Genomic DNA, 144179 nt, shown 5'->3' with positions numbered 1-144179 from the left:
GGAGTTAAGTGTAAATATGTTGTGTGAAGTATAAGTATATAGGTTGAAGTGGAATTATGTGTAGTTGAATTGTGTTGCGTGGAGTGGAGGTATGTGGTTTGAAGTGGTATTAAGTTGTGTGGAATGTTATTATGTGATGAGTTATTATGTGGTATGGAGTGAAGTGGAAATATGTGTTATTTAATTTTTGGGTTGTAATTATGTGGTATTGAATGTTGGAGGTTACATTATTTATAGTTGAATTGTGTGACATGGAATTATGAGATGTTCAAATGTGCTGTGTGTGGGGGTTGCTAGCGAGCCCGAAGAAAGATGGCCACACCCTAGTGCAGCTCTGTTGGTCGGGGCTATTATCCTGCATTTATCCTGCTCCTACCCTATCATCCACGGCGAGTACTGTGTATGTCTGATGTAGCTTGTCTCCAGCTCCTGATTGCTGTGTTTCGTTCCCCTGGATTTGTCTGTTTTCAGTGTGTCACGAGGAGACAGCGGCCGCGGACAGTGTAATGGCGGCGCCTGTGCCCTGAAGGCTGTGCCCATCGGACTGGTAGATGTCGGGACGCTTTGCTGATCCTACCTGTGTACCGCTGTGGTAGGTGTGCATTGCGGCGGAATTTCGGCAGCCGGAGAACATTGCTGAAGCGGGGCCCAGGAGGGAGACGGCGCTGGACATTGCCGCATACGTGAGGAGCGGGCCAAGAGGGGACCGCGAGGCCGCTGGGTGAGGTCTGTGGCACTCGGCGGTTCCTTGGCGGCTTTGCTATACCTGCGGGTGCGTGCTGTGAGGAGGCGGCGGGGCGGGGGCCGTAATTGCCTGCAAGTGATCTTCGTTTTGGAGCCTGCATACCGGGTCTGCTGAAGCCCCCCCTCCCCCTCCGTATCCGTGGCGGTACCGCTCTGTGCTACCTGTATGGGCTCGCCTGCTGGAAGCATCGTGGAGAGCGCCCTGGACATTTTGTTGGCTGCCATTTCATGCTGTTGACTGGGGCCTGTACATTGCGCTGATCACGCTGGGTAGGGCACATTACACTTCAATTGTGGCTGCCTCTGCCCCCTGCTGGAACTTACTTGTTGATACCAGGAGACATTAATTGCTGTCGACCTCGGCCTAATTGTATCTCACATTGTGGCACTTACATGATGAGCTGAGTGGAAGAGTGGGGCTTATGGGAAATCTTGGTGCTGGATGCTGCTATTGTTGGAACCTGCGCTGCTCTGAGACAGGCTTTGAAGGTGGTTGGTGATTTCCTTGCGCTGTAAAGCTCCTGCGCTGCTGTGCTGCACTTTGCAGTGGGTGCTGTACACTTGACCTGTGGCTTATAGAGCGACGCTGTGCTGGATTGCGCTGTTACACGGCTGCGATGGGTAAGCTAGATCGCCAATTGCAGTCTAAATTAACATTTGAATCCAAGCCCCACAAGAAGGCCACCACACCTACGGCGTCTGACACCGAGCAGGAGATGGAAGCGAGCAGTAATAGTAAATTGGAAAGTATGTTGCTGGCTATGCAACAAAGTCTGCACACCATAGATAGTAAAATTGACATTCCTAATTTGCGCATGGACGCTATGGCCTCTAAATTGGATAAGCATGGTGTACGTATTGCGGAGGCAGAACAGCGCATCTCAAATACGGAAGACAAGGTGGAGCGGGGCACGACGTCCTGCACCCAAATCCACAAGCTACTGGTGGTGATCCAAGTGAAGAGCGAGGATTTGGAGGCCAGACCGCGCCGTAATAACTTGCGCATCACTGGGGTTGCGGAGTCCACTAACTTTGGGAAAATGGAGCTATACGTGGAAGACATGCTCAAAACAATGCTTGGGGCGGAACACTTTTCATCTTTGATGGTGGTGGAGAGGGCACATTGTTTTCTTGCTCCGCGCCCGGTCCCAGGGGCTCCTCCCAGGCCCATAATCGCCAGGCTCCTCAATTATCGCAATAGGGATACGTCGCTATGGCTTGCACGCGGGTTGGGCACTGTTAAATATCAAGGCATGGTGGTGGCATTGTATCCAGATTTTACTACCGCGGTACAACAGGCAAGGAGGGTGTTCCAACCAGTCAAGAAAAAGTTGCAGGCCCTGCAGATCCAGTATGCGATGCTATACCCGGCGAAATTATGGATCCACCATGGTAGCAAACCAAAGTTGTTTACCAATCCTAAGGACGCTTTGCAGTTCGTGCAGTAGTTGGAGCGGAAAGAGATATCTAGAGATGCGGGAACTGATGCAGATGCTGAGGACTAGTGGACTGGAAGACTGCCTTCCTGCTCAACTGAACAATTTGATATCCTTTGTTTATATGTTTGATAATGTATAAGAACTTTCTCTTTGTAGGTGTACTGCTCTAGCATTGAATGGTCTGCGAAGCTTCGACATACATTGGCACTCTGTTGGACGCTTCGTTTTAGTGCCTAAAGCGACAGGTACGGATGGGATTCCATCTGAGTTTTATAAGGAGTACGTAGATATATTGTTGCCCCATTTAACAGCCATGTATTATGAGGCCTTTAAACAATAGAAGCTTCCTGGCAAGCTCAGAGAGGGATTGCTTGTCACGTTATTAAAGCCGGGTAAACCGCCGGATCGCTGTAATTCATATAGGCCTCTGTCACTTATGAATACTGATGTAAAGATCCTGGCGAAAGTCTTGTCGACGAGGCTGCGATTATTGCTACCAATGATGGTCTTGCCAGACCAGTCTGGGTTCATCCCCACTCGTTCGACAGCGCATAACCTGCGTACACTATTTGCTGTCATGCACCTTTTGAATCCCGAACTAGCAGCTGCTGCGGATCTCTTAGATGACGCAAAGGCGTTTGATTCAATAGCCTGGACGTATATATTTGTGGTGCTGCATCGAATGGGTGTGCCGTACTTTTTTACCAATTGGATCAAACTCCTTTATACTGACCCTGTAGCCCATGTGAGGGTCAATGGACACACTTCTGATGTCTTTTCAATTAAACGTGGCACCAGGCAGGGTTGCCCATTATTGCCCCTGCTGTTCGCGGTTGTATTGGAACCCTTGGCCTGTGTATTTAAACAGAGATATGCGGGGATGGCGCAGCGTTTTTGGCAACGTCCATTAGCAATTTCGATGTATGCTGATGACATGGCTTTGTATGTAAAGGAACCAGCACAGCATCTGGAACAGGTGATTCGTGAATATACACGATTCGAGTGGTACTCTGATCTAGCCATTAACTGGAATAAGTCCATAGTATTTTCACTCACGGATTGTACTGAACACTTTGAACTTAATTATCCCCTAGAGTGGTCTACTGACCCTGTCAAGTACCTGGGTGTTTGGATACATAAGGACCTGCAAGTTGTTGTTAGATCTAATTTTGGTACGGCGATATCTAAACTCGAAGATCAGGTGTCTCGCTGGATAAGGTTGCCTTTGACTTTTGCTGACAGGGTTGCATTGATTAAGATGATTGCGCTCCCAAAATGTCTATATTTGTTTGTGAATGTGCCTGTCCTTCTTACGTCGCATTTCTTTGCCACACTGTGGTCTCTATTGATCACTCTCATATGGGGGGGTGGGGTAAGAAGTCACAGGTCAGTTGGGACACATTAACGAAGCCGTATGGGTTGGGTGGTTTCACGGTTCCTGATATGCACCTGTACTATTTGTGTGCGCGAGCGCAGTATGCCTATTATTGGCAAAATGCACCGCCATTCACACTGCATGTTGCGGTTGAAGCTGGGGCGGTACACCCGATACCACTGAAGGCCATGATTGTGAACACGCATACCGTGTTTGAGCGTGAGGAAATTGATACGGTGCAGTGCACAGCTCGTGCGTGGTCCGCCATGGGGAAACGTGCGCATAGACTTCCACTGTATGCTCAGCCATGCCCTTGCTGAATCATACAGCACTTTCTGTAACTAGCGAGACAGGCTCCCTTAAGATATTGCAGGATGTTGGGATTTAAGTCTGAGAAAATCAATGCTCTGACACAGGTAAGAATAACCAATACACCTAGGTCACAGGAGTTACGGGCCGGGCCGGCCTTAACACTGGTGACGCCCTGTGCGACAATGTCTTTTGGTGCCCCCCAATGACCACCTCTGCACATATTCCCTCACTAGCACCCTTTAACGGTGCCCCCTCAAGTCTCCTTAACCACTGACACTCAGATTCATTTTGTTTTATAGCACCACTCATACCAGTGTAAGGTGTCTGTGCACTTTACATCACACACAGGTCTGCAAAGTTATTAGCTTGTCTCTAGCATGGTGAGTCGGGATATACTGTCTTGGTAAACAACCACTGTCCATTTGGGGTCATAAGCAGTTGGTCATCCAATATGTCTCTCATTTGCTTGTTGAGATCATGAAAGATGACATATGTTCACAGCGCATGGGTGTGGTCACTTGCCATCAGCATCCCATACGCGGGAGATATCTCCAAAGCCTCTACTTCCAGGATGATCATTTTGTCTGCCACTTCAGAACAGGGGCCCTGACTCTGAAGGAGAAAATTCTTGGTTAATTCTACTAGTTTCCCTGTCAGTTCAGGTGTTTTTGCTATGATAGTGTACCCCTCGCTAGTGAAGGCTAAAATGTCTGTGGGCCTAGCTAACCTGGTCACTGTCTAAGGGGTTTGCTATCATTATCAGGATGCATGTGGGGGACATTCCTGGTGTTGAACATATCATAGTCCCATCTTCTTCAAAGTGGATAGACATGTTCAATTTCACCATATGATCACGTCCTAAGAGGTTAGCAGCGGCGGCCGGAGAGAAGATACTGACGTCAATATTCCTCCCCTTTATTTCCATCTCCACAGGTGTAGTGAATGAAACCCTCATCGCAGCCCTGGAGAACCCCTGTGTACCCATTGAAGAGTCTGAAAGTGAGAGTACTCTCTCATGGATATAGGACCTTGTGGCCCCATTGTTGATGAGAAAGCTGTACTCCTTGTCATTTATGGGTACCATCACAGTGGGTTCCTTCTCAAGCCTGTGGGTTACCAATAAGAGTGGAGACTACTCCATGGACACCTTCATGGGGCATATCCTCCCATGTAATTTTGCTGAAAGGGATTTCCTCCCTTGGCAGTCCCCCCCCCCCCCTTCCTTGCGTGCTCTGCTATTGTAAGGCAGGCTGCATAACTGGTTGTGACCCTTACCGTATTTGGGATGTGGGTTGCTGTAGTTGCTGGGGCTGCAACTGCGGTGGAAATTGTCATTGAATTTGGGACTGAAGGAGGTATATCACTTGAGGACTCATGGCGGGTTGCACAACAAATGCCACTGGATGGTGCCACTTGTTGGCCATATCTTGCCCTTGTCTGGCCATCATGTTCATCTTTCTTCTAGACCCATAGCCCCTAATGAAATTTCCTGGCTTCCTGCAATAGTGGCATGACTGTCAACTCTGGAATCTGTTTGATCTATTACCCCCAAACCTTCCTCTCCCTCCTCTTCCATTTGTGTTGTTTCTTACCTAGGCATATGGTTGGGGTTGCAGTGTGATGTCTGCAGGAAGTACACCCAGGAATACCGCGGTTCATTGAGTAGCAGCAGTGGCAATTCCTCCCTTAATTTTCTTGCTAACGTCTGCTGGACAAATTTGGCTGGTGCTTTTTCTATTTTGTCTATCTCGTTCTTTCCCTTGTCCTGCCTCTTCTTATAGAAGTGTACTATGTGTGCTTGTATCTCTGTCCATGACTTGGCTTCTAGGGCCACTATGTTGTCTAGTTTGTCCTGTACTTCAGCTGGTAGTTCCTTTTTCACGGTATCATAAAACAGTACTGCATTTCCTCCAGTCACGTCCCAACTTCCTGGTTCCATGTTTCCTTCATTCTGCTAAGATATTGGGCTGGTTCCTTGTTTGGCTGAAATGTCTGTGTCATTAGGGATCCAATGTCTGGCTTGTCTCATTACATTTATCTCAGATGCTTCCAAACAAGTCCTCCGTCTTATTTAGGGTGGGCCAATGTCATGTCTTGTATTCCTGCTTTCAAAGGTGTGTCTGTCTCGTCTCCTATGAGAGAACCTAATAGACTCTTGATTTCATGTATTGCAAGAGTGCTTCCTGTAGTTTGTTTTTCAAGAGATGCCACTTCTCAGCCCCTTCAACAAGGGGTCACAATTGTTTTTTAAGGTTCTCTATGTCCATATAGGGATATGGTACATAAAGTTGTACACACGGTCCTTTGTGAATTAGTGGCATTTTGGGCAAAGGTGTCTCAACAAAGCATTCAGGAGTCATGAATCATATTTTCTGGTGTCTTTTTGCCAATCGCGCAGACTTTTCTTCATATAAGTATAGTGCCAGTATGGATCCCCTATGCCCTGGAAGTTGCCCATCTCCACATTTGCCATGTGTTGAGATTCAAAGGAACCCTCTCGTGTCCATGGAGGCATCTGTGGTGCCAGGCCTTCTGTCCAACCTACCAAGTCGTTGGTGAAAGGGCCAACATTGTACCAGCTATTGTATTTCTCACCCACTATTTTATTGGGGGTAAGTCCCTTCCTATCTGGAACCCCTGGGCGTACTGGGTATTAACTCAGTGTGTTCTTTCGCAATGCCTTTTTTTAAATTAATTTCATTTTCCTGTCTGTGGATGGGGTTGGCCATGAACTCCATCAAAATATAAATTGTCTTCCTCGGTTCCGTTTCATTTCACTTTGTCGGGATATGAAATGATCACATAATTTTTGTGTTTACCCCCTCCTAAATTTGAAAGGTGATCCTACTGTTGATCTATTACATTTTTCATCCCTTCAAGGTGCTTCATTGCACCATGTAAGAGCTCATATATTTGTTTCCTACTAAAGTCTAGGTCAGTTTCCCTTCTGTGGAAGTCGATCTCTGAGGCTGATAGTTGGCCCTGTTTCCCAACCCCAAAGTATTCCAACGCCTCTTTTTCTCCCCGTTGTTTCTTTTGGCCCTTGGATCCGGTATTCTGAACCTTTGTCCATTCTTCTGTCTGTTTCTGAACGTGTGGCTGTCCTAACGTTGCCAGAATGCCTGTAACTACTTGTCCTAGGATTGTCAGCCCTTTTCAGGAACCAGAATTTGATGACATAAGTGAAATGTTGTCTCCTTCTCTCCCTAATTTCTCACTACCGCCATAGCCATCATTGGCATTTTCCTCCTGTCTGTGTGATTCATTGTCCATGCGTAAGGTGAATAGTGTGTTTACCTGTCTCACATATTTTGTTTTGACACTATTCTATAGGTTCCTTGGTTTACTAGTGTTCTTAGGTTGGGGTTCATTCAGACGGAGTGTAAAGACTCTGCCAGGGACCCAGATGGTGTGATGACTAGAGGATTGTGAAAACCCGGAAGTGTTTTAAGGGCCTATAGTTCCCTCCCTAGTGTCTGGCATGGTGGTGGGGGTGCTGTGGGAGTACCAATTTCTGGGTCTTTGTTAACCCATCCATCTTTCTTTTCACAAAAGACCCGTCATAGGGCCAAGGTGGTCTTCCATTTTTTCCCAATTTGGACCCTGTATATTTACTTTGCACAAAAGTAGTTATGAAATCTGATTCCTCCCCTCACATTGTTTTTGCTGTCGCCAAATATCTGTTCGCCATGTGGCGTATTAGGTCCAAGTTGATTAAGGTTTTACCAACATAGGATGAGAGTTACGGTCACTGTCTTAAACCAAATTTTAGCCCCTTATGGCAAAGTTTTTTATATTATGTCATTTTATATTCAATTATTATAATTGTGATGCATCTCTCTTACCCATTTCTATCTCGTTTAACCTCTATTCTCAAAAACTTGTATCCATTTGTATAACATGTATCAAATGTAGATTTAAATGTTGTATGTCTTTTTATGCATCTTTTATGGTCTTAATGGCCGAAATAAAGATTTCTTGGATTGGATTGGAGTTATGTGTTCTAATGTTGTGTTATTAAATGTGCTATCTTGGGGCCAGGTATGTGCATGTTTTAATGTTGCCTTATGCCATCCTTTACAATGTTTTTCTATCCTGACCTTATCGCCAGTGAACACTTCATCATGTGTTCTAAAGGGGACCCCATGTCGCTTTCAGAGAAACCTTCGGATTACTGTGTGTGTAATGGTTTCCTTCTCTCAGCGTGTATTTAATTCTGATGTTGTCTTTAATGTAAATAGTCAATCTCCCAGGTGTATTATTTATATAGTACTTTGTTGCTCTTTCTATTGTATCCTTTACAACATACGTGGACCTTCATTTACTTCATGGGTGCTACTGGACTTCACATAAATAGTCTTTAGGCCATGAAGATAAATGTCAGACATATTTATCCCTAACCCCTGTTCAACTTCATCCACACATATATCTGGGGTGGGGGAATTTATGGGTGGCTTAAGTGGAATGTTGACAATTTAATGTCATCTGTGCTGTTGGTCCGTTAATCATGACCTAAACCCTCAACAATTTGAATGTCCATGAGAAATGCGCCAATCCAAATTTCTAATATTAGGGGTGAATCTGTTATTAATTTGGGGCCGGAACAACTCAACAGTTTTCTGTGGGCTCACTGAAAGTTTAATATTACTTCAATGTTGTCTGTCACTGTCCACAAGATGGCGTCAATGTCACACATGAAAATCTGTATATGTTAAATGTATGTTTTCTAAAAGAGATCATTCACTTTGTATTTCCACTGCCCTTTATTTTATCAGGTAGGACATTTGTCCACTTCCAAGATGTGGTGGTTTTTATTTCATATATACCGAAAATGTTATTAATGGTTTGGCTCATGGAATCATCCTCACCATGCCTAGACCTTCTAGTTCCTCCAGACTACAACATCATTAGATTAGACAGACCGCACAAAATAGGTGGAGGCTTAGCCTGCATACATCATTCTGACATCACCACCTCAAAGTTTCACTCGGAACCCCTGGACTCCTGTGAATACCTTGGGATTTCTGTGAAATCATCAAGCAACCACTCCCTCAAACTACATATACTCTTCCATCCTCCAGGTTTGCACACAATTTTCACAGAACAATTTATGGAAATCATTACTGCAAACTCTTCCCTGCATTCCAATGACATATTCCTTGGCGATTCCAATCTCCACTGGGAGAACCCACAGGACAAGCAGGTTAACGCCCTCACAACCTTCCTTGCAGACCATTCCCTGATCCAAGCTATCTCAAAGCCTACTCACACAAAGGGTGCTACTCTCGACTGGCTCATCTCTAAACAAAATACAATTGATTCAATCTCGATTACCCCTTGTGACTGGTCAGACCATCACATTATCACCTTCCAAATCCTATCAGCTATCAAGGAAACTTTCTCGCAACAAATCAAGCCGAAACAATGGATAAGAGACACAAAGAACATCAACTGGAACAACCTTGCCTCCCATTGTGAGCAGGCTCTTACCCCCCAATAACATGGCAGACGTCAGTGCCCTCGCGGCTCACTATAACTCCGAAATGAACGAAGTTTTCAACCAAGCCGCTCCGCCAAAACTCAACAGAATTCCAGACAAAGATAAAAACCCATGGTTCAGCTGAGCCCTGAATGATGAGAGACGCAAACTCAGATCAACGGAACGGAACTGGAGGCAACATCCCTCCCCCCTCCATCTTAAACTACTCCGGAAAGCCAGAAAATCATACAATAAAAGTATTCTACAATCAAAAAAATACTTCTTCAAATCAGAACTAGACAATGCCAAAAATAGACCAAAAAAACTCTTCGAAATTCTAAAACAACAATCAAACAAATTGGCCAAATCCTCACTCCTAACAACGACTTCGCAGCTGAGTAATGAAGAATTTTCCTCATTCTTCGCAGCAAAAATAAATTCCCTACAACTCGAACTTAGTACGGCGGCAATCAGCTCAGCCACCCCAAAGCTCATTCAAGCTACCAACCCAGTACAACATAAGCTAACTCTCACTGGTCTACTTTCAAACTTTACGATCTCAATGACATCACCAAAATTCTAGCGACTACCAAACTTAACAACCACTTCAATAGCACAGAAACAGCCATCCTGCATATAGTTGACGACGCAGTCATAGCTCTTGACTGCAATGAAACCTGCCTCCTAGTCCTGCTTGACCTCTTTTCAGCCTTCAATATGGTCAATCACGCCAAACTTCTAAGAAGACTAGAAAACAGGATGGGTTTATCTGGCACAGTCCTTCTATGGTTCAAATCCTTTCTGGAAAACAGAACGCAATTGTTCATGACCGACAAGATTCTTTCTCTCTCCTCACCTAACCTACTAGGAGTACCACAAGGCTCTACCCTTTCCCCCACTCTATTCAACTTATATGTCGAACCACTTACCGATCTACTACAGCAGGCGAACATCTCCTACCACATGTATGTGGAGGACACTCAACTTTACATCAAGATCACCTCCATAGAAGAGATAAAGACAATGAATCTAGCTCTCGAAAAAATACATCCAATGGTTAGCGACCAACTTCCTCAAGCTAAACTCACAAACAACTGAATTTCTTTTAATCTCCTCCCCCCAATAACTCCCAGTAAACAAAGGAATGGACCAAAATGATCACTGCTCTGAACTGCACACCATCGTTGGTGGAATCCACAACATTACTTGGAATCCAACTGGATAAGAACCTTAACATGCAAGCTCCAATCAACGTGATGGCTAAAAACGCCCACTTTCACCTCAGCTATCTCAGAAAAATGAAGCCATTCATCAAGAACCCAGACCTCAAAACTGTAGTTCAGTCCTTAGTCATATCGAGATTGCAGTATGGATGCTCTACCCTCTCAGGGCTTCCCAAAATATCTAATGCCCCTCTAAAAGCCTGTCTTAATGCCGCAGCAAGACTCATAACAGGATCTAGGAAATTGACCACATATCGCCACACTTGAAGGCACTCTACTGGCTACCCTATGAAGCTCGTATTCACTTAAAGATGGCTTGCATCACTCACAAGGCGTTACACTACAACACTCCCCAGTACCTAGCCCAAAAACGTACCTTACCTGGAGGAAACAGACACTCTAGGAGCACAGAAAATCTACTCCTGAAACCCTCACGGTTCAACAAGACAAAAACCTCAAACAGAGCATTCTCTGGAGTGGCGCCAAGAATTTGGAACTCGTTGCCGCCATTCATCAGAAAAATCACCTCCACACCTCTCTTCAAAAAGGAAGCAAAATTATTCTTTATGAGCATATTCCTCCCGTGAAATCCGCACAAACACCATGCCAGCTTACAACCTCAAACTTGCCCATACTCTTCATCCACTGCTAATTCGAAGCTAAGACATGCACATTCTCGAACAGATTTGTACTGCTCAGAACAATTCTCTAATCTGCTTTTATTCCCCGATCTCCGTTATGCTATATTGTTACTTTCTATGTGTTGTTTTTATATGCCATGTGTTTACTATTGTGCTATTCATACCTTGCTCACTATGTAAAGCGCTCTAATACCTTACCTTGGGTCTGGTTCACGCTATAGAAAACTCTAAATAAAATAAATAAATGTCTTGTTGCGCCCCTTCCCTATTTAAATCAGTTGTTATGGAGGTCAATGGGGCAATTGGCAAACTTTTCACGATTTGTACTTGATGATTATGATATATTAATTTTTTTTCTGGTCTCTTCCCTCAACATCCATTGACAGGATAAACTTCCGAACTTACAGTTAGGATAATATAGTTACTTAAATACTGTATGTCAGAACTGTTTCCAATTTGGTAGGATTCATCTAATTACATGAGGGATCTCTTTGTGTCACATAGATTTTTGTTGTCTGAATACCTAAAGGTGATGTAGAGTCAATACTTTGGTGTTCATAAATATTTCACATTAAGGGATTATTAGATGATGCTGGTATTGATAGTCTGATGGCGTTGGTGCAGTTGGAGAGGAAAACAACCTGACTCTTATAAAAATGGATAATTAATTAAATGGGGATATGTTGTGATTGTTTACTCGCAGACTGTTGAGACATTTCCCTAACACAGTCAATTGTTACTGCCTTTCCTAAAATTATACACTATCACTCACAAGATAAGAAACCCGTCAATTTGTTTTCAAGTTATAAATCATGTTCTAAACTACATACTAGGTTGATAATCATTGGCCACTTCCCTTCACATTCATAGAGGGGATACACTTCACTATTTGTAACTACAAATTGAGACTTCCAGACTTAAGGTCTAAGATGTCCAGACTAACTTGAGTGTTCTACTTTTGCTCAGGGTAAAGTTTGATGACAGCGGCAAAGCCGTCCCTTTGCTACAATGACAGTACAAATAATGGGACACCCAGTCCCAAGTCCTACTCTTCCTTGACCACTTTCAACTGTTGGGATGGTTTGACCTTTGTCTCTTTTGAGGCAGTCCCCTATAATTTGCCTTGTTAGGGCCGCCTCTGGGTTGGTCCATACTTTGACCCATGCCAGGAGAGGTTTAATTTTAATCCTGTCTTCTATGAAGGTTTCTCCTAATTCTTCATGGATGATGTGGGCCGATAGTCCCCCAGAGCGTATCGGCCCACATCATCCATGAAGAATTAGGAGAAACCTTCATAGAAGACAGGATTAAAATTAAACCTCTCCTGGCATGGGTCAAAGTATGGACCAACCCAGAGGCGGCCCTAACAAGGCAAATTATAGGGGACTGCCTCAAAAGAGACAAAGGTCAAACCATCCCCTGGCTGAAATACGACAAGAAATCTCTAGTAGAGATTGATTGCATTAACTTCTTTACATCCCCAGACTCTCTAACACCTGAGAGCAAGGCCCTGGTGAAAAAACTCTTTCCGGCACAGCTTAAGTCAGCAAGGGCAGAAAAAGAAAACCACAAATCCACTAATCTTTTTTATAATGAACTTACAGCGAAGCATGGCATGGAACACTATTTGAGGGTCATGTATAACGCTCAGGATCGCTACGTCATGACCCGTTTCAGACTTAACATGCTCCATCACCTCCTCGCGGTCCCGGCTGGGTTCACTCACACAGTGGAGGAGAAGGGTACCTGCGGCTGCGACCATAGGTCTCCGCAGGATACCCTTCACTTTGTTTTACTGTGCCCATTTTATACCGTGCCAAGACGCAAGTTCCTGGTGGGGATTCTGAAAGACTTAAAGTTTAAACATGCAAGATTGGCCCTGAGGTTTTTTCAGGAAGCGGAGGATGCTTATACCCTTTTTTGTACCATAAATTTTATCCGGATGGCAATAAGACTGAGGAACACTAGAGAAACTGGCCCATAACATCATTCGTCCCCTTGAACTTTTAAATTTATGATCCCCTAGTCTTCTTATAGTGTCAGATAATTTTAACATTTATACCTTTTTATATGGAAAATCATCTTTTCGTTTTTTAGATATTTTGTGTGTATTTTGTATTTGTGCTTTTATGGTGTCTTTTTAAGAACCGAATAAAGATTACAAATTGAAATTGAACTGTTTAGTCAATTCCCTTGTATCTTCTGGACTTGCCACCGTGATCACTAAATATTGTGTCATATAATTCATACACAATCTTGCATGCAAATACTAAAATCATCCATATTACAACGCCAAATGTCGCCTGTTTAAATAAAATGGAACAGAGTCTTCAAAATACTCACCTTAAAGATGCTAACCCCGTGTCCTACTCGCCCCTGTGAATGGGTGAAACTTTGCTGAAATTTGTGTCTGTTTAACTTTTTTTTTAATTGCGCAGTTCACTCAACGGAGTAGGCAGCATTCCAGACTGTGGCAATTGGCATAGCCAAATGGAACTCCTGGCTACTGGTGTTGCCAATTTGTTGGAAGAAAATTTGAGAAACAAAACCAAGACACAATTGACAAAATATATAGGTTTAATCTAAAACAGTAGGGGAGATCAGTCACCTCCGTAGAGCTGAAATCTGATGTCCAAAGTACTGCTCACAGGCATTAATATTTATACAGAAAAATCACAAGATGACAGTTTGGAAACTTATTGAACTCTTAGCAGTTTTAATGCATGATAAGTGGATGCCCCCAGGTGGGTTTCGGTGCTCGGGATGTAAGTGAGGCAAGAATATGTTTATGTGACTGCACACTGAGTGGTTATATTGAGCTAAATGCTAATTGGGCCAAGCTATCTGACTTATACGTGTGGTTTCTGCAGCAGAATGCACATATTCGTCAGCATACACAGGATGAGACACATGGTGTCTCATCCTGTGTACGTGTTCAAACAGGGATGTGAGGAACTACAGCACTTAAAAGGGTATACCAGCCCTAATGTGATTGTTTCATCTCGGCTTGTTCCACTAGTAGATGAAGATTGTGGTGACATATTTGTGACCCATTTGGTACGATGGCTCATCTGAATCTGAGCAAGATGTTCTGTCAAGTTTTCTGAAACTGAAGTGAGATGTGACTTGTTTGGTCTAGTTTTACTCACCGTCTTTCAGCATGTATTGTTTTCCATGTATGGGTCTGTTGCTGCTTGCATGGGTTTGATGCTATCTCTAACCTGAAAGATATGGTGGTTTGGGGATTTATGCCTCCACAGACCGACATAGGGTGCATTCCATCTTGCCCACCATCACTTTCTTCATATCAGTAATTTCTTAATATATTTCTTCAAGGGAATGTAAGTACAACATTGCTGGACCTTTAAAAATTGACAGACTCCACCCTCCTTTGCGAGTAGGATGTCTAACGCAAGTCTGTTTTGCAAAACTATAGATCTGATGGCTACCATCTCAATATCTACAACAAAAAATGCTCCAGCTGCATTAGTAGACAACATATCAACCACGGTAGACAGCTTTCTGATGTTGTGAGAATTCAGTATTGCTCCTACAGATGGAATAACTGTGCCAAAGATCTCTCCAAATAATTCAATAGCACTGACACCTCTTTTGGTTCTAGCAACTTCTTCTCCTATTAAGTCAGCAAAATGTCCCACATAGTAGATTTTCTTTTTAAACTATCCCCATATAGCATGATCCACACCATGTCCTGGGTAAACTGTTATACGTTTTTTTCCCACAGATATAGTAAACTCCAGGCATAACGGGATCTTTCCCACCTAAATACAATCTCCAATTTCCACAGGTTTCAAAAGTGTGATCACATTCACTGCTGCCCACAAAATTAGTATCTAATTTGGATTTTGTAGTATGTACACACATTTTTAGGTCAAGCATCAGCAAGCATGTGCTGCTCCAAGACCTGCTGTAACCACTACACTAAGTGTAGCCCTGCCTGCTGCTTACCTTAGGTTGACTCCAGCATAGCTCTTCTTTGATGGCTCCTCATTGGTTGATACATCTGATACGCCATTCCTTTTTTCGCACAGGAGCACTGGCCGACTACAGTTTCCTTACACTGTAAGTCTTTGTGTGTTCCTTTAGGGACTACAGGCCAGATGTAGGAGACCAAATACCGGTCGGTAACGGCCGATTTCGGCCGTTACCGACCGGTATTTGGTGTTTGACATGTAGGGGGCTTGAAATTTACAGAATCGGTAAATTTATTGATTCGGAAAATGTTTCGAATCGGTAAAATACCGAATCGATAAATTTACCGATTCTGTAAATCCAGATGTAGGTGGCACAGTAAACAGTGCCACAGGCCCTTAAGAATTCGTTATTTACCACCCAATACTATTCGGTGGTAAATAACGAATTCCTGTGTACATGCACATCTGTGCATGTACACCTGTGCCATGTGACACACATACATGCCCTTAGGGCATGTATGTGTGCCACATGGCACACAAGCCAGAAACAGGGGTGCTACAGGGTGTCAAAGTGACACCCTGTCCCCCTTGGCAATTCGGTATTTTTACCGATTCGGAAATTACCGAATCGGTATTTGCCATTGATTCCTATGGGCTTCAAGGCCCATAGGAATCAATGGCAAATACCGATTTGGTCATTTCCGAATCGGTAAATACTGAATCCTACCGATTCGGTATTTGATACGGAATGATTACCTACATTAGATTTACCGATTCATGAATACCGAATCGGTAAAATTCGGTATTTATGAAACAGTAAATCTAATTTACCTACATCTAGCCCTACATCTTTTATTTCCTGTCTCGCCCTCTTCCTAGTACCCTGTGTCATTTATGTCTGCCGTGCGCATAACTTTTATCCACGGAGCCCGCTTTCATATCATGTTACACCTTTAAGGTTACTGTTGGATTACCTGAATACATTGCAAATCACTTTTCTAAGGTGAGGTGCACACTTCGTGTAAAAAATTACTTTGCGCCTATCCCTAAACTTACATGCTGCTATCTAAAGGTCCTGTTGCGTTACCCAGGGGTAGTCACATATGTAATATGTTCCCCATCGCGGTGTTGTTTATTGTAGATATTTTGCAAGGATGACAGTGGTGTTGTACCCTCTGTATCTGGGACACAGCCATTAGGGTAAAAGGTCCCCCCCATCCCTTTCCAAGCACCTAAATGTAATTGGCCTCAACAAGTGTGGCCCTCACAGTCATTTTGGGCCCTGCCTCTAGCTAGACAATGACATATAATCAATCTCCAGATCACTTGGTCATCCTTTCCCACATCCACCGCCTGCTCCATCTGATCTGCTTTCAAGCAAAATTTCAGACAAATAAAGCAAGACAGGGAAGCGTCTACCCGGGAGAAGGGGGTCACCCATATTGAAAACTGTCCCCAAACAAACTCTAAACAGCATCAGTGCAAACGTGGACAGGAAAGTACATTTTATCATGTGTAAAAAAGGGTAAAGGGAGACGAGCCCTGCTTAGTGTTCAAATGAAGTGATTGAATGGAAATAACGCAAAAGAGAACCTTTTTAAGGTAAACATTCAGGCAGGGCTGGTTACTGGAAAAGGTTTACCACTAATGTAATTTCCCCTCTTAGATTACTGGGCTAAAAGAGGATTCCTTGAGTGACTCCTTGTTGCCCTTCGTGTTAAAGATGCTGTGCCTTTTGCATATATATGTACTTTTCTTTCTGGGACAGTATTTCATCCCGCTGCAGAGGCAAACATTTGGATGTCTAAACGAATATACCACATGCAAGATGAAAAACTTCTATTGTACAAGGAGTTGAACTTCTTCAAATATGTGCAATATATCCTGCAGATGTGTTTACGTTTTTTGTATTCAGGTAAGCAGGGTGAATTGGTTTTTTAAGTTAACTTCAGCCTGCGTGCCTTTGTTTTCTTATGCACAGCTCAATCTATTGTACTAGGAGTTGAATTTGTCTTAAAATCTATGGAGTGTATTCTGCAGGTGTGTTTAAGCTTTTTGCATGCAGGGCCCATTGGTTTATTTTATTAACTTCAGCATAGGCCATGCTTGGATGGTTTGTTCCACCACTTAACATTGATGATGGCATTATGGTAATTCCATCTGTCCTGCAAAGTAAAAAATATAACACTTTCATAAGCTGCTAATAACCATTTGAAACTGATAGCAGTATGTTGAAATCTGCAGCCTGTCATGTATGTTGTCCTTAAGATAATGGGGGTGGGGAGGGCAGGTTGGGGGCGCCTACTGGGCACCTTGTTTTGTCGGTGGCTTTAAGACCTGACAGTGAGCTAAACTCTTAAATACATTCAGAAAGTGGTTCCACTGCATCTGTCCTCTCAGGGCAGAGGGTTTGTTATTTTTACAGTACTTATGTCTTAGTCGTTTTCCATTAGCTCTCTTTCATGAATTAATTGAGATTATATGTAACCATATTTTGTATAAATCCACATTGTGGTTCAAGTTATCAGTCTAGCAAGATAGCTCGGTGAGTCAAGTGTTAGTTGCCCAGATCTAAGTGTGATCTGTAGATCCCAGCGTCATCTCATCCATTTCTCCTTCCACAGTAAATTACCTGATTATATGTTTGGATTAAGTTGCTGTAAATACACACACGTAGATGGATAACTCTGTCACAACGGTGACAGATATCCGGTCCACTGAAATGTGAAACCCATTAGATCCTATGGGATTTATATTTCGGTGGACAGGATATCCGTCTTCATTGTGATGGAGTAACCTGTCTACCAAGATCTAATTCAGGCCCTCAGTCATAATTTGAATAATAATATATATTGGAGATGTCCCTTTCTGTAGAAAAAGCTCATCAACAATCTACTCGACACACCATAAGTTAGAGGAATATGGTGATACTTTACAGTGGAGGCAGATTATTGCATACACACATAACAAACCCTAGCATCCATAATGTCAACATACTCATAAAGAAGTTTAGAAAACACATTCTCTGAGTAGTCTCCTCTAGATGTATCTACATCTATGTCGTTCTCATCAAATGAAGGCAACCTATTGTCAGTACGAAGTGGTGCTTTAGGGACAAATGTAAACCAATGTCCTTTATACTAGAATGTGTGAGTTAAGCTCAACCCTACAAGCAAAGTAATTAAGACTATAGTTATTACAACTAAAATCCTACACATGTATCTACGTCTACCACTATAGTTATTAGACTCCATACCATCCCTAAAGGCAGGACGTTTGGCTGGAATGTAGCAGCAGCAGAGTCTTTTCTGTTGATTTTCGCCTGTGCATATGGCAGAAGAAAATTTAAGTAATGTACAGTAAGAATATGTACAAAGGTCTTTGTGAGGCTTCCTTAGCACTTCCCGTGTTCTTCTAAATAACAAACTTGCGCTCCTTCAGCAAACTCTGGCCTAGGTACTCTTCTTTCTACTCTGCAAAGTCTACTTAAATGTCTCTAATAAATTCACAGTTCAAATTCACTAATGATCACATCCAGGACAAAAGTATATCAGTCTGTTTAGCTGCAATGCAATTTCAAAACTCAGTTCTGTAACAAAGTTCAGTTCTAGGGAGCTCAGTTGGATTAGAATTGTTATAACAAAACATCCAAAATTCTCCCCCAAGTCATAGGCAGCAAAGTATGTCCATTCAGGTGATAACTACCTCCGACAGGGTACTCTTGCTCTCTTTGATCTCCTTAGTACTGGACCTTAATCATCACTGTCACTTAGGTCAGATTATTTAGTCTCTTCTGGGATAGTGATTGGCAGCTGCACTTCAGGCAAACTCTGTCTCCTCCTCTCTTGTCCCATTAGGCAACTGGTCTCCAGGTCCTACTTGCGGTACTGTGGCACTAGGCCCTTCACCAGGGTCTGACTCTAGCGCAGTCAACACTACAGGATAGGACCCTCTTCTTCCGACGTCACCTGTTGACTCATTCAGAAACCCTCCAGGCCGAACATGTGCTGTCCCAGAGTTGCTGGTCCCTAACAGCTTGACTAACCTGCTCCCTTTCTCTCACTGTAACCACCGGCACTTCAGTGAGAGGTGCTGTTACATCATCCAGGGAACAGGGACTCTGTGAATATGAGCAGCGTGTTTGCAGTTGTGGAGACCTCCACACTTCACAGCTGTTGTAGTGACCTAGATGACGTGGTAGGGTCTTTGTCACTGAGGCTCCAAGCACATTTTGTGCACATGCTTCTTCACATTAACCCAGTCGCCGGGAAAGAAGTCATGACACTGCACCTGTGGAGGTGGGGCTCTCACCTCTCCAACGCTGAGACTGAGAATGCACAACATCAGCCAGTCCTCTGCAGTAATCAAGAATCATGTCATCTGTAATGTTCACATGCGCATTTGCAGGCACAGCCGGCAATCTCATGACTCTGCCCATGATAATTTCATGGGAGAACAATCAATCAATCAAGCATTTGTAATGTGCACACTGTCACCCCTGGGGGGTATCTGGGCGCTGTGCCTGTGTTGAAGTGCCAGGTCTTAAGTCTCTTTCTGAAGTCTACCAGCGACGGGCTGTAAGAACCTGGAGGGGACGGTTGTTCCAGGTCTTGGCAACGATGTAGGAAATGGAGCGGCTGCAGCTGCAACGGATATGGGGGGATGTGCGAGGGTGAGGGAGGAGGAGTGCAGGAACCTGGAGGTGGTGGTCTTAACAGGAGTCCCGCCTCTAGAAGAAGGAAAAAGGGAAAATCATTCCCAGTTAAAAAACAAAACTACATACTGGCTTAGACAGAATCGCCCCCTCCCTCCAAACCTAAATGGGGAGATTCTGCATGTTCGATGCCTCTCATGGCTTGGTGCCAGAAAAAAGGATAAAAAGGGAGATATAGACGTTATTAATTTTAGAGATCATAGAACAGTAAGTCACATTTTAAACTGGTTGCCAGAAAAGGGGAACACGTCCATTTCACCTTGTGACCTGACCTATTTTTACCCTAGGTCCCTAATGGTCTCTCCTCCCAAATTTAGACCACTTAACTATAGAACTATGAAACGTCTTCAGGACAATCACCCAATTCCCCTTCAAAACCGTAATGGGAGTCTTTCCGGTCTTGAAGGAGTTGATTGACTGCATCATACCAGCATCACTCCCATGATCCTTCCCCTCAAAAACACCGAGACAAAGTTCGAACTAATCCCACATGAGGGGCAGACAAAACAAAAAGAATCCATGGCTCGCACTAAAGACCTTGCGAACACCATTACCTCCATTAATCAACCATCTGATATAAATACTGTCCCTCTGGACCCAAATACTTCTCTTTCCCAGGACATAAATTCAACTCAATTAAATTCAGGAAAGAGGATACTTAAAGGGAGAGAATCTAGATCTTTCCTCCTTACCTCATTCTGGAATATAGCAGGGCAACGCACTAAAATTCTATTAGAAGATTGGACGCGACTTATCTCCAACTTCAATATCATCGCCCTACAAGAAACTTGGTTACTTGATCCCATACATATTATGGGGTTCAAGACCTATTTTACGTCAGCAATACCCTCGCCTTCAGGACGAGCAAAGGGAGGTCTAACCATATATCTCCAACCTTCTGGTGGCGACAGATATAGAAATATGTCTATAATAAATAAAAATAATAAAATCTGAGTGTAGTTTCCAGATCCTTGCCCTTACCCTAAATAATGTCCTCTTAGTGAACTATTATAATAACTGTCCAGAGAAAGAGGCAACAAATTTGGTATCCTCGATCCGCTCTACCCTTCGTACATTAACAGAAAAGATCAACACAGAAATAGTGATCATTTGGGGGGGGACTTCAATCTGGGCCCATGTTTAGCTGGCAACACATGTGGCATCCTTGACGAATGGGAAAATCCTATATCCCACTATGTTTGAGCTAAACCTTGTTCACGCCAACAACCTCCATAATGACAAGGCAAAACTGGCCCCCACTTTTCACGGACAGGGACATAACACTACAATAGATTACATTCTGGTCTCAAACGGGGCATGGATAGGGGATACTCTATTCACAAGACATGATAGGGCACTTAGTGACCACTATCCCCTAAGTATCTCATACCCGTTATCTTGTAATCCTAAAATTAACCCTGGTACCATTCTAGACCAAAACAATCTAACATTGAATAGACTAAATGGCTATGCCCTGAAATGGGGGAAAGTAGACCCACAAGAGATAACATCAAAAGTGGTCATAGGGGCCTTTCCCCATATACTGAAATGCCTTGACCTTGATACCACAGATGAGGAAATAATCTCTAACTTTGAAAGGATAATTAAAACTATAAATTATGCTTTATAGAGAGAACTCAAACACAAATCAAAGCCAAAAAAGGGTTGGTTTAACCACGAATGTACAACCACAAATCAAGACCTAAAAAATGCTCTAAGGAAAGAGGTGAGAAATCCACTAGAAATTAGAGCCCTTAGGAATAAATATAACACAGCCATAAAAAATAGGAAAAAAGAGCTAAAGCCCCTCCTTTGGGAACAACTCCACGAAAGCTCCCTTCTGGCAAGTGATTAAGTCCCCCTTCTTAGCAAACAATATAGATCACCCTAAAATAGATGTGGTAATAGACGAAAAGGAGTGGGTCCAGCACTTTTCAAAGATATTCACGATCAATCCAACTGATTCTGAGTATCATGACTATCCTATTCAGGATATTACGCACACTGATAAACCTGGAAACCCATTCCCGATCGATCTTTATTTTTCAATGCAAGATATTGAATTGGCCCTACGCACAAGTAAAAATGGTAAAGCACCGGGTCCGGATGGTGTGCCAATTGACCTTTTTAAAGCACACATGGACATCTGGACCCCACTTCTAACCAGAGTGCTCAATGCAACATGCTCCGTAGGCCTCCTGCCTTCTTGGTCAAAATCAATATTAGTCCCTATTTTCAAAAAGGGAGATAGGGGGTCGGTAACCTGCTATCGTCCTATCTCACTCCTGGATTCGCTGGGAAAGGTGGTAGGACGACTAATACTCGAACAACTACAGGTATGGGTGGACGATGGCAGGATTATTTCGGACCTACAATATGGCTTTCGCCAGGGGCCGGGGACCATAGAGCAGGCACTGAACTTGACATTATTAATAGACAAATATGTTCATGTTAAAAGGGGCGACATATACATGGTGTACGTGGACCTTTCGTCTGTGTTCGACTGCGTGTCCCACTCGAAACTCTGGATTCTACTGAGGGACATGGGCATTCCACAAAACTTGCTCAAGATTCTAAGGGAACTTTACTCTAACGCCACAGCTAGGGTGCGCTATGGGGTGCAGGGGGAACTAACAAGGGAATTTTCTGTGGAAAAGGGAGTCAGGCAAGGATGTGTCTGGCTCCCCTCCTCCTCACCCTCTACACCAACGGTCTGGAGGTTGCAATGAGTAGGGGAGCTCACGACCTTCGTATGGTGAATGGTCGACCTATACAAGCGCTCCTCTATGCGGATGACGCTGTCATCTTAGCCCGTACCCCCCTGGAACTGCAAAAGAGTGTGGACAGATACTCGGCTTTTATGGCAGGGCTCGATATGAAAATTAACACAAGTAAAACTTTTGTTATGAGGGCAGGCACAGGACACAAACGAAAAATGAGGGACATTCACTGATATGGGCAAAAACTAGAGACCACACAAAACTATTCCTATTTGGGCGTAGCGATAGATAACAAACTAGCTTGGAATACAGCTGTAGAAACCAGAAAACTACTTTTCCTAAGAACTACAGCAGCTCTAGCAAACTTTACCAAAAAGCAAGAGAAAAGAACTCCTTGTGAACTTATAAAGATTTACCAAGCCAAATGTCTATCAGTGGCTCTCTACGGTGCCGGCCTCTGGGGGTTTGCACCGACAGACGAGATTCAGAAAGTGAAAAACTCCTTCCTGAGATATCTTTTGGCGATCCCGAGAAGCTCGGGCACTATGGCGTGCCACATAGAGTTGGGTCTGCCACATGTTACTGATCTAGCAAAAGCTGAACCAATACTATTATGGCATAGAATCTGGAGGAACGAGGAAGCAACTCTTACCCAGTCCATTTTAACGGACTGCCTAGCATTGGATAAGGCTCACAACTCCAGGTGGCTGTGCTACATAAAAAGGTTTTTGCAAGATCTAGGATGGGCAAGGTACTATTACGATCCCTCTTCAATGTCCGAAGTCTCAAGAAAGGAACTAAAAATGAAATGCTTATCCCATTTAGAGGAATTGAGACTAACAAAAGAGGTAACAAAACTTTCAGTAATACGTTCACTACTAATACAAACGACCACCTCCATTCAGCCATACCTTACACTAAACACTTCAGGTTATGAGAGGTATCTCCTGGTAAGGTTTAGGCTGAACCTGTTCCATCGATTGGTCACATTCCCCACAAGAAATAATTGGGCCAAAGACCTTCCGTTGTGTCCATGTGACGACATTTCCCCTCAATCGACCATGCACACCATCCTCTTCTGCAAATTTTTCCACAATTTCAGGAAAACGTGGTTGATCCCACTACTAAAACAGACTGGACTCAGACAATGCCGCCTAGCTTTTTTATTTCTGCAGCAGTTGGATGGTGAAAGGACTACTTATCTTGTTGTGAACTTTCTGAAATGCACGGTCAGACATAGAGCGTTCGTAACCTAATTATCTGTTTTCTATTTTTCATTTTTAACAACGAGTCATCCATTGAACTTCCGGCAAACTTTTAAAAGTATTAATTAAGTTTTAAAACTTAAAAGCGAGAACTCTCACGCATAGTCTCCTTTTTTAATATGGTATAATTGCATCATTTTTTAACTGAGCTCTGTACGTGGAAGACTTGGCATGATGGTTTTTATTTGTATATATTGAATTTATCGTAAATTAAATGTATTGTCATATGATTGTTGTTCGCTTTTTATGATTTATACTCTAAATCGAAATAAAGCTCAATTGGCTTGACTGACAATTGACGGCTAGAGGAGGGTAAAAAAGCTTGAGCCGCTGGAGCTCAGCAAACAGGTGGCCATCTTTTTTGCTGACTCTCTGGCACCCCCTCAAAGCAGGCCATTTATCAAAATTGAAAATATTGAATTCAATAAGCTGTTTAAAAATACCTCAAGAAATGTATTTGCTATTCCTCCAGTAATTTGACATTTTTATTCTTTTCTAAACGATGCTTTACAACCAAGCACCAGCAAAACCAGTGATAACGTGAGCATACAACACAAGAAAAATCCCACACCAAATTAGACAGAGAGTAAAAATGTATAAAGACAAGACCAAAATGACAAAAATTAAATTTGTAGAACCAGAGAAATGCAGTTTTAAAGATTTCGGGGGAAATAGTGGCAAAAAGTACAAAGCTCTAACTGTAGTTATCTGGTTGCAAAGGACCGGAACAAAGCTATAAGTTCAGCTCCACCGCCATGGAGTGCGACTGGCTATAGAGAGCCAGTTAGGCCTGCTGAACAAGTATACCTTCAATGCTGGTTGTGGAGTGATGCAAGGTCCTTGTGATAAGTTGCACTAGCGTTGAGAAACTGTCAACGTGGTGCTTGCGATGAGGCATCCTGAGTCAAAAGGCGTCACACAGCAATGTCAGTAACAATCGGCGGGAGTTTGCGAAGCGAGGTCCTGCATCATCACTGAGAAAGCTGCTGGGTTTTGAGAAGACTTGCATAGTGATGCATTACACTAGATTAAGCTTGCAGAGCTATTGTGGTGATGCGCAGTCTTGTGTCAAAAATGTGTGGCATAGAGAAGCTTGTTGTTTTCCTGTGGTTTGAGAACATGACATCAGCCAACTAAACCTTAGAGTTCTGGGACAGACAAGCAGGCTGGTTTCAGCAGGACAGCTCACAGCGGAAGAGTACTGGTGCAGCAACAGCTCTGTTGCCCAGTCTTTGGGCAGTAGAGCAGTCAATGAGCAGCAAAGCAGGTCAGCAGTTCATATTTCACAACTGAGTCCTTCTTCCTAGCAGAGTCCACAGGTCCAGAAGTGATTTGAGGAGTTGGTGTCTGAGGTCCAATATTTATACCTGGTGCCTTCTTTGAAGTAGGAGAAGCTTCAGAGAATTCCCTTTGAAGTGCCCAGGTTTTATGCATGCCCTGCCCTGGCTCCAGACTAAGTGTTTGGGGTTTGTAATTCTTTGTGTGAAAGCAGGGCACAGTCCAGTCAGGTGTAAGTAGAGCGGTATACAAATACAGGGAGAAAGTCAGTCTATTGGTGTGACAAAAAAAACTCAAAGGCTCCAAATAAACTGCTCACCAAGTTCAAATAGCTTGCCCAATAACCGGCATGAGAAAAGTCTCCATCAGCCCACCCATTTGGCGGAGTTTCGACATCTGGAAAACTACGAGAGGAGGGTCAGATGTAGCCAATATTGCGCCACGGCTAACATGAATGGATACTTGACCTCATGCTCTCAAAAATCTCAGCCACCGTGATTGTTCAAGATATGAGACAACTGTTGGAGTGAAGTGCAAGTGATAAACGTGTGTGAGATAAAAATGACTAAAAGGACAAAAAATATGTTTATTAAGTATTGTCCCAATGCCATAAAAAAAAAACGCCTGATAGTATGGGAAAAATTTACTATCTCCTGGCAAAGAGTGAGGTCGACATGTTTCAGCAGCGTGGCTAACTTGCCCAGCTTTCTTCAGGACAGTGTATGTGTTAAGTGCTACTGCAGGAAAAATTAGTTAGTGAAAATGTGTTATACATCCAGTTTTTCACGTAAGGAGATAAATAGATCAGTGGTGTATTACCACCCTACCAGACATGAATCCCATGTGTATGTAGGCAAGAGCTATCTCTTCATTCCTAAAACAAAAAGAGTTTGTCAAAAGGAGGTCAAGCTTATAATAGTGAACAGAAACATTCGGAGCATAGAGGTAAAAAAGTCAATAGTTCAATTACGCATTGTAATCGACTGTGCCTACTTATTACATAATTTTGATTAGGCAATCATATCTTTAAAACTAGTAAGTACTCACCCAGCTTGCTGTGGGAGTAAGCCTCACCTCACCCGGCAACCGCTCCTACATACATTTCTTATTTCTGTAAGTAGAGCTGTGCCTGGCTATGCCCCCATCCTGCCAGTGATTTATTTATTTATTTATTTAGAAGGTTTTGTAGAGCGCGAACAAGATCCTTGCGGATATCAGAGCGCTTTACAATAGATCAAATAGGATAAGATGCATAAAGGTCTAAAATACAGAGAACTCATGTGGGGGGAAGCACAGGTGACACAGAAATAACTAATAGTGCCATTACAGCAGGTTGCAGTCTCATTAAGTTTCTTGTGAGTCAGGTAGAATCCTCATCATAGTACACTCGGGTGAATTTAGCCATGAGAATCGCCTTAACTCCTTTTTGAACGATGCGGTAGAGACAATCCGTCGGGTTTTTGGGGGTAGTGTGTTCCATATCCTGGGAGCCATACCGGAGAAGGATCGTTTATATGTTTTCATCCTGTTGAATCTTTGAGGTTTTAGGAGAAGGTTTTCCGCACTTCTCGAGGCTCTGGAGCCCAAGGATACCGTTAGCTTCTGCGCGAGGTAAATGGGAGTCTTGTGATGTATGGCCTTGTGCGTCATGCATGCTATTTTAAGGTGGATTCTAGCTTCCAGCGGTAGCCAGTTAAGAGCTTTTAAGTCTGGCGCGATATGGTCGCTTCTTTTCGAACCAGTGATAAGTCTCGCGGACGCATTTATTGAGGCTCTTAGTGGTGCCGTGGTCGATTTTGGGAGGCCACATAGAGTGATACTCCCGTAGTCCACGCGAGGGATGACTAACGCTCGCACAGCTAGCTTAAAGTCGTTGGCTGGGAGGTATGGTTCAGCTTCCTAAGTGTATTTATTTGGAAGTTTGCTCCCTTAGTTGAGTTGCTGATGTGCTTCTGCATGGTGAGGCTGCTGTCAAGAGTAATTCCCAGGGATTTCGCTGAGTCTACGATAGTTGGTTGAATGTTGGCAGTGATATGTTTAAGGAGGAATTCGGTCTTTAGAGCGTTCAATTTGAGGTGGTTTTCTACCAGCCATGTCTGGGTGTTTCTGAGCGTTCATTTGAGCGCTTTGATGTCGCCCAGAGTATTGAATTTGAGGTACAGTTGCGTACATATGGTATTGCACGTTGGATGCTTGTAGAATTTCGGTGAGGGGTTCCAGGAACAGGTTGAATAGTGTCGGCGAAAGCGACAAACCTTGCGGTACCCCTAGTGACACTGGTACGGATTTGGAGAGACTGCTGTTGGTCTTGAATATTTGCGTACTGTTATGGAGATACGAAGTGAACCACTTAAGTACTGATCCGGAGAGACCCATCCTATGTTTCAGAAGCTCTAGTAGATTGTCGTGTTTGACCGTATCAAAGGCAGAGGATAGGTCAAGCAGGATGAGAAGACATGATCCGTTCTGGTCGAGTATTTGAAGAGCATCATCAGTGATGTGGGTCAAGGCTGATTCAGTGCTATGACCTGCTCTAAACCCCGATTAGTGTCTGTTCAACAGGCCAAAGCGATCAATGTGATTAGTCATTTGGGTGTGTACACATTTCTCGAGAAGTTTGGCGAAGGAAGGGATGTTGGAGATAGGCCGGTAGTTATTTAAGTCTGTAGGGTCGGCTGTGGGTTTCTTTAGGATGAGTGTTACCTTTTTTTTTTTTTTAAATCTGTTTTTATTGCAGAATTAGAAACCACAGGATACAATGGCTCAACCAGTCCACTCGTAATGTCCCCCCGGTCAATCATTAAAATGTACAACATACACAGCCATTCAGCCCGCATCCCGGAGGCCGGGCGGCGTAGTATCCTAGGTAGCAGGAAGGCATCACGGTGAGTGTCCCACTGGGACAATGGTCAAAAGAACAGTTTTCGTATCTGCATTTTACCCCCCCACCCACAACAAATAACAACGTCAGCCATCCCATCCATGCAGTTCAAGGCTACTAACCGTTCGAGGCCCGCCCCGCGCACTGTGGGGCCTGCCATGCGTGACCCATGCCCCTCTGCCACCTCCCACTCATCTCCTATGCTCCTCAGGCCCTTCCCAGCGCAGCATTGCTTTCGCGGTCCACCAATCCCCTGACTTCCGGCCCACCCCGAACTTCCACTAAACAACTCCTCAGTGTCCCCTCCCCGGCAACTGCTAACGGTGTGTGTGTCCTAGTCTGAAGTGCAGCATGGATCTCGCTACAGTGTCAATGACAATTCTGAGTTAGTACGCCCCGCAGTGTCCACAGGTCCCATCCACTCAGTCCTCATCTTCTACTAACGAGTCACGCAAGGCTTGCACCACCAATTCCCATGCACGCGCTGCATCCAAGGCTTTCTCATTACCAAGCTTGACAGCCTGCTTCATTCGGAGCACACTCTCACATTCAGACCACCGTAACAATTCATTCTTCCACCTCCTCACTGACGGCCCGCCCTTGGACTTCCAGTGCCATGAGATCTCTCTTTGCGCCAGTATCAGACCCAGGTCAATAAATTTGCTCGTCACCTTAGTGTGTTTGGTGTGCGGGAACCAGAGCAACAGACACGCCGCCATGTCGAAATCCACCTCCCTGTCGGTCACTTCGTTTAGGAGGTCCCCTACCTCTGCCCAATAGGCTTCCAAATGCGGACAGCCCCAAAACAAATGATCCATGTCCGCCTCCGGAGACGAACACCTCGGGCACCGTGCGTCCTGCACCTGGAAGTATCGCCGTATTTTTTCCGGAGTCAAATAGGCCCTATGTAGCACAAAGAAATGCACTTGTTGGAAACGCGCATTCCTCGTGCCCTTCCACGTGCGCCGCAAAATATGGCTCCACACCGTGTCTGGAATGGGCCTGCCCACACTCTCCTCCCATTTCGCTTTGAGCCCCCGGAGTGGTTCCAGTCCCTTGTGCAACATCCTGTTATGGAGGCAGGTCACAGCCTTAAAGGTGCCCGCTGCCATCAACACATACTGGCACGCCATAGTCGTGTCCGGTTCTATGAGCCCGCCCTTCCAGTGCTTCTGTATAGCCGCCACCACCGCCGCATGCAATAGAAACCCCCCATCAGACAGCCAAAACTGCTCCTGAAGCACTTCGAAGGGCACCAATGTCCCATCGACATACAGGTCTCCCACCACCTGAAGTCCCGCCTCCTCCCACTCCAGCAAAGGAGACCAATCGCCTCTGTGTGGTAGGGCCGTCAGCATGCCAATCGGAATCTCCGGCGCATAGGGCCGAGTCGCCCTCGCCCTCCTAAGACTCCTCTGCCAGCACAGCCTAAGCGTCCGTTCCTCCATTGTGAGGCCCCGCAGCTCCAACCTCTGCTGCATAATGATATAAGACAGCACGTGGCGCTGTATCCCTAACTCTCGATCAGCCTCCGGCCCCCTAAACACCCGGGCCACATGTTGCGTGAGAACCTGGAGTTGCGCCGCCAAATAATACAGTTCAAAATCAGGAACAGCCATCCCCCCCTCAATCTTGGGGCGTAGCAACGTACTCAGAGCCACTCTACGGCAGCCATGTCCCCACAGGAAACCGATAACCATCGTCCTCAGGTCCCTAAAGATCCTCTGAGGAATCCAAATGGGTAGCGTCCGGAAGTAATACAGAAGTCGGGGGAGCGCCACCATTTTCAATAGAGCAATCCTACCTAGTACCGTCAGCGGGAGGGTCGACCAAAAGGACATGCTGCCCCTCAGTGCCCGCACGCACCGACCAATATTGCCTTCCAATAGGTCCGTGGTCACATGGTAGATACGGACTCCCAGATAAGTGAAGCAAGATGGCTCCCAGACCACCCCCAAGTCACGAGCAGGGCGGGGCGACTCCGCTCTCAGCGGGAACACACAGGTCTTCGTCCAGTTGACCTTAAGGCCCGACAACTGGCCAAACTCCGACAGCAGGTCCATTGCTCCTTCCAGGGCCCGCTCCGTGTTATCTAAGTACAGTAACAGGTCATCCGCATACAGCGAGATGTGATGTAGCCGCCCGCCGCTGTTGATCCCCGCGTATCTGTCGCCCGACCTGGCGTGGACCGCCAAGGGTTCCATCGCCAGAGCGAACAGGAGGGGGGAAAGGGAGCACCCCTGTCTCGTGCCCCTACCCACCGGGTACGCCGCAGACACCAAACCGCCCAAACGTACCTGCGCCGTCGCTGAGGAGTACAAAACCTTCGTCCACCGGCGGAACCCATCACCTATGCCGAACCTCTCTAGCACTCCATCCAGGAAGACCCACTCCAAACTATCGAACGCCTTCTCAATGTCCACTGATAAGACCGCTTGGGCCCCATCCTCGTCCAGAACAGCGTCCATTATCCCAACCAGGCGACGAATATTCAACGCCGTACTCCTCGTGGGGATAAACCCTGCCTGATCCCTGTGTACTAGGCCCGTCATGTGTGGAGCCAGCCTGGTGGCCAAAATCCGACTCAAGATTTTATAGTCCACCGTCAGCATGGACAACGGGCGATAAGACCTCACATCTGTTGCGTCCCTGCCGGGCTTTGGGAGCGGCACAATCAAAGCCTCCCTCATGGATCCTGGCAAACCCCCTGACTCATAAGCCTCCGTGTACACCACCAGCAGTCTGGGCGCCAAGCTGTCTGCAAACTGCTGGTAGAATTCTATCGTTAACCCGTCCACCCCGGGCGTTTTATTCCGAACCATATTTTTAATGGCCGCCCGTATTTCAGTAAGCGTGATCGGGCCGCCCAACTCTCTCGCGTCCTCCTCGTCAAGGACCGGAAGCTGCCTCGCCTCTAGGTACTCCGCAATATCCTGGGCCTCCACCCCCAACTGACTCTGGTACAATTCCTCATAATACACACGAGAGCACTCCAACACCGCTGCCTGAGAATATACCGTCTCCCCCTGTACGTTGTTGATGCTAAGGACCGGGCAGCCCCTAATTTCAGGGTTAGCGAGTCTGGCCAAGAGCGTGCCCACCTTATCTCCTTCAGGGTGCGCTCTGATGGCGTACTGCCTGTAGTCGTAACACCTCAACCGTTCCGTTTCTGTGGCGACCACCTCTTTTGCTTCCAACAACCGGGCCTGCAAGTCCGGCCTTGCCGGCCTGCGCCGCTCCAAGTCCCTCAGGGTCTCCTCCGCTTTCGCAAGCGCATTCAACACAGTCGTACGGGCATTCGAAAACCGACCCAGGCATACCCCTCTCACCACCACTTTCATCGCATCCCATTCAGTGGACCTACACGTGGCCGTACCCTCGTTCTCGCCGAAGTAATCATCGATGCCCTGTTGGACAGCCGCACTAAACACTGAGTCCTCCAGCGTGTCTGGCCGGAGCCGCCATGTTGGAATCGCCGAGCGCTCCCGTTGCCACTGAATATGTACCAATAGGGGATTATGATCTGAAATGGTTCTAGTCAGGTATTCCGTGTGTGAGATCAATGGCGCAAGGGACCCGCCACAGAGCACTGAATCTATCCTCACATGCAGTGTATGGAGAGCCGAATAAATAGTCCCTGGTGTCCCTGTGCTGTTCCCGCCATACATCCAGCAACCCCCACCTGTCCTGCCAGTCCTTCCTGTGCATGGCCAATTTACGCACCGGGGAATCAACGAGGGGGGGGTGAGACCTATCCAAGACCACATCCGTAATCGAGTTGAAATCCCCCCCAAGAACCACCGGGCCCGCTAGGAAAGAGGCCAAGGACCCGGAAAGGCCATCGAAGAATCGGGCCTGATCAACATTTGGCGCATACACACAACAGAGCACCACATCCCTACCATACAACTGCCCCTCCACCGCCACAAACCTGCCATCAGGGTCCACCACTTGGTTCAGCACCTGAAACGGTATCCCCGCTCTCACCCAAATCAGTACCCCTCTGGCATAAGCTGAGTAAGTGGTGCCAAACACCTGGCCCGCCATCTTTTTTGCAACGCAGCACATTCCTTTTTTGTCAGATGGGTCTCTTGTAGCATAGCAATCTGGACCCCCCTCCGCACAAGATATGCGTGCACCTTGTGGCGCTTGACCATGGTTCGTAACCCTCGGACATTCCACTTTAGGCATTTTAAGTTAGGTAACGTCCCCATACCAGCAGCAAGCAGTCCAGGTCAAACAACACCAGTTCGCATCCCCACCGAAGCAGTTGCCCCCCCCCAAAATTAACTCTAAAAACAAAAACAACCCGAACCCCACTCCCCAGGACAGAGCCTACAAACCCAGTGTCAGCCCCGATCCAAACCTCAAACCAACCACACATTTTCCTAACCTGTGGTCTCCACCACAGAAGGCCTTAAGGGCCCTAGGGGGGTGAGTTATCGCCGACCCCAGCTAGTGGAGCCCACGCCCCGCGGTCCCATCCCGTCCTGCCCACGTGGCACCCTACCCGGCAACCCACCCATCACCAACAGGATACCGCCCTACCATCAGAACATGTCCAAGTCTCAACACAGCCTCAGCCGTGAAATATCCCATCAGAAGTCTGGGGGGTCACCACCGGCCCCTTCGAGCTTTCCGCTTCCGAAAGGTCCTCTCCTGTCCTGCTGCCCTCACCGCCAGAGTCCGACTCCACCAGTTCACTTTTCTGCTGCGACCCCGTGATGGCCGCCGTCGCTGCGAGGGCATCCCTCTTTTCCGCAGCCATTTGAGCCTCCCGTTTCTCCCGCTGGCGCCTATTGCGGGACCGGATGCGTTGCGATTGTCTGATCTGAGGCGGTGTAGGCCGATCTCGCCTACTTTTGTGCGACCTGTCCGTCCCTGCTCTGTACGACTCCAGCCACTGCCACGCCTCATCCGGAGTCTGAAAGAAGTGCGTGGTCTCATCCAGGATGACCCGCAGCTTGGCCGGGAAGAGCAAGGAGTATTGAATGCCCTCCTCTCGCAGCTCCTTCTTCACCGCCAGGAACGATGCTCTGTTCCTTTGGACTGCCTGGGTGTAGTCCGGGAAGATTGTGACCCTGCTGTTCTCCACCTCAAACGGGCCCAACGTCCGAGCCCTCTGGATGAGGAGGTCCCGGTCCTTATAATGGAGGAGCCGCACCACCATCGGTCGGGGGGGGGCGGCCAAGTCCTGGCGGGCGAGCAGGCACCCTGTGGGCTCTTTCCAGGGTAAAGAAAGGAGTAAGCCCCTCCGGCGCCACCACAGTTCGAAACCAGTCCTCCATGTAGGCCACCGCATCCTCCCCCTCAATTCTCTCCGGCAGGCCTACGACCCGCACGTTATTCCTCCTATTGCGGCCTTCAGCATCCTCCGCACGTCGTTCCAGCGAGTCCAACCGGGCCAGGATGCCCGTGATCTTATGCTCCGCTGTCACTACCGACGGTTTCAGGTCCAATAGCAACTGATCATGGTCCTTGACCTTATCTGCCAGCTTCGCATGGTCCGCTCGCAATAGCCCCAGCCCCGTGGCTACTTGCGCAATGTCCTGCTGCAACGCCTCCTTGGTCGAGGTGATTGCGTCCAGTATGGCATCCAGGCGTCTATTCAGTCGCTGCTCCTGGTCCAACTCCGGCGGGGGGGTCTCGCCCACCTGGGACAGCGCCGCCATGTCCCCCTGTCTGCGCTCCACGGCCACCAGCCCTCCTGAAGCCGCCATCTTAGGGTGCTGCGTCACAGGCCAGGAAACCCGTCTGGTCCCGGCACTCGCGGGTAGGTGCAAGCTTCCCAATATTGAGCAGGATCAAGTGCCACCGCCGATGCCCCCAGCTCCAAGGGCCAAGTGTGTATGCACTGTCCGACCTGCCCCCTCGTGAACCAGGAGGAGGAAGGGAAAAGCCAGCAAATATTCTCAAGATTCAAGCGGAGCCGGGGTCTCTGTCCCCTGATCTTCAGGACTGTCGCCACAGTTCCTACTGCTTCGCTCTCTCGGCTGCAGAGTCCTCCGCCAGTTGGGACCAGGGCCGCTCAGTGTCGATGTCCGGAGCCGCCCGTCCGCTCCGCCTCCATTTTCTTCTCACTCTCGGCGACACCTCAGCCGTCGCTCATCAGGGTCTCCTCGGGGCCAGCAGTCCCCCAGCAACTTCCTACCGACACCCAGCGGCCCCCCTACACTTCGTAGGGCAGGAGTGTCGATCACGGGTCGCCCAGGGTGCAGAAATCAGGAGAATTAGCGGGATTCCGCGCGGAGCTGCGAGCTCACGCCGCCATCCCAATCGGCGTCCAAGCCACGCCCCCTAGGATGGGTGTTACCTGTCCGACTTTGAGGCTGTCTGGGATGAAGCCTTGTTGGAGGGGGCTGTTAATGATCTTAGTCCATAGGGGTAGAAGAAGAGGGGATAGGTCTTTAACCGCGTTTGCCGCAAGGGGATCAGCTAGGTGGTTGGCCAGCTTCAGGGTATTAGGAATCCTGCCTAGGGCTTCTTTGGTATATGTAGCAAAGGATGACCAGGCTGCTTCATTTTTCAAGATCGGCTTGTTGGGGGTTTGTAACGCGGAGGTTGAGCATGATGGTGTGGTGTTAGAACGAGGGCCTGAGTGAAGTAATTGGTCCTCAAGGAGATCCTTTTTGATGCTGACAGTCTTCTGGTTGAAAAAGGCCGAGAACTCTTCGCAGTTTGGTTGCGAGCGGGATGTGTCTTGTAAACGTTGGGGAGCAACCTTCGCTTGAGTACGGATAAGGTCAAAAAAAAATTTGGGGGCGATTTCTCGCCTGGTCCAGTTGGTGGCTAAAGAAGTTGGCTTTCGTGCGTTTGATCTTTCTATGGTAAGCGTTTCTCTTTTTCCTTAATGTCTTTAGGTGTTTAGCAGAAGGTGCTGATCTCCAAATGCGTTCATGTGATCTGAGGGATCGTCGGTCCTCGTTAAGTATTCCGTTATACCAGGGCTTAGAGTTTTTAGTGGTTACTCTCTTTAGTTGAAGTGGGGCAGCCTCGTTAATTATTGATGTCATGGAGTTTAGGTAGGGGTTGGTGAGATCGTGGACATCGGAGGATCCTGGCGGAGGACGAAGAAGGTTGTAACAGGAAGAGGGAAGTGCGCTGGAGTTGAGTAGTTTCAGGTCTCTTTTCCAGATTTTAGGTTTAGTGGATTGAGTTGAATTGCGTTTCACTGTCTCATTGATATAAACGTTGATAATATAGTGGTCTGACCAATCACATGGTTGGATCGAGTCCAGCTGAGTGACGTTGCTTTTGGAGATAATTAAGTCTATATTATTGCTCCTTTTTTTGTGTGTGGGGCTGTTGCAGATTTGTATGAGGCCTAGGTCATCAAGGAAGTGTTTGAGGCTATTGACGACTGCATTGTTGAGGTCGTTCCAATGGAGATTGAAGTCCCCTAGGAAAATTTGGGGATTTTGTCTTCCTGCATTCGTTGTACCGATATCCATGAGGTGTTTCGGTGAATAAGAGGTTTTCTCCCGGTGGATGATAGATGATGTGAAGGGTGCAGACAGCTTTGCTGTTGCTGCATATGTCGAGGCATGTGTACTCACAGGAGGGGAAAACAGGGGAAGTGGCTCTGTTTACAGTAATGTTACTTCGATGAATACAGGCGATCCCTCCCACTATCTTCTCCGACCTGTCCAGTCTGATGATTTCGTAGTTAGGAGGCACAAGAATGTCAATGAGTGGGGTGGAGGAATCCGTTAGCCATGTTTCGTTAAGAATTATCAAGTCTAGCTCCTGCGAGATGATGAGTTCGCCTATATCTGCTGCATGTCTAGCTGCGGATCGACAGTTTAGGAGTGTGCATTTGAGGCAGGGAGAGATGCAGGAAGGGGTCGGGCCCTGGGTGAGGGGTACTCTTCTTAGGTTAGTGTCGTTGATACTTCTATTGTTGTGGGTAGAGGGCCTGAGCGGGTTAGAGGGGATAGTGGGTATTGACATCTGAGTGGGTATTAAGGGAATCATCGTCGTGGGTTCGTAAGAGTGTAGTAGAAAGATGAGATCTCTCTCCGAGAGCGAATTGGTGCTACGCACTCAGACGAGCATTAGAGAGGGGGGTTCTGGAGGGGGTGGTGCGCCACACCTGTCCCGATAAAACCTCCTTGAAGGCTTGTAGTTCCTGTTTGATTTGGTGTAGTGTGATCATAATCTCATTAAGTCGTGGGTCAGGTGCGTTTGGTGGGTGTGTTGTGTGTGTGAGGGGCTGCGAGGTGGTGGGGATGGGTGTGAGTTTGTGTGTCAGTGAGTGTGATATTGGTGAGCCTGTTGCGAGAGAGGGTGTGAGCGAAGAGATTGGGGTAGGTTGTGTGAAGCATGTCGTTGTTTGTTTGTCGTTGGTAGTGAACACCGGAGTCGCTGGGTGTGATTGTCGGTAGGTGGGATCAGGGGCAAAGCTGAGGAGGGTGGGGGGGGGAGTTGTAGTTGATGGCTCATCTTGGCACACAAGCCCTCTATTGTGTGTGGCTGACTGGGAGGAATATACACAGTCCAACTGCCAACTACACCCGGTCACATAAGCCAGAAGCAGTCTGCAGGATACAAATGGCTAAGGCAGGAAAATGGCAACTTTCTTAAAGGGGCATTTTCTAAATTGTAATTCACAAACCGACTTTACAATGAAACAGGATTTTTCATTACAATTCCAGAGGCACAAAACATGAACTGTGTACCTGCTACCAATTGGAAGTTATATCTTATTAAATGTAATAAGGCAACTCCAGGGCTATCCTATGAGAGAGGAAGGCCTTGCAGTAGTGAAAAACGAACTGGAGAGTTTTACACTACCAGCACATGTAAAACTTAAAAGCACATGTCCTACTCTACTGTACATTGCCCTCTGGGCTGTGTGGGGTCTACCCTAGGGGTAACTTATGTGTGCTAAAAAGGAAGGTTTAGTCCTAGCGAAAGGTTTACTTTACCAGGTCGAAATAGCCGTTTAAACTGCACACACAGGCTGCAATCGCAGTTCTAGGGCATTTTTTTAAGGGCTACTTAAGTGGCTGGCATAATTAGTGCTGCAGACCCACTAGTACTATTCTGTTAACATGCCGTGGATACATGGAGTAATACTTGCTAGGGATTTACAGATAAATTAAATATGCTAATTGGGGTATAAAGCAATATGTTTCCATGTTTTTAGGAAGTGAGCACACACAATAGTTAGCACTGGTTAGCAGTAGTAAAGTGCACAGTGTCCTAAGGCCAACAAAATTAGATCAGAAAATATGGAGAAGTAAGGCAAAATGTTTGGGGGAAGACCACCCTAAGGCTGACAGGTCTTGGCACTCTCATTATAATTTAAAAAGCAGCTAGGAGCGGCGTGGCCAAGATGGCGGGGTGAGCGGTCACACTCTCTGTGAGCTCCCCGGACCCTAGATCCCTAAGCCCTGTTTTTAAGCCGATCTCCACCCGATCAGCCTAAAACTTGCAGCGGAGGCGGTGGTGCTGCCGGTAGTCCATTGTGAGCTGGCGTCCGCCCCGGGGATTGCACAGGCGAGGCTCCGCGGCGCGGGCTGGTGCCGACGCCAGAGACGTGGGGAGCTGCGACACGAGGCCTGCTGGAGCAGTGGATGACGCAGTAACCAGGCCCACGGCAGATCTAGGGCAGTGGATCGGCCGACTGAGCAGCGGAGGCTTCCGCAGAACAACAGACGACAGCCCGGGGACTGCGGAGTGACCGGAGGTGACCGGCCGTATTGCCGAGGCTCTACCAACGGCTGGGAGCTTCTACGCGAGGCCGAGGACGTGGCCTGTGGGCGGAGCTGCCCGGATTCCTGCACCGGACAGAGAGATTGCGGCGCCTGCCATCGACGGAGGAGAGGTGCAGGGCCGGTGGGGGCAGGGAGGTCGAGGAAACGCAGGTCCCCTGAGGCGACGAGGCCCAATGGTTGCCGAGAAGGACTAGGCCCCGAACAGACCCCGCCAAGTGCGGCCTCACCGGAACAAGGCCGATTGAGGTGCCGGTTGTGACGCAGGAAAATATCAACACCCATTGGGCCCCTCGAAGTTGGACTGGCCTAGGGTCCGAGATAGAGGTGAAGCTTATTTGCCACGGTGTTCGAAGGGCAGGGCGCCTCGACGACCAGGCACAGCAACAAGGCCTCCCGGTCTGCGCCAACGCACGGAGCAGGTGTGTTACCGGGGGTGGCCCCGAACTTGAGGCGACGGACGAGGGCCCCGAGGTGAACGAGCTGCGGTGTGGAACACGCGCTGGTTCGGCGACGGAGGCGGCGGAGCCGCGAGATTGCTATCCATAGGAGCCCGAGAGAGACGCATCCCTTAGAGGCCCACGATGATGGGAGCAATGGCGGCCGGCTGGAGCGGCCTTTAAAATTGCACGGAGCCCAGCTGGGAGAAGCTAACAAGGAGTAGCCCAAGTACAGCGGAGGGGCTAAAGCAGGTATCCAGCCTACACCGTCTCGATAAGCTGTGGTGAAGATCGCCCGAAGATCGCCACCGGGTTGGTGTCGCACAAGACAGGGCGGACCGCCACGTGGCAAGTCAGAGGGCAGAATCGGCCACCGCACTGAATCTACACGCAGCGAGTGCTCGAGCCCTCCTGTGACCTGAGACGGGGCCGGACAGCCCACGGCGCCCACCAAGGAGGTCAGATTGAACGTCGGTGGGGGACAGGGTGGTCTCTCCGGACTGCCAGCGACCCCGGCAAACTGCTGGCTATCATCAAGGGCCGAAGAACCGACAGGCCTCATCCAGCAGCTTTTGCTTCTATAATGGCCGGCAACAGGGGGGGAAGAAAGGAGAATGGACATTACCTGAGATGCTAAACAAGGGGTCATCGAAACAAGATAAAGGACAACACTCGCCGGGCCCCTCGCGAAGCCCACCAGAGGCAGGAGGGGGAGAACCACCGGTCACTAGGTCCTTCCTGGAATCTCTTTTCAGCTCTCTACGGGATGATTTTCAGACTCTAAAGCAGGAAGTGGCCGGAGAAGTCCGAGAGGTGCGGAGAGAGGTTGATAGTATATGATGAAAGGGTGGCCAGCATGGAAGAAACCGGACATTTGAGGGATGAAGAGGTCGGGCATCTACAGCAGGAGGTGCTGCGACTGAGAGAACAGCAGCTGGACCTCCAGGCCCATACGGAGGACCTTGAAAACCGGTCCCGCCGGAATAACATCCGAGTCCCGGGGTTGCCTTCCAAAGAAGAAGGAGAGGACATTGCTGGATATTGGCAGAGCATGTTTACGGAGATACTAGGTGAGCCAGAGGACTTCCCTATCAGAATCGACCGGGCGCATAAAGTGGGCATAGCGTGCCGGTCCTCGGCGCCCCCGCCGGATATCCTGGCCTTCCTACCTGACTTCCCACTTAAGGAACGAATCCTGCGTGAAGCGAGGAAACAACAATCACTCCAATTCTGAGGGCATCCAGTTGCACTTTTCCAAGATTTATCAGCGATTACGCTGCAAAAATCAGAACATTTAAAATAGAAACAGACTTTCTGAGAGCCCATGAGACACAGTATTCCTGGGGACACCCCTTCCGTCTCATCTTCCTGTGGAATGGCGTCCTACACCAGCTCCGATCGCTCCAGGACACTTGCGAGGTGCTGGGTATCACTGCGATGGATGAAGAAACGCACACACCACGTAGAAGGCGCACCACCAGGGACGGCTGGCAGAGGGTCTCTGAACGCCGGTCCTCTGCTTCTTCTGCTCGACCGGACTCGCCTATCATTCGGGCCGGAAAGGACGGGGCGCTCCGAGAGACGGTCGGTCACACTACCTCGAGTGAAGTCGCGATGACAGCCTAAGTCGACTCCGGGGGGAGATCAACACAGCTTATTTTGCATTGCAGGTTTGGGGGTTCTGGGGGAAGGGGGTGGCGGGCGGGGGTGTAGTGGCTGGACGTCCACTTCCGTGACTCACCACAGACTTGTCCCTTGAGGACCGGCCTGGGACAATGCCGTTCTGGAACTTGTTGAGGGCGGGAGGGGTGGGAACGGAGGGGTGTGTGGGTTGTTTTCAGGGGAGAGGGGGTCGGGGAGTTTGGTTGAGGGTAGGGGAGTTGGGGAATAGGGGGACGGGGAGGGTTCGTCCAGTGCATTATGCAGGTCTCGCCCGTGCAAACGCATACATACATTTTGCCCTGCTCAGGCAGGTGTTTTCTGCTTAACTTTCAACACTTCACATGACTCCAACGTCTCTTAAGATAGTGACTCTAAATGTCAGAGGCCTCAATAACCCAGTTAAGAGGAGGGCAGTGTTGTCTTTATTGGAGAGCACAGAAGCAGATATTTATCTTCTTCAAGAGACCCACCTGCTACCTAGCGACTCCCATAGGCTGCGCTCCCATAAATTCCCGACACAATTCTTTTCCTCCAGCAACACTAAGACCGCGGGGTGGCAATCCTAGTGGCGCGACATTTCAAGGGGGAGGTCCTTCATAAACATGCAGAGCACAAAGGCAGATTGCTGGCCTACAGATTTAAAATTGGGGGACTCCCGTTCACGGTTGGATCCCTGTATAGCCCTAATGACCAACAAGAGCAGTTCTTACGATCGGCGTTGGTGGACATTACTGCCTCGCAGGACAGGCACATTATCATCGGGGGTGACTTTAATATGGTCTTCGATTCGGCCGTTGATAGATCAGCGCAGCGTAACCCACTGACTGGGAAATTTTCAGCCGGATGTAAAGCACAACTATCAGAAGTGGACCTCCGCGACCTCTGGCGTTGTATGCACCCTACCGACAGGGAGTACTCATACAACTCCCATGCGCATAAGACGTATGCGAGACTGGACCACCTCTTGGTGACGACCCAGGTAAAGGCGTTGGCCTCGACAACTGAAATGGGGGTGATTTCCATATCAGACCATGCACCGGTACTCGCTACACTAAGCCTGCCTCCGGTGACTTGCTCCCCTAGGGTTTGGCGTCTTAGGGACACTCTACTGCACAGGAAAGAGGTGGTTAAACGCATAACAGAGCTTACTCAGGAGTATCTGTCCCACAACGATAACCCCGAAACCTCACTGGCGACACGATGGGCTGCCCTGAAAGCGGTACTTAGGGGAGAGTTTATAGCCATTGTGTCGGCTGAAAATAGGGAAAGGCAGAGTAAAAGGGAGGAACTCACTCAACGGGTCCGCGAACTCGAACAAATACACCGCCGGACAGGGACGCCCCGGGTGTGGAAGCAACTCAAGGGAGCCAGGAAACTCCTGACGGCTCTAGATATGGACCGTGCGGAATACGCTGCGTTGCGATTGCGTCATGCCTATTACACTGGGGGGGACCGTTGTGGTCACCTACTGGCAAACAGACTTCGGGTACGACGCCAGCAACAAATGGTGAAGGAGGTCTCTGACCCCACCAAGACGATGGTCACGGAAGATGCCCAAATAGCTGAAACCTTCCGAAGGTTTTACGCTAATCTCTATGCAGGGGACCCCCCGAACGAACCTGTAATGACAGCGTACCTAGACTCCGTCACCCTCCCATCCCTAGCACCCTCGCAGGCGGAACATTTAGATAGAGATATTCGAATCGAGGAGGTGATCTCTGCTATCGCCAAACTTAAACACGGCAAGGCTCCAGGTCCAGACGGATATACGTCCCTATTTTATAAAACATTCTGTGCATTGATTGGCTCCAATCCTCACCCGTCTATTCAACTCGTTCGCGACCCCGGGGGCCATCCCACCTGACCTCCTGTGGGCCTCTCTTACAGTCATCCCCAAGCCAGGGAAAGGCCGGACGCTCTGCGGCTACTACAGGCCGATATCTCTCCTAAACGTCGATCTTAAACTATATACGGGGATCCTCGCTGCCCGACTGGCCCCCCACCTGCCGGGCCTTATAGAACCGGACCAGGCAGGATTCGTTCCTGGGAGGCAAACGGTGGACAATACCAAAAGGATCGTCCACCTCATTGAGAAGGCCTCCCGGATTCCAGGGAACGGATGATGTTGGCGGTGGACGCCGAAAAGGCGTTTGACCGGGTGCACTGGCCATATTTAGAAAAGGTTCTGCTGAAGGCAGGCATTGGAGAGAAATTTCGCTCCTTAGTCCTTAATTGCTATAAACTTCCAACGGCGGTAGTGCGGGTGAACGATACAGCTCACAGAGCTTTGACATCGAGAGAGGCACTAGACATGGGTGTCCACTCTCGCCCCTGCTCTTAGCCCTGTATATGGAGCCCCTTGCCCAACGGATATGCATGAATACGGCAGCAACAGGGATACGGTTTGGAGGCTTTACTCACACCATAAGCCTCTACGCTGACTATATAATATTATCCTTGGACAAACCCCGGACTGCCCTCCCAGCATGCATTGGGGAATTAGACTCCTTTGCAGCCGTCGCAGGCTTTAAGATGAACATGGGGAAATCAGTGGCGTTAGACGTGTCCCTTGACTCAGCCACTAGGGCACACTTACAGGGCATGTTTCCAATGCTCTGGTCATCAGATCTCGTGCCTTACCTGGGAATCCAGCTGACCCCCACCTTGCCGGCTATGGTAACAGCTAACTATGCCGCTCTGGGCAAGAAGATTCGGGAGGAGCTGGGACGATGGAACCGGAGCACCACCTCCTGGTTGGGCAGAATAGCTGCGGTTAAAATGACGGTTTTGCCCCAGATTCTATACCTCTTCCAAGCTCTACCGCTTCAGCCGCCCGTTGGGTGGATCCAACAGATGCAAGCAGACCTTGCGTGTTTTACCTGGCAGGGTAAGAGGCCCAGAATGAGGAGATCACTCTTGATGCTAGCACCTGAGGCTGGAGGACTCGGGATTCCGGATCTCCGAAAGTATTTTCAAGCCACACAACTACGCTATCTTGTAGAATGGAGCAGGCGGGAATCAGATAAGCACTGGCTCTTTCAAAACCAGGCAGTGGCAGGCCGGCCTTTACAGGAAGTGCCGTTCCTACGCCGGGCTCACCGACCCGCGAACCTCTACGCCTCATTCGTTACCAGAGTGCCCCTGCGGGTATGGGATGCAACAAACATCAATTACAATCTCACTTCGTTCCCCTCGCCCCTTACGCCCATAGTACATAACCCCGACTTCACCCCGGGCACTGAAAGAGGGACCTTCACCCACTGGAGAACGGCCGGATGCCGGGCCCTGTGCCATATATACGACTCAGAGGGTGTCATTCCCTTCTTGCGCCTCCGACAGGAATACTCCTTCCAAGAGACTGAGAGGCTTCGCTATGTGCAGGTACGCCACTGAGCTCTGCACCCACAGGTGCGAGACGCAGCAGATAGGCAGTTCCTCCCCTATGAGAGGTGGCTCATGACCCGCTCATCGGACGCGAAATTGATTACAAACCTGTACAAACAACTACAGCCACCTGCCTCACACCTCTATAATCCGGGGAGGGAACGATGGGAGAGGGAATTGGGCAGGACATTGACACATAAAGAATGGGAACAGATTTCATACAGAGCACGGTGTAGGAGTGTAGGGTCTGCAATCCTATGATCACCCCAGATTTTTGCTTTTTGCTTCACTTGTTTACGACTTTCCCTGGCTGTGGGCCTGCTAATCAGACCCACAGCCTAGCTGTTCTCTCTCTAAATTGACACGTGTACCTTAGGTGCATTTACCAATTGGTACTGGGCCACCTTATCAGTCCCTGTATCCAGGGCATAGGTGTACCCAGGGCCTACCAGGGGCTGCAGCATGTATTATGCCACCCCTGGCTGGCCATCCAAATCTGACACAACTGGCTGCACGACAGCTGGGGAAAGGTGGTGTAGTCACCCTTTGCTTTAGATATAGTATCCCTATATCTAACCCTAAAATGGACACATGTATTCCTATCAGTCACTCTTATGGCAGGCCTTAACAATCCTGAAGGCAGAGTGCTTGGAATCATGTGAGATGGTGCTCTGGCATGAGCTGAGCCCGTTTGCAGCTTGCGGAACCAAGTTCTAATAGCTGTTCCATGATAACGCGTACCATATACTCTTAAGTGCATTATAATCCTCGGGGTTATTTGCCAACTTTGGTATTGCTTTATCAAAACATGTCGAGTAAGGTGTCATACGAATTGGAATACTAACCCCTCGCCAATTCTGGCAACGGGGTTAGCATTCCACCCTTTTAGAGGGACACGACATGTATGTAACTGAGAACCCCGGTTAAACCTAACTCGAGCCTCAGCATCACAAAATGGATGCTGCCACCACAGACACAAGTCTGACCTCCTGCTGCTGGGAGTCCTTCCAGCGAGGAGAGCTTGGACAAAGGGTTTCCTGTCAGGGGCGGTGCTAGCACCATCCCAGACAGGGTTTTGTGTATCCCAGGTAGGCAGGGCTGAGAGGAAGGTGATTGCAAGTGACACCCCAGTGCTCACTGTGCATATGCCGGCTTGAACCAGTTCCAGGGGCACACCAGCCCCTGAGCTGGGGAAAGTCCGGACAAGGGAGAGGGGTGTAACCACCCCCCTCCTGGTCCCACCCATGGGCAGGACCTAGTCGCGTGCCAGCCCCTTTCTTTAGAATAAAGGTAGGAGCAGGCCCCCTTCCCAAATTAGATAATTCTGAATCTTGACTACTTTCCACGAAAGGAACTCTTGATACCTTCTGAAGACTCTCCCTTGTGGCTAAGGAGTAGCCACCCTGCACCCGCAGGCACCACCTAAGCATCGCGGTTTGCTGTAAGTCCTTCCTCCGGATCAAGACTGCCCAGCTCGACGAGACCCGGATTCCCTGGCATCATTGACTTCTACCTGCATCATCAGCCCAGCTGAGATTCGTGGGTGTGACGAGACCTGAAGGGACCGGCTATCTTCAAAACTGCACGACGCTTAACCAGCACCGCCGCCGAGGGATCCTCGAGTGAGTGCTTTGGGATTTGAGAAGCCCTAACCCTGAGCAGCTCCAGCACCGAAGTCCAGCCCCCCAGCATCCACGAGATCTGCGTGGGGCCATTCTGCTCTTTGCTGCTCACCGCGTTGCCCGGTCACTTGCCTGCTGGCTTGTGGCCCTCTTGACGACGCACCACGATGATTACACCGCTGGTCTGGTTGCTCCAGACTGGCCCTAGCTCCCCTCCAACAGAGGAGCACCCCGGACCCTCCTGGTCCACTCCAGACGCCATCTTGACTCCACCGCGTGGGCTTGACTTTGCCAAGGTTTGTTGCCCCAATCCTGGGTCCAGCATCGCCGACAGCAGACACCTTCGTGGGACAGCTCGCACCTCCAGCCTGGTCGCCAACAACGCCTCCTGGTCCGAGGGACAGCAGAGTCCAGCGTCGCCCACTCACCTGGTCGAGGTGACTTCATCCGGTGCCATCCTGGTGCCCACCTAATCACTGGCTAGTGATTAAGAACTGAGTCCCCTCTGCTTTCAGGTCGTCTCCATCACCGATCCAGGCTTGGATCACATCGAACTTCTTCACTGGTCGCCTGCCAGCAACTTCTTCTTTCAGGCTCCATAGACTACAACGAGGATTCCCGACGTCTTTTGAACCCTATGCAGCCGCAGCCCCCGGGCTAGGTAACCTGAGCATTTCAGTGCTCCAACGTAGGTTCACTATCTAAGTGTCCAGATCCTTTTTCGTTTTCAGTCTATCTAGTCGGATTCGTCCGATAACAGTAACTTTACGAAAACTAGTATCCATAGACTTTGTCCCGCATCCCGCGTGAGAGTGCACACTCTGCACCCAATCTCCCTAGGCCTCCTGCTCCTAACCTGAGGGTTCAGTAGTGTAGTCCTAGCGATCCTGAAGCCTCTGGATCTTGTTACTTACCTGCTAGTATTTCGCATTCCACTTTTAGTGTATATGGTTTTTCGTGCCCCTCGGGCATTTGTGTAAATTGTGCGACTTAAAGTATTTTCATAAGAGTTTTGTTGTGTGCTTAGCTCCCTGACTCATAAAGAGATCAGGGTAGACTTGTTATAAATAAATATCCTTTTATTTTCATAACTTGTGTGGTGTCCTTTCACTTGGTGTTCAAGGGGTATATGTGATGGTATAACAGCTGGCTTAACACGCCCTCTAGAGTTTAGCCTAAAGACTGCTCTTGTCCATGCTACTAGGATAGCTGGTCTATAAGGTTGACTTACAACCAATCATCAATAAGGGTCGTTTGGTATGATACACAGTGATCACTAGAATAGTGAGCACTATATATCAGGCCAACTTCTCACATTGGTGAGCAGCGGTTGGGATTTGAGCTTGCTGTTATTTTACCACACGTATCCTAATAATATCATTTGAAAGATCACATAAGTACCAAGGTACATATAACTTAGCTTAGAATACTCTTAGTTCTACTGAACCAGCTGTAGTAGTTTAACAGGGCTTAGCACACCCTGACTACAACTCTTAGCAAGGGATCAGTAGGCAAAAAAATAGTGTAGGTAAGTGCACCACTTACACCTCACTAGAAAAGCATGTCTGACAAAGGAGAGAACTCAGAAGCTCCCCTTATGTCAGTTGACCCTCCACAGGTCATGTCAAGATATGCAGCTCTTAGCTTCCAGGAGATGAGACAAGTGTGTACCTCCAGGAAGCTAAAACAGGGCTTCTAACACAGGCCCTTCTAATCCAGATGGGAGCATGCCCCCCTTAGAGGGAACCCTTGGGGACCCTGACCTCAACCTCAATGGAACAGGAAGTGAAGGAGAGGAAGAGGATCAGGAGTTGTCAGGGGATGAGGCAGACAAAGGTCAGGTAGTAGTCAGTAGACTCACCAGGACCAACTTAAGCAGGCATGAAAATGGACTTGGGGGACCCCCAGGCCCACTCTCAGGCAGGCTTAACATTGGGAATGGATGAGTTAGGTCTCTCTCCAGAGGCTCTAACAGATCCATTCATACCAATGGCTCTCAGGCCTCTTCTCACAGAGGGATGACATCCCCTCAGAGGAGAGAGCATGAAGCTAAGATGAGGGAAGTCAATCTGAGGATTGAAAGGGAAGAACTTGCCCTGGCCAAAGAGAGACTTGTCTTTGTTAGAGAGCAGAAATTGAGTGGGGCAGACCCCACTGGTGGCAGCATTATCCCTAGAGATAAAGACAGGAGTTTAGACACTAGACACCTGAGTAAGATAGTGCCCCCCTTTAAACAAGGGGATGACATCCACAAATGGATGACTGCTTTGGAGAGGGCCTGCACTGCCAGTGCGTCCCCCAGAGTCAGTGGGCAGCTATCTTGTGGCTCTCCTTTGAAGGCAAAGGTAGAGATAAGCTCCTCACTACTAGAGCTGAGGATGCTAACAATTACCAAGTCCTGAAAAATACACTGATTGATGGGTTTGGCTTAACAACTGAGCAGTAACGGTTGCCGTTCAGAGACACCCAGAAAATTCAGTCTCAGGATTGGGCTGACTTTGTCGATTGTGCCACTAAGGCTTTGGAAGGCTGGTTGCTGGGTAGCAAGGTTACTGGTTACACAGGGTTGTATAATCTTATCATGAGAGAACAGATTTTAAATAACTGTCAGAACCAGTTGTTGCATCAGCACCTTTTTGACTCATATCTGACCTCTCCCCAAGAATTGGGAAAGAAGGCAGACAGATGGGTCAGAACAAGGGTCAACCAGAACCAGACTAAGAACCAGGGTGGTCAGAAGAAAGCAGACCAAAAGGGTAGTAACAAGAGTGAACAAAATGACCAGAAGTCTTCGACAGGTCCCCAACAAACCAAAGAGGGTGGGGGTCAGGCTTCACAGCAGAAAAAGAAGACTCAAGAAGGCCAGTCAAAAAGGTGGTGCCAATACTGTAAAAGTAAAACTCACTGGTTTAGTGAGTGCACCAAGAAAGGAGGGCAAACTCCTACCACTACAGCCCCTAAGGCACCTGCACCCCCAGTACAGTCAGTAGTGGTAGTGCACCTCCCAAGGGATTAGTTGGGTTAACCTTGGGAACTGAGGGGTATGACAACCTAGTTGGCACACTCACTCAGGCTGTCCTTGTCTGTACAGGGGATGTGGATATATCCCCTGATGCCAGTCCCAATACTTTGGGCAAATACAGGCAGACACCTTTAATTAATAGAAAAGTGGCTCAGGCCTACAGGGACACTTGTGCCAGTGTCACAATGGTGACACCTAACTTTGTCGACCCTGGACAGATCATGCCAGGTACAGATTTCCTGGTGACCAATGCCAGCAATGTCACTACCAATCATAGTATGGCAGTTGTTGATTTCTTCTGGGGAGGGGTAAGTGGCCCAAAGAAAGTTGTGGTTAGTTCAGACCTCCCAGTAGAATGTTTGTTGGGCAATGATTTGGAAACATCACTATGGTCTGAAGTGGAGCAGAGGACTCACATGGAAATGTTAGGCTTGCCAGCACATGTCCTTGCTGTGACTAGGTCACAGGCCAAAAGATGCCCCACTGAACAGGTGCTGGATCTGTTAAAAAGGGTTCCAAAGACAACCAGTAACCAAAGACCCTTTTATGTTGCCCGGCGGTATCGCCTCTATGACCCACCAATGTTAATAAATGAAGAAGCAGGCGCTGGAGACTGGAAGGCAGGAAACGAGGATTTTATTCTCTCCGGAGGAGAACACATCAATTCAGACAGCAAGTATCGTCACGAGGTGCTCTAACCACATCTCTGAGGCCTGGCCTCTTATACTAGGGTTTATGACCTTTATTGCACATAACACATTCTCGCAACACGTTGATAGTTGAAAGAACATCCTCGGAATCTCCCCTTCAGGCCCGTTCCCACATACATTTACAGTTGGATTCCCCACCCCGGTCACAACAGGTGATGGTTGTCGCACAGCAGGGCATTCCGCCGATTCACGGAATGCATGGGGTTGATCGGATCTCATAGGGTGGGGGCTTTGATCGGCTCGAGGGTCTTTTGATGGGGAGGGGAAGCTTCCTACCGTACGGGGTAATAAACAGTATCCGCAGGGCCAGGTGGCGGCCTGGGAACAAGGAAGACAAACGGGGACACAGAAAAAGGGGGTTTGCATCAAAAGGATCTGAGGCCATGAAAGGAATGAGGGGAGGTGTCGCGCTGGGAACAGGATGGGATTCCGTGGTGAAGCTGCGCTGAAGAGGGGTTTATGACCCAAGGCATGAGAGAGCGGGGGTTGTCAGTGTGCGGGGGGATGCTTGCGAGGTTAAGGGAGAGAGAGACGCGCTGGCTATCAGCGAGGGGCAGGGAGGCCATGGTGCTCAAAATGGCTGCCGCTTACGCGCACGAATGGGCTTGAAAAGGGGGCAAGATGGCGCCGATAATGTTGACGTTTGCAGTCTAATCTTTAACAGTCCTCCCTTTTCAACATATCTTAGCCAGCTTGCTTACTCAATGTCAATCTTCATCAAATTCCTAACCTCGGCATCATATATTGCTCTCATATGCTCGTTTCCAAAGTCCACGGTCTTAGGGCAAATACAATTTACGCATAATGAACACAGAGGTGGTAGACATTGAATTCCTAAGCATAAACCGCATATTACAACCACAGGAATCAGGATAATGGTGAATAGTCTCCAGCCCCAGTTCTTAACGGTGCTCCAGAACCACCCACCCAGCGACCATTCTTCTTGTTCTTGGTGGACTTCTGAAGAGAGTCTATGAAGATGTTCGATGGCCTTGTACACTGAGGGTGAGTTGTCCGGTATGTACGTACAGCAGCTGGACCCAATAATGCGGCATGCCCCACCACGATCCGCAAGAACCACATCTAGGACAAGGCGGTTCTGGAGGGCCACCAAGCGGACCGCTTGAAGTTCAGCGGTGTTGTTAGCAAGGATACCAGCCGTGATGTTCATTGTTGTCTCCACTGCTTGAGTCAGATGTCGGATGGCACGGCTGTTTGCCATCGGGCCCCAGAGGGGGACAAGTCCTTTCATAGCATCGATGAACTGCGCTCCTGTTGAGTCGGCTTGTTCAATGTCCTTGGCTCGGTTTTGTCTGTGATGATTTGCTGGTGCCACATAAGTCGGAGGAAGGATGAAGGAAATGAAACAAGTGCCCCCCCAGCCTTTGGGGAGCCAGGTGTAAGCCTTCGTGCCGCAGACAAAATACGTGTTTGGAGATGCCACAAAGGAAGGTGGGTCGGCGGAGTCCAGAGTTCTGGAAAACCGGCAGGCACTGTGGCCTACCAGCTGAGTCCCAAGCCCTTCCATGCACATGTGGCCGGTGACGTTGATGACTGACAGGGCCACAGTCAGAGTGGCAGCCGTTCGTTTTCGCAGGTAGGAGAAGGTGGTTCTGGTTGGATTATTGAACACTTGCATTTCAACTTGTTCTTTAGCAGGGATGTCCAAGTGGATTGTGTTGTTGTTGGTCTGCGGGCAGAAGTGTGTCTTTGTTCTGTTCCGCCAGACCCCGTGGTAGAAATGCGTTACGGTTTTGCTGGAGGTGGCATTGTCCTTAAAGCTTTCTTGCAGAAGCATCAGCCAGGCAAGACAGGAGCCGTGAACTGAGAAAGGTGAAGGGATGAATGGTATCGAGTGTCCAGTGGCGTGGGGTAGCAACCCACAGATCCAACAGTTGGTGGCATTGGTGGCAAGGTTGTGCTGGTGAAGTAGTTGTACGAAGGAGTTATTCCAAAATTCCTTTCGCCTCTCTCTGAGTTGGGGAGAGAGCGAAATCAGATAATGTTCCTTCATGGTGGTAGGCTGGACAGTGGTCAGGAATGTTTCGTGAGCAGGTGCATTTTCTTCCACAATCCAGAGTGTGGTCATGAGGAGAAAGCAGAAGAGGATTGTGATGAAGAGCGCAATAGTCTTTGGGCTATGGAGTCTGTCTGCTTTTGGGTTTCTGCGGTGGGTATTTCCTGTTGCCTTCATCATCTTCTTATTTGGCGCTTCCATCATCTTCTTATCTGGCGCTTCCATCATCTTCAAGGGGCTCGGTAGCGAGCAGAACCACAGACTTTGTTTTGCTTCTCTCCGGGTAACCCTTGGTAGTGTTTAGGTCACCGTTCTGAGATTTAACTCAGTCCGTGGTCTACTTAGCCGAGACTCCCTCCTTTCGACGCAGGAAATACCCTTCTTTCGATGGCACTGTGGGATCAGAGAATTTTGAAAGTTCAAGTGTTTCGGTATCAGGATAGCAGGTTAGTGACGGTCGGTCCTTGTTCAGGAGCTCTTCTTGGTTGTCGATGTTTTCGGTCGAGGTCAGGGTCGAGGAGATCTTCTTACAGTGGTGTGCATGCAGCCAGTTGCGTTTTCCCTCCACCCGTAGTGCTGTTCGGGTGGTGATGAGGACTTGCCAGGGGCCCGTCCACCGGGGTTCCAGACTCTTGGCACGCTGGAAGTTCCGGATCAGGACGAAATCCCCAGGCTGAATGGTGTGTCCGGGACCCCTGGAAGTGTCAGGGATGGCATGCAGCACCTGTTGATGGATAACAGACAGTGTTTTAGTCAACTGGCATAAGTAATCAGACATTAGGACGTCCGGGACGTCATGAATGGAAGTTGGTTTCGGTGCAGACCAGACATTCATAGGCCGGCCGAAGACAACCTCGTATGGTGTCAAGTGGTGTTTGGTAGGGGTGGAACGCATTGAGAGCAATGCCAGGGGGAGTGCGTCTGGCCATTTCAGTCCTGTGGTAGCTACTATTTTGGCCAATTTTAGTTTCAGTGTGGCGTTATGTCGTTCAACTAGTCCAGCAGATTGGGGGTGGAAGACTGCGTGGAACTTTTGTTTTACACCCAACCCCTTCAAAATGAGTTGGATAACTTCGGCTACGAAGTGGGGGCCATTGTCGCTCCACAAAATTCGACAAAGGCCATAACGGGGGAAAAACTCCTTTAACAGTACTTTTGCTGTGGCCATAGCAGTGTTGTCACGGGTTGGATATGCTTCCACCCATTTGCTAAATGCGCATACCACCACAAGTACATATTTCAGGCCTTGACATCTGTCTAGTTGGATGTAGTCCATCTGCAGGACTTCAAACGGGTGATTCGGGACCCCAAACCCTCCCCGGGGTACTACAGTTCCTTTCCCGGGATTGTGTTGCAGGCATATCAAACATTGTTGGACCAGGCGTTTGGCGGACTCTGTGATCTTATCATTGTGCCAAACTCTGGAGACAAGTTCAATCATGGGGGCTGATCCTATGTGGGCAGGGGAATGTGCCATAGTCAGTATGGGAATCAGATATGAGTCAGGTAACAACCATTTGTTTGTGTCTTTTGTCCGCCAGCAGCCTTCGTCATCTTTCAATCCCACCCGTGTCCATTCAGTCAGTTCGTGTTGTGTGCTAGCCATTTGAATGTCTCTAATAGTGTCCCTAGCGTCAGACCATTTTTCTGCTTGTGACCTGGTCACGTACATGCGTGTTGTCGTCCTATTTTCAGCTGTCGTTCGGGCAGTGAGGTCGGCTAGTGCATTTCCCTGTCCAATAATGTCTGTCACCTTTTTGTGCGCCTGGCATTTGATGACTGCAAGCTTTTTGGGGAGAAGGACGGCTTCGATCAAGGCGGAGACTAGATCCCCGTGCAAAATGGGGGTGCCGTGTGAGGTCAAGAATCCCCTCTCCCTCCAAAGGAGCCCAAAATGGTGAACCACCCCAAAGGCATACTGGCTGTCGGTGTAAATGTTTGCTGTGGTTCCTGCTGCTAGAATACAGGCTCGTGTCAGGGCAATCAGTTCCGCTGCCTGGGCAGATCGTTGCGTTATGCGGGCTGTCTCGACTACAGTTCGAGCCGTGGTGACTGCATAGGCAGCTGAAGTGGTGCCATCGGGGAGTTTGATGCAAGAACCGTCCACCCACAGCTCTCCGTCGGGGTTGGGGAAGGCCGTGTCTCTGAGGTCAACCCTACTTCTGGTCTGTTCGTCTGTGAGGGTCACACAGTCGTGTACAGGGTGCGCATTGGGATCGTTTTCTGGCAAGGGCAGCAGGGTTGCTGGGTTCAGTGTGGTGCATCTCTTCAGAGTGATGTGGGGTGCGAGCAGAGTCAGTTCGTATCCTGTCAGTCGTGCACTCGTCAGGTGTTGCGTTTTGGTTTGGTTTAGGAGGGTGTCAACTGCATGGGGTACCAGTACTGTGAGGGAATTCGAGAGCACGATCCCCTCACTCTGTCGGATAGAGATCGCAGCAGCAGCTACGGCTCGAAGGCAAGCAGGCAGGGCTCTGGCTACAGGGTCAAGAGTGGCTGAGAAGTAAGCGCATGGTCGTTGCTTTGAGCCGATGGACTGGGTCAGGACAGATAAAGCACACCCCTCCCTTTCATGGGTGTAAAGGGAGAAGGGCTTTGTGTAATCGGGGGTACCCAACACAGGGGCCGAGCAGAGGGCATCTCGTAGTTGCATGAAAGAAGCCTGACACTCAGGGGTCCAAGGGAGTGGGAGAGGGATGTCCTTTGCTAACAATGAAAGCAGTGGTTTTACTACAAGGCTAAAGTTGGGTAACCACTGTCGGCAGAAGGAGGTGAGGCCTAGTAGGGAGCGGACCTGTTTCTGGGTCTTAGGGACGGGGGTGTCGAGAATGGTTTGGATCCGGTCAGGAGTCAATTTCCTTCCGTCTTTGGACAAAAGGTGGCCTAGGTAAGTGACCTGGGGTTGGCAGAATTGCAACTTCTTCTTAGAGACCTTGTGGCCATTTTCTGCAAGGAAATGCAGGAGTTGAATGGTGGCTGTGACAGCTAGTGGAGTGGTGTCGGCTGCCAAGAGGATGTCATCGACATATTGTACTAACACCACTCCATCGGGTAACTGGACTTGATCCAGTTGTCTCTTGAGGGCCTGGCTGTAGATGCTAGGGCTTTCTGTGTAGCCCTGGGGTGCTCGGCAGAACCTATATGAGCGGGCTTTTAGGGTGAAACCGAAGAGATATCGGCTGTCTGGGTGGATGGGGATGGAAAAGAATGCGTTTTTGAGGTCAATGACAGTGAAGGTGGTGGCAGTGGAGGGAATCAAAGTCAGGATGGTGGTAATGTCCGAGACCACAGGGTACTGGGGTACCACCACTTTGTTGATCTCTCGAAGGTCAATGATGAAGCGGTATGCTTTCTCATCTCCTTCTCCCTGTTTCTTAATGATGGGCAAGATTGGGCTGTTGCAAACGTTGCTAACTACTTCCTCTACCACTCCTGCGTCTATCAGTGATTGGATGATTTCTACCAATGCCTTCTCGCCCTCGGGCGATATCCGATATTGTGGAAGTTTTGGGAGTGTTGCATCTGGTCGAACAGTGATGTGCACTGGGTCAATCATCATGCGCCCTACATCCGAATCCGTTTTGGCCCACAGATACGGAGGCAGAGTGTCAAGCAGGGAAGCGTCAGCGTCGGTGATGGAAAACATGTGTCTGGGGGGGCAATGTCTAAGCAGAACAGGATTGTCGTAAAGGAAAACTCGGACTCCATCTTGGGAACATCTAATCGTTGCTCGGAAGTGTTTCAATAAGTCGAGTCCCATAATTGCGTCAGGGCTATTGGAGGAAAGCAAAAACGTAGTGTCAGTGGTGTTGTTTTCTAAGTCAAAGAGGATTGGGGCGGACAAAGGGTTAGTGGAGGGCGTCCCATCGAAACCTGTCGATGTTATTAGTGAGCCAGACAAGGGTGCCCTTGGAATCAGTTGTTTAGATAATGCACTACGTGTTGCGCCAGTGTCTACCAGGAATGGTGACTTTGTACCCAAGACCTTAGCAGTGACATAAGGGCCTTGCTGGTCAACATGGAGCTCGACTGGATCCCTCCCTTGCCCTAGGCAGTCCTATGCAAAGTCATGAACATCATCGTAGTCAGATTGCTGGCATTGGTTCTGTCGGGGTCGATCAAATGTGTTTGGCCTACTTGATCTATCATTAGTTGCGTTGTTTGGGGGCCCTCGCTGTGGTCCCCTATTTCTTGGTTCGCTTGCTGTATCTCTAGGATCTCTATTTCTGATGAGTTCCAAAAGAACTGGGCACTGAGATTTCCAGTGGCCCGTTCCTTTACAGAAAGCACACTGGTTCTCTCTAATGTCTGTACGTCCAATGTGGGGAGTCGAAGTACGGTCCTTGGGAGGTGCAGTTTTAGGGACGTTCATCTGATGGTTTCCCCGGTATTGGTCTCGTCCCAGAGTCACCCCTTGCAGTTGAGCCATCATCACCCTCTCCTTTAAATCTTTCTTCTTTCTCTCTGTTGTTCTATCGTTTTCGTTTTTCTGATGTTCATAATATTGGGCCATCTGGAGGATAGCCGTAGGTTTGGAGGCTGCCCAACTACTTTCGCTGGCCTGCAGTTTCTGCGAGACCTCCGGTGATAAGCCCTTGACGTAATTCTGGACAAACAGATGGTGTCCGGTTGCAGAGGTCAGGTCCTGGCCGCTGTAATCGGAGAACACCGTTTCAAACCGGGAGAAGTATTCCGATACATCCTCCTGAGGTTTCTGGCGACAAGCCGTTACTATCGACCAGTCCACTTTCTTTTCTGGGATCAGGGTTTTTAATTTCTGTACGATTTTATCCGGGAGGTCTAAAATGGCTTTTAAAGGCTTTTGTCCGGGTTCTCGTTGTCTGTCTTTGCCATCGAGTTGTGACCAGTTATGTCCAAACAGCTCAGAGTGGTCGACTTTCCGGATTTGCTTCCACACATCAGCTGGTAGACATAACCCGAAAAACAAGTCGATGTCAGCCAGAGTCATAATCGTCGATCCTAGGGCTGTACCCAACTCAGTATAGAAGGCAGTGGGGTTTTTACGTAGGTCAGGCAGAGATTTCCGGAAGGTCAGAATCTCTTGCCGGTCCCATGGTTGGTAGACCCAATTGTACACTACCCTTCCCTTTGCATCTTTGTTGTTTGCGTCATCGTGAGTCCCTTCACCTCGTGGAGGAACCCAGTAAGGGGCAGCCTCTCGTATCGGCATCATGGCATTAGATCGTTCAGTTTGTGGTTCGGTTGCTACGGATGTTGTGGATTCGATTTTCGGCTTTTGTTCAGTGAGGTGGCGGAAAACCTCAAGCGTACGCATAAGGAGGTCCGTCACATCACTCTCACTCTCATCCCCGATATCAACCTTCCGGTACAGAGTCGTTAGGCTCTGGGGACCTTTTTCTTGATATCGGTCCTCGTATGCGTTTAAGACGTGGTAACACAGTTGTACAGTAAAGTGTCGTCTGTGACTCCCAGTATAAGAATTAAACACGTCCGTGACGGACTCCTCATCTTCCCTCTTCTCTACCAGTATCTTTGCTATCTTGTCGACCCCTGCTCGCTCATTTTTGCTTAGTCTATATGTTCTTGCAGGACCAACCCTTTGGGCCTCTGGGTCGCCCAACGTTGTCGTTTGCGTAGCATCTAATACAAGGAGTTCAGCCGGCACAGAGGCCATGGGGGCTGAAGCCGTGGTGCTACTCTAGCTTGTACCTGGGGGTAGTGGGTGCTGTGCTAAGGGTTGGGAAGGGGCATATGGAGGGGGCATGTGGATGATCGGAGGACCTAGCAGCAGATCATCGTTGGTTCGCTGTTTCGAGTGTAATTCAGGGTAGAGCGTGGAGGGAGTTCTAACCAGACACTGGCTTGATGTTTCTATTTCTAGCTTCTGTTTGGTATCCTCTCTTTCTTTTATCTCTTTCTCCAGTTTCTGGGCCGCTAGGTGGGCTGCTTTCCGCAGCTCTTTTCCCAACCTACTCTCAGTTCTCTTTTTGCGTTGTTCGGCTTCTTTTCGCCACATGCCGAAGCTGTCAAGCATAGTGGACGTCGTCTTGTTTTTACCAAGGGCTGTTTCTAGTGCGATTATTCTATCGTTTTCGAAGGATCCTATCAGTGGCCACTGACTTTCTCGATCCTTTTTCGTATATTTATGCCACAGCTGACTATAGGCTATAGCGACTAATCCATGCTTCGTGAACATGTCCTTATTAGGGGTGCCTTCCAGCGGAGCCGGATGGTTCATCTCTAATAAGCGGTCCGGGCTAAACAGGCTACTAACCAGTGGGGAGAAGACAGGCATGACGGATCACAATGGGGATAATAGTCAGCACTACCTATCTTATCACTGCGCGCAAAGACTAGACAGAATATTTCTATTCTACGTTGTTTGCAGGCAGTGAATACCTCATGAACCAATCTTGAGCAATCAATGTTAGGTCAAAAATAAAAAATCAATATGGTCAATGGGGAGAATAAGTAGGCTCGCAAAGGTTCGCGTCACCTACCCTTTCACTATCTGTAAAGAGGGGACCTATTCTTCCCTGTTTGCAGACAGAGAATCTCCAGAAAACAATCTATAACAGTTAATCAATGGGGGGAGGGGGCAATTGTTCAGTGGGGGAGAAAGATAGGTCCGACGGGTGCGTACCTATCCTTCGCTGTTTATAAAGGGAGAGCCTGTTGTTTCTCCGTTTGCAGACAGTGAATCTCCAAATAAATTAACAAAAAGTAATACTAGTATTTTCTCATCAATTATCAATCACTTTCAATTATCAATCACTTTCGCAATTTGTCGTGTTTACACGACCTTACCCGGACCGCATGGACAGTTTCTTGTCTTCCGAATCCAGCGCCCGATCGTCCTCTTCTCTTCGTACTTCTCGTGGCACTCCTGATGGTTCCCAGTCAGGACCGCAGATCACTCGAGAGAGGTCTGTTCGGAACCAGTGAAGTTCGGATGATCGGCTGTCAGACGAGGGTCTATCGGACAGGGTACCTTCCGATCGCTGCAGTCGTTCACTCTGTCGTCAAGACCTCTCCCACTGGATCCACGAGTCGCTGATGGGCCCCACGTTTGGGACGCCAATTGTTAAAAAGGGTTCCAAAGACCACCAGTAACCAAAGACCCTTTTATGTTGCCCGGCGGTATCGCCTCTATGACCCACCAATGTTAATAAATGAAGAAGCAGGCGCTGGAGACTGGAAGGCAGGAAACGAGGATTTTATTCTCTCCGGAGGAGAACACATCAATTCAGACAGCAAGTATCGTCACGAGGTGCTCTAACCACATCTCTGAGGCCTGGCCTCTTATACTAGGGTTTATGACCTTTATTGCACATAACACATTCTCGCAACACGTTGATAGTTGAAAGAACATCCTCGGAATCTCCCCTTCAGGCCCGTTCCCACATACATTTACAGTTGGATTCCCCACCCCGGTCACAACAGGTGATGGTTGTCGCACAGCAGGGCATTCCGCCGATTCACGGAATGCATGGGGTTGATCGGATCTCATAGGGTGGGGGCTTTGATCGGCTCGAGGGTCTTTTGATGGGGAGGGGAAGCTTCCTACCGTACGGGGTAATAAACAGTATCCGCAGGGCCAGGTGGCGGCCTGGGAACAAGGAAGACAAACGGGGACACAGAAAAAGGGGGTTTGCATCAAAAGGATCTGAGGCCATGAAAGGAATGAGGGGAGGTGTCGCGCTGGGAACAGGATGGGATTCCGTGGTGAAGCTGCGCTGAAGAGGGGTTTATGACCCAAGGCATGAGAGAGCGGGGGTTGTCAGTGTGCGGGGGGATGCTTGCGAGGTTAAGGGAGAGAGAGACGCGCTGGCTATCAGCGAGGGGCAGGGAGGCCATGGTGCTCAAAATGGCTGCCGCTTACGCGCACGAATGGGCTTGAAAAGGGGGCAAGATGGCGCCGATAATGTTGACGTTTGCAGTCTAATCTTTAACAGATCGTGGAACAATGGACCAGACACCTCCCAAGAGAAGGAGCAGTAGGGTTAAGGCATTGCCTTCCCCCTTGCCCCAGGTTGTGGATCAAGTCTCAGAGGAGGCTGACCTCAAAGAACTGAGGGAAACTGAGCCTAAAGAACTTGAACCTGATCAGGTTGAGTTTCTGGGCTCAGGGGGACCCTCCAGGGAAGACCTGGGGAAGGCACAGTTAGACTGCCCTTCACTTGAACCCCTCAGACAGCAGGCTGCTGCTGAGGCTGCAGGGAACGCCACAGGTGCCCACAGGGTATACTGGGATGATGGACTCCTGTACTCTGAGTCAAGAGACCCCAAGCCTGGTGCAACCAGGAGACTGGTCATTCCCTTGTCGCAGAGGGGTTTCCTTCTTACCTTGGCCCATGAGATTCCCCTTGCAGGACACTTAGGCCAGAACAAGACTTGGGACAGGCTTGTCCCACACTTTCACTGGCCTCACGTGAATGAAGATACCAAGGAGTAATGTCGCTCCTGTGTCACTTGCCAAGCCAGTGGTAAGTCAGGTGGCACAACAAAGGCCCCCCTTATACCACTACCTGTGGTGGGGGTACCCTTTGAAAGAGTGGGGATTGACATTGTTGGTCCAATGGAACCCCAGACAGCATCAGTTTATACTGGTGGTGGTTGACCATGCCACCAGGTATCCTGAAGCTATTCCCCTTAGGACCACTACAGCACCTGTTGTGGCAAGAGCCCTAGTTGGAGTGTTCTCCAGAGTGGGCTTCCCTAAGGAGGTTGTCTCTGACAGAGGTGCAAACTTCATGTCAGGATATCTGACTGCAATGTGGAAGGAATGTGGTGTCAACTACAAGTTCACCACACCCTATCACCCACAGTGCAATGGGCTTGCTGAGAGATTCAACAGGACCCTCAAAGGGATGATTCATGGACTACCTGAAAAGCTCAGGCGTAGATGGGATGTCCTGATACCCTGCCTCTTGTTTGCTTACAGAGAGGTCCCACAGAAGGGGGTTGGCTACAGCCCTTTTGAACTTCTGTTTGGGCATCCTGTAAGAGGACCCCTTTGTTTGGTGAAGGAAGGATGGGAGAGACCTCTCAAAAAGCCTGCAGCCAACATTGTGGACTATGTACTTGGTCTCCGCTCCAGGATGGCTGAGTACATGGAGAAGGCATCTAAAAACCTTGAGGCCAGCCAAGAATTACAAAAAGCTTGGCATGACCAAAAGGCTGTCCTGACTGTGTACAAGCCCGGACAGAAGGCGTGGGTGCTGGAGCCAGTGGCCCCAGCAGCACTCAAAGACAAATGGTCTGGGCCCCACACAATCATTGAGCAAAAGGGAGAGGTCACCTGCCTGGTGGACCTTGGAACTCCCAGGAGCCCCCTCAGGGTGCTCCATGTAAACAGGCTCAAGGCATATGTCGACAGGAAGGACATGAGCTTGCTCATGGCCACAGATGTAGGACAGGAGGAGGAGAGTGACCCTCTCCCAGACCTGCTCACTCAGAACCCTGATGATGGGTCAGTAGATGGTGTTGTCTTTTGTGGCAGCCTCTCTGAGCATCAACAAAAGGATTGCAAACAAGTTCTTCAATCCTTTAGACATATGTTCTCTCTGACACCCAGTCAAACCAATTGGTGTACCCATGAGGTTGACACTGGGGACAGTCTGCCAGTTAAGAGTAAAATCTACAGACAGCCTGATCATGTCAGAGACTGCATCAAGACAGAAGTGCAGAAAATGTTGGAGCTGGGAGTCATTGAGCCCTCAGATAGCCCTTGGGCTAGTCCAGTAGTTCTAGTGCCAAAGCCTCACACCCAGGGTGGTAAGAAAGAGATGAGGTTTTGCGTAGACTACAGAGGCCTCAATGCAGTTACTAAGACTGATGCCCACCCAATACCAAGAGCAGATGAACTTATAGACAGATTGGCTTCTGCCAACTACTTAAGTACATTTGACCTGACAGCTGGGTATTGGCAAATCAGGTTAGCTGAGGAGGCCAAGCCCAAAACAGCATTTTCTACCCCTGGTGGGCATTATCAATTTGTGGTAATGCCCTTTGATTTGAAAAATGCACCTGCCACCTTCCAAAGGCTGGTGAATCAAGTTCTCACTGGGCTGGATGACTTCTGTGCAGCATATCTTGATGATATAGCTGTCTTTAGCTCCACCTGGGAGGATCACCTGGTCCACCTGAGGAAAGTGTTAGAGGCACTGCAAAAGGCAGGTCTCACTATCAAGGCCACTAAGTGCCAGATAAGGCAGACACAGGTTGTATACCTGGGCCACCTTGTAGGTGGAGGCCAGGTTCAGCCATTGGAGAGCAAGATACAGGCCATCAAGGACTGGGCTCCTCCAACCACCCAGACTCAGGTTCGAGCTTTCTTGGGCCTGACTGGATATTACAGGAAATTTGTCAGAAATTATGGATCTATTGTGACTCCACTTAATGACCTGACAAGTAAAAAGATGCCAAAGAAAGTTCAGTGGACAGCAAGCTGTCAAAAAGCATTTGATGACCTAAAGCAGGCCATGTGCACAGCACCTATCCTAAAGAGTCCAGACTACTCCAAAACATTCATTGTCCAAACAGATGCTTCTGAGTTGGGTGTGGGAGCTGTTCTATCTCAGCTGAATTTTGATGGTCATGACCAGCCCATTGCTTTTATTAGCAGAAGGCTGACCCCCAGAGAGAAGAATTGGTCAGCTATCGAGAGGGAGGCCTTTGCTGTGGTTTGGGCCCTGAAGAAATTGAGGCCATACTTGTTTGGCACTCATTTCAAGATTCAGACCGACCATAAGCCCCTCTTGTGGCTAAATCAGATGAAGGGTGAAAACCCCAAACTACTTAGGTGGTCCATTTCCCTACAGGGGATGGATTTTACAGTGGAGCATAGACCTGGCACTGATCATGGCAATGCAGATGGGCTCTCCAGGTATTTCCACTTAGAGCAAGAAGACTCACCTGGTCAAGGTTAGCTTATTGTCCCAAAGTTTGGGGGGGGTCATGTAGGAGAGTAGGGTCTGCAATCCTAAGATCACCCCAGATTTTTGCTTTTTGCTTCACTGGTTTACGACTTTCCCTGGCTGTGGGCCTGCTAATCAGACCCACAGCCTAGCTGTTCTCTCTCTAAATTGACACGTGTACCTTAGGTGCATTTACCAATTGGTACTGGGCCACCTTATCAGTCCCTGTATCCAGGGCATAGGTGTACCCAGGGCCTACCAGGGGCTGCAGCATGTATTATGCCACCCCTGGCTGGCCATCCAAATCTGACACAACTCGCTGCACAACAGCTGGGGCAAGGTGGTGTAATCACCCTTTGCTTTAGATATAGTATCCCTATATCTACCCCTAAAATGGACACATGTATTCCGCTCAGTCACTCCTATGGCAGACCTTAACAATCCTGAAGGCAGAGTGCTTGGAATCATGTGAGATGGTGCTCTGGCATGAGCTGAGCCCGTTTGCAGCTTGCGGACCAAGTCCTAATAACTGTTCCATGATAACGCGTACCATATACTCTTAAGTGCATTATAATCCTTGCGGTTATTTGCCAACTTTGGTATCGCTTTATCAAAACATGTCGAGTAAGGTGTCATACGAATTGGAATACTAACCCCTCGCCAATTCTGGCGACGGGGTTAGCATTCCACCCTTCTAGAGGGACACGACATGTATGTAACTGAGAACCCCGGTTAAAGCTAACTCGAGCCTCAGCATCACAAAATGGATGCTGCCACCACAGACACAAGTCTGACCTCCTGCTGCTGGGAGTCCTTCCAGCGAGGAGAGCTTGGACAAAGGGCTTCCTGTCAGGGGCGGTGCTAGCACCATCCGAGACAGGGTTTTATGTATCCCAGGTAGGCAGGGCTGAGAGGAAGGTGACTGCAAGTGGCACCCCGGTGCTCACTGTGCATATGCTGGCTTGAACTAGTTCCAGGGGCACACCACCCCCTGAGCTGGGGAAAGTCCGGACAAGGGAGAGGGGTGTAACCACCCCCCTCCTGGTCCCACCCATGGGCAGGACCTAGTCGCGTGCCAGCCCCTTTCTTTAGAATAAAGGTAGGAGCAGGGCCCCTTCCCAAATTAGATAATTCTGAATCTTGACTACTTTCCACGAAAGGAACTCTTGATACCTTCTGAAGACTCTCCCTTGTGCCTAAGGAGTAGCCACCCTGCACCCGCAGGCACCACCTAAGCATCGCGGTTTGCTGTAAGTCCTTCCTCCGGATCAAGACTGCCCAGCTCGACGAAACCCGGATTCCCTGGCATCTCTGACCTCTACCTGCATCATCAGCCCAGCTGAGATTCGTGGGTGTGACGAGACCTGAAGGGACCGGCCATCTTCAAAACTGCACGACGCTTAACCAGCACGGCCGCCGAGGGATCCTCGAGTGAGTGCTTTGGGATTTGAGAAGCCCTAACCCTGAGCAGCTCCAGCACCAAAGTCCAGCCCCCCAGCATCCACAAGATCTGCGTGGGGCCCTTCTGCTCTTTGCTGCTCACCGCGTTGCCCGGTCACTTGCCTGCTGGCTTGTGGCCCTCTTGACGACGCACCACGACGATTACACTGCTGGTCTGGTTGCTCCAGACTGGCCCTAGCACCCCTCCAACAGAGGAGCACCCCGGACCCTCCTGGTCCACTCCAGACGCCATCTTGACTCCACCGCGTGGGCTTGACTTTGCCAAGGTTTGTTGCCCCAATCCTGGGTCCAGCATCGCCGACAGCAGACACCTTCGTGGGACAGCTCGCACCTCCAGCCTGGTCGCCGACAACGCCTCCTGGTCCGAGGGACAGCAGAGTCCAGCGTCGCCCACTCACCTGGTCGAGGTGACTTCATCCGGTGCCATCCTGGTGCCCACCTAATCACTGGCTAGTGATTAAGAACTGAGTCCCCTCTGCTTTCAGGTCGTCTCCATCACCGATCCAGGCTTGGATCACATCGAACTTCTTCACTGGTCGCCTGCCAGCAACTTCTTCTTTCAGGCTCCATAGACTACAACGAGGATTCCCGACGTCTTTTGAACCCTATGCAGCCGCAGCCCCTGGGCTAGGTAACCTGAGCATTTCGGTGCTCCAACGTAGGTTCACTATCTAAGTGTCCAGATCCTTTTTCGTTTTCAGTCTATCTAGTCGGATTCGTCCGATAACAGTAACTTTACGAATACTAGTATCCATAGACTTTGTCCCGCATCCCGCGTGAGAGTGCACACTCTGCACCCGATCTTCCTAGGCCTCCTGCTCCTAACCTGAGGGTTCAGTAGTGTAGTCCTAGCGATCCTGAAGCCTCTGGATCTTGTTACTTACCTGCTAGTATTTCGCATTCCACTTTTAGTGTATATGGTTTTTCGTGCCCCTCGGGCATTTGTGTAAATTGTGCGACTTAAAGTATTTTCATAAGAGTTTTGTTGTGTGCTTAGCTCCCTGACTCATAAAGAGTTCAGGGTAGACTTGTTATAAATAAATATCCTTTTATTTTCATAACAACTTGTGTGGTGTCCTTTCACTTGGTGTTCAAGGGGTATATGTGATGGTATAACAGCTGGCTTAACACGCCCTCTAGAGTTTAGCCTAAAGACTGCTCTTGTCCATGCTACTAGGATAGCTGGTCTATAAGGTTGACTTACAACCAATCATCAATAAGGGTCGTTTGGTATGATACACAGTGATCACTAGAATAGTGAGCACTATATATCAGGCCAACTTCTCACACACGGCACTCAGCATACCACATGGGTCTCACCGACACTCTAATTAAAGTCTCCACTTATTGGTATTATACCCCAGTTAGAATTCACGAGATGGACCGTAGTAAGGATAGCGCTTGCTGGAGGAGATGCGGGCAGGTGGGCATGCTGACACATATTTTATGGGACTGCCCACTCCTTTTTTTGAATTTTTTTTTATTGCCAAGGTTGGGTCAGTGTAGCATAATACATTCACAAAATCCATGTATATACATCCAGAAACTTCTTATACAAATGATTGATTCCAGCTTGAAAAATTAAGTTAATTCATTACATAATACATAACTCATAAAGCTATTCCTCTATAAACTCTTTAAGTGCCCCCCATGTCAATAATCCAATCTTTTTTTTCTTGCCCCTTTTAAAGCGTATAAATTCCATTCTAGTTCATATACAATTAATAATTTTATTCTCCAAAATTCAAACATAGGTGCTTCAGGTTGTAGCCATTCAGTAGCTATACATAGCCAAGCTATAATCATTGCCACAAACAAAAAATTCTTGAATTTACACAAATCCGCATTTTCATTAACAGATTGGCTCCCCCGGTTAACATAAGTGCTGGGGATATTTTTAAAGGATAGTGAATAACTTCAGTTATGAATCTTTCTATACTTGAAATGAAAGACATCAATTTAGAACAGTTGTAAAAAATATGAATGATATCTGCCTCTTCCCCTCCACACCGAAAGCACTTTCCATCATATTTTGGACCCCATGTGGCCATTCGTTTAGGAGTATAATATAATCTGAATATGGTTTTATATACCTGTGCTTTCATGTTGGCTGACAAGCATATATCTTTAGCCATCAAGATAGTGTCTACAATATTCAGGTCATTTTCCGCCAACTGATTCTGCCAGTATATATTATATTTATTCAGGTGGTCATCAGGTTTATACTCCAGCAATAACCGATATATCAGGCCGATCTTTTTCTTTGATTGAATTGCCAGTATTAGTTTATTAGGGGCAGGTCTATTTAATTTCTTTAAAAAAATCTCTAAGTTGGAGATACTTAAAAAAAAAAGGAGTGGGGTATTTGATATTTACTGTTCATGTGAGAGAAAGCTCTAAATGTTCCATCCGTCTCATATAAGTCTCCAATTCTTACCACCCCTTTCTTGCTCCATTCCTTAGCCACATGGTCCCAGAATATCGAAGGAAGTATCTTCTCCGCTAAAAGCGGGGTGTGGTATATGGTTTTCTCTAACTTCATTATATTCTTAACTTTTCTCCAGACTTTATATGCTGAATCAATCACCTTAAATCGGGTATGCTTGTAATAGTTCCCTTCCAACTCTTTTAATAAGCATCCCTTTGAGTGTTCTCCCAATAATAAATAGAATATTGAGGGAGACTCTGCCGGATCCTCAATTTGTTCTCCAGTCAATCGAATTTGCATTCTTTGTAGAAAACATACATAATAATAAAACAAAAAATCCGGGATCCCCCACCCTCCTCTATCTATCGGGAGTGTTAGCCATTTCATTGCTCGCCTGGTTTTCCCGGGTGCCCATAAAAATTTAGGGCCCGATTATGATGGCGGTTTTCCCGCATCCTCCTGGCCGGTGGAAGGCACTGCCGGCCCGGAGGATGCGGGAAAACCGCAGCGGACTGAAAAAGACTCCCACCAGATTAGGATGGCTGGGGGATCGTTTTTCAGTCCGCAGCTTTTCTGCCGCGGTCGCCTCCCGTCCGCGGCGGAAAAGCACTAACATGGCTGGCGGTGTCTATCAGACACTGCCAGTCATATTAGGATGTCTGGAGGAACATGCCTTAACACGGCGGCATTTCCGCCGTGCAAAGGCATACAGATTTTTATTTGTTGAGGGCCCCCAGGGGTGAAGGGGGGGGTGGGGGGGTGCACATGGGGGGTACCTATGGTACCCCCCTGCATTTGCCTGCACAAAGTGGCAGGCACCGCGCAGTGCCTGCCGCTTTGTGCATGCAAATGCACAACTTACATTTTTATCATTGCGGCGGGTGCTGCTTCAAGCTTCAAAAATACAGGATACAGGATACAGGATGTGACCGCCAGGGTGGCGGTCACATCCTAATTTGCACGGAGGGACCGCCGCTGCCCCTGCGGACGGTCCCTCCTACTCTATGGTGGCGGACAGACTCAGGTCCGTCCGCCATCATAATCAGCCCCTTAGTACATAGAGATTGCAGTTTAAGTATATGGCTAAAGGGTATTTCTAAGGGAATACTAGAGTATATATATATAATATTTTGGCTAATACATTCATCTTGATGATGTTGCCTCTCCCAATTATAGAAAATTGGAGTCTCCCCCACCTATCTAAAGATTGCTGAATGTGTTGTATTGTCCTGACCCAATTAACTTCCACTATCTCCTGTGTATGTGATTTGATTATGATTCCTAAATATGTCACTTCCGAGATTATCCTATTATCATTAAATTGAACGCTATCTGTACATAGCACCTGCGTTTTCGCAGCATTAAGTTTATAGCCAGAGCTGTTTCCAAAGTCGATGGCTAAATGTTCAATCTCTATCATTGCCTGCCTAGGATCAGTAGTAATGACAGCTATATCGTCCGCGTACGCGAATATTGAATGAGGTATATTAGAAACGAAAAATGGTTTAATATGTGGTGACTCTAGTAATTTAATTAAAAAAGGATTAATGAATAACGCAAAAAGAAGTGGAGAACAGGGACACCCTTGATGAGTACCTCTTGTGATGACTATCCTTTCCGATTTTTTGCCCATGGCAGTAACTCTCGCATTAGGTGATCGATAAAGTACCTTGATAGCTCTTAACATTGTTTTACCAAATCCCATTCTATTCATGACTTCCCACAAATAGGCCCATTCTACGCGATCAAATGATTTCTCAGCGTCAAGTAATATCAGCGCAAGATCTCTTTTCTCAGTTTCTGCTATGTCTATTAATGTAATCACCTTGTTAATGTGGGCTACGGTTCCTCTGTTTGGGATAAACCCATGCTGAGTCAGTGATACTAAAGGTGTTAGGATCTTAGACATACGATTTGCTAGCATCTTCGAATAAATCTTACTATTGCAATTTAGTAAGGATATGGGTCGATATGAAGCAGGCTGTTCTGGGGGTTTCATTTTTTTGGCAAAAACAACAATTGAAGCATCATCCCATGACTGTGGAGCTTTCCCCAAATGTGCCCTTCTAAAGGTCTCCAACATGAGAATTTTTAGAGGTTCAAAAAAGCATTTATACACCTCGCCTGGAATAAAATCGGGGCCAGCTGCCTTCCCATTAGGAATGTTTTCAACTACTCTCTCCAGTTCTTCCATTGAAAAGGGTTGATCTAACGCAGTTTTTTCTAAATCAGTTAGTTTATTAAAGGTAGCTTCATGCAAAAAAGTATCGGGAGCTAAATTAGACTGTTTACTGTATAATTCTGTGTAGAATTGATACAATATTTCCAGTTTTTTCTGTGGGTCTTCAAATATTGTCCGGTTTTTATCTTGTAGTTTTACAATTTGGCGAGTGGATTCCTTCATTTTTAAATTTAAGGCCAGGGCCCTACCTATAGCCTATATACTCATGAATATACCTCCTGTATATTAAATATTTCCGAGCTATCTCCTCACACCAAATTCCTGTAATGTTCGCGCGGCGTTTGGCAATTAAACCCTCATACTCATGAATTTTAGTCGAGTTATTATCCCCCTTATTAATTTCTGTGATTAAATATTCTTCAGCATTAAAAAGCTGTTCATATAAATCCCGCATTTTTCCCCGTTGTAAATTCTGATGATAAAATCCATAGCTCGTTGTTTCCCCTCTAAAACAAGCTTTCCATGTATCCCATATTATCTCAATATTAGCCGAGCCCATGTTATTCTGTATAAATTCTGTAATCCATTTAACCATGACCTCTCTATATTGTACATCCAAGCATAGTTTCCTGTCAAACGTAAAGTTCCTATTCTGTTTCATTTCTCCTACATGGGCAACCTCTATTATTAGTGGGGAATAATACGATGTTACCCTGGGATATATCTGAATCTTTATATTGGATTGAATGCTGGCTGAAGTGAAAAAGTAGTCCAAACGAACAAATTTCTTATGTGGTGAGGAATAATAGGTATATCCTGGTGCAGTAGGATGATTTTTACACCATATATCAACCAATGCGTGATCCTTCACTAAGTTATATAGTGCTTTAAAGACACAAGGCTTTCTTCCCTTATAATTCTCTACCCCAGCATCTAGCTCCCCTGCCATCAAGTTGATATATAAATCTCCACAAAGAACTAGGGGGCGTCTCCAATTAGCAAGTTCAACATTTAAATATTCATATATTTCCCCCTCGTCCAGATTCGATCCATAAATTGAGCATATCGTTATATGCGTGCCTCCTATATTTAGTGTAACTATCACCCATCTGCCCCATTTATCCGTTAAGCTATTTACAAGTGTACCTAGCCGTGGTCTTGTCAGGATCATTACCCCTCTAATCATGCTTGTTTGTTGAGATGCTGCCAATACAATATACCCTAAATCAGATGCTAAACCTCTTTTCTCCCAGGGAAGATGTGTTTCCTGCAAACATAATATGTCCGGCTTCAGAAATCGAATTTCAGATGCAATCCTCTTCCTTTTATTTATATTGTTAAGGCCCGAGACATTGAACAAGCATATTTTAATATTCTTAGCCATTACAAAAATTCCCCATCATATCTCCATTTGCATAATTTATTACGTTAGTATACCCCATTTTACTCCTTACGAATCCTTTAATACTGGATCTGTTCTTTTTTATTGATTCTATGCTATCGTTTGACCTCAACGTGGCATTTTCCCCCTTTAACCCCAGTGCCCCCCTCCACCAACAACCCCCTAGCCCAGTCAACCACCCCCCTCCACCCCCTCCATTACCAAGGCTTTCGGACTCCTGGTCCTGGTGATGGTGCTGAGCTCCATCTCTCCCCTGTCATTACCCCACAGGTTATCATTTCATGCATCATTTATATATACTATTTGCCCAAGCTTTCAGATTTTCTCTAACATATACCAATGGATACTATTGAATAAACAACATTCCTATTTAGCGGTTTTCCTAAATAGTTATACTTCACCGATAAGGAAAGTATATCTCTAAGCTGTAACAACCGATGAGAATCCATAGTCTAAGAATCTTTTATATCATGCAGGTATCCTTTAGCAGCTGCAACATTGGTAAAGAATCGAGTATTCTCTTTATAGATAACTTTCAGTTTGGCCGGGTTCATAATATAGGCTTGTGCCCCCTTTCTTTGAAATTGGTTCACCAATTGTCTTAGCTGCCAACGAGTGTCCATTGTATATTTACTGTAGTCCGGTGTTGCAAAAAAAGTGAACCCTTCACCCATGCCTTTACTGTTTGGTCGAGTATTCATATATATGTCTTCTCTAGCCCGGAAGCTGTTAAAGGCCACCAGAATCGGTCTAGGTTTACTGGCGTTTTCCCCGGGTCTAAGCTGAATATTGAATGGATATCTATGGGCACGCTCAATCTCTCGTTCCCAATCCCATCTCTTCAATTCCGGGAACGCCCTTTGGAACAATTCAACAATAAACTTGCGTGGATCTTGTCCTTCTTTACCCTCAGGAATTTGCATTAGTCTTAGATTGTTGCGCCGAGAGCGATTTTCAAAATCGGCCATTTTCCAAAGTAAGTCCTCTTTATTGGCATTTAGATTTTCAGTAACAGCCTTTTGTTTTACTAATTCATCCTCGATATTGGACACTCTAGTCTCAACCTCAGTAAATCTTTCCCCAAAGTCAGACTGTGACTTTGCAAGTCTCCGAATAGAACTTTGCAGCTTCCGACAAGAGTTTTGAATTTTTTGGCTATCTCACTCCGTTTTATCCATATGGCTCAAGATTGTCTGATAGATCGTAGCTAAAGTAATATTATCAGTGAGTTCTTCTTGACATCCTCCTGCTGCCCCCTCTGTTATAGAAGCATCCCCCTCACTGTAATGGGGCTGCCTTCAATATATTCCTCAGCTTCGTCGTCATCATCAATTTCGCTCTCACCTTCCTCCATACGCATCTGTTTAGAGTATTGAACGGCCAAATCGTCACATGAGGAGGCTGAGTTTTCTGAGACTGAATAGAAATCCAGTGATTCTGCCTCGTTGATTGCATTTGTATCCAAGCTTGGTTCTGTCGTAATTGACCCTTCCGCAGAATCTGTGGCAATTCTCTCCAGTAATCCGGAGCTAGATCGCCTCCTGAGGGGGTGACAGCTGCACTTTCATTTACAGAGGCAGTAGCTACTGATGTGATAACAATTTGAGGCGCTACAGTTAATGTATGTTCACCTTGCAGCCCTTCCTTCACTGCCAATATAGTAGACTCTCCATTAACTAATTGTGATACTGTCTGTGGGCTACGCATCGCTTCCTTGCTTTTTTTCTCTTCTACTGCCATGAACAAGGTAGAGATTGTTTGTTTAGCTGCGTTGGGGTTTTCGGCTGGTACCACTCCCCCCGTTTTTTTTAGTACGGCCCCACTCGAGTCTTTCTCCTGTCCACTCGTACTCACAGTTGTGCTGGCCTCTGGATCTCGTTTTTTTCGTGTTCCTTTAGGCGCCATAGTAACTGCGCCTCTTGCGACTCCTCTCCCCTCCCAAAATCCTGGAACGCGGTGCTCGCGAGGCTCAGAGCATAGCAGACTCGCAGCACCTGTGTGGGATACCGCCCACCAGGCTCGGCGAAGTCTCGTCAGCGCTGTAGTCAGTTTCCGCATCAACATTCAGCGTCTTTAGGTATGAAAGAATGCCGCTCGCGTTCCTCTTAATATTTTCCGTCGCTTAGTCGTTCAATTTTGAATGTTGCAGCTTTCGGATATCTTTCTAGTATCTCGCTTGTATCTCACATCGTAGCGAAAACCTGTGGGTCAGTGGAGAGAACAGCTCACACGTCCGACACGGCTCGGCGTTCGGGCGCCATCTTGCCTCTGGGACTGTCCACTCCTAGAATCTTATTGGAAGGAAGAACTAGATGAGATTGATTCCCATTTTGACACCGAGCTGCCGCGCTTTCCGGCATATATATTGATAGGCCTCCCAAACGGGTTGGTGTATCCCCTCAAATCCCGTAGGGGCAGACAGATAGCTATTGCATTGGGGTCAGCGGTACAGAACATCTTACTTCACTGGCGCACTACTACACTCCCTTCTGTCACGGGCTGGCTTCATAGACTATGGCATGTATTAGGGATGGAGAAACTATCGCTCACAGTGGCGGGGGACATAGACCAATTTGACGACCTCTGGCAACCATTCCGGTCGCTGCTGCTCACCGAATTTAGGGAAATCACCTGCCCCAGATACCTACACCTTTTAAGGCTTACGACGCCTGAAGAGTCACCTTCTTGAATAACAGCTGACTTAACCTTTTTTCAATCCAGGGAGATCGGGGCCGAGGGCAAGGGGCGGGCCTGCGCACTGGATGAGGAGGGGGTGGTGGGGGGATAGGGAGGGGGGGTTTGGGGGGGGTGTTTGGGGAGAGGGACTGTTCATTGAATATGGCACTGTATATCTTGCGGGGTTGCTGTGGAAGGGTCTGAACTTGAGATGCTTTGGGGTCAATCAATGTTATGTATGCAACCCTAACCACAGCGACCTAATTTCGTATATGCTATGAATGTTCTGTCTCTTTATGTTGTCTCAATAAAAATACTTAAACCTCAAAAGCAGGTAGACTTTTTAACATCACTCTGTATCCATTCTATTGTGTAGAGAGTCTGGTGCAAACACTGCCAAAAGAAACCGTAACTTGTACAGACTTGCAATCAGGGGCAGCTCCTCCATTGGAGCGGAGGAACGCCACCCCCACTTAAGTGCCTCCCAAAGCCCCAGAGATGAAAAACAAAATTGTAATTCATTACTATTTTATTTTTCATTGCCCCATCCTGAACCGAGTGCCAGGACGGGGCGGGGCCTGCTCAGTGACAGTAGGGAGAAGTGGTGGGCAGAGGACTGCTTTTCCACTGTTTAAAGTGCGCATGTCCCTTTGGCCACCTGTCTTACGATGGCCAGCCACACATGCACATTTTAAACCACCCAACCCAGCTGTCTGAAGACAGCTAGGTTGAGAGCAAGTGCAGGCATCCAGTTCCCTCTGGAGCACTGACAGAGGCCACTCTCACCAATCAGGGCACTCTCACATGCTGGTTAACAGCACCTGAGCGGGCCAGGATTGGTCTAGGGAGTTTGGTAGAGCCTGCAGTACAGGCCCTGTAGAACAGATCGGAGTGAGAAGACACCGTTGTCATGATCGGTAAGTGTTTTTCTTTTTTCTTATTTTGTTTGCTCGCCCCCCATCCCTCAGTAGAAGCCAGCCGCTGCTGCTTACAATTATTGCCTAGTAGAAAAACCGTAAACGGCAACAGTGTGCACTCAGAAAGCAATATAGCACATATTATTATCATTTAAAATCAGTCACACAAATTCTGCTTTTCTTGGCTATTTCGTAATTTTTCATTCATTATTCCATCATAAAATTGTTCCGACAACCTTCTCATTCATTATTGCATCACAGAAAATATTCAAACAGCTATGAGTTTGTTCCATTAGGAACTTCTTCAGGAATTTGAACAAGATAGTTATATAACAATTATATCCTTATTTTTAAAACAAAATTTTAAAACATACACTTTTTTCTGTTTTTTTTGTGTCATAAGAACCCAATACAAATATGATATATTCATATTTCTGATCAAACAATTACAAAGCTAAACAAACAGATGTCAATGGCTCCTTATGTAAACAACAGCCTTACAGTTAATCAGAAAGTAACAATACAAATTGGAATGGATTATAAGGACATTTCATATTGCGGTACAATCTTCTAATTTTATTCAATATACAAAGAAATATTTCAAGAGCACATTAATCATTACAAAAGCAAACTGGGGGTGATTAACTGAAATGCTTTTCTTCCTTACATTTTAATATGTAGTATCGAAACAATGTACAGCTAGGTCTCAATAGACAAACGTACTTAAAGAGTACATTCCTTATTACAAATCACAGGTTGATGACATAAACCACAACTGCATATGCCGCCTCATGAAAAATTGCGAATTCCCAATAAAGATTACATTTGCATCAGAAACCAATCTATTTGAATCAATGTTGTATACTTATCTTAATATCTAATAGTATTGAATGGATAATGGTGCTCTATTAAAACTATAGTTCATACCTATAATTTAGTAGTCACTAGTAATCATCTTCTACTGGGGATCTGGAATCCATTAATGGTAACAGCAGAAATATTACTGTCTATGAAAACACAAAATTAAGAGTACAATTGCTATCAGGTTTCTGTTACTCATGTGAGAAAGATATTAATACATCTAGGAAGGGTTAAATCCCTGTGTGCAATAAATTGACACGATAATAGACGATAATAGACGCCCACTTTGGACTTTATTCCAAAAATGAAAATATGAAAAGCACAATCAGCAGCACAATAGTACACATGTATGCAGATAAATATCTATTAAAGAAAAGAATCATCCTATGTTAATTCAAAATGCATGTATTGATTTTATTCACAGTTATTATTTGTAGTTCTATATCATTATCTATTTGATGTCCAAAAGAGCGGGCAAAGATAGTAGGTCTATAAAAGAATAGCAGAATACAAAGGAGCCTAACCCCCAAATTCTATTGTAGGGTCATTTAGCCTAAAAATGATAAGCAGTATAGTGGGAAAAAGTAATTAAACTAGATCCTCTCTATTTATGCTGCAAATCAAGCTGTTTGCATGGAAGTACCAATCGGACGTTATGTAATGTAAACTTTTGCTGCATGTCCAAAATAGTTATCCTTTAGATTTTGACAATTTCTTTTTCTTTTCCAATTATGTTTGGAGTTTTTTTAGGCACAAGTATTTGAAAAATAAAGCAGGCCATTTATCAATATTGAAAATACTGAATTTAATATACAGTTTTAAAATACCTTAATAAATTTGTTTACTTTTGCTCCAGTAATTTAATTTAAAAAAAAAAAAATTCTAAACGATGCTTTACAGCCAAACATTAGCGAAGCCTATAATAGGTTGCCACTCCCTTTATGAAAAGGAGACTTATTGTCTTTGCTAATGTTTGTTCACATCTGTGAATTACTGGAAGACTAACCCGCTTCCATTATTCTACATAAACGACAGACAGCTCGTGTTGCATTTCTTGCTTACATTTTTGTAAAACTTTACAATGTTCTTTGAATTTTCAGGTTTTGAAAACTATTATACTATTTGTTCTCTCTCGATTAAGCATTATACTGTTTTTGAGCATTATTTTGGCCAATAAACGTTCTCTATGTGAATTTCTTTTAGCAACATTTCAGAAATGTTTTGGTTTCCATTTATTGCCTGTTAACAGAACCATACACTTGACTTTTCTTCTGTCATTATTATAAAGAACAGAGATCTAGATATATTTTACCTCTCCTAAGGCGGCACAATTTTTAACCAATGTCATATTGCTTTGTTTTTTCTGAAGAAGTTCCATGACCCTTATGTTTGTTTTTGTGTAGCGTCATTTTTGTGGGCCTGTATGCGTAGAAGACATCTCTTTTAATGGAGAACTGTGTAAATCTCAGCCATCTGCTCACTTGAGTTTTTAAAAATAATATGTAAACTGACCACGTGAATCAGACCAGATATGATAAAGTATATGTACAAATTATGTTATTTTACAATGCTTCCTAAGACCGTGAATGATGCTTTATTAGTAACTAGGGCTGGGCGTAGTTTGCGAAGTAGTACTAACCGAAGGTATGCGAAGTGCACTGCGCACTACGCGAGCTACGCGTAGCACTACGCGAACTGCGTAGTAGCCTGTTCGCACTGTGCAAGATGCCGTTTTCAATGATTGCGCAGTGCGGACAAGCATCCGGCACTGTGCACAGAGCGAGCTGTAGTTTTCTGCTGCTCGAGTAGATTTTTACTCCGGCGGCAGCTTTCTAAACGCAGACTGGTAGTTTCTCATCGCGAGCGGTCGCAAACCCACGCGACCACTCGCAATGAGAAACCTGACCTCCCCGCGTTGACAATCTCGCCGGGAGGTTTATTTTCCACGGTCGCGATCAGCAACTTGATGTTGCTGATCGCGAACGAGGAAAAAGTCTCGCCGGCATGTCATTTTGCCTGCTCCCGGTCACCAACTTGACGTTGAGGACCGCGAGCAAGCAAAAAATGACCACTACGCTACGCTACGCGTGTTTGCACTGTGCTACGTGCAGTTCGCGTAGTGCGAAGTAGCGCAAACTTCGCAAACTACGCAAGCGTAGCGTAGTGCTTTGCCCAGGCCTATTTGTAACTAATTTTTAGCTAGCTGGGTGGGCGAAGAATGCTACTCGATTCCCTATTGCGCATATTGTATATAGTACAGAGATTAAACCATGACCTTTTGTGCAATGTACAACTGCTAAATTAAACCTCTTCTGCTTTGGGGCTGCCACGGGTCTTTTGACAAGCAGCTTTTATTAGTTTTTAAAAAGAAAATGTATAACATGTATACTTTTATGACCTATGCTTTCAAATTAGATATAGTAAAGTTAATTATGAGTGCCCGTTAACAGAACCATACACTTACACGAAATATACTTTTAACATACCTATATCCGACGGTTCAAAGAGAAAGTAAGCACTGAGCATATTTACAGTCATGAGTTCTTACTCAGATTTAACTAAAATAATAATGCCAAAGGCAATTATTTTATGTCGCCACAAATATTCAATTGAATAATGCTGGGGAAATTATTTCTCAAACCTGTCGACAGAAAACGCATTAAATACTTCCATGAAATTCTTGCAAAACAAACTGCTGTTGTATATCCGGTATCACTCTACCCAACTGCTGTCAGATGCTCTTGAAACCGCAATGAAGTGTTCCATGCCACGGTTAGAACCTTGAGGCAGTCTAGTCTGTTGTCAACAACACTTTGCACGCAGGTGTATTTGGGCTCAAGTGCAAACAGTGTCAGTCGGTGTCACACTGAAAAGACTCCAGGCAGCTGCCTTTAGTCAGCATCACAAATGGCTGCAAAGGTGCACCATATTGAAACACAGGGACATATTTATAACTAATATGGTGGAGCGTGGCATTAAGCCAAGAAGGCTGATGTCGCGCTCCGTCCCTTTAAAACGCAGGGCTGCACCATATTTACAACAATACAGTGCAGCCCTGTATTTCTCCCTGCACTGGTGCTAAATTTAGCTGCCTGGTGCCAAGGCAGGCCTGCGTTGAGGGGAGATTGTTTTTGTGCAGGAAGGGACACATTCTTGCACAAAAACAATCACAAGAGGTGTTTTCCTCTTCTATGTGTGCTGCAAAATGCAGCACGCGTAAAAAGAGGAAAAAACGAGAAGTGAAAACATTTCCCTTCCTGGACATAAACAATCATAAATGGCGATTTGTTACTTCTATGTGTGCTGCTTTGTGCAGCACACATAGAAGTTGCAACTCATCATTTTTTAAATGATCGTTTATGTGCAGGAAGGGACACCTTCCTGCTCATAAACAATGATACATGGCTTTTTGCTGTTTTTATGTGTGCTGCGGAATGCAGAACACATAGAAACAGCAAAAACAAGGAGAAATAAAGCATTTCTACTCATTTCGCCTGTTTAAGACCAGGTTTTCCCTGGGCTTAATTTTGGCGCTGCCCTATATTTACGCTATGGTGCAGGGTCAATATCAATGGGTGTTGCTGCGGAATGCCCAGCGCAACACCCATTGCCCACCCCTTTCACGCTAAGCATAGTATGAAAGGGTTCCTTATTCAGAAGGCGGCGTTAAGCAAAATTAAGTGTCTTAACGCCGTCTTATGTATAAGACAAGGCCTCTATCGCCACAGGAACGTCTACAAAAGTGACGTTCTTATTGTAATAGGGGCTTATAAATGTGCCCCACAGTGCCTCAAAAAAGGTCTTATTACTAGGAAAATGGGAGTGCACAAATGGCAAACTGACATTCTTGCTGGTGCTCTTAGACAATATTTGTAGTGAAGCATACTGCAAGTCTCAGGGTAGAGTGCAACATTGAGAGCACAGAGCGGGCATTGCAGGGGAGAGCAGCACACAAGGGAGAGAGACAGAAAACACATGCACTCTTGTGTTGTGCTGAATGAAAAGAAAAAGGTCGGTCCCTAAATGAGAGCAGTAGAAGGATACCAATCATACAGTCGAAAGGAGGGTGGAGAGTATATGCTCCTGGGGAGTGACAAACAATAGGGAGGGAGGAGAACCATATAATAAGAAGCAAACAAAAACTGGTGACAAGAAGCCAACTAATGGTAAGCAATGGGCATGGGGTACAACTAGACCCAAGCTTTTTTGGGGGGGAGGAGGGTAATATTTTGAGGGGTTGGGGGAGGAGCCATCATCGAAGTCGGAGTCACAATTACTGTTAGGGTCTCCCGCCACTGTAAATGTTTTATTTTAGTACTCAAATTTGATGTAGAATTTTGTGCTTCAGGTTCTGGGACACTCACTAGCAAAATGAACTTTATAATCACATTGAGGGCAGTTGAAAGGGCTTAACACATCTTTTCAAGTTATTTTAGATAACTCAGCTTTTATCAGCATACAATACATTTTGCAGTATTAGTTAGACAGGATGTTAATTCAACAGATAATTGCCTTGCTGTTGGGGACAAGGTGCCTTATGGTCAGGCTCTCAAACCCATGGAATGCAGAAAGTGAACATCCTGGTACTATGTGATAACCCAAAGTTCCAATTAACATAAAATATTCTTGATTTTGATATGCTTAGGTCCTCAATAAACCTTAAATGCAATCCCAATTTGGAAAATCGTTGGCTGTAAAACAACACAAAGCACAGAAATCGAGAAGAAAGTGTGAGTATATATGGTTACTCCAGGACATAGAATAGATATTCGATCTGTCAACATACCTATGAATAGTGAATGATGTAAAATATAAACTGGTAGGAGTAGCTATGAAAATATTTGTTACGGTGCATAACTCATCTACAACTTAACTCTTTGAAATGTTTACAAATGTTTTACTTATGGAACTGTGAGTGTACTTCAATATGATTTTCTTTCAATGTGAAAGGATCATGTAGTAATAGAAAATATGTACCTTGCTCTATAGGAGGACCCTCATTTAGACCGCCTCACCTTTAGGTTGCTAGTAGAAATAAAGTGTCTCTTATTCTCTGTTAAGATGGGTTCCACTGATGAACCCACTTACAGCTGCTGTGCTCCAATCCCTTGCTTATGCACTGCCATGAAAGATCACTAAATTGTTTGAACTCATACTTTACATCTTTCTGGTATGGTTTAGGCCTCGTACAAGCAAGATGCATTCACTACACTATGTATCTGATGTTTTTTTTGATAATCAACTTTATTGGCATTTATAAAACAACAAAGACAGTTCATTGGTAGCAGCTCATCAGTTAATAGGCACAGTGGGATAAAATCAGCAGTATACATAGGAGGGAGTAAAGCAACCCGGTCCGACATTACATATACATGGGTTTGGCAAGAGACAAAGCATATATACTTGGGTTCACGGTGGCAGCAGGTTGTACCATTTCCCCCAAATTTTGGAGAACTGTGTTGGCGAGCCCCGGGATTCGAAGAGGGCCTATTCTTGGGCCCCGCACCAATCCACCCCTCTCCTCCAGCCCTTCACCGTGGGAGCAGAATCTCGCAGCCAGTGACGTGCTATGTCCCGCTTGGCCACTGCCACCGTCGTCCCCAGCAGGCGTTTATCTGATCTAGTGCCATCCAGGCCGTCAAAGATTTCCAGGAGCAGCCGAAGCGGGTCATGAGGGACCTCCCAGCCCAAGGCCTGTGAAAGCTCTCTCTCCACTCCCCTCCAAAACCTCTCAAGCCCCGGGCATGTCCATACCATGTGATAAAAATCGGCTGGGGAATGTCCACACCTGGGGCAGTCCGGGGAGGCTCTCAAGCGGGCACGAAACAGCCTCTCGGGGGTTAGGTAGGACGTGTGCAGATAGTATGTCTGTACCAGCCGCAACTTGGAGGATGTGGTGAGTGTACGTGGGACCATCAGGGCATCCCTCCAATCGGCCTCCTCCAGGGGTCCCACCCATGCATCCCATTGGGTACGCAAGTGGTCAAGGGACGCGGGGCTATTATTGACTAAGGCGCGATAGATTCGGGATACTCCCCCCCTCCCCAGGTCCCCCATCATCACCTGGGCTTCTAGAGGGCTAAATTCTGGAAGAGTAGTTGGCGCAGGGAGATACGCGTGGAGGGCGTGGCGCAGTTGCATGTAGAGGAAGTGTTGAGCATTGGGAAGGGCATGGCGCTGCTGTAGGTCGGCAAAGGCTCAAATGTGGTCCCCCACCCATACATCCCCGAGCACCGACACCCCAATGAGATCCCAGTGTCGGAACCCGTCCAGGGACGATACCTCTCAGAGCCGGTTCCCATGCCAGAGTGGGGTCTGGCGGATACGTTTGCGGTCCCATCCTGTGTGGCGTAGGGCAGTGCGCCAAGCAATCAAAACCTCTCTGGTAATTGAGGCCAAGGTTTGCGGGACTGGGCACCCGTAGAGGAATGCTTGGATCTGTGGAAAGTCCGTCTCTTCCAATTCCACCCGGTATGCCGGGTCGGACCAGCCGCTCGCATAACAGTCTTGGATGACGATCAGTTTGGCGGCGAGATAGTAGAGGTAAAGATGAGTCACCACTAGGCCTCCGTCAAAGGGTAGGATGCGGCTGTGTGTAGGGAAATCCGGGCTCGTCCGCCGCTCCAGAGGAACCTGGACAGGGTTCCGTCTAGCTCCCGGAACCAGGCACGGGGATGGGGAGTGGAGGTGTTCTGTAGGATATACAGGAAGCGGGGGAGAATCATAATTTTGAACAGTGCGCTCCGCCCCAAGGGATTAAGAGGAAGGGATTCAAGTCCGATCTCATACGGGTCACTAGGGGTGTGATATTCAGTGCCCATTCCAAGTCCGGCATGAGAGTCACCAATATCCCCAGATATTTGACCGAGTGGTGTCTAAGGGGGATGGACGACTGCCAGTCAAAACAGTTCCGGGAGGGGTGCAGTGGGACCAGGGTGGACTTCGCCGCATTATGCCGAAGGCCGGAGACCTGCTCGAAGTCTAGGAGGATCTGCAGACACTTGGGACCCGAGTTCGCCGGGTCTGCCAAATACAAGAGCACGGCGTCAGCGTAGAGGGCGATCTTGTCTATGTGACTCTCATTCCAGGTCCACCCCTAAATGAGGCGGTCTTGCCGAATGAGCATCGCCAGGGGCTCCATCGCCAGCGCGAATAGGAGTGGAGATAGGGGACACCCCTGGCGAGTCCCTCTACATATTGGGAATGCCTCTGAGAGCGTCCCGTTGACCAGCACTCGGGCCCTGGGGTTCGTGTATAGGACCCCAATGTAGCTGCGGAACCGCGGGCCGAAGCCCATCTCACTCAGCACGTCCTGCAGTAAGTCCCAGCCCACCGAATCAAAGGCTTTCTCGAAGTCGAGAAAGAGGAGGGCCAGACAGGGAGATAGGCGGGAGCGATGGGCCAGAGCCAGATGGAGGCGGCGGATACAGTGACGGGTACCTCTAGCCGGCATAATGCCACATTGGTCCGGGAGGAAGGGCTTAAGCCTCTGGGCCAGTATTGTGGCGAAGAGCTTGATTTCGGTGTTGATGAGTGAGATAGGCCGGAAGTCCGCACAGTTCACAGAGGGCAGATGGGACTTAGGAATGACCACGATCGTGGCGAAATCCGACTCGGGGGGGAAGACGTCTCTCTCTATCACATGGTGGAAGAGGTGCAGCAGCTTGGGGGCCAGAGTATCCCGGAAAGCCACGTAGAACTCCTATGGGAATCCGTTCGGGCCTGGCGTTTTGCCACGGTTCAGTAGGGGGATAGCCTCCAGGACTTCGTCCTGTGTGAAGGGCTGCTCCAGGGTTTCTGCATCCTCCAGAGTAAGGGAGGATAACCGGACGCCGGCTCCGTCCAGGAGGTTAGTTAGACGCGCGCCCAGAGGGCGCGCTGCATAGAGGTGAGTATAGAATTCGGCGAAGGTTCCCGCTATGGCACCGGATGTCATCCGGAGGGTGCCATCCGGCGCACGGATCTCCGGAATGACGCTGTGAATCTTAGGGTAGGACACCAGGTTATGGAGGAGTTTACCATTTTTATCACCCCAACCATATATCCGCGCTACGGACGATCGCCACAGCTGCTGGGTCGAGTCGAGCGAGACGTGGCGGAGCTCTTCTCAGATCAATGCTAACTGCCGGGTGGGGTCCTCCCGACCGCTTGCAGCTAGCTCGGCCTCAAGCCGGGCCGCCTGTGACTCCAACTCCGCAAGCCGGGCCAGCCGGTCTGCTTGCTTGGCATGGACCAGTCCCCTCGCCACTCCACGAAGCACCGCCTTTCCAGTCTCCCATAGAGTTCCCGGCGACGGGACGGAAACCTAATTGGTGGTGAAGTAGTGGGCAATTTCTTGCCCTAGGTCATCTACCAGCGCCTGGTCTTGTAGGAACCATGCATTGAGGCGCCACACCGCACACGGTCCCTCCGGGGCGGACCCCATGTGAAGGGAGACCGGGGAGTGGTCCGACAGTCCCCTCGGCAAAATAGTCACTCCGGAGACCAAGTGGCAATCTGTGGCCGGGAGCAGGAGAAGGTCTATATGGGAGTGGGTGCGGTGGGCGGCTGAGGTATGAGTGTACTGTGTCTTGCAAGGGTTCCATACCCGCCAGGTATCGCAAAGCCCCAGGGCCGACGCCCAGCTCGAGAGGGCTGCCGCGGATGAGGAGCGGGCGCCGAGGGGGGGCAGTCGTGTCTCGTCCGGGCTGCATTACAGTGTTAAAGTCGCCGCCAACAATTGTGGGGCTGGGCGGGAAAGCGGAGAGGATCTGTGTGAGGGAGAGCATCGTCAGGGGCAGGGGAGCGGATGGGACATAGACACTCAGGATGTTCAGGGGAAACCCTCCATCACGCCCAAGACCGCAACATATCGCCCTTGTGGATCATGGTAGGCTTTAATCAGGGTGAAGGGGAGACTCCTCCGGAGCAGAATCGCCGCCCCCGGGACCCACCCTGGAACCCGGAGTGCCAGACCATCGCAAATCCGTAGCGAGCCAGGAAGTCACATTGGGGTCCCAGGAGGTGGGTCTCCTGGAGAAGGACCACATCCGCCAAGTGGCGGTGCGCCGCTCGGAGGACCGCCGCACGATTGATGCAGTCGAGGAGACTGTTAATGTTCGAGGAGAGAACGTGAAGGGGCCTAGTCAGGGAGTATGTCATCGGGAGAGGTGAGGACATGGGGGAGTGCAGGGCCCATCACATCTCTGTGGAGCCAGGGAACAGGGTATGCAGCGTGGGCCAACAGGGCCCAGGCGCCCGATGTGCCAGTGGGATATGAGGAATGAGGGGCAGCCGCCCGCGGTCCGCTCCTGCAGTGGCCCGTGGGGACCCAGGGTTGCCAGAGCATCAGTGTGCAAGAGATGTGTGTTGGACAGGGATGTGCCCACCATTGAACAACAGTAGGAGGAGCTGCTACCAGCCGCTCGTAAGCAGCAACTATGGAGGCCGAGGAGCGGCCGAACAATACCAACTGAAAAGCAACCCGTAGGAGGCTAAAAACAGTAAACACATGGGAGACAACGGCCCCCACCCGAGACCCCCCTAACACCCCCCACCCTACACTTCAGAACAGGAAGCATCTGTCACCCTAAAGTACAACACCCAAAAGGAAACCCCTCACTAGGGGACTGAAACTAAACTGAAACGATTAGTTGGGAGCAGTGGCACTAGTCCAGAGTCAATCAAGGGAGGACCCCCATCCGTATTGTCGGATGAGTATCAGCAGCCATAAACAGTGAAGTTTAAATAGTAAACCTAGTACATCGACAGTTATCTGCATAGCCCCATGAGACATACGGATGTATAGGCGGAGATTAGAGAGAGATAGGCAGAAGAGAAACCAGGAAGAAGAAAGGGGGAGCGTAGGAGGAAAGAAAAGCAAGAGCTGGTCAAGTTGTAGATCTCGGGTGTAGACCCCATAGGGCCGTCCGCCCTCCGGGCGACTGTTGAGATCGTTCCCCGCAGTCCGGCCGCTCAGGACGACCGTGGGCAGATAGACATCTCAATGCCAGGTTCAGGCCTCTGCCTCCTGTGAAGAATCCCGGATCACCGGGCTGCCGGACAGGTCCGAGTCCGATCTGGAGTTAATCAGGCTCGCTCCCCAGTCCAAGGGCTTATGAGTGGTGGTCACAGTTGACGGCCTTGCCGTTGGGGGAGAGCCACGACCCGGGGGGGGGAGGGGGAGACCGCCGCGCAGTCTCCCCCGGCGAGCGAGAGGCCTCCTGACGCCGGCGACCTTGTCTGCGGGAGCCGGTCCAGCGCCGCCTTGGCTTGGGTCCCTCGCAGGCAGGCAGGGCGGACGTTGGATACACAGGTAGGGGAGGGCATCCGCCCAGGCAGAAGGGGACGTTCCTCCGTGAGCCAAGTCCAGGCGGCTTGTGGGGAGTCAAAAAAGAAGGACTTGTCTTGGAAGAGGACCTTGAGCCGGGCGAGGAACAGGAGGCCGTACCGCAGACCCATCGCCCTAAGCTTCTGCTTGACTTCATCGTAGGATTTCCTTTGGGACTGGATCTCCCTCGAGTAGTCCGGGAAGATCATGATTTTAGAGTTTTGGAATAGCAGGGGGCCTAAGTCTCTGGCCGCACCTAGGATGGCATCCCGGTCAGGGAAATTGAAGATGCGCAGGATGAAGGGTCGGGCAGGGCCTCCAGGGGGAGGTTTGGGTGCCAAGGAGCGATGGGCCCGCTCTATGGCGAACCAGGGGGAGAGTTTCTCCGCCGGCATCCAGGAACGGAACCAGGTTTCCAGGAAGTTGGCCACCAGGCCCTTCTTCACCCCTTCCGGAAAGCCCAGGAGGCGTTGGTTGTTTCTGCGGGCCCGATTTTCTGCATCCTCCGCCCTATGATGGAGATCAGACGTCAATGTTTGGAGGCGGGCCACTTGGGTCTTGAGAATGGTCAGGCCGTCTTTTGTCGTGGATATGCGGGACTCGGCTTCGGTGATACGCGCCGTGGCATTCCTGAGGTCCTGTCAGATTAGGGCCACATCCACCCGTACCTCCCCAATTTTGGTCTCAACCGATGTCCTGGAGGCGCTGATCGCCTGGAGGATTGTTGATAGATCCCCTCCCTCCGCCCCCGGGGGGGGAGGGGGTCCGGTACCGGGGCCATGGTCCGCCTTGGCAAATTGGTCCATACGTAGCTGGGAGGAGGGGAGCGGGGTCTGTGTGTTCTTTCCCCTGATCATGGTCCCTCTGGGTGGCCATGTGCCAGGGGGGGTCCCAGCTGCAGTCAGTCAGTCTGGTCGATAGAGCCGCCCACTCGGGCAGCAGACCCAGGTATCCGGCACCCGCGGCAGCGCTGGTGGAGCCACCCGACAGCAGCCTGGGGGGCAGCCTGGGGGGCACCCAGGTGGACGTTACAGTTGGCGCGCCAAGTGACAGTAGGACCAGTTCCAGAGTAGCAGCGCCGATCAGACCCTCATCAGCCCGGCCCTGACCTCCGTTTCTCCTCCGGCCCTCAACTCCACCCGAGTCCCGGAGGAGGAATAGTGACGGCGCCTGGGCAGGTGTGGTGGCCAGGGGTCAGTCTGTGGGCCCGCAAGCTCGTCGCAGGCGGCAGCAGCGGGAAGGCCTCCGGGTGGGCACCGTGGCGTCGGCTCGGGAGGCAGACGGCAATTAGCGCCCAGGGGGAGACTAGGCCGCACCCTCAGGAGCCGCGAGGCAGGGGGTCTAGACCAGTCCTCCCGGGATGGGGGTAGTGCCGTGGGCGGCATTGGGGTCAGTTTTCTGCGTGGGGATGCAGGGAAGTCAGGTCTCCCAGCCCTAGCGGACGACCCACGGGCGAGACCCTCAGGGGCACCAACCCCTTCCCTCCCCATCCACACCTCCGCCTCAGCTAGTCCAGGTCCTCAACAGGGGCCTCCAGGGTAAGGTCCATCGCAAGTGATGGCTGGGCAGGTCCACTAGGAACTCTCGGGACGTCTCCTCGGGGGGTCAGGGAGGGCGCCCCGATCACAATGGGGGGCCACAGTGCTGCGGGGGGCCGGGGGTCACCTCCCTCAATAGCGCCGTCTCCTGGCAAGGCTCAGCTGCCTGTCCACAGGACGCAGTGAAGCCCTGCGGCGAATCAAGCAGCCTCACCGGGGGCGTCAGCGTTACGCGGAGGATGGTCCCCGGTCCCTCCAGGCCTCACGTCCGGCAGCCCCCCCCTCACCAGCACAAGGTCCGCCGCCGCCCCCGCTACCAGCGGGCCTTCAGGGTAGGACCGGACGGGTCCTCGGCAGGGGCTGCAGTATCAGCCGCGGCTGGTGTGTCCGACAATCCGGGTGTGCAGGCAGGCCCCCGCCGGGCCTACAGGCTCCTCTCAGCCCCGGGGTCCACGCCACGCCGCCAGCTCAGGAGGAAGGCGCAGCGGCCCCAGGCAGGATGACACAGCCGGAGGAAGCGGAGGGGATGTGCCCCGCCCGGCAGGGCCCAAGAAAAGAAACCACAGGCCGCCAGGGAAGGCCCTGCACCGTCCCGCTCACCAGGCTGCTCTCCGGACCAAGAGGGAGGACGGAACGGCCCCGGGCAGGAGTTCGCCATCAGGGGGAGCAGAGGTGGCATGCCGTGCCCGGCTGGGCTACAAACTCCACAGGGCCGCCCGGTAAGGTCCGGCTCTGTCCTAAGGCCCCGGACGCCTCAACGTCCAGGAGGGGGCTGCCATCTTGCCGGCCTCGCGGCCGGGGGAGGTCAGGTCAGCAAAGGCGCCGACAGGGCCCCCAGGTACCCCAGATCACAGCAGAGGGTACCTCGCGGCAAGGAGAGGAGAGGTGAGGACTTGCAGGTAAGGCTGTCTGAGGAAGCTGTAGTGGGCATATGTAGAGCGGATGACGGATGGGGGGTCCGGAGCACTCTTAGAGTGCGACCGCCATCTTGACACCCTAAGCCACGCCCCTCATGTATCTGATGTTTAAAACAAATTCTCTCGCAATACTACTTCTACCAGGCTCAGGATTTTTTTTTAAAGCAGTGAGATAAACAACTGTGCATGGTTCTAGAAGAAACCAATCTGTTGGATAACTAGTAGATGCTGGTTGCTGAAGTGTTGGTTGGTTAATTTCTCTAAGACCTTTGTCATGTATGGTAGGAGGGAGAATGGGCTGTAGTTGGAAGTATGGGTCAGTGGATGTTTTTTTTAGCATAGTCATGAACGTGTGTTGCAGGGATTCTGCTCCCACACAGAACTGTGTACAGAGACTTGGAACCTCAGTGAATTAGGGTGCGCCAAAACTCACCTTAGTAGCCAATATCCCCTACCAGACTAGCAATCAGTGTCTCATTGGTTCTTCCATAACACCAATGATTAGACAACCCAGAACATGGGACTTAGAATACCTCAAGCAATGTGGAACACATGAACACTCTTTCGTTATACTCTCATACCAGTCCAAAACAGGGAGTAAATGGAGACACGTGCAAGTTTGAAATATTTATTTCTAATGCTGTGTTTTCATGCACGGTATTTTAGCTAATACAAGCAGACATATTATAATCAACAAGACTATCAGCATAGTTACTATTCCATAAAATACAAAGGGAGAAAGCATGTTACAATGCTAAATGGAAACAGGATGAATATACCTATATCTCACCCCCCCTTGCTAGTAGGTTATTTTATATCTACAGAAGGTCTCTTGGGATTACAAGGGTGGCCCCATACCTCTGGTCCTAGCAGAAATGGATCACATCAGTTTCTGCACCAGCTCTCTGCATGCGAATGTTCTCCAAGTGTGTGATCATGCCACGCAGTGCATTATTAAACGCGCCAAACTCAGAGGTGGCCACAGCTGCATATATGTTATGTCTAGAACGTGCGCTGATCAGTCGAACAACAACCACTGTGTTGAAATAACCTTGAAGGCCTCGGCACTCACTGTTCAGAAAAAGCTTACCAAGCAAGGCTGCTAATATAGAAAAACATATTATTCTCGTGTGAAGCAAAACACTCTGCTAAACTCTAAACATTTATAATAATGTGTGCCGTGTGCAGAGGCAGCAGAAAGAAAAAATGGTGTTTAAACTTAAACTAATAAGCTCATGCCAACTTAACACAGTGTAAATGCAAGGCTCATCCCCATGACACCCTCCCTTGATCTGAGCACGTATAAAAAAGGGGCAAATTTGGAAAGCAGAGTTCAAGAACAACAGTCAGAACCAAGTTCAAATTGCCACAGTGAAAAAACGGGAACAAAACTCAATAAAATGAATGTACTTCAAATCAAGCAATTCTAGCCACGGACATTGGGAAGTCAATAGGCCTGGGTAGAAAAAATGAAAAATAAAAAATACCCGATGTCCAACATTTGACCTCGGTCATGGAAGAGAGAGAAGCGATGACACATCTCAATCCAACAATGTATATGCAAAATATGTAGCAACAGCCTCTATTAGGAAGTCACTGTTCTCATCTGAAAAAATTTCAGCCATCCAATTCAGCTAAGGGAAAGAACATACATTTTCTTCAATTACCGGAGCCTCTAGCACCATCAGAGGGCAACTCGGTGTGTCTTCAATGAAGCTGCGTGCCAAGAATTCTTGCGCCGCTGAGAAAACATTCCAACGTCCCAGGACTACATGCATCGCTGCAAAGGCCATAATCCCTCTGCCAGAACAAAACAATTCATGAGCAACTAAGGGGCTCATCAGTTGATCATAATCCGAATTGGGAGACACTGTATTGCAGAGACACAAATCCAGGGCCCAGTCGAAATCGCAACTCAGGCAATGAAAGACAGACTGGACGCATGTAAAGAAGGAAAATGGAAACGATAATCCATAAGCCGCACTCAATGTAGCAAGAGGCAGCGCTCCATCATAATATTCAAACATTCGGATGCGGAGCAGCAACAGCCGTGACAGATCTTCTCGCAACACAGGACGTGCATCCATTTTGAAATAAACAAAACAACAGAAGTACGCCTGCAACCAGAGCTAGCATTAAGGGAAATCCATCAAACAGGCTGGAAAAAATCGAATCAAAAAATGCAGGGAACACACCAAATATAGTTTGAAAAGAAGTCACAAGGCCACTGCTAAAAACTTTAAAAAAGTGAGCCAGCCCTGCCATGGAGGATGCATTATGGATAGAGTGAATTGACTCACCGAAATGAAAGGGCAAATCCGTATTTAATAAAGCATGCACCTCTGTGCGGGTGTTTGCCACGTGAAGGACAAATGTTTCACGAGCAGATGTGAGGGCGACTTCTTTCTGAGATAACAGAGCTCTTATACGACTCATCTTGTTGAACTCTGCTTTCAAGGTCGGAATCGTCGGCCAGATGGAAACATCAAGCTTCCCATGTGGAGGAGGGAACTTTACAGTTTTACAACAAACTACACGCTCACTGACCGTAACCACGTAAGGAATTCCGGCTACCATCCCACAACAATCTTCATTATTTAAAAGTAAATAACTCCAGTTTCCCAGTAAAGTGAATGTGGGTATGATAGCAGGTGCTGGTGTACCTTTCAAAATAAAGGCTAAATTCGACTCGTTCTGGTTACAAGAGCCCTGTAATTGGATATTCCTACACATTAATGAGTGATCTGGTGTTGTAGTTCAATCCTCACCATTCAAGTAAACCTCTTTTCCCTCCCTAAAGCACCTATAGGTAAACAGTAGTGACCAAGCTTCATGAAGATAAGCGGTGCCCAGAGGCTCATATCTGCTTATTGCATAGTACTTCATACAGGCCTCGAATTTGAAAAGGGGAAAAGGTAAAGTTATTAACCTGTGGATAAGCCACGTAGCAGAATTTGTCTCAGCCACAGAAAATGGTAACAGTTATAACTTTTCAATCTGTAACATAGAAAAAGTTGCATCTTTCATAGACATAAAACGTTGCTTTTCAGTCAAATTAAAAGGGGCAAACAAAGATGAAGTATTCATGTAGGGCCCGATTCACAGAACTAACTTAAGACAAAATTCTAAACTTACTACTTTTGGTATTCACAGAAGTTAGGATTTTGTCTTAAGTATGTCTTAAGACAAACTTAAGACAGACTTAAGTTAGGATTTTGTCTTAAGTCTGTCTTAAGTCTGTCTTAAGTCTGTCTTAAGACAAACTTAATACAAAATCCTAACTTCTATGAATACCAAAAGTAATAAGTGCATTCTGTGAATACCAAAATAGTAGTAAGTTTAGGATTGAGACTTAAGTTCATTCTGTGAATCGGGCCCGTAGTGCCACTGCACTTTTCCAGATTTCAATGTCTGGAAAGTCCAGGCAAACTGCATAATAGAACGCAATTGATTTTGACCATGGTACAAAACAGACACATCTTCTTGCGCAATATCAACAACAGATAAAACTATATTTTCCAATTTGTATATGCGGGAAAAAAGATGTTAATGCTGTTATCAACAACTGCTAGCACCTTTTCTAAATTTGCTTGATCTATTGCTCTAATGCGAGAAGCAGCCTCAATTTCAGACAGTTTCCAAACTTCTTTGTAAATAGCATTAATCCACCTTTTGGATCAGCTGGAAGCCGGGCCCTTGACAAAATCATTCAGATCAATATCGTCAGTCAATTTAGATAAATGTAGCTTAACTGACGCAATGTGGAATGTTTGAGCCAAATCTGACATAATTTGCCTACAGAATAGGTAGTCACAGAATAGCCACTTTCAAAACGGGGATTCACCCTGACCTGTGTGTAACCTTAAGCTAAACCCAGAAAATGATGTTGACAAGAATCTGCACTTTGGTGCCACAGCAAACAACCCTTAGGATCCAAACTGGATATGTTAAAGGTAGAATTCAGTAACAGCGTCTGTAATTCTCTAATCGAAAAATTGGTATTATTATCCCAACCAGAGTATTCTTCTAATTCAGGAAAAGATGGAGCATTTAATTTTTTTGTAGTAGCCAATCCAAAGCAAGTCGTTTGGGAAATTGTAGAATTCAAAAACAACATATGGTTCGGGATGAGGCATTCACGATGCAAAGCCTCAGTGCCTTGCACTTGCCAACTTTTAGAACCCCAAACAGATTTAAGATCAATAGTATCCTTCCACAGTTCATATCCCCCAACAGCCAATTGGTCTAGAAAGGACTTAGAATATAATAATTTTGTGTGGGTAAGTCTAACCTTGGAAGTGGACTTCTCGGTCATTTCAAAATAAAATGCATTGGGATTTGACTGATTAAAATAAGTAAAATAAGTGAACCTCTTTAAAAGAGATGTGATACTGCCTTGTTGAGGAGCGGGACAATGTTCCCATTGTGTATAATTAACCATATTCCTCCTGATGTTAGCCTTATGCAAGTAGTGATTGCCAAAGTGTTGATAACAAAACAAATCACCATAATTTGCAGAATCCAAATACAAATCTTCAGCATAATATTTCAAATCTGAAAAAAAAGCCTCTACGGCCTGAACATCCCAATCATCAGAACGTATATTTTGTTTAATTACATCCCCCATAGAAACCCTTAGGACATTTGGGATATTTATAACTTCTGTGGGCCCGTGGATTTGAAATCTAATAGCATCCCACACAATCGCATCTAAGACGGGCCAAGCTGTGATGTTTACAAAAGCCAGGTCCCTCTTCAATCTGTGTGATGAGGAATGGGGAGCCAATGTTCCATTAATATGTTGAATGCATGTTCTCTCTTCAACATAGTGTCCGTTGGCAAGGAGGAAAAAATACACCACAAATCCAATGAACATGAACAAGTAAATCGAAAAAAGCACCAAGCAAATGTAGGTCCAAGGAGGAATCAAAAAATGTCTTTTAAACCATGTTGCAAAAACAGAAATTTTTGAAGGGGTCTTCGATGTGTGAGGGTCAGTGTCAAATAACAATTTGGACAATGTAGCCAAACAGATTTGCAAATCAGGCATCAATAAGTCAGTGGGGTAAGTATATTCAGTCTCATCAAGGTGAGCATCAGATGGACAACTTAACAAAGGACTGAAAACTGCAGGCATCTCGAAGGAAACGTCAGACCTGGGGTTAGGAGCCGGGGCCAAAACAGAATTTCTCAAAATCGATGGACATGAGACCGCAGGAGTCATACTAAGAAGAATCGGCCACTCTGTGTAGTTTGACATTGTCAATGGAGATGTACCTTTGTTCTTTACGACCTGGAATTGGTGTTAAAATGACTGTTCTTGTGCCCTACATGCCAAGCACTGGAAATGGAGCTCGATATGAGGGACCAAACTCTTTCTTGTTTTCGATTTTCTCTTGAACCAGTTCACCAACTTGGGGTAGCCAGCCAACTACTGGAATCTGCAACGCAGCATCAGATGAGGAGGGCAAGTGTTCCTTTGCAAGATTGTCTCTCATCTTTTGTAGATCCTGGAAACATGACAATGTTCCTCTACGTCAAAGGAGGCAGCAACCGCCACCTGGTCTAGACCGTCAAGGTCCGGGACGAACATTTTGATACCAAGGAGCATTTCGTATGGGGTCCGCCCACTCAGAGACCTTCTAGGGAGATTATTAAGGGCACGCTGTATGCTATTGAGATGGGCCAGCCAGTTCCTGCCAGTGCCTATAACCCTAGCTGTCAAAGACTGCTTTAAATCTTGGTTCATTCGTTCCACAACACTATTACCCTCAGGTCGGTATGGAGACGAAAACTTGACTTGGGCCCCCAACAAATTCATGGCATCCTTGTATGCCTTAGAGGCGAATGCAGGACCCTGATCCGAATGGAAGGTACCACAGGCAAAAATCCCTACAAAGATACGCAAGTCTCTTATGACAATTCGCGAATCAGCGCTGTGGTGTGGCCACACCCATACAAAGCGCGTGCAAGAATCAACTGCAACTAAGATTATACGCAGTATCAGAGAAAAAAGGACCGCAGTGATCTAAATAAACTCAACCAAGCGGTCTATTAGAAATGTACAATTGTGTCTGGGGCGGACGCGTAGCAGTTGAAGACTTAATCTGCTGGCAAATGTCACATTGAAGAACATAATCACGCATCTGTTTGTACAGTCCCCGCCACCAGAAACGTTGTTGCAACTGAGATACAGTAGCCAAAACGCCTGCATGTGCAGACGCGACACCCTTGTGGGCAGCTGTAATCAGCATGGACCTGTGGTCCGCGTTGGGAATCAATCGTTCACCAACGTCCGGTATTTTCACATAAGGAACTTTATCAGAACTTAAGTGATATGAATACTTTGAAGGGAACCCCTTAGGATATTTACTTCCCTTCTCAGTAGCGGCAACAGCCGCCAGGATGTCATCATCAACTTTACTTTTGGAACGAGTAACTGCTGCAACCAAATATGTCGATACTGCTAATTTTGCGGCCTCATCGGCCAAACGATTGCCAACAGCGTGAACTCCTACACGTTGATGACCGAGAGTATGAATTAAATACGCGAGTGGTAACTGCTCTTTAAGCTCAGCCACTCAAACCCAGATCATTTTATGTTTTATCCTGCTACCTTTGGAATCACGAAAATCATTCTGAACCCAAAAGAATAGATTTTCATTGTAAGACTAGACAAAGTGGTGAGAATCACTAACAATAAGTGTTGTCACACTAGGATCAGCGTACTCCTATGCAAGCATCAGAGCACGGAGCTCTGCCAATTGTGCGGTACAGTCCCCTAATGTTTGCGTATGCATGACATTGGACTTGAATTCATCATTCACCATGGTACCTACCACAATGGCATAAGCTGAAACGTATGAGTGTTTAAACCCATGCTCAACTTGCGCTGATCCCTCAGTGTAAATGATACAATGGAAATCCTCCAAAGGTTGCATAGTCAATGGCGCAGGATGAACAAACTCATACTGCAGACACTCTTGTGACTCTAAGGAGGCATCAAAAATAAACGTGACATCCGAAGACGTCAATGATGCAGCCCATTGTATCCACCGGGGGTGCAAAGCTTTAGAATTTGGTACACTGGCTTTCGTCACTGCCTCTAGTGCAGGATAGGGGGTAACAACCAACATGCATTTTCCCTGCGACAGTGCACGTTCCTTAAGAATCGCCATTTGCACTGCTGTCAAAACTTTTTCCACAGTGGAAACCCGCATTTCAGCCGAGGTGTACAAGTGTGACTTGTAAGCGATAGGCACTGTGTCACCTTCGTTAAAAGTAAGGTATGTGAAACCCACCGCCCCAGGGATGATTCTTATCACCAGGTTGGTGTGGTTATCACGAGTCAGTAAGAATTTAGATTCTAGAAGATCAGCCTGCAAAGATTGCAAAATGGCTGTATGTTCAGGCAGCCAGCACGATTTGGTATAAGTAGTTTGTATCAAAGCATACAATGGCTTGATACGCTGGGCATATTTGGGAAAATATATGTACGCCCGAAATGAAAAAAATCCCAGCCAGGATTGTAATTTCTTCAACTGTGCGCATTTCTCCAAGAAATGAGGAGCCAACCCTCGACCTTCATTGTTGAGCTCGTAGCCCAGGAAAAACACTGTGTACTCTGCAATGTGAGACTTTGCAAAGTTAAATTTGTAACCGAAGTCCGCAAAGTTACAAATAATGCGGTCAACGCGACACAGATGCGCCCAAATTTCGTCGTCTGTGAGATAGATGTCATCCACATACGAACACGCATCTGGGTCAATTCTCTCCAAAAGAGAGACCATGCAGGCAGCAAACATGCCTGGACTATTTTTATAGCCCATAGCCAGGCGTTTAAATTGGCGTTGTTTGCCGTCACTGGTAAAACTGGTCCATTGGGAACTCATACCAGACAAATTGTGGGCAAAAAAAACGTTGGATATGTCAAGTGTGGTTTTAAACCTTTGTCGCACAAGACCATCCACTAAAGCAGAGCCGTGGGTATTTTGTACTGCACAGGTACGGCAATGCGAGTTCAAATTCCGGTAATCCATTACCAAACGGTACGAACCGTCAGGCTTGGTTACAGTAAAAAGTGGGTTATTCATCAGTGACATGCAAGTTTCAATCACTCCTTGATATTCTAATTGTTCAAGGATTTCCGCAACGTTAGCCTTAGCTTCACGCCGGATGGGATATTGAGGTTGAGGCTGTGGCATAGACCGTAAGGGAATCTCGTGGTGTGGGGAAGATTTATCCCAACCATAGTGAGTACGGTACAAAGCCGGCGCAAGGGCCTTAGGCCACTCTTCTGCAAAATTCAGCGCATGCTCCTTAGACACTGTGTGCGCGAAACTAGGGAGGCTTACCTCCTCCCCTCTTGGAGCTGCTAGAACAAAAGGTGGGGGCCAGTCAGCCTCCGCTAACAAAATGTCATATGTAGTTGTGAGATTTTACCAAAATACCCCTTGGATCGCATGTTGTATGTCACCTTCAATTAAAAGGACAATTTCAAAAAGCCTGTCAGGGGGAGCTACTCTAGTAACAACATATTGGTCAGTCGCTGTCCCCTTCAGTAGTGGACGCAGAGCCTTTCGCACTATGCTAATCTCCGCCGCTCTGTCCAACTACGTCAGCGCCCATGTCTGATTCCGAAGTTGCCTTCTCACTATCTGTGGCATATCTCGCTGTTAAAGCAGCAACTTTCTTTTTCTGAAACTGGGGTCTTTTCTGTGAAGAATCGTCCTGCTTGCCTTTTCCATCTTTCGGGCGGGGCTGGTCGCGACTCTGCTGGCCACCCCTACCTCTTCCGCCGCTTCCACCACCGAACAAAGAGGCCGATGTGTCCTGTAAAGAATGAGGAGAGCGTTGATCAGGAACCTGAAATCTATCAGGCGACTTAATCGTAGTACGGTCGCGCAACTCATAAACGCGCTCAGTAGACGCAGGCACGGGTGACGGGACTACTGTTTCTGTTACTGTTTCCCCTGTTTTTTATTTCTGTTCTAATTTGTCTTTGGAGCTGTGGGTTGAACGTCTGTTTCAGACTTCGCACCCTGTGTTTGTTTTTTATCTTCAGCAGAAAAGGGCTTAACACCTAAACTATTGCGGCCAATGGTTTTATACGCCGCCGTGATAATTCTCAGTAACTGTCGGGGTTTGTCGGCATCGGGGACATTGCGTAAGGCATTAGCCACTTAAAAGTTCACTGTATCTCCCTTTATATTAGAAAGGACCAGATTGAAAACTACGTCAAACGTGCCAACGAGTCTCATTCTCAATTCAACCGCAGCCTCAGGTCTGTGTTCGTCCTGAACACGCTTAATGACCGTCGGAAGGACAGCCATTGACGGTGTGCCGAAGCACCTCATGTACAATGCCGCAAAAATCCTACCCCACGACTCACAGTCACCGGGTTCCGGTACCAAGTCCTTGGGTAAAATAATTGTAAGAATACTGTGTTTTTCAACTGGAGTCGAATTAGGAAATACTGCTTCTAGCTGGTCAAACTTCTCGGCAAGCCAAAAAAGCATATCATCATTATCCTGGGGAGGCTTGCCCATTACCGAATTGACCATCACGGGACTAATCTTCATTCCCCTCGGTCCAGCTGGAAGGGCCGCAACACCAGGGGCGCTGCCTGAAATTGCGGGTAATATATTGAACTAGGGCCCGAATAACACTAATAGAAGAGTTATACAGGGTCCGTAATTCAGCAGCAGGGACTTGCCCCACACGAGGATGCGGAGTGAATCCAGCCAAAACTGGCCAAGAAGCGCCCGGAATGGACAAAGGACCCAATCTAAACACCGTACCACTGTGGGGAAGGGCGCCATTAAAACAAACACGGTGCTACCATGGAGAAATCGGAATCTCCTGTGTCCTATAAGGAACATACTCCAAGTGCACGGCTGTGTGAGTATAAGTCTCAAATACCTGAGTTGCTGCTTCCACAGCGGGAAATGTCACCCATGAGTAGCACATCTCAAACGGGTAAGCAACCTCAGCACTCGCCACCAAAATCACTGCCATGCCCTCCAAACCAACATTATAAGCTTGCAAATGATTGCGAACCGCAATACGACTATGTTGCGGTATATCAATGTTGGCCATAGTGACACATAGAAGATAAGGTACAATGTAAAACGAAGTAGCACAACTGGGTAGTATTTCAAAAGGAAACCGTTTTGAAAGATTCAAGCTTGCAAAGACCTATGTATCTATAGGTAGGTTTGTCCAACACCACTGTTTTTTTTTATTTAGAAAGTACCGGCAATTTACAATTCATGTCTGTTACTTCAGAGTCAACCCCACCCCCCTCCCCCCGGGTCCGTGGAAGCCAACAAGGAGAAAAGAAAACAAAAACATACATATATGCATTAAAATACATTTAGGTACATATTCAAAAGTACTCTTCTATCATGCAAATGAGAACTGGCAGCCTGAGAGCGGCTCAATTCTTGAAAAAACAGATTAGGCAGCATAAGTAGGAAGGGAGTGAGTCGCTGGGGAGGAGTAAAATAAAGATGGAAGGGGGTCAAACGGGAAATCGCAGGAGGGTGTGGCCTGAATATTATCGATCTTATCAGTTCATAGCCTCGATCCAGTTGGACATAGGACCCCAAACAATTATTCCCCATTTTGTGGCCCTCTGACCTTTTTTGGCGTAAATCGCCCACTCCAGCCTGTATGTGGCGTGCAGCCTCGCTTGCCATTTCCCAAAAGATGGAGGATTCAGGTCTTTCCAGTAGGTTGCTATACATATCCGTAAGATAGTCATTGCAACAAAGATTAATGCGCCTCCGGCTTTCGGGTCTACTCTGCCATATAGCCCTAGCAAGATCGTGCAAGGTGTAAGTTGGATATCTAGCAAGAGAATCTTGCTCAGAAAGTTTTGTACATCTTGGATTAGTGGTTGAAGTTTAGGACAGGTGGCAAACATGTGTACAGCATCCGCACTGAACATAGCACAGCGCGGGCAGTCTGCCCCGGAGCCAGATGTCCATTTAGCAACCCTGCTGGGTGTTATATACAAGAAAAACGCGTTTTTCTAGAATTGTGCTTGTAATTTCAAGGATAGTAGGTATATTTATGCTCGACTTAAAGCAGAGAGGAGAGCATTTACCTTAAGTTGCAATTTAATGTAAATTTTATTCAAGTCATCTGGTCATTGTTCATTCAAAATGGAATAAATGCTTCCTATCCTTGGCAAGTTAGGATTTGCTAATTTGTCAATGAGTCAACATCGGTGAAGCCGGAAGATCCGCCAGTTTTATGTTTAAGATAGTTTGTGATGGCCTGGTATTGGAAAATCTGGCTATTACCCAGTTTAAAGCAGGTTTGCAGGTCTTCAAATGTTCGAATATGGCCGGAGCTAAAGAAGTCCCCTAATTTGCCAATCCCTGCTAGGTACGATTGTCGCAGGTACATGCTTTGAAATATCTGTGGCAGATTATCGTTGTTTCTAACTGGGGTGTAATAGTTTAGTTTAGAAATTCCAAAGATCTTGTGAACATTGTTAAAAACTCGGTAAGCACTGAGCAGAGTCCTGAAGCGGACTCATTTGTAGTAACCGAGTTCCAATTGACGCCATAGGCAGCCCTTTACATTTTCCCCCAAAAGTGAAAAATAAGGAGAGGGCAGCCCTGAAGGGCTTAATGAGCAGTCTTCATGTAATAAGTCACAGGAATACTGCAGTGATGAGGCCCAATAATATAGTTTTAGATTAGGGAGAGCCCAGCCTCCCCTTTCCCTTGGAAGGGAGAGGAGATTGAATGCTCTCCTTGGCTGCGCATATGCCCAGACAAACTGAGTAAATATTTGTTCAAATATGGCCATTGAATGGTTGTTGAAGTTGAGCGGAATGGTCCGAAAAAAATACAGTAGCTTTGGAAAGAATGTAATCTTTAAGACATTACATCTTCCTACTAAGTTTAAGTGCAAGTTTCAATTCTCCGAAGAGATTTTTCCATTGTAATAGCAAGAGGGGTCAGGTTTTCTGAGACCACCTTGTCCAAATCAGAGACTATACAGACTCCTAAATATTTTGCCTTTTCCGTTATCCTACTGTCTACCCAACTTATCTTACTATTTACCACTATTTGCGTTTTTGATTTATTCAGGGCATAGCCTGAGATTAATCCAAACTCCTGTGCTTCTAGTTCTAATGCCCTGATGGCAGTCTCAGGCTCAGGGGATATTATGGTGAGGTCGTCTGCATAGGCCATGATTTTTGTGTCCATGCCGAACCTGCTGACTGGTAAGATAGAAGGGTTTAGCTCTATTCTTTTTTATCAAGGGGTCAATATACATTGCGAATAACAGAGGTGAACAAGGGCACCCCTGTCTCGTCCCTCTTGTGATCTTAATTTGTTCTGTCAACTGACCATTGCTAAGGATTTTGGCAGTAGGATTTAGATAAAGTGCCTGAACTGCCTGGATTATTCTAGGACCAAAGCTGATCCGCCACATGATAGCCCATAGAAATTGCCAGGAGACCCGATCAAATGCCTTTTCTGCATCTAGAAGAATTAACGAGATCGGGTCTCCTGACACCTCTGCGGCATCGAATAAGGTGATCATGTGGCGGACGTGCTCAGTGGTGCCTTTTTTGGGTATAAACCCATGTTGCCATTTTGAAACTAGAGACTCAATGTTAGTAGCAATTCTGGTAGCAATAATTTTTTTAAAGATTTTTGAGTCGGTATTGATTAGGGTTATGGGTGGATATGATGACATTTCTAGCGGTGATTTGTCTTTTTTGGGAAAGATGATTATTTTAGCTGATGACCAGGAATCTGGAGGTTTGGCGCCTTCAAAGATAGATTTCACCATCTCATTGAATATTTCTTGTATTTGCTGTGAAAAGACCTTGTAGAATTCTACAGGTATATTGTCCGTCCCTGAGACTTTCCCATCGGGGAGGGAAGAAATTGCTGTTAAGATCTCACTTCATGTTGGAGGGATTTCTATTGCTTCGCATTCATTCAAGTTAAGCTCACTAGTGGGGATACTAGCTAAGTAATCTCAAAATTTTCCCTGTATATCTAAATTAGTTCCTTCGATTTTTTCAGAATAAAGTTCTGCGTAATATTTCTTAAAGGCTTCTTCAATTTTCCTAGGGTCGGATGTTCCTACATTATCTATATTTATTGTGGTGATAGCATTGGCGGTTATCTGTTGTCTGGTAGCTATGGCAAGTTGGTGGCCAATACACTCTCCCAGCTCGTAGCATTTTTCATTAGACGCTGCCCATTTTGTGGCTATTTTCTCCGCCAGCACAGCACCCATCTCTGATTTGGCCACTGAGACCGCTAATTGTGCCTCATCAATCCCTGTGCCAGTCTGGACTGCAAATATTAATTTTTTCTCCGCTTCTATCATTCGCCCCTGTGCCAGGCGGATTTGAAGCTTCTCTTTTTTATTCCTCCTAATGGAAAAGCGTAGCGTCTCACCCCTTATAGCGGCCTTAAGAGTATCCCACACTATCATAGTGGAAGCTGACCCATTGTTTACTCTAAAAAATTCCTGTATCCAGATAACCATATGTTCACTATAATCATCATTATACAACAATGCTTTTTCAAAGGTCCATTGCGAGACTTGATCTAATTTGCCCCTCCCTTATAAAGTTAAAATTAGAGGATTATGGTCAGAAAGAAATCTAGGGGCAACATCGATAGAACAGTCATGAATTAAGGAGGGTGAGACTAAAAAATAATCTAATCTGGCTAGTGACAAATGCGGAGCAAAGAAAAAAGTAAAGCCATGCTGATTTGGTTTAGAGTGGGCCCAGACACCCTTTAAACCGTGGTTGCTCATTAGGCCGACTAATGCCCGATACACTCTAGGTTTCCTGCCCTGGTAGCCCCATACCCCAATTGGATCCCAAGTGCTGGGCAGATTTAGATTCAGATCACCACATAGTTTTATCGGAAGCGGCCAATGTGCAAGTTCCTCATTTACCTGTTGTATAGCCCCTGGATCATCTAGATTGCTAGAGTAGATGGAACAGATTGTAAATACGAATTTAGAGTATAAAGTGCACCTTGCAATGACCCATCTCCCTAGCACGTCAACTTTAACTTGATTAGCCACTAGCTGTAAGTTTTTCCTAGCCAGAATCCCGACCCCTTTCACCCTAGCCCCTTGAGACGTTGCCCCGATGACTTTAAACCCAAGGGAGTTCAGCAAAGATCTCTGGGCGCCTTCAATGTGCATTTCTTGAAGACATATTATATCTGCCCCCATTAAACGTAGTGTTTGTGCGGTTTTCTGTCGCTTTGATGAATCTTTCAGGCCACAAATGTTTAATGACACCAACGTAATTTTATTTAGTGAGCCCATGATTTAGTTCTTCCCCACCCGAGAGTCCTCCCATACCCTCCGATCATCCCCCACCCCATCTCCTCCCCCTCCAGCCGTAACCCCAGTCCCCTAGGCCGTCCTGTACCCCGCTCCTATGGCTTTCCTGAGTTTCAGTGCAAATAAAACCCCCAAAAAACGTGACCCTTATATACAGTCGAGTGCGACCCGTTAATTGTTTGCCCTGTGTTTCCCCCGGACCCAGTTACCCTCCCCCCACCCCCCTGAAATTGGACAGTCAGGAAGAACCTGAATGATGGTGAGTGCATGTGAGGTCCTGACTTTCACCCCATTGTGACCTCTCTATTGAATAGGTTGATCAGCGTTGCACTAGACAAAAAAAATAAAAAAGACAATTCGGTGCCCACAAATACTATTAGCAGAAAGGAAGAGAAAAAAAAAGAAAGAAGAAGAGTTATCTGTGCAAAAGGATGTGTGGCTATAAAAATGCCAATTGTCAATATCTTTAGCTCCTATTTAAGCTCATCCTGTTATACATAGGCCAGAGTCCAGGAAAAGTCCAAGAAAAAGTCAAAAAAATCTTAAAGACGGATTTTTTTACTACTTAAGATTTCTTCCTTTCGGTTAGTTCCTTCAGATATTCTCCAGCTTCAATCTCAGAAAGGAATACCTGGGTTGTTCCTTCAAAGTTGATTTTCAGTCCAGCCGGGTTCATCAGGTATACTTGGGCCCCTAGCTGTTGCAGTGGTGTTATCAATTGGCGGAGCCGCCACCTCCGCTCCACGGTAGCATGCCCAAAGTCAGGTTTAGAGAAGAAATTTATCCCGTCTATTACTTTAGGAGAGTTATGCCTGGCCTGGTCATAAACTAATTACCTCAACAAAAAATTCCCAAAGAAAACTAGGAAGACTCTTGGTATTTTGTTTGAGTTGGTACCCTCTTGCCTCTGCTTCAGGTTGAAGGGAAAGCGGTGGGCTCTTTCAATCTCTTGATCCCAGTTCCAGCTGGTCTGTGAGGGGAAGGCGGCCCGTAGGAGTTTCACAATGAACGCTCTAGGATCTTCTCCCTCAACTCCTTCTGGAATACCTGGTAGTCTAAGGTTGTTCCTTCGCATTCAATTTTCTTGTTCCTCCAGTTTTATCATCATGTCCGTAAGGCGTGCCTCATGGGACGCTGATTGTTCTTTTACTTGCACCACTTCCGTCTCAAGGATCTCTGTTCTTCCCTGTACCATGGCGAGTCTGTCTCCAATATCCGTGCATATTTTGTTTAATTTCCGGATACCACCTTGCAGTTTTTTAGAGGCCCCTCTTGCAGCTAAGCTTTCTGTTTTAGCCTCGTCCCAAAATTGATTGATAGACTCCATCATCGAAAACAGAGAAGGCTTCAACGTGTTTGTAGTGACTAGCTGTGAGCTCGCCCTTTGCTGAAGCCTAATGGGCTTAGAGGATTGTGACTCTTGTAGGTCTGAGTGATCCCATTTCAGCTGGCTACGTTTCCTGATTCGTTTTTTTTCTTTTTACTGTGTTTGTGGCCTGTTCGCTCAGCCCCCCCCCCTCTGAATTGCTACTTTCAAAGGAGCTTACTACCTCGTCGTCTGACCCTGTCAAGGAGCCATCTGAGACAGAGTAGAAGTCTTCATTTGCTAGGTCCGGGGACTGTGGATCATCGGCCTTTTGGTTTTCTTTTACCAGGCTTTCCATGCTCTCTGCTCCTTTGTTATGTATGTCTCCTATGACAATAGAGGCTGGTGGAATTACCATATTAGCTAAGGACTTTTTATATGAGGTAGCCTTACCAGCTATGGCGTTTTGGTCGCCATGGCTTGAGGCTGGTGGAATTATTTCCTTATTTGCCGCTGGCTTCATCCATGGTTGAGTGTGCACATTGCGGTGGTAGTAGTGCAGAGTCTGGGCTTAGGGTCGGGGGAGCGTCAGGTAGATTGTTACATTAACAGGAGCAGCAATAGGAGTAATAGGAGTAGGGGCAGCGGCAGTGGCAGTAGTAGTGGGAGGGGTAAGAGTAGTTTTTTTTTTAGCGGCGATGGGAAAGTGTCTAGCAATTGATAATGTTTTTCCCGTTATAGAGGTGTTTGCCGCAAGATTTTCTTTTAAGTTACTCCCTCCGCCAGATTTACTTGTTTTCTTTATCCCCCCATCTTCCCTTTTACCTTTTTTAAGAGAGTCTGCTTTTTCCGTGACTTTCTCAGCTTTGTCTCTTTCTCCCTGCTCCTCGTGGCTCGGATTCGTTTTGATTTTGCTGATGTACTGTCCTCGTGTAGACATCCTCCAGCGATTTGTGCAATTCCGTTTGAGAAATAAAATTCCTATGTTCGCACTGCTCTGATTCACTGAGGGGCATCCATTCTTCCCATCCGGGTGTCTTGCGCTATTCCACAGTGCCCGCAGCATCTTACAAAGGATGTTACCGAAGGAAGGAGTTGAGCCGTCAGAATTAGCTGGTAAGTCAATGTACTTCTGTGAGGACCAGCTCGCTTTAATCTGAACAAATATGCAGATGTTCCTGCAGCCGTCAAGAGCATATGCTAATGCTCGTGGAGGCCGTAGCTCGTTGATGCCCGGTAGCTCGGTCCCGATCATCCAATCCAATCCGCTCTGGAGCAGCTCACCCAGGGTGATATGCTGAGCCGCCAAGCCAAGGCGAGGAGCGATCCGGTCTACTCAGGTCTGTTCAGATCTGTTCAGCTCAGCCTCGCGGTCGTGAGTGGCGTGGCGGTCCGCTACCAAGTCCTAGGGTAAACTAATTGTAAGAATCCTGTGTTTTTCAACGGGAGTCAAATTAGGAAATACTGCTTCCAGCTGGTCAAACTTCTCGGCAAGCCAAAAAGGCATATCATCCTTATCCTGGGGACGCTTGCCCATTATCGCATTGACCATCACTGCACTAAGCTTCATTCCGCTCGGTCCAGCTGGAAGGGCGGCAACACCAGGGGCGCTGCCTTGAAATTGCGGGTAATATATTGAACTAGGGCCCAAATAACACTAATAGAAGAGTTATACAGGGTCCGTAATTCAGCAACGGGGACTTGCCCCACACGAGGATGCGGGGTGAATCCAGCCAAAACTGGCCAAGAAGTGCCCGGAACGGACAAAGGACCCAATCTAATCGACTTTACACTGTGGGGAAGGGTGCCATTAAACCAAACACGGTGCTGCCATGCAGAAATTGGAATCTCCTGTGTCCTATAAGGAACATACTCCAAGTGCATGGCTGTGTGAGTATAAGTCTCAAATACCTGAGTTGCTGCTTCCACAGCGGGAAATGTCACCCATGAGTAGAAAATCTCAAATGGGTAAGCAACCTCAGCACTCGCCACCAAAATCACTGCCATGCCCTCCAAACCAACATTATAAGCTTGCAAATGATTGCGAACCGCAATACGACTATATTGCGGTATATCAATGTTGGCCATAGTGACACATAGAAGATAAGATACAATGTAAAATGAAGTAGCACAACTGGGTAGTAATTAAAAAAGAAACCGTTTTGAAAGATTCAAGCTTGAAAAGACCTATGTATCTATAGGTAGGTTTGGCCAACACCACTGTTAACCGGAAACAATAGCGAAGGGGCTAAGGGCTGATTGAAGTACTACTCAAGCGTCATGTAATAAGACCACCATCGTTGGGCGCCATGTAGCAGGGATTCTGCTCCTACACAGAACTGTGCACAGAGACTTGGAACCTCAGTGAATTAGGGTGCGCCAAAACTCACCTTAGTAGTCAATATCCCCAACCAGATTAGCAATCAGTGTCTCATTGGTTCTTCCATAACACCAATGATTAGACAACCCAGAACATGGGACTTAGAATACCTCAGGCAATGTGGAACACAATGCCGTGTTCTCATGCGTAGTATTTTAGCTAATACAAGCAGACATATTATAATCAACAAGATTATCAGCATAGTTCCTATTCCATAAAATACAAAGGGAGAAACCATGTTACAATGCTAAATGGAAACAGGTTAGAATATATCTATTTTTCACCCTCCCTTGCTAGTAGGTTATTTTATATCTACAGAAGGTCTCTTGGGATTACAAGGGTGGCCCCATACCTCTGGTCCTAGCAGAAATGGATCACATCAGTTTCTCCACCAGCTCTCTGCATGCGAATGTTCTCCAAGTGTGCGATCATGCCTACGCAGTGCATTAATAAATGCGCCAAACTCAGAGGTGGCCACAGCTGCATATATGTTATGTCTAGAATGTGCGCTGATCAGTCCGAACAACAACCACTGTGTTGAAATAACCTTGAAGGCCTCGGCACTCACTGTTAAGACAAAGCTTACCAAGCAAGGCTGCTAATATAGAAAAACATATTATTTTCGTGTGAAGCAAAACACTCTGCTAAACTCTAAACATTTATAATAATGTGTGCCATGTTCAAATGCAGCAGAAAGGAAAAAACATGTTTAAACTTCTAATAAGCTCATGCCAACTTAACACAGTGTAAATGCAAGGCTCATCCCCATGACAGGTGGCTTGTTTCTAGGTGTCTGGGAATTTCGCTGAGTCGATGGAGGCATTGAGGATAGATCTTAGTGCGTCACTGATCAGTAGGAGTTCTTTGGTGAAGGCATGGTGGGGCAAGGGTCAGAAGGAGGCCCCAAGTGGATGGTCTTCATGGTAGTAGCGATTTTGATGGTGGTGTTGACAGGCCACGAGGTAAGGATTCATTAACCACATGGCTGCTGCGGGGATTTTTGCCCTGTGCTGCAGATCCTTTACTCCCATTATTCATGACGAGCTCAGCTCGTCATCAGCACACGACACCCGTGGGTGATGACGAGCTGAGCTCGTCATCAGCAGCGAAAGGGTTAATCAACAGTGATGGGAAGTTGAGATGCAACAGTGCTGTTGCCTGGTTGAGGGCTGAAGTTGCAGTATATGGAGGTGATATTGTTACTGAAGAAATCCAAGAGCTATTGCAAAGGTCTTATGAGGGGGTGATGTTGTTGGAGGCGGCAGTAGGTGTGTGGAAATCTTTGAAAAATTGCTTTGAAAGTATGATCTGCAATTGTTTTAGATCCTTACTGATGGGGCTCTCTCACTTGTTGAGGTTGGCTACCTTTTGGATGCCATATGACGTAATTAACTGTGGGGTGCTGTAAGGCTCCGCCTTTTCATTGATGCAATTTAATCTATGCATTCAACCTCTGCTGCACCTTAGCTACTCATTCAGATGCCAAGCATTTTCATATATAGATGACACACAGATCATGGTTCAGCTGAACCAAAATGCACCAGATCTTTGACCTAACTTTAATGATTGTTTGGACACTGTCTAGCAATGGATGGACCATAACTTCCTAACCATTAACACAGACAAGCCAGAGGTCTTATTTCTCAGTAGAAAAACTTCACCAGATCAACTGTTTCCTGCCATCTTCCATGGGTGACCCACCAATCCCCATGGCAAAGGTCAAATCAATTAGTGTGATTCGTCATGAAAATCTGTTCCTTCACCCCTATTTCCTCTGTTGCTACCCCCTGCTTTGGGTTACTGAAGGCATATAGGAACATTTTACTAATCCATGCAAGTGATTCTTGCGCTCCAGTTATGCTCATGCTTTAGAGCGAGGTTGGCTAATGTTACTCCCTGAAATAAGGCCTCCCAGCATCCCAAACTTCTAGGCCCCAGAATATCCAGAATTATGAGGTAAGACTATTCTTTAAACGAATGAAAAATGATCATGTGATGTTTTGAACGTGTAGGCTTCACCGGCTGTACTTGGACCAAAGAATCCGTTTTAAGACCCTCGGCCTTACTCATAAAATCTGTAACAATAAAATGTCATCTTGGATCATTCTCTTTGCCTGGTTCCCTGATAAATACACCTTGCAGTGGGGGATAGTAATTCCGCTTTGATAGATTTGGAATGGGCCTCAGTTCTCTTTGCGATGAAGCAAAAATGATCTGGGCTTTCAGAAATCAATTGAACATTTCCTGTTTAAATAATGGAGGCACTGGCAATTTCCCATACTCTCTGCAATGCTTGCTTTTTCTACCAAAGGTTAGGTTGTTTTAGTGTCAAATATTTTTCTATGGTGGACATCTTGAGTGATGAAAGCAAGGTGTGGCGAGTGCTGATGCCCATAAGCATAGGGTGTAGTAGAGAGGGTGAAAATAGACACCACTGTATGTGCAGTTAAATATCAACTTTGCTTAAAAAACAACCACTTGTATAGCTGCAAAGTGTCCACTCATAGGATACAAAGTTAAATCATCAAGGAAATGTTGTGCAGAGGGACTTTGCACTTTTGCCATTGTGGCAATTTGTGGAGGAAGCTTATCATTAAGTGAGACATTCTGTAAGTGAGACACTTTTTGTTACAAGTAAACATTGAACTGTCAGGCATTGTTTAGTGGTGTTCGTTCACCCTGAGTACCTCTGTTAGTACTACTGACAAAGGACAGATATTAATTGTTTTGCAAGTCAATGGTACTCCTTTTGTAAACCTGCGAAGGATGAAAGGCTGAGTGGTGGAATAATGATTTGAACCCGTGGCTATGGCATTGGAATAGATACATTATCCCGCTCCGCTATTATAACCGGTTGCTGTGGTCTCTCTGTTATAAGCTTCAGTTTAATCAATTGTTTTTTATATAACAACTATAAGTCGAGTTTTATGCAACAGTTGCTGTGGCAGATGTTGACCTTTTTAGTGCTAAATATAGCTAATTTCCATGCCGTGTGTTATGAACCTTTTCACAGTAAAAGAAAATAAACTTCTCTTAACATTTCTGTTCTAATGTCATATTTATTATTTACTTTCAAAGGTAAATGTGTTCTCCATTAGTTTCTGTGGTAACACTGTATTATCTTTTTACAATCCTATGTGAGCTTAAATGAGAGGTTTTTGGTTGTACATGGAGGGTGCAGGGCACGCATACTGTGGTTTTTGCCTTTCATCTCCCTTGCATATGGTTATCATGCACGGAGACTGACCTGGTTGAGAGTGGGGCGCAGAAGGCACACCAAAGCAATGCAAAAATAAACAAAGCTTCCTCAAGCTTTTAGGAACGAGGGGGCCGTAGTAAATCACGTCAAGCGAGGCTGACCTCCAGTCTGGCAGTCCAGCTCAGCCCAGCCCATGGAGGCTGATGGGGAGGGGCTAAAGCTCTTTCAGCCACAATGGCTGTGGTGCCCCTGCAATGGGCAGGCTCTGAGCCCACTTAATATTTGGGTCCAAATTTACGAGAAAGTGACTCAGCGCAGCACTGCAAGCCATTTGGATGTGCTGCATTGAGTCACTTTCAAAGCACAGGTATGGGGCATATTTACAATAATATATCACATCCCTGTGCTTTCCACCTTCGCTGGTGCACAATTGACTGCCATGCGCCAACACAGGCACCCTTGCATCATGGTGCAAGGGTGCCTGCGTTGCAGGGATATTATTTTTGTGCAGGATGGGACACCTTCTAGCACAAAATAATCACAAGAGGTGTTTTCCTCTTCCTATGCGTGCTGCAGAATGCAGCCCGTGTAGAAAGAGGAAAAAACGAGAAGTGAAAACATTTCTCCTCCCTACACCTCCCCTGGGGAGTAGTAGGTTTCTGATGCATTCCCAGGTTTACGAAAGGTTGCAAATCTGGTAATATGGCAGAATCCATGGGTGATGTGTGGGAACACCCACGCAACACCCATGGAATGCCCCTTTCACGTCAAGTGCTGCGTCAAAAAGGGCCGTATTTATGAGGACAGGAAAAGTCACGCAGGCTGGCTTTACGTGGCCTTGTAAATATGGGGCAGCAAAATGCGCCGGGGCGCGTCACAAAAAGTGATGCACCAGCAGCGCAAGGGGCTTGTAAGTATACCCCTTGGTATGGTCAACCAGAGGCTTTTCACAAACATACAATTGCGGCTGCAGGCGTTGTGCAGGCTTTGAGTGACTTGGGAGATGTATGTGTACGCTAATGTTTAAGGGAGGAGTAATGCTCCCTGGCTTTAGTTTAATCACAGTCTTCATTAAAACAATGCAGTCTTAATCTTTTGCGAGCATATTCAGAAGCGCCTTACACTCGCCACAATTGTAAAAGCCTCTGGGAAACGGTGGAATCTTACTTTCCCATTCTGAAAGGCCCTTCAGAAATTTCAGAATGCCCTACAGTTTTGGTAATTTGCTATATGTTACCTAAGGATAGGGCACTCGAGATATATGCTTACGTAGCAAGTTCCAGAATATATAACAGCAGTAAGCGGATTCCAGGCTTAATATAGCCTCGTGAGTTATGAACCAGCACCACAGAGCTGCAGGCAAATCCCAAGGCATAATTGTAGTACTTTACTGTTTTTCTTCAATATTTAATTATATTAAGGTTGCTAAAAGTGTTCCTTTGGGTAGTGGTAAACACCAGAAAATGCCATATAAATAGATATCAGTGGAATTACTGAGTAGTAGATGCCTCTTACAGTGCAGGCATATCTCTTTCATACTGAGCTTGGAAAAGTCAAAAACCTGTCCCCAAGTCCTTGTTTTCTCAATGGCCTTAGCATCAATGTATTAGGTTCCAGCTAGCTCCTAGCCATGATGAGAAGTGGACCGCCTTTAGGCCAATGGCAAGGAAGACAGCTCCATTGATCAAGAGGCACCTAGCACACAGTTGTGAACACTCTATAATTGTCCCCCGCGATCACAACAGCACACGCCACACCTGGAGTCGCCCCAACTCTAAGACATTCCGGATACCTGCTTCCCTGCACATCTAAACTGGACTTCTTTGCAGATGCCCCCCCCCCCATTTTGCCCCATTTTAGACTGCTAGATGCTGGTTTTAGACTACTAGATGCTGGGTTTTGACTCATAGTGCACTGGGACCTGCTAAACAGGCCCCAGTGCCCATGATTTTCACCCCAAAAGTGATGTGAGTTGGTACGCCCAATTGGCAAGGTATCTTGCTCCCTTATAAGTCCCTGGCATATGGGACCAGTGAAACCCAGGGCAAGGGTGGTAAAGGGGTCACCAGGGCTGTAGCACTATATTGTGCTACCATGTGTGACCCAAGTAAAAGTATATAAATCAATAAAGGCTAGCTAGTTTAAGGGAAATATTAGGGAGACTCTGGTACGTCAGCAGTGACAATATGTGGGAAAAACACTGTTTTCCTTTGAAAGCCCTCACCCACCGACCTAGTCGGTGGCATGCTTCATCATCGGGCCCACCACAGTGGCACCGAATGTGCCCCGGGTGTGCTTCAACGCCAGGTGACTGCGGAGCTGGTATGTTGCTGAGTGTGCAGTGAAGGGGTGTGAAGGTGAGAAATTAAAATGCTATCCAGGAGGTCCCAGCACCCGAGGGTATTAGCAATATTTAATGAACTGGGCCTCTGTTAGCAGGTTAAAAAGGCAATAGGACGTTTTAAGGGAGAGTTACAATGACCTCCAGCGTCCAGTGTGGTCTACATGTTTCAGCCAGTGCCTTTGTTATAAGCTGGCTTTCCTCAGGACCAAAAGGGGTGAAAAGTGCAAATAATAATAAACTATATTAAGTGAGTGTTGTTATTTTCTCTATGTGTTGCGCACGCTAAGGCGCCGTAACTGTTAGAGGGGGATTCCCTCAAGCTTTTCTACACAGAACACATAGGACAAAGACAAGACGTACAAGGAAGAGTCATATTAGGTTTGCATTAAGTAAAAGAACCACTTTTAGCCGATTTATAAGGTGGTGTTCGACCTATATGCGGCTATAGTGAGCTCATTGGGTACTCCATAGAGCTTGTGAGGGTATATTCAACCGTTAGTGAGGGGTGGTGGGCTAAAAACGAAATCACAAGGTGAGGTACAGGAAAGTAATGATACTAAGTCCTCACTCTGTTATTTCAGTGTAAAAAGCCTCATGGGTCACCTGGCAGAGAAAGAGACCCTGTAGGGATAAAAATGAGACATACAAGGCTTGCTAACCTGTAGGGAGAGAAAGTTCTTACCCCGTTTGCAGGATTAGAGGGTTACTCACGAGTAGTTCGGTCTGGTTCCTCCTAGGACCTATTCATCCATCCGCGGCGCCCGAAATGCAGTGACTGGGCCGCAATGTTTGTCTTTTTATGCTCTTATCGTAATCTATTTCACCTGGTTAGAGTAGAAAGAGAAGGCGGTATGCGCGTAAAACGCCCTATCATGCTGCGACCAACTGCACATGTGCAGGGGAGCAGCGCGTGGGCTCGCGCATGCGCGGAAGCCATGGCGCGTCAATGCGCATGCGCAAGGAACGGGGCTCTGATGCGCATGCGCGGTGCATCGCCGGGTGAGCGCTGCAAGCGCTGGGATGTGTGAGCAGCCTGTAAGAGAACAGGTGTGAGTAGCGCTGGATATGCGCTAGCCAGAGTGTTATAATAGACACAGTATTGAGCTCTGGCACGTGTAAAGAGACGCAAGCGCTGGGCAAAGTGAACAACCTGTGAGTTAACAGGTGTGTGTAGCGCTGACTATGCGCTACCCAGGGGGTCATTATGAACGAAGGATTGGGCCACTGTGTAGAGAATGGGTAATGCCCATCAAGTTTAGGAAATACTAAGTCGGGAGGGGGGATCACTATTTGGAGAGAAGGGGTCAGGGAGGGCGCTCATGCAAGGGGACAGGGGCACAAGTATCTCACATGAGTGCTAGGCGCTCCTGAGTAAGACCGGGGAGGTTATTGGCTCACAGCCCAAGTTGTATCGGTGGGCATGTTATGGTTATACTGTTAGGCTATTCCATGGAATGGCATCGTTCAGGCCATGGATGTGTGTGGCTAGACGGTAGATCCAGCGCTGCTCTTTTTGTAGAAGGAATCTTTCATCTTTGGCATTGTCAAATTTTTCAATGACAGTCCAGGAGAAGTCATTTGGTGTGTGATTGTGGGTCAGGGAGTGATCTGTAAGTTTACTGATATTTTTCCCACATCTTATTGTACTCCTATGTTCGGTCATTCTTGTGCGTACCTTGCGAGTGGTCATGCCAATGTATCTCAGGCCGCATCTGCACGTTATCAGGTAGACCAGGTTGGTGGAGTTACAGTTAGTGAAATTACGTTGCGTCCAGGTTTTGCCCGGTTCCAGATTGAGGGTTTTAGACGGAGATGTAAGGTGGCATACGCTGCAGTTGTTACAGGGTTGGTGTCCGATGATCTTGGGCAGGCCCCATGCATTAACAATTGTGTTGTCTCTGTTCTGATTGGTCGTGCGTGGCCTGGTGTTGACTAGCTGGTCTCTTAGGTTGGTAGATCTTTTGTAAGCAATGCGTGGTTTTTCCCATTGTCTTGTGCCAGAGTTGATAATTTTCCAGTGCCGTTGTATAATGTTGGAAACTTGGTTCGATGCTGTGTTGTACGTTGTTACACAGGTGAGGACTGGTTCTTCCTCGGGTTTGTCGTAGTTTTCCAGGAGGGCTTCTCGATTTTGATTCCTTGCTCTTTTGCGGGTTTGGTTTAATATCCTCGTGGGGTAACCACGGTCCCTCAGTTTGTGTACTAGGTCATTGGACTGTTGTTTATAGTCCTTGATGTTACTGCAATTGCGCCTGATACGTAGAAACTGCCCGTAGGGCAAGTTTTCCCTCAGGTGACGAGGGTGAAAACTGTCAAACCTTAGCAGTGAGTTCCTTGCTGTGGGTTTGTAGTAGGTGGTGGTGGTAAGCTTCCCATTGTCAGGTTTGATGTTCAGGTCCAGGAAGGGTAGTTCAGTGGTACTGCTGGTGCATGTGAAGCGTAGGTAGGGGTCCAGTTGGTTGACCCAGAGCATGAAGCTGTCCAGTGATTTTTGGTCTCCTTTCCATATTAAGAGTATATCGTCGATATACCGACGCCACATACGTATGTTGGCAGAGAAAGGGTTGGTGGGTTGTTGTACGTGGGTGTCTTCAAAGTGGGCCACGTACAATCCTGCCACACTAGGGGCAAAAACACTGCCCATGGACGTTCCATTCGTCTGTAAGTAGTACGTGCCTTCATATTCAAAATAGTTCTCTTTGAGAGCCAGAGCCGCGCAGTCTAAGATGAAGCTACGGGGGTGTTGTACTCCCAGGGGCTTGTCATTAGGACATCATGTAACACTTGGAGTGTAGCGTCCTGTGGTAGGCTAGTATATAGGCTTTCTATGTCTAGTCCTGCCATGAGTTCTGTGGTGGGGTCAAAGTCAATATCTTGAATCACACTAAGGAGGTGTTTGGTGTCTTTAATGTAAGAGGGGGTCTTTTGGACGAGTGGGTTTAGGAAAAAATCACAGAACCGTGATAGTGGCTCTAGGAGTGACTTGATCCCTGATACGATGGGTCTCCCGGGTGGTGGAGAGATACCTTTATGTATCTTGGGGACCGTGTAGAAGTAAGGGGTCTTTATTTCTTTGGGACAAAGGTAGTCCGCCTCTTGTTTAGAGATGTGTTCGTTGTCTTTTGCGTTGGTGACCAGTCGGTTGATGGTGACTTGAAGTTGTTCAGTCGGGTCTCTGGTGAGGCGTTTGTAGTTTCTTGTGTCACTGAGGAGCCTCTTACATTCGAGGTCGTAGTCAGTCTTGTTCATCAAGACTATTCCTCCCCCTTTATCAGCAGGTTTGATCACCAGTGTGGGATCATTTTGTAGGCGTTGGATGGTACTTCTATCTTTGCTGGATAGGTTGTTAAAGGTGTCCTTTTGTTGTAGGTTTTGTATATCGGTGTAGACTGCCTGTTCGAACGTCAGGATTTCGACCGGGATGCTACCCGGTGGGGGGGTGAAGGTGGACTTCATTCTCAAGCCTGTCTCATTTGGCGTGCTGGTTGACTCCGACATGATGTTGTCCTTTTTCTCAAAGAAAGCTTTAAGTTTAAGTTTCCTGAAGAACTCGGCAAGCTCGACGTGTAATTTGAACATGTCTAGCCTGGGAGTGGGGACAAATGAAAGGCCTTTGTTGAGTACTTCCATTTCTTCTGTTGTTAACTGAGTGTCGGATAAGTTGAACACCAGTGGGTGTTGCGGTGCTATTTGCTGGTTCCCGGTTGTTCCCTGGTTTTGTTTCTTGTGTTGGCGCTCACAGGTTCTTCCTCTGGGGTCCATTGGACATGTACCGAGTTCCGTCTCTTGCCCCGGCCTCTTCTGCCCTGGGATAAAAAAGGATACCGGGGGTTTTGGTTCCCTTGGAAGAACGGCATGTTGCCTTGGGGATACATGTGTGGGTATCCGAAGTAAGGAGGTGGGAAGTGGCCTAGGAGGGGCGGTGGTGGCCCGTAATTTTGGTTTTGGGGGCCTTGCCAGGGTTGTTGCCAGTGTTGTCCCCGTCTTCCTCTTCCTCTTGATGTGTTGGATCCTGTGCTAGAGTTGCTAGAGGTGCTTGAGACAGAGCTGTTGTCTGAATTGTCAAAAGTTTTTTTGGGGGGGGTGTAGTCGTCCTCCGAGTACGGGTAAGTTTTAGAATAGCTGAATCTCTTCAGGTCTTTCTCGAATTTCTTAATTTTGGTCTGGGTTAGGTAGTCTTTATATTCCGCTATTTCGCGGTTTTGGTCCTCGAGTTTTTTCTTAAAGCCCGTTATGGTGGTTTTGAAATGGGACTCTGTTGCTTGGATTTCTATCATGATGGCATCTGATAGACGTTTGGCAGTTTTGATGATTAAGACTAGCCAGTCCCTAGTGCAGTGCCAGGCGATCTGGGCCCAGTCTTTACGAAATGCTGCGTCATCCAGGAAGATCCTGGGGGCATTGGTGACTAGAAGGCCGGTAGGAGCTGTATTGGTGCGTAAGTATTGTGCCAGGATGACCCCGTGCAGAACAGTCCGGATCCTGTTCCTCTTTTTCTCCGTAAGTGAATCCCAGTCCGTTGTTTGTGCTACGGTGGCCGGGATGTTAAAGTCTGCCAGGAGTGAGGGGTCAGCTAGAATTTCGCTGATATCCTCAGCAGTGTAAGTAAGGCCCATATTTTCGGCCATGTTGAAGGGAAGGAAGCTCTCACAGCTGCGCGCTGCTTAGTAGTATACAGATCAACAAGAGAGAGAGGACTAGATAAGCTAGCCTGTATCCCCAGTTTATATATATAAATCAATAAAGGCTAGCTAGTTTAAGGGAAATATTAGGGAGACTCTGGTACGTCAGCAGTGACAATATGTGGGAAAAACACTGTTTTCCTTTGAAAGCCCTCACCCACCGACCTAGTCGGTGGCATGCTTCATCATCGGGCCCACCACAGTGGCACCGAATGTGCCCCGGGTGTGCTTCAACGCCAGGTGACTGCGGAGCTGGTATGTTGCTGAGTGTGCAGTGAAGGGGTGTGAAGGTGAGAAATTAAAATGCTATCCAGGAGGTCCCAGCACCCGAGGGTATTAGCAATATTTAATGAACTGGGCCTCTGTTAGCAGGTTAAAAAGGCAATAGGACGTTTTAAGGGAGAGTTACAATGACCTCCAGCGTCCAGTGTGGTCTACATGTTTCAGCCAGTGCCTTTGTTATAAGCTGGCTTTCCTCAGGACCAAAAGGGGTGAAAAGTGCAAATAATAATAAACTATATTAAGTGAGTGTTGTTATTTTCTCTATGTGTTGCGCACGCTAAGGCGCCGTAACTGTTAGAGGGGGATTCCCTCAAGCTTTTCTACACAGAACACATAGGACAAAGACAAGACGTACAAGGAAGAGTCATATTAGGTTTGCATTAAGTAAAAGAACCACTTTTAGCCGATTTATAAGGTGGTGTTCGACCTATATGCGGCTATAGTGAGCTCATTGGGTACTCCATAGAGCTTGTGAGGGTATATTCAACCGTTAGTGAGGGGTGGTGGGCTAAAAACGAAATCACAAGGTGAGGTACAGGAAAGTAATGATACTAAGTCCTCACTCTGTTATTTCAGTGTAAAAAGCCTCATGGGTCGCCTGGCAGAGAAAGAGACCCTGTAGGGATAAAAATGAGACATACAAGGCTTGCTAACCTGTAGGGAGAGAAAGTTCTTACCCCGTTTGCAGGATTAGAGGGTTACTCACGAGTAGTTCGGTCTGGTTCCTCCTAGGACCTATTCATCCATCCGCGGCGCCCGAAATGCAGTGACTGGGCCGCAATGTTTGTCTTTTTATGCTCTTATCGTAATCTATTTCACCTGGTTAGAGTAGAAAGAGAAGGCGGTATGCGCGTAAAACGCCCTATCATGCTGCGACCAACTGCACATGTGCAGGGGAGCAGCGCGTGGGCTCGCGCATGCGCGGAAGCCATGGCGCGTCAATGCGCATGCGCAAGGAACGGGGCTCTGATGCGCATGCGCGGTGCATCGCCGGGTGAGCGCTGCAAGCGCTGGGATGTGTGAGCAGCCTGTAAGAGAACAGGTGTGAGTAGCGCTGGATATGCGCTAGCCAGAGTGTTATAATAGACACAGTATTGAGCTCTGGCACGTGTAAAGAGACGCAAGCGCTGGGCAAAGTGAACAACCTGTGAGTTAACAGGTGTGTGTAGCGCTGACTATGCGCTACCCAGGGGGTCATTATGAACGAAGGATTGGGCCACTGTGTAGAGAATGGGTAATGCCCATCAAGTTTAGGAAATACTAAGTCGGGAGGGGGGATCACTATTTGGAGAGAAGGGGTCAGGGAGGGCGCTCATGCAAGGGGACAGGGGCACAAGTATCTCACATGAGTGCTAGGCGCTCCTGAGTAAGACCGGGGAGGTTATTGGCTCACAGCCCAAGTTGTATCGGTGGGCATGTTATGGTTATACTGTTAGGCTATTCCATGGAATGGCATCGTTCAGGCCATGGATGTGTGTGGCTAGACGGTAGATCCAGCGCTGCTCTTTTTGTAGAAGGAATCTTTCATCTTTGGCATTGTCAAATTTTTCAATGACAGTCCAGGAGAAGTCATTTGGTGTGTGATTGTGGGTCAGGGAGTGATCTGTAAGTTTACTGATATTTTTCCCACATCTTATTGTACTCCTATGTTCGGTCATTCTTGTGCGTACCTTGCGAGTGGTCATGCCAATGTATCTCAGGCCGCATCTGCACGTTATCAGGTAGACCAGGTTGGTGGAGTTACAGTTAGTGAAATTACGTTGCGTCCAGGTTTTGCCCGGTTCCAGATTGAGGGTTTTAGACGGAGATGTAAGGTGGCATACGCTGCAGTTGTTACAGGGTTGGTGTCCGATGATCTTGGGCAGGCCCCATGCATTAACAATTGTGTTGTCTCTGTTCTGATTGGTCGTGCGTGGCCTGGTGTTGACTAGCTGGTCTCTTAGGTTGGTAGATCTTTTGTAAGCAATGCGTGGTTTTTCCCATTGTCTTGTGCCAGAGTTGATAATTTTCCAGTGCCGTTGTATAATGTTGGAAACTTGGTTCGATGCTGTGTTGTACGTTGTTACACAGGTGAGGACTGGTTCTTCCTCGGGTTTGTCGTAGTTTTCCAGGAGGGCTTCTCGATTTTGATTCCTTGCTCTTTTGCGGGTTTGGTTTAATATCCTCGTGGGGTAACCACGGTCCCTCAGTTTGTGTACTAGGTCATTGGACTGTTGTTTATAGTCCTTGATGTTACTGCAATTGCGCCTGATACGTAGAAACTGCCCGTAGGGCAAGTTTTCCCTCAGGTGACGAGGGTGAAAACTGTCAAACCTTAGCAGTGAGTTCCTTGCTGTGGGTTTGTAGTAGGTGGTGGTGGTAAGCTTCCCATTGTCAGGTTTGATGTTCAGGTCCAGGAAGGGTAGTTCAGTGGTACTGCTGGTGCATGTGAAGCGTAGGTAGGGGTCCAGTTGGTTGACCCAGAGCATGAAGCTGTCCAGTGATTTTTGGTCTCCTTTCCATATTAAGAGTATATCGTCGATATACCGACGCCACATACGTATGTTGGCAGAGAAAGGGTTGGTGGGTTGTTGTACGTGGGTGTCTTCAAAGTGGGCCACGTACAATCCTGCCACACTAGGGGCAAAAACACTGCCCATGGACGTTCCATTCGTCTGTAAGTAGTACGTGCCTTCATATTCAAAATAGTTCTCTTTGAGAGCCAGAGCCGCGCAGTCTAAGATGAAGCTACGGGGGGTGTTGTACTCCCAGGGGCTTGTCATTAGGACATCATGTAACACTTGGAGTGTAGCGTCCTGTGGTAGGCTAGTATATAGGCTTTCTATGTCTAGTCCTGCCATGAGTTCTGTGGTGGGGTCAAAGTCAATATCTTGAATCACACTAAGGAGGTGTTTGGTGTCTTTAATGTAAGAGGGGGTCTTTTGGACGAGTGGGTTTAGGAAAAAATCACAGAACCGTGATAGTGGCTCTAGGAGTGACTTGATCCCTGATACGATGGGTCTCCCGGGTGGTGGAGAGATACCTTTATGTATCTTGGGGACCGTGTAGAAGTAAGGGGTCTTTATTTCTTTGGGACAAAGGTAGTCCGCCTCTTGTTTAGAGATGTGTTCGTTGTCTTTTGCGTTGGTGACCAGTCGGTTGATGGTGACTTGAAGTTGTTCAGTCGGGTCTCTGGTGAGGCGTTTGTAGTTTCTTGTGTCACTGAGGAGCCTCTTACATTCGAGGTCGTAGTCAGTCTTGTTCATCAAGACTATTCCTCCCCCTTTATCAGCAGGTTTGATCACCAGTGTGGGATCATTTTGTAGGCGTTGGATGGTACTTCTATCTTTGCTGGATAGGTTGTTAAAGGTGTCCTTTTGTTGTAGGTTTTGTATATCGGTGTAGACTGCCTGTTCGAACGTCAGGATTTCGACCGGGATGCTACCCGGTGGGGGGGTGAAGGTGGACTTCATTCTCAAGCCTGTCTCATTTGGCGTGCTGGTTGACTCCGACATGATGTTGTCCTTTTTCTCAAAGAAAGCTTTAAGTTTAAGTTTCCTGAAGAACTCGGCAAGCTCGACGTGTAATTTGAACATGTCTAGCCTGGGAGTGGGGACAAATGAAAGGCCTTTGTTGAGTACTTCCATTTCTTCTGTTGTTAACTGAGTGTCGGATAAGTTGAACACCAGTGGGTGTTGCGGTGCTATTTGCTGGTTCCCGGTTGTTCCCTGGTTTTGTTTCTTGTGTTGGCGCTCACAGGTTCTTCCTCTGGGGTCCATTGGACATGTCCCGAGTTCCGTCTCTTGCCCCGGCCTCTTCTGCCCTGGGATAAAAAAGGATACCGGGGGTTTTGGTTCCCTTGGAAGAACGGCATGTTGCCTTGGGGATACATGTGTGGGTATCCGAAGTAAGGAGGTGGGAAGTGGCCTAGGAGGGGCGGTGGTGGCCCGTAATTTTGGTTTTGGGGGCCTTGCCAGGGTTGTTGCCAGTGTTGTCCCCGTCTTCCTCTTCCTCTTGATGTGTTGGATCCTGTGCTAGAGTTGCTAGAGGTGCTTGAGACAGAGCTGTTGTCTGAATTGTCAAAAGTTTTTTTGGGGGGGGTGTAGTCGTCCTCCGAGTACGGGTAAGTTTTAGAATAGCTGAATCTCTTCAGGTCTTTCTCGAATTTCTTAATTTTGGTCTGGGTTAGGTAGTCTTTATATTCCGCTATTTCGCGGTTTTGGTCCTGTCATTTTTATCCCTACAGGGTCTCTTTCTCTGCCAGGCGACCCATGAGGCTTTTTACACTGAAATAACAGAGTGAGGACTTAGTATCATTACTTTCCTGTACCTCACCTTGTGATTTCGTTTTTAGCCCACCACCCCTCACTAACGGTTGAATATACCCTCACAAGCTCTATGGAGTACCCAATGAGCTCACTATAGCCGCATATAGGTCGAACACCACCTTATAAATCGGCTAAAAGTGGTTCTTTTACTTAATGCAAACCTAATATGACTCTTCCTTGTACGTCTTGTCTTTGTCCTATGTGTTCTGTGTAGAAAAGCTTGAGGGAATCCCCCTCTAACAGTTACGGCGCCTTAGCGTGCGCAACACATAGAGAAAATAACAACACTTACTTAATATAGTTTATTATTATTTGCACTTTTCACCCCTTTTGGTCCTGAGGAAAGCCAGCTTATAACAAAGGCACTGGCTGAAACATGTAGACCACACTGGACGCTGGAGGTCATTGTAACTCTCCCTTAAAACGTCCTATTGCCTTTTTAACCTGCTAACAGAGGCCCAGTTCATTAAATATTGCTAATACCCTCGGGTGCTGGGACCTCCTGGATAGCATTTTAATTTCTCACCTTCACACCCCTTCACTGCACACTCAGCAACATACCAGCTCCGCAGTCACCTGGCGTTGAAGCACACCCGGGGCACATTCGGTGCCACTGTGGTGGGCCCGATGATGAAGCATGCCACCGACTAGGTCGGTGGGTGAGGGCTTTCAAAGGAAAACAGTGTTTTTCCCACATATTGTCACTGCTGACGTACCAGAGTCTCCCTAATATTTCCCTTAAACTAGCTAGCCTTTATTGATTTATATATATAAACTGGGGATACAGGCTAGCTTATCTAGTCCTCTCTCTCTTGTTGATCTGTATACCAAGTAAAAGTATGTCTGCAGGTCTGCCCTTGCAGCCCTGCACAAGCAGCCTATCTGCTCAAAAGTGACTCTGCACACACCATGTTCTGCAGAGCAGCACCACTGCCTTAATGTAAGTAAGTAACTCTTAAGGTTGTCCTCCTAGCACAGGAGGTAGCATGCATTATATTGAAGGTGTACATATATATGTTTATACATATATATCCCTACAGTAACCCTGTAAAGCAAGGTTTTACTGTAAGTGACAAGTGGTCCATAGAGTAACATAGATTGACTTCTGTGAAAACTCTAGATAGCCAGCTCCATTATGGAATAACTGAGTTGTGTCATGTTTGGTGTCAAATACCGTGCTTTTTCACCCGTCCCCAACACGATTCTCGTGTCGAGGGTGAGCTGGCATGCATGGAGGTGTCAACTTGAGTGGGTGCCCACCCAAGGTTTAATGCTTCAGTGCTGTGGCAGGCTTCCCTGAGCTGTTTGCCACCAATACAAGAGTATTCCCTCCTGGTGGGATGTTCAAGGACTTCCCCAGGACAGAGACAAAGGCCTGGGCAGAAAGGAGGTCAAACCTTCTCCTGCCAAGGATGGCTAGTGTTTATAGTTCTCAAGGCGGTGAGCCTCAAAGGCTTTCACCTCTCTTGATATTTACTCACTTGTCCCCCACTCAAGGAGAAAGCCCTTCCCACTCTGCCCAGCCCAACAGGCGGAAACATTTGTTATTCAGGTGGCCTACACCTCCAAAAGGCTAGCCACGCCTTTAGAGTGGGTTAGGAGGTCTGTACAGCCAAGGGAGGGTTCTGCCATGTTGGGTTGGAAGACCCTAAATGAGAGGATTCTTGGTAGAAAGGAGATGTACACCCACAGAGATGGGTTAGCTGCGGGGACCAGTAGTCTAATGGCCACTGTCTCTCACCCTTAACGCCCTCTAACCTAACATTTAAGGGGCTTCCGTGACACCAGACCCTCAGTTCTGACTTTGAATCCGAGAAGAGGCACAAAGAATATGCAATCACAGACAACATGACTTTGGACTCTGCCACCATGCGAAGACAGGACACTTAAGTGCCCTGAAGAGACAATATACTGGAACCAAGTGTTTGACGTGTGTCACTAGCAACAACGCATTGCTCCCAGCAAGAGACACAAGTGGACACCAGAAACTGAAACAGACTCCCTTGGATTAGTGGGACCAGTTCCCTGCATGTTACAGGAAAATAGACGTGCTGCATGACAAGAATTGTGACCCGCTGGGCCTGTCGACAGTGTGAGCCCAAAGAGAACTGGTATCCTGCCAGCCCGGAGTGGTAGCTAAATTTTTGCCAAGTTTCAAGCAGCTACTCCACCCCTGTCGACCTCCAGCAGCCAAAGTAACCATGGACTACATCTGCTGCAACCAAGGCTTGGTGATCGCAGGTCTGGTGATCGACCACTCGAACGACATCTCCAGTCTGAGAGCACCTCACAGAGACAGCGACGGATATCACCAACGGCCCCACTGCTGTGTCCCTGCATCATGAAGGTGGAGATGTTGAGTGTGTAGTAAAGCATCTTTGGAGTGACCTGCCTTGGTGATTGACAGCTGCCAGCTACTTCTGCACCTAGAGCCACCAAGCAAAGTAGAAGAAATCAAAATCCAGCTGTTGAACCCGGGTCCTAGGACTCCAAAGGCCTCTGCTCTCCGAGGGAAGAGTGGAACTCCATCTCCAAGTATGGTTTTGTCAAGTGCTGCATGTTTGAGAACTCCTGCGGATCCCGCTCAGTACCATGAACAGCCAAGTCACCTCTCCACCTGGACTGCCTGGGCAAGGTAATGAAGTGACAACTGTTGGAACTTGATCTAAGAACCAGACCCGCATGACCTTATCCACAAGAGGGTTTGTTTGAACTCACCCTGCAGGTGACTTAGTGTCACCTGTGTTTTCCACTCATTCATTTCAATGGGACCAGTTTGACAGCTTAAAGTGCATCTATCTTTAAAAATCCACGACTCTGGTTCTATGTACGATACAAAGTTAATTTTTGTGTCTATATTTATTTAAAAATACACTCTATTTTTGTAAATTGGTGTCAGATTTCTTTCGAGTCATCTTAATTACTTATGTACCATGATGGTACTTTAAACTGCTTAACACATGTTCCTCCAGTAATGCCTGATTGCTCTTTGCCACACTACCGCGACTGAGCTGAGGATTATTGTTGTTGAATCCAAGGATCTTCTCTGTGTATTGTGAGAATATTGCATGGTTAGGCCTCCCAGCAATGTCACAGGAGCGTCGGCCCACTGTAGTGCCCTCAGAGATGAAAAATAATATGATAATTAAGCTAATTCATCACCATTTTATTTGTGGTCACCCCGTCCCAAACAGTGTGTCAGGAGAGGGGGGGGCTGCTGTCGAGTGGAGGCAGCAACAGGGAGGAGGGTGGGCTGCCTTTTGAACTTGTTTAAAGTGTGTATTTCTCGTTGGCAAGCCGTCTTGCGAGAGCCAGCCACACATGGGCGCTTTAAACCTCACAACTGTCTTAAGCCAGATGGGTTGAGCCGCTTCCTCCAATCAGGGTGCTACTCTCATGAGCATGAGAGCAGTGCCATGATTTGCTTGGGAGCCTGCCTCGAGGAGAGAAGACGACAGCAGACTTTGCCTCATTGCAAAAAGTTACGTTTATTTAATGTTATATTAATTTGATTTTCTTTGCCACCCACCACACCACCTCGGGACATGCCAGCAAGCTGCCACTGATAATATTCCACCTTGCAACAAAAAGAAAGTGCATGCAGTCTTGCATGGTTTCACAACCCCCTGCTCTCCCTAACCTGTCGGAATCAGTAGGGCAGGTGGCTAGGTTGCTGTCTGCTGTGTTTGGACGACTCCCTGCTGTCTTGGGGGTTGCTCTTATATGTTTTTTTCCTTCCCTAGTTGGTATTTCCCATTTCCCTTTTGCTACAGGAGTCCGTTGGGGGGATGAGGAAAATGCTGTTGTGCATATCAGATTGTTACACAGTGAAATTTGGGGCAGAGGGATCAATGTCCATTGTTGTACACTCTTCTTTTTGGTCCCGCAATGGGGTCCGTGAAACTTACCTGGAATGTCTGGGGTCTCCTCACACCTTCCCGTAGATATGCAGTGTTTTCCTATATAAAATGTCACAATGTACATATAGCTATACTGAAAGAGACACACCTAAATGCCTTGGAGGTCACTCGCTTGCAACGTAGGTGGAGAGGTGAAATATATGCCACAGATTACACCCTGTTTGCTAGGGGGACCCTTATCTAAATACGCCCTGGGCTCCCGCCTCCCAGCGCACCCTCCCTCCCGGCTACCTTCTTATGACGGCCCCTGAGCGACCGCGCAGCGGACGCGCGCAGCGGGAGCACCGAATGAGCGCCGAAGGTGCGCCAAAGGTAAGCCCGTCTGCGCCCGTCCGCGTCTGGATCGCGCCCAGCGCCAGGACCCCCGGCCCCCGCCGAACGTACAACGCCGCCACCCTCAACGCACTCAACGCCGGCCGAATCCCGGGATGCTACCGAGCCACCCCAAGACGCACCCACGGACTCTTCTGCTGCAACTCCTGCAAGTTCACCTGCATCCGGACCTACAACACTCCAGCAGGGCCCAAGACCTCGACGAGCAACAGCAGCAGCCACCTGAAGTGCATCCTGCTCAACACCCGCTCCATCCACAGACACGCCGTCGAGCTCTGGAACCTGCTCGACACCACAGCCCCAGACGTCGCCTTCCTCACGGAAACCTGGATGAACGCCTCCTCAGCGCCCGACATCGCCATCCCAGACGGCTACAAGATCATCCGGAGGGACCGTGTCAACCAGATAGGAGGAGGCATCGCCATCATCCACAGGAACTCCATCCGCATCACGACCAACACCGACGACTCCCTCGCACCCGCCGAGCACCTGCACTTCCAGATCCACATCAACCCCAAGACCACCCTCAGAGGCACCCTCATCTACAGACCTCCGGGACCACGCACACAATTCAGCGAGGACATCGCCGACTTCGTCAGCCCGCACGCCCTCCCCTCCGCTGACTACATCCTCCTCGGGGACCTCAACTTCCACCTGGAGAACAACAACGACCGCAACACCACCACCCTACTGGACAACCTCGCCAACCTCGGACTCAAGCAACTGGTGACCACCCCCACCCACTACGCCGGACACACACTCGACCCCATCTTCTCATCCAGCAAGGACATTGCCTTCAGCCACGCCTCCGGACTCCACTGGACGGACCACAGCTGCGTCCACTTCAGCTTCAAAAGGACCACGATCCACCACCAACAGCAACAGGTTGCTCGCAGAAGCTGGAACAAGATCACTGCCGACCAGCTCACGACCTCCCTGAGCAAGAACCCACCTACCAGCGCAACGAACCCCAGCCAAGCGGCCACCAACCTCACGAAGTGGATCAGCGACTGCGCAGACGACCTCGCCCCTCTGAGGACCCCGCCTACCAGACCCGGCAGCAAGAAAGCCCCATGGTTCACCGACGAACTCAAGAGCTCCAAGAGGAACTGCAGAGCCCTGGAGAAAGCCTGGCGCAGAGACCCAACTCCGGACAACATGACTGCCCTCAAGCTCGCCACCCGAAAACACCACCAACTGATCCACGCCACCAAGAAAACTGCATTCAAGGAACGACTGGACAACAACGCACACAACAGCAAGGAACTCTTCAACATCGTTAAAGAGCTCTCCAACCCCAACGCCAGAAACAACGACATCACCCCTTCGCAAGACCTCTGCAACTCCCTCGCCTCCTACTTCCACAACAAGATCGCGGACATACACAACAGCTTCAGCACTCAACCGGCGCACGCCACGACCGAACCACCGCCCCCCACTACCACCCTCCGCGCCTGGACCCCGATCAGCACCGAGGACACCGTCCGCACAATGAACTCCATCCACTCCGGATCTCCGACCGACCCTTGCCCTCACCACGTCTTCAACAAGGCCGACGCTGTCATCGTGCCCCACCTGCAGGACATCATCAACACCTCCTTCGACACCGCTACCTTCCCGGAGAGTTGGAAGCACGCCAAACTCAGCGCCCTACTAAAGAAGCGATCAGCCGACCCCATCGACCTCAAGAACTACCGACCCATCTCGCTGCTCCGGTTTCCCGCAAAAGTCATCGAACAGACCGTCAACAAGCAGCTGGCCGCCTTCCTCGAGACGAACGGATCCCTCGACCTCTCGCAGTCTGGCTTCCGGGCCAACCACAGCACCGAGACCGCCCTGATCGCGGCAACCGATGACATCAGAGCCCTGCTCGACAACGGAGAAACAGCGGCCCTCATCCTCCTAGACCTCTCCGCGGCCTTCGACACTGTCTGCCACCGTACCCTAGTACAGCGCCTCAGCAACGTCGGAGTCCAGGAGAAGGCACTGGAGTGGATCATCTCCTTCCTCGCCGGAAGGACACAGAGAGTCCACCTTCCCCCGTTCAGATCAGAAGCTACCGAAGTCATCTGCGGCGTTCCTCAAGGCTCCTCGCTCAGCTCAACCCTCTTCAACGTCTACATGAGCCCCCTCGCAGCCATCGCACGCCAGCACAACCTCAACATCATCTTCTACGCCGACGACACCCAGCTGATACTCTCCCTCACCAACGACCCCGCCACCGCCAGAGCCAACCTACACGAAGGGATGAAGGAGGTAGCCGAATGGATGAAGGACAGCCGCCTAAAACTGAACGCGGACAAGACTGAAGTCCTCATCCTGGGATCCTCACCCTCCGCCTGGGACAACTCCTGGTGGCCCCCCGCCCTAGGCAGCGCACCCAAACCAACAGACCATGCACGCAATCTGGGCTTCATCCTGGACTCCGCCCTCTCCATGACCAGACAAGTCAACGCCGTCTCCTCGTCGTGCTTCAACATCCTACGCATGCTACGCAAGATCTTCCGATGGATCCCCACCGAGACCAGGAAGACGGTCACCCAGGCCCTTGTCACCAGCCGACTGGACTACGGCAACTCCCTCTACGCCGGAACCACCGCCAAACTCCAGAAGAGACTCCAGCGGATCCAGAACGCCTCAGCACGACTCATCCTGGACATCCCCCGCCACCACCACATCTCCGCACACCTGAGAGACCTGCACTGGCTCCCGGTCAACAAGAGAATCACCGTCCGTCTCCTTACCCACACACACAAAGCCCTGCACAACCAAGGCCCAGGATACCTCAACAGCCGCCTCAACTTCTACGCTCCCAAACGCCAGCTTCGATCGACCGGCCACGCCCTCGCCGCCGTCCCCCGCATCCGAAGAGCCACCACAGGGGGAAGATCCTTCTCCTACCTCGCCGCCAAGACTTGGAACTCCCTCCCGACCCACCTCCGCCTGACCCAGGACCACCTCCCCTTCAGGAAGCAGCTCAAGACCTGGCTGTTCGAGCAGTAGCAGCGGACCCCCCTCCCCTAGCGCCTTCAGACCCTCCGGGTGAGTAGTGCGCTATACAAATGCTTTGATTGATTGATTGATTGATAGATGAGGCTCTTACAGATAAGGAGGACAGATATGTCCTGGTGAAAGGTACACTGGATGGACGTCCTGTACTGTTGGGAAATGTGTAGGCACCAAATGTGAACCAGGGCCAGTTTCTTGAGCAGCTATCTCTTGTTTTAGGAAGGTGGTATGAGATCCCATGGTTGGTAGCAGGGCCAAACTGGCTACCGGGCGTTTTGGCATGCGGCTGAGCTGGGGGCTGATTTCGTTGATGGGGACCTGCGTGTACTGACCGAAATTCATTTTGCTTTAATTATTACGAAGCACACGCTGGTCTCCATCAACAAAATCAGCCCCCACCGCAGTGAAATCAGCCCCCAGCTCGGCAGCATTCCAAAAGGCCCTGTAGTCAGTCCGGCCCTGGTTGTTAGGTGGAGATTTAAATAGTGTCTTAGATGTAGGGGTGGATAGATCCTTTCCTCCACTCGGGTCCACGGCTGCCACGACCAATTCTGTGGCATTAAATGGCTGGGCATGGGGTTGGGGTCTGGTTGATGTTTGGAGACAACGTCACCCAGGGTAGAGGGTGTGTTTCTTTTTCTCAATAACCCACAACTTGCACGTTAGGCTGGATAGGTTCTTCGGGTCCCCCTACCTACTCCCTTATTTCTTGAGATCAACATATTGGGGGCGCACACATTCCAATCACAATCCTCACTGTGTTGTGCTGGCTTGGGTGGTTGGGGTTCCGAGTATCCCTGCATGGAGGCTGCAACCATCCATGTTAGAAGATCCGGTGTTTCGGGATGCAATTGGTGAGGCGATAGGGGAATATTTTGAATTTAATGCGGGGACTGCCACCACTGCGCTAGTGGAATGGGAGGCTATGAAAGCCACCCTGAGAGGGAAGTGCCTGGGACTGGGTTGTGGGTTGCGACCACAGGTAACCTCAGACCTGCTTGAGGCGGAAAGACGCTGGTCGCCTTTGGAATCTAAGGCCGCAGTAGATGCTGAGGGACTGGCTGATCTCACGGAAGTGCGGAAGAAGCATGCAGAGCTTCTTGAAAGACAGCGCTGCCTCAACTTTGCAGCGCACTCAGCATCGGCACATGCCAAAGCAGATCGCTCTGGGCCCCTTCTTGCTTGCTTGGTTGATCAAACAGGAACAGCCGGGTAGGCTGATTACGGCTCTTCGTTCTTCAGGTGGAGAGCTTCGGTTCACACCGCTACAAATTCATAGTGATCTGTCGACACATTTCACGACGCTGTATAAAGCTGGCCCAAAGGCCTCAGATGAAGTGATTCAGCAATTCTTAGGGGGACTCCCGTTCCCAGAATTGTCTTCGGAACAGCGAATGGGTCTAGATGTCCCGCTAATGCATGATGAGGTGTGCGGTACAGTGAGGGCTCTGCCCTCTGATTCCTGGCCCAATGGCCTTCCTCACAAATTTTATAAAACAATGCGGACCCCCTGAGCCAAAGCGGGTAGGGATCCTACTTCCGTGGGGGCGTATTGTCCTTTGGTGCTCCTAAACGGGGACTATAAGATATTGGCGAGCATCCTAGCTAATAGACTGTCACCGCTAGTTCCACACCTGGTCCACCAAGACCAGAATGGGTTTGTGCTGGATCGTAACACATCACTTAACATACGGCGACAGTTCAGGGTGATGAGCGGCGCCGCCATGGATAGGCCGACGGTCGGCTGTGTCGTGCTAGACCTGGAGAAGGCTTTCGACGCGGTTGAGTGGTCTTTCATGTTTGCTGTGCTCCAAAGATACGGATTTGGAACTTATATATTAAACCTTATTGGGCTGCTGAACGGGGTTCCTACAATTCGGTTGCAGTTGGGGTCTCTTTTTTGCAAACCTATCTCGCCAGGGGTGTCCCCTTTCTCCCTTGATCTTCGCTTTGGAGATTAAACCGTTAGCGATGGCTCTACGTGCCTCTGCATTGGATTGGGGGATACTCCTTGGGGATGGCACACATGCCATTTCACTTTATGCAGACGATATCGTGCTGTATGTGCAGGATATCCTGCTGATCCCGCAAGTCATCCCAGATATGTTGAAACATTTTGCTTCATTATCTGGGCTCGGGGTGCATTGGGGCAAATCTTGTTTATACCCCTTCAATCCTAATACGGGGTACTCAGGCTGGACAGTGAACGGGACGGCGGTGTAGTGGCAACTGGTGGCGTTTAGATCTCTAGGTGTCCGTATCTACCATAACACACAAGATCTTATGGCTGGCAACATCACGAGGGCAGTTACAGTACGCAAGTCTCAAATTGAATTCTGGAAGACGCTGAACCTTTCGGTCATAGGTAGGGTGGAGTTAATCAAAAGGATTATGCTGCCACGTCTCCTTTACTATTTTGCTACGCTACCACTCTATTTATTTATTTATTTATTTATATTAGGTATGCTGATCATGCGGGGACGAGTTCGGAGTACGGATCTTGCTCCTTGGGTAGAAACTGGTGTAAGCACCCTAGGAGACTTCTATGGAGAAGGAACGCTGCAGCCATTATTTTATATCTCGAACGAAGATGGTGTGCCCCCGGGCCAATTTCTGAACCATGCCTCCTGGATGGCTGCGATGAGACATTGGTGGGGATATGTAACACAGGAACCTCTGACGCATCTTTTAGTGCAATACGTTCACGTTATGGGCACAGGTCGCTACTTGGTGAAGTGGTTCGCTGACTCCATCAGGGAACATACTCTAGCAGATCTAACGCCGTTGCGTGGTAAATGGGCAGCAGATCGAGGGAGGCCCTACTCAGAGAAAGAATGGTCCTAGAAAGCGCAAAGCAAGTTCCCAGAAACACTTGTTTTAGACAAATTCAATTTTATATTGTTCATAGGGCTTATCTCTCCCCGGATAAAATTAATTGTTTCTTTCACAGATAGGATGAATGTTTGCCGTGCTGTAAGATGGGGAATGCAGATATCTTACACATGCTCTGGTCCTGTCCCACACTGCAGACTTACTGGGAGGGGGTGCTGGAAGTGTTAGTTACCTGCACAGGTAGGGAGGTGCCGAGGACATGGGAGATGTGTATCACTTGCGTGTTCTCTTGGAAAAAAACACAAAAAGCTTCCACCAGGTTTCTTGATCTGTGTTTTATTGTGGCCAAGCAATTGATTACTCGCAGGTAGAAGTCAAAGGACTCCTCCAACGAAAGCCTGTTTCCTATCCATGCTGAACTGGTTGAAAACAAAATCAATGTCGCGAGCAATTCTTATATATTAACGTCCAAAAATAAATCCACACATTGGTCTTCTCCAAGAGTCCTTCTTAATTTATTATGCCAGATCTCGTCAGATGAGTACTTCAGTTTTCATTTTTCTTTTTTCAAAACAACTGATATCCACAAAGCCAACATGTGTTTCGTCTTATATGGGCATTCACCCAAGACTTCCTCAGGGCGTGAAAGATTATCATCAAGAAAATAGAAATTTATAATATCTGTATTTGAAGTACGAAGGGACTGTCATAAAACTAAGGTGATATCCAACTGGATAGCAAGTTCTAAAGACCAATAACAGAGAAATTTCAATTCGTTCCAACTATTTAAAAGGAACTGAAGGTATCACGTAGAGTACTCCGTCTCCTGAATCGGCGTGCCCATGCTGAACTGGTTGAAAGCTGAAGCGGTCTCCCTGATAAGGGCGGATACGCTAGGTTTGTGTAAATTCCCCATCTCCGCTGAATGGAATACTATGCTGTGTGCGCTACAGGGGTTGTTGGTACCGGATGATTCACTGGACGTTTCCCTCCTTGATGACTAGCGAGGTCGCCCTGAGCAGAACCAAGTCCTGAACTGTGCATTGATATGTGGCTGGGACCCCTGCCCCTTCTAAGAGATGATCCCTTCTCCCAGCAGTTTGCTTGTACACCTATAGGGTAATTGATGAGACTTTATTCTAGGACGCCGGAGACTTTGGTTTCCCACCCTCCCTTGCTGAGGTTCTTGCTTCCCTTCCCATCCCTTTCCCCGTTAGTTTGCCCCATGTTTGGTATTTTTTATGATAATGTTTGACTTTATACTCAGATTTATGTGCTATGGCGGAGTGAAGCCATACGAAATGTGATTTTGTAATTCTTTGCATGTTGCACGGTTGCAAATAGGATGCACCATAACGTGATTGTACAGTTTTCTGATGGAGGGAGTAGATATTGTGGCTGATAAGATATGCTAACAGTTATTACTGATTTTGTCTATGCATATTGATGTAATTATGCTGCTATATTGTTGACTTTTTGCCTGGACTTTTTGACTACCTAATGGCTCTGTATGGTGCTATCACTGATGTTATATTGCTCTATATTCATGTATACAAAATTAAAAATCTTTAATAAACAGATCAAACAAAAAAAAAGAAAGTGCATGTAGTCTGCAGTACGGGGGATAAACTGGCAAAGTGTATTTGTGAGAAGTTGGTCTGTTATAGGCTGTCTTCTAATTTAGTGGGCACCTTGCACCAGTCCAAACAACCCTTATGGTGATTTATGATATCAAAGATAACCTTAGAAAGCTATCCAAGTGGTAACTGTGGACAGCAGTCTCCAGACTTAGTCTTAAAGGAATGTTAAGCAACTTGTTTTACCAGAATGCAACCTTATAGCATTGGGTAAATGAAAGGAGAGCTGCACAGTAGTACTAAAAATATGTATTTATTATTATAACACTATCTAGTATGACACAGTATATCCTACACATAGATAATCACAAAGTACACAATACGTAAGCAGTAAATGACAGTAAATAGCACTAATACACAGTGGGCCCCAGTGGGGGAGCAAACCATATACTAAGAAAGTGGCATGAGAACCACGACTTGAGTCAAGACAGTGTCGAGAGGACGTAGAATCGCTGAGACCCCAAGGAACCACCCAAGGTGAGTAAAAGGGAACCCCACGGAGGACGTGTGCAGTGTTGGAACACGACCGCGTGCTCCATACAATTCTATGGGAAATTTGCGGTTGAAGCTTTAGAGATTAAGGACCCTTCCCAGTGGACTTCCAAGAAACCCCATGGAAGATAGGAGGTTGGAGAGCCACCCACCTGTGGATACAGAGGTACCCAAGTTACCTATCCCAGGGATTCGGTGCATAGGTCTGAAGTGGCGTCGGAAACCGCCTTCAAACCCAATTGAGGACTTCGAAGAAGAGCCGCTGCTGGAAGGAAGAATAGTGTCTGTTGAAATCCAAAGGTGGATCCTTGTTGAAGAGTACCTGAAAGCAGAGGGGACAGAGTTTGGGTCACTTCCGAGTGACCAGGGGCTCGATAGAAGGATGCCCACTGATGTCGGGTGCTAAGGGTGTGCTGATGGAGTCCTTGACTCTGCAGCTATGGGGACTAGGAGACGTCGAGGACAACCAGGAGCCGCATACAAGCTGTCCCACAAAGGATGTTGTTTGCTGAGGGGTCAGTGTCCGGTTGGTGCACTAACAAGCCTTGGCAACTGCAACCCGCGCAAAAGGGCAAGGCTGTGTATAGTTCAGACCAGCAAGGTCCAAGAGACTCACCAAAAACAGGAGAGTTGGGGAAAGCTTAAAGCAACCAGGGGAGACCAAGATAAGCAAAGTTGACCCTCAAATGGACCCACAGTCCGGAAGCACAGGAGTCGCAAGAGGACCTTGAGTGATGTCACCAAACAACAGCCCCATGGAGCACTTGGTGCGAGGAGGTCAAAGTTCTTGGTAGGATATGGTGCCAGAGGTTGGGGATACTCGGAGCAAAATGCACTTTTTGGGAAATTTCAACAAGCATATGCACTTGCAAATGTACGCGGAGCACAGGGGTTCAAGTATTGCAACCCCCATGAGAAATTCTGACCTCAAACTTGGTGAGAGGGCAGATAGGGCCCTGTGGGACATAGAAACCCACCTCCTGTGTTGCTAAAGCCTTCGAAGTCCATAGGAGCTCAGGGTTAGCAGACCGGACAGCAGTGTTGCGGTGCCTGCAAATGCAGGAGAGTGACTCCTTCACTCCGAGGGAGATATCTTTGGTTGTCCTTGATGCTCAACAGGTCCTGCACAGATCCTGTATAGTGCATGAGTACAGACGATGCTTCAGACTGAGAGAGAGACGAAGTTGGGCCGAAACAAAATCTGGCGAAGTCCAGAGTGTCCAGACGGTCAAAGTTCAGTGGTTTCTTGTTCAGAATTTTGTCCACGTTGAATTGAAGGTCCTACAGCCAGGTGAGCCCTTAAGTAGCCACGGAAGAGGGTTGACATTATTCAGGGGACCCTCCCTGGGGAGGGTCTGGACAGTGGGGGGGTAACTCACATGTCCTTTGTTCAGTTTTGCGCCAGAGCAGGAGCCAACGGCTCCCAGGACTGGTTTGAAGTGGACTATGCACAGTGACACCTTATGTGCCCCTCATGCAGACTTTCAGTCACTTGCAAGCGCAAAAATACACTAAATCCTGTCTGGGAGGTGGTCACACCTCCCTGTGACTGGATACCTATTGGTGTGTCTTCCCCTGCTCGAGCTTGGCTCAGCAGCAGGAAGGCAGAAATGTGTCTCTGGCCAGCAGCAACCATTCTGGCCTGTCCAGGACTAGAAGGCTGGTACCGGGAACACCAGGGACCCCAGGAAGCTCGCTTCTGAGGGGTGGAATTATACCTCCCACACCAGTTACCAGTGTGGGTATAATTCCAACATGTTTGACACCAAACATGATAGGGTTTGTTTCAGACGTTTTAGAGTTGGCCATCATACGGTCGCATAATGCCACTCTATATGTTGTAAATGGCTGTCTGACTGGCAACCCCGGAGAATGGACTCCATAGGCTGCAGGGGTGTTCTGCTCATGCGATGGCACACTCTCACTTAGAACCAAGCACCCTGCCCTCAGGATTGTAAAGGCCTGCTAGAGGGGCAACTTATAGGTTTTAAGTGTAGTGACCCTTAGTTATTAGTAAACCTATATCTTGAGTAAGTGGGGCATGCACCTACTTACACAGGCTGCAATGGCAGGCCTTTAGTTCCATTTAGCATGGCCTCTCATGGGCGGCATAATACATGCTTCAGCCTATAGGTGGCCTCTGTGGTACCTATGCCCTGGGTACATGGGTACCATATACTGGGGACTGACAAGGGTACCCCAGTATCCAATCTGGAGTGTACCTAAGTACATAGCATAACAGTCTAAGGAGAAAGCAGATAGACTGGGGTCCTAATTAGCAGGATCCCAGTCAGACTAGACAAAAACAGTATTACATTTAGCAAAAAGTAGTGTTAACCATAAGAAACAGATCCTACTTTCCTACAGTATTCAACTGACTTGGGGCTCCGCTGAGGAAAGTATGTCTTACCCTGCAGAAAAATCTTCCCCCTGGCAAGTGAGGACAAAGGAACATTTAGAACTTCGGCTATCAGAAACAGACTCTTCTTCATCTATGAAACAATCTTTACTGTTGGTGCCTTTGCTCTAACCAACAACCATTCTATCACCCGTCATGTTTTGGCCAATGACATCATCAAGTACTCTCCTTTTAGGAGGATGTGGGAGGTATCTTTCTTGATGGATTTTGGATCGGAAAAATGGACTTTCCTAAAGGTAAAAACTATCTTTCTCTATACTTTTTAGGTCGAGCTATTTATAGCTCTGACATATTGTAGGGGAAACAACACTCTTGAACAAGCGGATTGCTCCCATTGCATGTGATCTATTGAAGCGTGAGGCTTCTCCAGCGTGCGCTTGGCCTCCCTCACACCCCATATGGTGGTTCCCTCCCACTTGCTCACTCGCTCGCTCCCCTGCTCCCCCGCCCCCCCATCCCCTTTCCGCCTCGCACACCGCCATGCTCATTCCCTCCCACTCGCTCGCTCCCGGCCCCCCGCCACCCGCTCCCCCCAGTCTGTGCCTCGCATCAACGTTGAAGTGATGATGCTGTCCAACCTTTCAGAAGCATTCAGAGCACTTTTCAAGTCCCTGTGTAAGCTGGCGAGGGATTAGCTAGATCTATCCTTACCATACTTTCACCAGGTTACGTACACCCTTTTGAGTTGAAAAACGAGATTGAATTATATTTTAAACTTATCTAAACGTGTGCAGCTAAAAACAGCCAAAAGCTCAATTTGCCCCTATTTGCCAGCCTCATAGTACCAAAACTAATCTTGAACAAGCACAGAGAAAGACATTTATTTCTTTGTTTGTTTATTTCTCCTCCCCTGCCGCACACGTTTCAAAAGTCCCTTGTTTCCTATTTCTTTATATGCTTGAAGCGGCCGCTCGCCATTTCCATTAGCTTGCATTACTTTTGTGACAATGGCGGCACCCGTGCCAGTGCCGCAATTGCATAAAAAGTAAAGAAATTGGAAAACAAAATATTTTTCAATTTCTTTAATTTTGATGCAATCGCGGCACCCGTGCCGTTAACGCAATTGTAACAAAAGTAATTAAATGAAATGGCGAGCGGCCACTTTCAGCAGGTAAAGAAATAGGAAACAATTGCTTATCTATTTCTTTACTTTTTATGCAATTTAAGTACTTGATACAATCTAAGTCTGGGCGGCCAAATGAGGGCACTTTGTAACGAAGGTCACTGGACAACTTTACGTTCCCCACTCGTACAAAGCATTGTTTTAAGATGCCCATTTGTTTCAGCTGAAATGAACTATCTACAACTCCCAGAATCCACCAGGCTTGGAAGAAGCCTTCTTATCGCTAACAAAAGCCCCACATTATGAAACGTCAGAGGAGAAAAAAGAAACGAAGGCAATGTCACAGCATGACTCAGTCCATACTTCTTCTTTTATCAGGAATGTGGATTACAAAGAGGACACTAGAAAATGTGATGCTTTGTCTCAGAGGTAAACAAGCTTGAGTGCACGTGTGGTGCACGCGCGGCCATCTACCATCTGCCTTGCTTTTTCCTGCCTTTCGTCATGGCTCATGGCGAATCTCACAACTGCCCCTCCCCCACCACAGAGCGCGTCTCACTGCCCTGCCGTGTCATCGCTTTCACTTTCACTTCCGCTTCTCTTTAAACACAACTCGCACTGTGCTTTCTAGTTTCATTAAACAGCTTGCCCATTTGATGCTCCTCACACGTCTTCACCGGCAAAAGCCTCTTCCAGCTACTTGTGCCAGGCTCCAACTTGCCCCCCTTCCCTCCTCCCCTATAGCAGCTGATTAGCAGTCCACAACACCAGAACAAGTTGTGTGGCTGCCGGAACCAGATACTGGCTTGTTAAAATTCCTTGCAATTCTGTGGCTAATTGCTCACATTTCTCCCTCCTTTCCTGGGTGGTTCTTGACGCTGGCGACTGGTCCAGTTACTTTTATCATTTCTTGTTTGTTTATTTCTCTGTGTTTCCTTCACTACTTTTCTGTCTGTACTGATTCATTGTTTTGAATAGCTGTTTGAGCACATTTGAAGTCTTCCCTTTATAACAGCGATGCTCCTCAATTCAACCTTAAATATGATGGCCGCTCCAGGAGGCCCCACGCCCGCAGTTAACATTTTAATTATAATCAGTGCCACGGCTGCCCCAGCCTAATCTAAGTAAGCATGAGATCAAGAAAATCCCACTTTGTGGGGCAAAGATCCTATTCCTATCATGAAGTACCGTAGTGAAGGTAAGTGTTTTGTTCATTAACCATACTCGAAACCTGAAAGATCTAATGTAATAGATTTACTGGGATATCTGAAGCTGACATAGGTTTGTGCCAGATGTCTGTCCCCTCCTCCGCACTCAGATGCTGCCCAGCTCATGCCGGTGGGCTAAGTTACTTGCTGTTTAATACCTTCCTCATAAATCTGCTTTGTGGTAGATAAACAGAACGCGAGAGCTGAGGCAGACTAACCTTTCCAGCTAGCTCAGTGATATGCATACACTCCATGCAGATCAATGTAGCCAGATCTCAACAGTCCGAATTTGTATGTTTTCATAGGCTGTTGTTCGATACTCTTACAGTTGCACCACACAGAACGTTATAGTGCTGTTGAATTTAAGCCAAGAACTTATCAATGTGTCTAAGGTGTAAAAAGACTTGTTTTTGTTGCAGCTCTTTGTCTTTGCTCGGCTCCTCTGTAGTTATTTTACGTTGTAAAATTGGATTTACTATAAATTAATGATGGTGCTGTTGTGCTTACGCTGATTTATATGTGTGTTAATGTAATTGTTTTGGTTGCCTACGTTTTGCACTTTATCCTATTGAGAGGGTTTAAGACACTGTAAGCAGACGGAATTTCAGAAAAGAAATGACATAGACCAGCACAGCACCACCACCTCAGCATGACTCGGCACCACCCCAAGATCACTCAGCACCAGCACTGCACCACTTTAGCACCACCTCAGCATCTGTGCAACACTATCGTAGCACCACCTCAGCACACAGCACCACTTCAGCACCAGTCAGTGTAACTCATCACCACTAAAGCAGGACTACTGCAGCACCACATGAGCTTCACTCAGCAGCACCCGAGCACCACCGCAACTACAACACCACCACCTCAGCGCAGCATCACCCCAGCACAGCACCACCTCAGTATCACTCAGCAGGGCAGCACAACTTTAGCGCCACCTGAGGACCACCCAAGCACCATTACATCAGTGCAGCACTACCTCAGCACCGTATCAGCATAAGCGCAGCACCACTTCAGCTGCACTACCGCAACCCCACATGAGCGTCACTCAGCTGCATCTGAGTACTACCACACCACCTCAACATTGTTCAGCCCCAGCACAGCACCACCTCAGCACCAGCGCAGCACTACCTCAGCACTAGCACAGCACCAGTGCTGCATCCACTGACTACCAACACAGCACCTCATCATCACTTGGCACCACTCAATGCCACAGCATCACTCAACGCCACAGCATCATTCAATGCCACAGCATCACTCAGCACCACTCAATGCCACAGCACCACTGAACGCCACAGCATCACTCAGCACCACTGAAGGCCACAGCATCACTCAGCACCACTGAAGGCCACAGCATCACTCAGTACCACTGAACGCCACAGAACCACTCAATACCACAGCACCACTCAACACCACAGCAACACTCAACCCCACACCATCACTCAACGCCACAGCATCACTCAGCACCACTGAATAACTCAGCACCACTGAATGCCACAGCACCCCTCAATGCCACAGCACCACTCAATGCCCCAGCACTACTCAATGCCACAACACCACTCAACGCCACAGCACCACTCAGCGCACAGCATCCCTCAATGCCACAGTATCACTCAATGCAACAGCATCACTCAATGCCACACTCAACGCCACAGCATCACTCAGCACCACTGTTATCCTCTCCGTCCTCAGGATCAGCTTGTGGTACAAGTAGGCCACCTCCAGATCTATCCAAGCCCCGAATGCTGTAATAGCCGTGGGCTAGAGAAGGATCAGGTGAGGGCAAAAATAATAAACAGGAAGGAAAGGAAGGGGGCTGCTGGGAGGGAGAGCTGTGAAGACAGAAACAAACAAGAAATTGGTATCTTGGTTCATAAAAGTATTTTCTTATTCACGTTACCCCTCAGTTCTACCGCGTTATACCTGTAGATAAAAAGCTGACCGCCTGACCTCAGCAGATGCCTCTCTATACTGAAGGGACTTGAATCAGCCAGTAAATGCCTTCCCCTGTAAGAACAAAGCTTAACTGTAAAACACACCCTAAGGCCCTGAAAAAACAGCAATCTCATATGAGGGAAGAATGACACTACGTACCCTAATCTTTACACTTCAGAGCCCTGAAGAGACGTAGACTAGGTTCCAAGGAAGGCGTCTTAGTAACACAGTAACTCCCAGAAAGTAATATGGATAAGGGTTACGTCACCCAATAACAAATAGAAACAAAGGTTACCTGAATTCAAGAACTATCAGGTGAAGTACTCTCTTCGTTGCAGCCAGGAAAATAAAACAGACCCTCTGCAATAGCCGATGCAAGGAGGCTGTCCAACAGAGGGTCTAGGAACTCAAAATAATGTGAATGACAAACAACAGTTTCCTCCGCAATAGCCGTTGCAAAAAGGCTCGCCAACGGAGGAAACGGGAAGCAGCGATAGCGTGTCTACCGCAAGAGCCAGGACACAGGAGAATTGCCCGCGGAGCCCCGCAGAACAACACCTGGAAGCACCCTTACAGTCCTCCGCAATAGCCGATGGCAAGGCTCTCCAACGGAGGACAGGACAACAACAATGAATCGAACCCAAGACCGTCCTCCGCAATAGCCGATGGGAAGGCTCTCCAACGGAGGACAGGACAACAACAATGAATCGAACCCAAGACCGTCCTCCGCAATAGCCGATGGGAAGGCTCTCCAACGGAGGACAGGACGGACACAAATGCGCCTGAATTAACAGCAACTGGAAATCGAGGTTAACTACTAGCACAGAGAAACCTCACCGCAAAAGTCGACTGGAACGCCAGGAAACACGAACCGGAATATCCGACGCCGGCTCCAGGAAGTGGCGTCTATTTATGCTCCGCCTCTCGGCCGCTAAGCCCTCTGGGAAATGTAGTCTTTCCACCGCGGAGCTCGTTAGTTCCTGGAGGCGCGACGAAACCTGACAGTACATCCCCCTTCACCTAGAGCGCCGAAGGGGGCCAGGGCTCTCAGGGAAACGACGATGATAAGCAGCCACCAATTTGGGAGCATGAACCCCCGATGCAGGTTCCCACGAGTTCTCTTCGGGCCCGTACCCTTTCCAGGCCACCAGATACTGCAGGCCACGACCCCGCCACCTGGAGTCTAGAATCCCCTCCACCTCATATTCTAGACCATCGGAAACCAACAAAGGGGGAGGAAGGCGTCGCACCACCGCCGCCGCAGGTTTGAGCAGTGACACGTGGAAGACTGGATGAATACGCAGATGTCTAGGTAACAGCAACTTCACCGCCACTGGATTGACGCATTGCACCACCCGAAAGGGACCAATATATCGAGGGTTAAACACACTGTAATGTCTAAACCTAAAGTTCCGGGTAGACAGCCACACCCAATCCCCCACACGATACAAAGGACCAGAGCGACGTTTTTTGTCCGCCGTGTTTTTATAAGCCACCTTGGTGCTTCTCAGGGAGTCCTGTACTTGCTCCAGTATTTTCTTGAGTCGAGAAACCCTTCTGGCGGCTTCGGGCACGGTCTCCTCTCGGTACGGCTGCACAAAAGGGAGGAATCGTGGATGATGCCCATAAGTGCAATAGAATGGCGATACTCTCGTGGCAGAATGCGTAGCGTTGTTGTAGGCCACCTCTGCCAGCCAAAGGTGCTCCACCCAATCTTTTTTCCCCTGTGAAACATAGCATCTCAGGAATTGCTTCAATGTCTGATTGAGTCGTTCCGTCTGGCCATCGGTCTGGGGATGGAAGCTCGTGGATAACGCTGTCTTGATGTGTAGAGAGGAGCACCATGCTTTCCAAAATTGGGGGGTAAACTGAGAACCTCGATCCGACACTATGACTGAAGGTAGACCGTGCAGACGAACAACATGTTTCAGAAGAAGATGTGCCAATTGACCTGCCGTCGGTATCTGAGGACAAGCAACGAAATGCCCCATCTTCGTTAGATAATCAATGACCACCAACACCGTGGTGCAACCCTGATCTTTTGGGAGACCTACCACAAAGTCCAACGAAATACGTTCCCAGGGTGTAGACGGGGTAGGCATGGGCTGCAGTAGTCCTGCAGGTCTACGATGATCCGATTTGGCGCGAGCACAGACATCACACTCCGCCGCCCATTTCCGTACATCTTCCCTAATCGTAGGCCACCAACACCTACGCTGAATCAGATCCATAGTCTTATCTACTCCGACATGTCCAGCACTTGGTGAAGTGTGACACCACTCATACATTTGTTTACGCAATGCTTCAGAGGGTAACAGCATCCTTCCCTGGTTGATTGGAAAGCCATGATGTAGTCGCCATTCAGGATGTAATTGCAGCCATCTCTTCCACTGATCTGTTCTGATCCCATATCGTATCCCTTGCAGAAATGCATCAGGTTGGATGCTACAAACCACCTTGACAGGGTCCACTATCGAAGCTTCTGCTCTGGCCTCCGAGACCTTTATAGATGATTGACGAGACAAGGCATCCGCTTTTCGGTTGTCTGCTCCGGGTCTAAAAGTGATAATGAAATTATATCCTGAAAAGAAAAGCATCCACCTCAACTGTCTGGGGGTCAAATGTCTGGCTGCTGACATGAACTGTAGATTGCGGTGATCGGTATACACCGTTACCACATGCTTTGCTCCCATTAGGAAATGCCTCCATTGAGTGAACGCCTGCTTGATCGCTAAAAGTTCTTTCTCAGCTATGCAGTAGTTGCGTTCTGCCCCCGTAAGTTTATGTGACATAAATGCCACAGGATGCATTTGTCCTGTAGTTTCGTGTCTTTGTGACAGTATGGCTCCGGTAGCTACCTCAGAGGCGTCTGCCTCAACTATGAAAGGGATATCCGTATTGGGGTGTGTCAATATCGGAGCAGTGACAAAAGCTTCTTTTAAGTCATCAAAAGCCTCCTGAGCACTCCTATCCCACATGAACCCTTGATCCTTTTTCAACAGGCGAGTTATGGGAGCCACCACTTTCGAAAATTGGTTAATAAAACGTCTGTAGAAATTGGCGAATCCGAGGAAACATTGAACGTCCTTGATGTTTCGAGGACTTGGCCAATCTCGCACTGCTTGGATCTTCCTCTCTGCCATTTCCTGTCCCTGAGGGGTAAGCATCACCCCTAGAAACTCAACTGTAGTGACGTGAAAGTCACATTTGGACAATTTGCAATAAAGGTGGTGTTTCTGTAGTATCCTGAGAACAGACTTGACATGTTGTATATGCATGTCCTCGGATTCAGAGTAGATGAGGATATCATCTATATATACAATGACGTGTCGGTCCAAGATTTCTCTCAACACGTCGTTCAGAAAAAACTGAAATGCAGCAGGGGCATTGCAAAGCCCGAAGGGCATGACCAGGTATTCGAATAACCCATACCTGGTCTGGAACGCTGTCTTCCATTCATCCCCTGCCCGCATTCTAACCAGATGGTATGCTCCCTTTAAATCTAATTTAGTGAAGACCTTGGCTTTCTTCACTTGCTCCAGTAAGACGGGTATTAACGGTAAAGGGTATCTGTTCTTGATGGTTACTGCATTGAGGGCTCGAAAGTCTACACAGGCTCTCAGATCCCCGTTAGCCTTAGGGATGAAAAATAAAGGGGATGCTGCTGGTGATCTTGAAGGACGTATGAACCCTAATTTCAGCAGCTTGTCTAAATAAGTCCTCAAGTATACGTTCTCTGGCTCTGTCAGTGCATACAGCCGTCCCTTAGGGATCACCGCCCCGGGAACCAACTCAATTTGACAGTCGTATGGCCTATGTGGGGGTAATTCTTCAGCTCTAACTTCATCAAACACTCCTTCAAAGTCCTGATATTCTATTGGAAGAGATACATCCTTTTCAGCGGCCGTGGCTATCACACCCCCACCAGCCAACGCAAACGAGGGACATTGTGCACATCTAAAACAATGCTCTTCACAATGTGCCGAATTCATTGAGATATGGCCGGTTTCCCAGTTAATGTCAGGGTTGTGTCTTTTCAGCCAAGGGATGCCCAAAATCACCCCATACTGTGGTGCCTCAATGATGCTGAACGACACTTGCTCTCTATGATTACCGAACCTCATCTCAGTTAAGGCTGTTTGATAACTTATGGGTCCTGTGTTCAGTTTCCTCCCATCTACCGCAAACACATCATTACCGTCTTCCCTGGGGATTAAAGGAATGCCTATCCTTTCTGCTTCTTTCATATCCATGAAGAAACCCATAGCCCCGGAATCCACCATGGCCTGTGTATGCACTTCAATCATGCCTATCATCAAAATAATTTTAACGAATAGATGTTGTGCTCCTGCAACCACACTCAACATGGAAGGGACAATAATCTGACTCCAGGGAACCCCTTCCATACCCCTAGAGCTCTTTAGTTTTCCGCCGGTTTCTCAGTGGCCGCTGACACCCCCCTAGTCGAGCGAAACTTGGAAAATTTGGGTTTGACCGGGCATTCTCGAACATAATGGCCTTTTTTGCCACAATAAAGACAAAGACCCAACTTGCGCCTCTGTTCCTTTTCAGTGGCGGTCAAAGCGGCACGAACCGCTCCGATCTCCATAGACTCGGAGGCCTGCGATACTGAACTATCCGGAGCCTTTACTGCCACTGAAGAGGGGACCGGCCGGTTCTTTACTCCACCACCCCCTTTACGATTCTTCATCCTATGGTCTAGCCTTAATACTAAATTAATCAAATCTTCACATGACACCGGTTGGGGGTCGATTTGAGCTATTATGTCTTGCATTTCCTCAGTCAAACCCTCATGAAAAATTGACGCTTGCTTGGCTTCCGGCCACTTAGTTTCAGCAACTAACCGTCTGAAATTGTTCAAATATGTTACTAGGTCTTGATTCCCTTGACGTAGACCTAATAACTCTTTATCTGCCGTATACGTATCCGCTCTTCTGTCGAATACCTTGGTGAATTCTACTTGGAATGCGTCCCAATCATGTAATATCGGGTCATTTCTCTGAACCATGGGAACCGCCCATTGAGCTGCGTCTCCGACCAAATACGAGATGACAAACGCCACCTTTGACTGATTGGTAGGAAAGGACCTGGGTTTGCATGAAAAATGCATAAGAACTTGCGTCAAAAATACCTGCACTGATCCCGCATCACCGCTGAAACGTTCTGGGTGTGCTAACGGAATGCTAGGGGGGATCTCTACTACCACAGAACCGGCTGTACCAGACCCTGAAGCCCCAGCGCTAAAGGGGTTTTTCTGGATGTTATCCAGCCGATTCCGTAATTCAGTGCTTTCTTGTCTGGATGCTATCAATTCCGATTGCACCACAACTAACGCTGCCATCACCTCGTCCAGAGTGGCCATACCCTAATCTGATCGGGAGGACTAAATATCTTAGGTCGGATATTCTGTTATCCTCTCCGTCCTCAGGATCAGCTTGTGGTACAAGTAGGCCACCTCCAGATCTATCCAAGCCCCGAATGCTGTAATAGCCGTGGGCTAGAGAAGGATCAGGTGAGGGCAAAAATAATAAACAGGAAGGAAAGGAAGGGGGCTGCTGGGAGGGAGAGCTGTGAAGACAGAAACAAACAAGAAATTGGTATCTTGGTTCATAAAAGTCTTTTCTTATTCACGTTACCCCTCAGTTCTACCGCGTTATACCTGTAGATAAAAAGCTGACCGCCTGACCTCAGCAGATGCCTCTCTATACTGAAGGGACTTGAATCAGCCAGTAAATGCCTTCCCCTGTAAGAACAAAGCTTAACTGTAAAACACACCCTAAGGCCCTGAAAAAACAGCAATCTCATATGAGGGAAGAATGACACTACGTACCCTAATCTTTACACTTCAGAGCCCTGAAGAGACGTAGACTAGGTTCCAAGGAAGGCGTCTTAGTAACACAGTAACTCCCAGAAAGTAATATGGATAAGGGTTACGTCACCCAATAACAAATAGAAACAAAGGTTACCTGAATTCAAGAACTATCAGGTGAAGTACTCTCTTCGTTGCAGCCAGGAAAATAAAACAGACCCTCTGCAATAGCCGATGCAAGGAGGCTGTCCAACAGAGGGTCTAGGAACTCAAAATAATGTGAATGACAAACAACAGTTTCCTCCGCAATAGCCGTTGCAAAAAGGCTCGCCAACGGAGGAAACGGGAAGCAGCGATAGCGTGTCTACCGCAAGAGCCAGGACACAGGAGAATTGCCCGCGGAGCCCCGCAGAACAACACCTGGAAGCACCCTTACAGTCCTCCGCAATAGCCGATGGCAAGGCTCTCCAACGGAGGACAGGAC

The 144179-nt window shown here is 47.8% G+C and overlaps 1 pseudogene; it reads right to left on the bottom strand.

Moving 5' to 3' along the window:
* Positions 1-5462: 5462 nt before the first annotated feature.
* Positions 5463-6230, bottom strand: LOC147692552 (uncharacterized; annotated as a pseudogene).
* Between the last annotated feature and the right edge of the window lie 137949 nt (positions 6231-144179).

This window comes from Lissotriton vulgaris, chromosome 9 (assembly GCF_964263255.1).
Source record: "Lissotriton vulgaris chromosome 9, aLisVul1.2, whole genome shotgun sequence".
NCBI lineage: Eukaryota > Metazoa > Chordata > Amphibia > Caudata > Salamandridae > Lissotriton > Lissotriton vulgaris.
The sequence above is the reverse complement of the archived record's forward strand: the minus strand, read 5'-3'. Positions and strand labels throughout refer to the sequence as shown.